Source organism: Cyclopterus lumpus, chromosome 10 (assembly GCF_009769545.1).
Source record: "Cyclopterus lumpus isolate fCycLum1 chromosome 10, fCycLum1.pri, whole genome shotgun sequence".
Classification (NCBI taxonomy): domain Eukaryota; kingdom Metazoa; phylum Chordata; class Actinopteri; order Perciformes; family Cyclopteridae; genus Cyclopterus; species Cyclopterus lumpus.
The window spans coordinates 7,370,610-7,513,828 of NC_046975.1; the positions used below are offsets into that span (position 1 = coordinate 7,370,610).

General features: G+C 45.0%; 6 protein-coding genes across 19 annotated transcripts in view; 3 read left to right on the forward strand and 3 right to left on the reverse strand.

The window, feature by feature from the left end:
• The first annotated feature begins 24,078 nt into the window (after positions 1-24,078).
• On the forward strand, positions 24,079-65,989 carry LOC117737330 (rho guanine nucleotide exchange factor 9). 9 transcript variants are annotated; one of them, XM_034543213.1, is made up of 16 exons: positions 24,079-24,114; positions 24,593-24,752; positions 25,683-27,367; positions 28,494-28,832; positions 29,669-29,795; positions 29,889-29,995; positions 48,744-48,923; positions 49,565-49,654; positions 50,853-51,053; positions 53,036-53,215; positions 53,778-54,010; positions 55,018-55,147; positions 56,634-56,765; positions 58,728-58,971; positions 59,178-59,246; positions 61,323-65,989. In XM_034543213.1, the coding sequence occupies exons 3-16, from the start codon at positions 25,760-25,762 to the stop codon at positions 61,496-61,498; spliced, it is 3,816 nt and encodes a 1,271-aa protein (XP_034399104.1). In that variant the 5' UTR covers positions 24,079-24,114; positions 24,593-24,752; positions 25,683-25,759; the 3' UTR covers positions 61,499-65,989. The 9 variants fall into 9 exon arrangements, with proteins under 9 accessions (XP_034399104.1, XP_034399103.1, XP_034399108.1 ...); XM_034543212.1 differs by lacking the exon at positions 24,079-24,114 and adding an exon at positions 24,136-24,283; XM_034543214.1 differs by lacking the exon at positions 24,079-24,114 and adding an exon at positions 24,158-24,237.
• A 720-nt stretch (positions 65,990-66,709) lies between these two features.
• Positions 66,710-68,414, reverse strand: LOC117737746 (ankyrin repeat and SOCS box protein 12-like). Its single transcript, XM_034543896.1, has 3 exons — positions 68,130-68,414; positions 66,937-67,465; positions 66,710-66,855 (listed from the first exon to the last, which is right to left on the reverse strand). Exons 1-3 carry the CDS (start codon positions 68,412-68,414, stop codon positions 66,710-66,712), a joined length of 960 nt encoding a protein of 319 aa, XP_034399787.1.
• Positions 68,415-77,884: 9,470 nt separating this feature from the next.
• Positions 77,885-83,886, reverse strand: zc4h2 (zinc finger, C4H2 domain containing). Its single transcript, XM_034543227.1, has 5 exons — positions 83,637-83,886; positions 82,770-82,941; positions 82,350-82,522; positions 79,000-79,162; positions 77,885-78,614 (listed from the first exon to the last, which is right to left on the reverse strand). The coding sequence occupies exons 1-5, from the start codon at positions 83,687-83,689 to the stop codon at positions 78,501-78,503; spliced, it is 675 nt and encodes a 224-aa protein (XP_034399118.1). The 5' UTR covers positions 83,690-83,886; the 3' UTR covers positions 77,885-78,500.
• LOC117737331 (moesin-like) lies at positions 83,193-92,261 on the forward strand. Of its 4 annotated transcripts, none has more exons than XM_034543223.1 (15): positions 83,193-83,237; positions 85,343-85,390; positions 85,607-85,690; positions 85,766-85,861; positions 86,048-86,170; positions 86,664-86,815; positions 86,917-87,000; positions 87,090-87,236; positions 87,647-87,743; positions 88,340-88,503; positions 88,647-88,777; positions 88,972-89,132; positions 89,558-89,650; positions 90,216-90,449; positions 91,671-92,261. In XM_034543223.1, the coding sequence occupies exons 2-15, from the start codon at positions 85,367-85,369 to the stop codon at positions 91,833-91,835; spliced, it is 1,755 nt and encodes a 584-aa protein (XP_034399114.1). In that variant the 5' UTR covers positions 83,193-83,237; positions 85,343-85,366; the 3' UTR covers positions 91,836-92,261. The 4 variants fall into 4 exon arrangements, with proteins under 4 accessions (XP_034399114.1, XP_034399113.1, XP_034399117.1 ...); XM_034543222.1 differs by lacking the exon at positions 83,193-83,237 and adding an exon at positions 84,325-84,658 and having other exon boundaries at positions 91,671-92,167; XM_034543226.1 differs by lacking the exons at positions 83,193-83,237; positions 85,343-85,390; positions 85,766-85,861; positions 86,048-86,170; positions 86,664-86,815 and having other exon boundaries at positions 85,632-85,690; positions 91,671-92,167.
• A 457-nt stretch (positions 92,262-92,718) lies between these two features.
• LOC117737702 (progesterone receptor-like) lies at positions 92,719-101,918 on the forward strand. Of its 2 annotated transcripts, none has more exons than XM_034543826.1 (9): positions 92,719-93,917; positions 94,913-95,049; positions 95,332-95,448; positions 95,818-95,952; positions 96,045-96,251; positions 96,951-97,095; positions 98,219-98,349; positions 98,511-98,662; positions 100,727-101,918. In XM_034543826.1, exons 1-9 carry the CDS (start codon positions 93,049-93,051, stop codon positions 100,889-100,891), a joined length of 2,058 nt encoding a protein of 685 aa, XP_034399717.1. In that variant the 5' UTR covers positions 92,719-93,048; the 3' UTR covers positions 100,892-101,918. The 2 variants fall into 2 exon arrangements, with proteins under 2 accessions (XP_034399717.1, XP_034399718.1); XM_034543827.1 differs by having other exon boundaries at positions 92,729-93,917; positions 95,818-95,946; positions 100,727-101,917.
• A 33,369-nt stretch (positions 101,919-135,287) lies between these two features.
• efnb1 (ephrin-B1) overlaps positions 135,288-143,219 on the reverse strand; it is a 57,096-nt gene continuing 49,164 nt past the window's right edge. For both annotated transcript variants that reach the window (XM_034543811.1, XM_034543810.1), the window contains 2 exons: positions 139,721-139,837; positions 135,288-137,361 (listed from right to left, as the gene is read on the reverse strand). In XM_034543811.1, the coding sequence (XP_034399702.1) occupies positions 136,967-137,361; positions 139,721-139,837 (512 nt within the window). In that variant the 3' untranslated portion in view covers positions 135,288-136,966. The remainder of the gene's footprint in view (positions 137,362-139,720; positions 139,838-143,219) is intronic.

Consider the following 143,219-nt stretch of genomic DNA (forward strand, 5'->3'; position numbering starts at 1 on the left):
ATTTAAAGTGTGGCCCCAGTATAAAGACCTCCTCACTGCAGACATTGTGCATTAGCTGGCTGACGCAACCCGACTTCTTCCAAACCAAAATAGTAGTCAGCTCCATTCTGGAAAGCCCTTAAAAATCCTTTGCTGCATGCCGTCCCTCTCTCGCCCGTCTCAGAAAGTAGCGACTGGCCACAGGAAAAACACTTTTAATTTGTTCATCATGTTTGTTACAGGGAGAATTGCAGTAATTGAGAGCTGACAGGATCTCAAATAGCGTTTATTTTGTTTATAGCATGTTTTTTCAAGCAGTTATAATCCTTAAGAGAACATCTGCTATAGTAGAGAAAAGCTCTCGGCAGCTGCTAATAAACTACGAGCTGCCAGTCATGTCTTATATCCCCCCCTCCCCCTCCCCCACACACTTCCTCATTTCCCAGAGGGACGGAGGAAAGGGAGAGAAAGACGGAGAGTTAATCAAAGGAGTAGTTTTGCAATTAAGTGACAGTGAAAGTTGCAGGATTGTATCTTGAATCCATTCGGCTTACTTCATGCCTGAGATGAGGGCTCTGAATAGACTGTTGATTCCCAGGTTCAGTGAATAAGCTAGTCACGGCACGTGAGAGTCCAGCGGGGAAGCGTTTCGACACCGCTTTACCCGCGTTCGCCGTCCCGGGGAAAAGCGCCGCGCAGCGGGGTCCGTTTTGTAGTGAGAAGTCATCCTCTGACTCGCATGTTGACGTTAAATTTGAATGTTTTTGGGGTGTTCATCAGCTTCCCCTGTTAATATTTCCAAGAAGCCTCCATCCAGCTGAGGCAATTCGTTCTGATGGGACTGAAGGTTATCCATATGGACGCGGAGCGTGACCTCGGTGTATGATTACATGTTTGGCTCCAATATTGATGTAATCCTCAAAGGGTATCACCCTGTGGCAGTCTACTTATAGCTATGCAACAGGGAGCTTTAAATCTGCACCCAATCTCCCGGTATCTTGCCCCCCTGCAGCTTTTCCTATCAAGCGGCCGCACCTCTAGTCTCCGGCTGCTGTTGGACAGCTGACCCTCGAGCCAAGGGGCCTCTTCTAACAGAGCCCCAGATGTTTTATTCATGGCACCTGTGGAACTCAGCGAACCGCTCGACCACAACCAAAACAAAACGGCTCAGTCACCTCGGGAGAGCCACTTTCTCTGTTGAAATAAGACACCTCACATCTTTGTTGTGGCGACGCTGTGATCTCCATACCATGCAACAACCACGCTGTGACAACTAAATCCATTTAATGTTGGTCGTACATCAAATATTCCTATGCTTTTTTTTTTTGTCGCCCACAATATTCGAAAGAGATAATGTATTCTCATTTCTTGGATGTTGTCGAGGCTATTTCCATCTGGATTCAAAATAGCCCAGCTGTAAGTTTCATGCTTAAGGAAATAGTTTGACGTTTAAGGATATACATGTATTCGTATACTGCTGAGAATTACAAATAAATTGATAACATATCATATTTTATTGTTCCACCGAAGAAACACAATATTTACTGATTTTTTACTTATATAAAAAGAGCATGAGAAAAATTCTACCCTGTTCATTTGTTTGGGAAGTACAGAGACCACTAGTCCACGAAAATGTTAATCTTAACATTGAAAGAAAGAAAAATAAATACAAACCCCTTGACAATTTGCAAGCACAGCGTGGTCCCTTGCTTTCACTTACAGCCATAAAATGCACCAGCTCACTTCTTAATGCCATTCCACAGTTGTATGAGCTGTAATCTCTGATGTCAAACACGTTCACAGCGTTCACTCTCCTCTGTAGTGCCACACCACAAAGGACATTCAAATGCAATTAAAAACATCAATTAAAGAGAAAGGAGAATCAAAACAAGCTCAAATAGAATAAGGCAGGTATAACGTCTAAGAATAGAAGTTGCAGTGCAGAGTACAACATGAATAATTATTTGATTTTGTAAAAAGCCTCAGCAAACAGAAGAGTCTTTGGCCTTCATTTGAATGAAGTGAGAGAGTGAGAGAGTGAGAGAGAGAGAGAGAGAGAGAGAGAGATCATCCGAAGACTCAACGCTGCTTCTGTCTGTTTAGTTTTGACGACCTGCATCATAATCTGTTCATAATGTAGCAGAAGACCAAAAATGTAGTTTTTTGGAATCAGTGTAAAGACCAGAGAACTGGAGTCCTTTTTTGAGTGAGGACTCGCGCGAGTCACGTGACCAACGACACTAACGACTCGCGCGAGTCACGTGACCAACGACACTAACGACTCGCGCGAGTCACGTAATCATCGACTCACGTGTTGAAATATTAAGGGTTTCTTTTAGTTTCGCACGGGACACTCACTGCGGTCCCCTGGATGAAAGTCCTGTGTAGACTATCTCGCCCTATGTACACAGCGTCAGTGGCTCTGACCGTGTAACGATGACCTGGGTAGGATTTCATTGGAGTTAGCTAAAAGCCCGATGTACAGACGCTAAACGGTGCCCTATTCGCATCGGCATCAGACTCCGAGGAGCATGGACCAAACGTTGGTATTTGACCAGTTGGGATATAAGCTTGTTTTACGCTTTGGTTTTCGTATTGGTTACCGGCTGCTTATAGCCTTGTATTAAACCAGACACACACAGAAGCGGTAAGTAAGTAGAGTCAAACTATTGCTTTGGAACCAGTGCGGCTGCAGCTGCTGTGAAGGAGAGAGCGTGCCTCTTTCACTTGTCCAACCCCGATCTTTTCAAGGTAATCAGTGGATTTGAGCCGGTAGCAGTTTTTATCACAGAATATTTTCTCCCTCATGAAAAATGCATATCCTTCATGATCAATAACACTGGATCCCAGGTGATCAGACAGAGTGCATAATACACCTTGTGTGTGACAGCTGCGTATTGTGGAATGATTGAAATTGATACGTCAATGTTTAGTAATCACAGAGCTCCCTGTCTCTTCCCTTTGATCATTCGGAGTGAATCAGAGTCAGTCTTTGATCAGTCTCTGGCGCTGTACCCGGGGACCGACAAAAAGAGACAGGCAGTACAGAGGAGAGGACAGACACTGCCACGTATTTACCCCTGCATTTCAATTTCGCTAATGATTATTCACGTCCGGCCACTGTATAACAGCTTGGAGGAAGCCAAGTGCTGAGCCTTTATTATGGAAGATCTGAGTGAACATTATTGCTTTTGCTGCATGAAACAAACGCTTCAAGCTATTATAATGATTATCATTATCTGCTGAGAGACACGCTCGACGCAAATTGGCTCTGTGTCAGTAATTAAGAGATGCACCCCACCTTTTTTTTTTTGTAGCGAGTGAAGTTTTCACGGTGCTTTTAAAAATAAAAAAGCCTGAGTAACGTTTTAATATCCAACCTTTCATTTGACCCCTTTTCTCAAAACCGTTCTATTTGAATGTTTTCACCTTTCATGACGACTAATTGCATGTAAGAAAACGCAATAGGGGCAATTTTCAGCCTAATTTGAATCTCTAAACTCTAAAAAGCAGAGAAACAAGTGGTATGCTGTCCAAGTCACGTCTGACGTGTGTAATCGTACTTAACGCTGTTCTTTTTTTGTGTGTTTCTAATTTCCTAATTCTTTCCCTGGAAATGGCCCAAGATGGTGTGTGGCAGTGTGTAACCGTCTCATTTCCTCTCCACGTCGAGCCAAGAGAAGGTGGCTGCCTGCATTAAAACAATGCATCAAGCCCATCCCCATAGTAACTGTCTTCAGTTACAGTAGCACCACCAGCCAGTCCAGGTGTGAGTTTATGTATACATTAAATCGCACATACATTTTGATTTTTATCACCTTGCCTCCGCTGCTCTCGCCGGGGTGTTGCTGGGAAAGAATGAGGTTAGACGCAGCATGACCAAAATTGGTGGCTACGGTAAAAAGCAATGATAGGAGAGCCAAACGCCAGATGCTGTTACACAAGAGTATTATTTGTTTGCATCTGACATCCTCTCAACCAAAAACAATCATCTCCAAACTTCCCCTTCACGCGGAATGGAAAACTTTGGAGAGGATTGTCTCAGAGCCTTTTAGAGTTGTTGGCAGGGAAACATGTGGACCCGCTGCAATTTGCTTACACCGCCAAAATTAATGTTGAGGATGCCATTCTTTTTTTTTTAATGCTTAAAACGTGTAAATGCAGATAGCTCCGTCAGGGTTTGTTTAGATTTTTTTGGGCTGCTTTTAACCCAATCCAGCACCGGCATCTCTGCTCAAAGACATGCTGTTTCCATCTCCTATAATGAATCTGGTTTGAAAGCCAATATGGTGTGTGTGTGATGCCGGTACACATTCTCCCCGAGCTGATGTGCTCTATGCTGACTCCCACTGCAACCAAACTGCTTGTCGCATACTTTCTTCTGAATGTTTCTTCTCTGATCTATCTACTTATCCGTCCATCCATTCATCCATCCGCCCATCTATTTATTTATACCACAGGTCATATAGGTAATAAACACGTAGAAAATGAGACATTGGGGTTCACCAAGCAGTCAGCCGGCTATTTGGAGGTGCTTACCGACCATGAACAGCTGGCTTAATGTTAGCCCCACTGACTGCATGCAGCACACTTAGGCTGCAATCACACCAAATCATGCGTCGCGGCTAAAAAACTTGCATTCATTGGGATGTGGGTAGTGCAGGGGACGCTGAAAAAGAAAACAGCCAAAAGTTGGTTCAACATTAACTTTCTGAGAAACAAAACCCTATTGTCAAGCTATATGGCACGTAACAGGTGGATTAAATCAAATGAGAGTCATTGAAATGGACCATTTGAGTCACACTCCCACACTGTGGCACCGAACTCTGCATTAACAGCCGCAACGTCGGATTTAATGTGAACGAAGCCGAATCTCTTCCTCCCGGTGAAGATGCGAAATTGACGCATTCAACTCCAAACAAACTGGATCGATAAGCCTCCCAGTGGCGAAGTTAGCAAGCCAACTAAAATGGGAGTTGCGCTGTTTCTCTTTTGTTAGACGCTAACCCCTCTCTGCGCCAAGCTAACGAGTAGTTAACCATAAGTCATCAAAGTATCGGAATATTGCATCGCTGGGACGAGTATAACTGTGTTTTACTGAATTTCAAGCTCTAATCTCTTACCCTATGCATTTAAAAAAAAAAGAAAAAAGGTAATCAGATATCTGTGGTTACGAATTAATGTACTGGTGATCAAGGCTGTCCATTTACCACTTTGTATATCTATCAAAAAAATCAAAATAATAAAAAAGTGTTTTAAAAAGCTGTTTATGAAGCAAAAGCTTACAGCAAAACGATGGAAAATAAACCTTCTAATTATTCAGACTAAGCGGAGGTCACGAGTGGAAGTGGGCGGAAGGACTATTATGCGATCCTCCGCCTGCAGGTGAGTATTCTTCATGCGTTTAGAGGGGGAATGGTACTCTGTGAAAGGGCACAACAAGAATTATACGCCAAGCATCTCACAGAGGAGAGAGAGATAGAGAGAGAGAGAGAGAGAGAGAGAGAGAGAGAGGGTGGAGAAAGGAGAGGATTGTGAAAATGATGTGTGGTTGGAAGAGAGGAACGACGGAGTGGAGGAGTGGGTGGTTTGGCGGCTGGGGAGGGAGAGAAAGTGTGAATCCATGGGATATTAGATGTCCTGACCTGGCTAGTGGAGGGCATGAGGATGGATTGGCCACTACGGACCAACTGAGTGAGCCAGAACAAGGGAGAGATGGGGTGATGGAGGTGTGGAGAAAAAGAAGGGAGTAAGGAGAATATCAATGGCCAGACAGAGACACGTATGGATTTCTCTTCCGTCTCTTCAGAGCCCAACTTTACAGCGGCGCAGAAGTGGATCGAATAGGGAGGGAGAGAAAAAGTGCCTGCTGATCCTCCCCAGAGAAATCAACACTTATGCATGAAAAGCTTCTTTGACTGTTAACTTTGTTTCCCTGCTCATTGTTCAATAGGATGCTCTTGCTTTTTCATGTCCTTCTGTTTACAAGGCGACACATTGAAAGCAACATAAGGTGGTGACAGAAAATAATGAATATCGCATAAATGATAAAAAGCAAGTCCGTGCCTCAGAGTGAACTAATAATTTAAAAAAGGAAAATGTATGAATAAGTTTGGTTATTACAAAGTGTTGCCTCGCGTCTATTTGCATAATTCCAATTATTGCACAATGACACAGTTCCTTCCTGCTGTGATTTGTGCTGACTGGTACTCAAAAACCATCAGCACAAACAAAGGAATCTTACACTGATGCTTAAGCTGAATCCGTCAATGCATTCATCAGCATCCACATCATTTTGTGGAAACACATTCGGAGGTTTTGCTCTTAAGAAATGATAAATGAGATCAGAATAGAGTAGAGTAGAGTAGAATAGATCTCACCACAAGGTCGTTGCCGCTGCTGCTCTGGATAATTCTGTGATTAGGATCTAGATGGTGACCATGTGATGGTGAGATTGTTTACTCAGCAGTCGTTACGAAGGTCGAGGTTGGACTAAGAACATTGTATTTTGAGACAACATCAACCAGAAACCATTGAAGTGCTCAGAAAATAAAAATGAAATAATTCCACGGGGTGGGGGACAGACAAATGGGCAAACCTCATGATGCAATCTAAAGCTCCTAAATAGACCTACTTAGATTGTGTGCCATTATTTCCAATAATTCCCTTTGAAAACTTGTACTAGAACGTAATTGAATACAAAAAATCATATTATGACAAAGATCATGTGATATGGCTGAAAGGTCCAGAACGGCTACTAAATTGACCTTGTACAGTTGAGCCGTTTTCTCATATAAACTCAGGACAATCGGGTCCGGACCTTGGTGAGAAGTTGGTCAAGGCAAGGGGCGGACCCGTGGTAGCGTTCAGCAGGCCAGACATGTCGCTGTAGCTGGTTCTTAAAACAACTGAGTCTCTCGTTGCTCCTTCCATTACCGACAGAAGCCTTGTCTTCTTGTGTCTCCAATCTCCATTGCCGTCTTTGTGTACATGAGCTGTGTTCTTCATCCGGACATCTTTAAAGTCCTCCGGTTAACACGACTACTGGCTCCGTGAACCTACCAGACGATGAGCAGCTCCATTCACACATAGGCTCAATCCGACATTACCCAGACGTTGTAGCAGGGGGCTGGCAGGGATACAGTATATTCAGTTTAACGTCCAGTCCAAATGATTCCAACATTTTCCATTTCGCATACGGCTCCCCCGGGTCATGTCTAGATGAGTTCAGGGTTGCCGTGCCTTTTGAAAGGGACTGCAGCTTCACTCAACAATGAAACTCTGGAACACTGAATGGAATAGCTTCACACTTAAATCAGTTCACTTGTCTATTGGTTATGGATCGATCTCAAAACCTTGGACATAAAATGACAATAATCTGCGTACTAGCAGGGAAAGTGTTCTTGTGATTTGTTGAAATGACACATGGCGCTTTACACATACAGGACAGGGTAGAGCGGAATGGAATAGAGTAGAATGGAGTGATGGCCTTTGTTCCCCTAAAGGAGGATCGCCTGTGAAGAAGATAATGAGTAAATCAATAAGGCTGGTTGTAAAACTCCAGTTCAGTCATGCCTGCTCGGTTGGGGGTAAGCTGTGTCTTACCGTCAGCCCTCGAGCATCAGCTGAAACATACTGTAACTGCAATGTGTTACACGAGCGTGTGTTAGTGTGCGCTTCTCAGCATGTGTCACCGTGTATTTCCCGATACGTGTGCGCGTTTCCAGGAGGGGTTGAGTGAGGCGCCGAGATGAGGGGAACGCACGAACACTTCAGGTGCCGCATCCCCACTTGAATCAATGCCGCCTTCCTGTGACAGGGACAGAGGGAGAGAGATAGGGTTCAAATGGAGCTGTGCGCGGGTAGTCGAGCATGAGTAAGGCAACTATTCTCTTCCCACTGTAGATCTGGAGAGTAAAAACAGCCTTTAAAGTATAGGCTTCGACATTTTGGAAAAAATACACATATGCGATACCACTCTCTTTATATCTTTATGGTAAATGTGAAATATGAAGCTACAGCCAGCTGGCTTAGCTTAGCATATAGACTGGAAACGGGATCTGTCCAACCAAATGAGATATGTCAAGTAAAGAGCTTTAAATGTGCTAGTAGGTGTGTTTGTTATGCTAAGCTAAGCTAGCTGGCTGTAGTTTCATATCTAAAGGACGGACACAACAGTGGTACCAATCTTCTCTATCTAACTGTCGGCAAGAGAGTAATCTTTACACACATTAGTAAACTTCCCAAAATGTAAAACGCTTTGTTTGAAATGCACAATTGGTTTTGTATTTGACAGTGCTGGAAAAAAAAACAAGTCTTGTTTATTTCATAATCTCTCTTAAACCTGTGTGTGTGTGTGTGTGTGTTACACCACAATTGTATCTGTGCGCCGTAACATGCGTCATCGAGCTCCGGAGCAACGTGCTGCGAATCGTACACAACCATTTACCACGGACTCAGCATCAGGTCAGCGGGGGAACGTGGGCGGTGGAAACACCAGCTCTTTGACCCCGGTTATACTAACATACTATTGCATTCATTTAAGCAGGTTTGAGGTTGGCCATTTTGCCGAAGAAAAGAATTGAGACAATTTGATATAATTGGCCATGTTCCTTGCACACACACTGCATGCTCCACACAGCCAAAGCAATGGTTTACTGAGTTAAGCTCTTAATTGTCAGGAAAACACGAATCAGCCGGGCAGATGAAAACGCATGGCACGGAAATACTTCAGGTGCTCAGCAGGAGGATGTATGTGTCCCCACAAAGAGGCTGTATGAATTGCAAAAGCCGAAAAGCATAACAATACTAACCTTATAGCTGAGGGAGCTTTGTACTGTAGCTACATGAATGATAGCTCGGTGCATTTAATATTTAGTGCCGTTTGATCATTAAGTCTGTTTGATATTTCATTTGTATCAAATGTTGTCGAGCCGTTCCAGCTCCTCTTAAGGGAACTTTAATGTATTTTTTGGAACGAACATGAAGAAGAATACCTTATTTTGCTTTCCTTATTCTACACATGTACGTTTTTTGAGCATTTTATATCTTCTATCGAAATATGCTCTGACGTGCTCTGCTCTTTCCCCCAAAACCCCCTGCTCATAAACAACCCATCAAAAATGCATCCCCCGAACCATGATTCCCACTTTTGACCCATTTTACATCAGGCAGGAAACGTGAGAGGACTGCGCGAGCTGCGTACGCCTGCCATATGTTATTCTCGTTATCTGTTCACATCAAGGAGGTGTCCGGTAAGAATACTTTCAGGACGTTAATATTTAACAGTCTCTCAGCTGCTATAATGGCCATTGTGCTAGAAGAGAGGACAGCCGAGCAGACCTTGGGCCGGTTATATATTCAGGACCGAGCTCCACTCTAATCCACATACACTCCAGCTCTGTCCCCCATGTGTGCCCTGCCCTTAAGAAGACAAACAATGGATATCCTTCACTCTCCTCCAGATCACATCTTCCAACACATTATCCTTCATCTTTCTTCATCTCTTTCACATACACATTTATATGTGTGTTTTTCATGTAGAGCAGAGAGACCCGTCAATATGGAGAAGCAAAAAAAAAAGAGAATGTATTTTTTCTTTTTTGCAAACATGCCCACATTAAAAAGAAAAATTATTTAATGCGAGAAAAAAAAAAGGAGAAAGAAAAAAAAGCCTGGATCACTTTCTGTTTGTGTAAGAGGGATTTTTAGTTAAGCCCAATTTAACATTCAGTGAGTTTAAGCAAAGGTGCTCCACACTTTCTATTCTGCAGCATAAACACTCAATATATGCTAAGCCTCATTCTCTTGGTGTGCATAATGCTGCCTGGATCTCACCGAGCTCCCGTGGACCCGCACACATGGCCCCATCCTCCTTACTCCGTCTGCCAATAGCTGCCAAGGAAAATCAATATGTCAATACACCATCGCAAATGTTGGGTCTTGACTTTGCAAGGTAATGTCTGCTTGTCTCTGCAATTTTGCTCTGCGCGCGAAGGCAAAAGAAAACAAAAAACAAAGTGTTCCCTTCGCTCTCCCACGGACGGTGGCTCGTGGAGAAAAGAGAAGAAAAGAAAAAAAAGGCGGGTCCTCAATGTTGTTTTGTGGCCTCGAACATGACAGTGGCATTCTCTGCTCTCCCTCTGTTCACCCTTCGCATGCTCATCAGAGACGGCCATGCACAAAAAAAACCCAACTTCAGTCTTTCTTTTCGGTTTCTGCAGTCTGACAACCTTGTGAGTGGGAGCAGAGGGAGGCACATCAATCCAACCGTCCGCTTTGCACATTTCTCACTCTTTTTGTTCTCCTTCTTTTTAAAAAAGACGAATCGGGGCTGATTTCAAATGGGAACCACAACCCTTGAAACCACCGCGTTGTATCCGGGCTGCATCCCAGGGCCCCACAGTATTTAAGCGTGGTGCTGAGAGGAGTGGGAGGGGAACGGCAGAGGAGGAGAAGCCGGGCTCAGCGCTAAGAGCCCAGAGACCCCCTTCTCTCCGAGAGATCGGTTCTACTCGGAAAACTCTATCTGCGCTTAATCCTGTCTCACAGGGACACACACACACACACACACACACACACACACACACCTAAACGTGCACTTACGAATACAAGCACGCGTTCACACATGTAGCGGAACTACGCGTTCACACAGAATGAGTGCATATTGCACAAGCAGCTGCGGGAGCCGTCCTCCTTTGTAGGACTTGCACTGATGAGCTCGGAAGACTGGAGCTAAATGAGAAATAATGACATGTTTCGCACTTAAGGCCATTTTCTTATTATACACGAGTTCCAACATATCACAGCCGACTTGGCTGTGGGGCTGATCGCTTTCCAAAAAGCACACGTTGAAAGCAGTCTTTTGCAAAACATACGAACTGTGTCCCAGAGGATTTTCTGCTTGCAGCGCAAAGTGTGTGACAGACGAGTCGAGCTGGAACGTTCTGAAGCATCTTCCAGAGTGAGGCCGCACTACCTTTACATCTAAATACGCATGAGATTATTTGTGTGTGTGTGTGTGTGTTTGTTTACGCATTTCAAATACACACATGCTGCCTCTTCAGTTGCCACACGCTGTGCTCGTATGTGGCAATAAACAGCTCGCACAAACAAGCACACTCTGGGTTTCACATTTTATTTAGATATCACTTTCCATCATCAAGCACAAGGAGCACCAAGGCTAGTTTTATCTGGTGGGGTTATTTTTTTCTTTTAGAGAGAAGATTCATGAACAAGGTTACGAGTGAGAGACCAAACAACCCTGTCAGACAGCAGCAGTGTCTGAAAACCCATCAAGGTTGCTTTCTCTCCCGGGATTGTTTGTCGCAGCCACCCTCACTGCCTTGTTCTGTTTTGATCCAGCCTGAGCCCTCAACAGCTTCTTGGATGATCAGGGACTTTGCTGCAAAAGGTGTCTCGTGAATAATAATGTTTTCCAAGCGAGGTAAATTAATTCTTTGGAAATATGTCAATGCTTACTCTTGGAATAAACACAACATTGACTAGTCTCCAATTTTAGGCGAAATTACCACAAAGGGGAAAACGACTGTTGCTGGGTGACTGGTTGTTTGCCGGCTACGCCGACTGACACCGGCGTGACCGCTGCTGACAAAAGAAATGTCATTCACATGAAATGGGAACAAAAATAACAAATTAAAAACCATAATTTAGAGGGGGGCATGTTCGTAACAAGTACCTGCTGATTGATTCAGCAGACAATGCAGTGATGTTTCTGGCTATGTGACAGTAAACATTCACCCGTAACTGCAGAGAAAAAGGTCTTGGACATTTTTGTAAAAGCTAGAAGCTAAATGAGTTTTTCTGCATGTCTGGTGAGGAGCGTTTACTAGTTCTATCGGCTCTTGTTTGATGAAAATGGATTCCTGCTGCTGAAAATAAAGCCTGATTCTTGTAGTAGTAGATGTTCTGGGGTGTTAACTCATAAATACTTCATTTCATTTGAGTTCTACATTTGGTTTTGAAACCTTTGTTTTGAATCTATACAAATTCTATAGAAATCCCAACATCAACCCGAAGGATATGGCGAACTTTATCGAGACACTAACAATTAGTGAACCTCGACTGTTAGTATAAGATTACTGAGCACTGCAATAAATAGCGCACAATGGAAATGTTTTTGGTGTCTGTAACATTGTGTTAATATTGTCTGATTGTGTGCTGCAGGGATGACGTATTTTTGGAGGCCAATCCCAGAAGTTAGCGTCCCACTGGTTCCCTCGACAAAGAGCCAATGGGGTGTTTCCGCTGGAATTTGTTTGATCAAATACAAACAAAATGTGTCTGATAAGCTTCACAAATAAACACCATTTTGAAGGTTTTTAACATCAGGTTTTTAAACACACTACAGCACGTTTGCATGGGCGAGAATATACACAGTGAGCGTGATGACGTCATGTCGTCCCATTCAACCACTTGTTGGCGGCCAACTTTTCAAAAGCTTCAAAAACTTAACAGAGGGCTATCTGCTGACACATTTTACATTGTAGAACACAAGTTGAAGTCTCTTCAGCTTGTGTTAACCACAGACCACCTTTGAGGCATCGAACCAAAAACCCATATAAAACCCACCAGAAATTCATTTTAGGGTTTAAGGACTTCTTCCATTCTGTTTTGTGGATTGGGATGTTGAAATAGACGTTCTTTGTGAGTGTTGGTGGTGAATGTTTTTCTTTGTGTTCTTCAATCATTCTTCATTTAGTAACATAACAACCACAATAATGACATTACAAGGACGTCTCTCTCGCATTGATTTGTGACTATCAACATGCCTTGCATTGTGGTGGATATAAAACAGACTGCACAATGAAAGGAACCTTGGGAACTTTGCACAACTCCTGTTAGTGCAGCTAAAGCCATTCAGATGCTAGGCCACATTTTGTGATTTATTCTGGTAGTGCAGGATATCTTGAACATAAGCCTTTTCTCATATGCATCCAGGAGCGCTCAGGGAGATATGTTCCCAGGCAGGAGGAGTATCTTTCTCTTAATTTCAGGTTTAATTAAGTCATTATTAATTCACATTACACAGTAACGCCTTTGCAGCTTTAACTTCCTGATGCGCAGCCCAGTAGACCAGAAGCCCGCCTCCAACCCTATTATAGACTCCCCGAGTGTGAAAATAAAAGTCAAATTCCACAATTTCCTCCTGGCTCATATTTCTAAAAAGTAATTTGACACTGTTTAATCAGAGATGTGTAAAATTAGTCTTTTCACCACTAGATTCAACTCGTTGCTCTCAGGTAAGGACAAACTAATTAATCTATAATCCATGACAGGCTGCAATTTATTGAGATAAAGCCTCCCAACCATTCTCTCTGCCAATATCCACTATCCAGAGTAAAGTGTCCACGAGATAAACACTGCAATGGATACAGAAAAAGCAGAAACTAGTTAGCCTCCTTTGCTTTTTTCACTTGGTAAATCGTTGGTAATAAATCATATTTGGGCTTAACACACCTGTTCTAATGCTGCTTTCATACTCTTTTATTATAAGTGAATTCTTTTTTATCAGTGGTCGTTACCAACGTCTCCCGTATACAGCAGGAATACCCCGGTTTGAACTTCAGTTTTATTGTAGGCTACATGCCAAAAAAAGGTCAGCAAGTTTTGACTTATGTAATATGTATGGTCATCAAAATTGTGGTTAGTGCCATGAAAGATGCATGGCTTGTCCGGGGTATTTCCCAGGTTCATTCTCATCCATGCTAGCGGCACGTCTCTAGGGATGGCAATGATGGGACAGTTGGTCCATCACTTTGCTCCGGACTGAAATATCTCAACAACTATCAGCTGGATTGCTGAAACATTTGCTTCAGATTCCAAATTAGCAAGCGCTATGACCATGGTGAACATCTAACCTGTTAAAAATCATCATGTTTGATAGATAGATAGAAAGGTAGATAGGTAGATAGATAGATCGATAGATACATAGATACATAGAAAGGTAGATAGGTATGTAGGTAGGTATGTAGGTAGGTAGGTAGATAGATAGATAGATAGATAGATATAGAAAGGTAGGTAGGTAGGTAGGTAGGTAGGTAGGTAGGTAGGTAGGTAGGTAGATAGATAGATAGATAGATAGATAGATAGATAGATAGATAGATAGATAGATAGATAGATAGATAGATAGATAGATAGATAGATAGATAGATAGATACATAGAAAGGTAAATAGGTAGGTAGGTAGATATATAGATACATAGAAAGGTAGATAGGTAGGTAGGTAGATAGATAGATAGATAGATACATAGAAAGGTAGATAGGTAGGTAGGTAGATACATAGAAAGGTAGGTAGGTAGATAGATAGATAGATAGATAGATAGATAGATAGATAGATAGATAGATAGATAGATACATAGAAAGGTAAATAGGTAGGTAGGTAGATATATAGATACATAGAAAGGTAGATAGGTAGGTAGGTAGATAGATAGATAGATACATAGAAAGGTAGATAGGTAGGTAGGTAGATACATAGAAAGGTAGGTAGGTAGATAGATAGATAGATAGATAGATAGATAGATAGATAGATAGATAGATAGATAGATAGATAGATAGATAGATAGATCCAAAAATGCAAAGTATATACAGTGTGTATAAGTGAGTATAAAGTATATAAAGTGAAGCGGTGCAACGGTTATTGATGTTGATTCAATTTGTGGAGGATCTGGCCAGAGGTGATTTAATATAAAGTCTAATTGCAGTGGGCAGGAATGTTCTCCTGTAACAGAAATGTTCTCCTGTATCTGAAATGTTCTCCTGTATCAGGAATGTTCTCCTGTGTCTGGAATGTTCTCCTGTGTCTGGAATGTTCTCCTGTATCTGGAATGTTCTCCTGTATCTGGAATGTAGATACAATGTTCTCCTGTATCTGGAATGTTCTCCTGTATCTGTAATGTTCTCATGTATCTGGAATGTTCTCCTGTATCAGGAATATTCTCCTGTATCTGGAATGTTCTCCTGTATCTGTAATGTTCTCCTCTATCAGGAATGTTCTCATGTATCAAGAATGTTCTTCTGTATCTGTCCTTGGGAAGCGGAGCTGAAGCAGTCTGTCGGAGAACGTGCTCCTCTGTCCCTGCAGTAGGTGGAGAGGGTGGTCCGGGTTCTCCAGTATGGACAATCATGTCTTCAGTGTCCTCCTCTCCGCCACCTGTTCCTGATAGTCCTCTTTGCAGCCAATGATGGAGTTGGCCTTCCTCACCAGTTTAGTGAGCTTGTTAGCATTCTGTTCAAAGCACAGCCTAACAGAGCTTTTAACATGGCTGTAGTCTTGTGTTTTCTTCAATAAATTAGTCAGAAAAATTAAAATTACAAAACTTCCTGAGCCCAAACCGACAATTGAAAAGCCATTTATCAACAGAACTGAAACTATCAATCGCTTTATCAGTAGTCAATTGAATGAAAATGAATAGCCTTCAACTTGATAATATATATTACCATTTCATTCATTTATGAAGCAAAAATGACAAACGTTCCCTGGTTTCAGCTACTTAAATGTGAGGAGTTGTTGCTTTAAACTGCTTTATATCTTAACACATTGAAAATCTTTGGTTGGACAAAACAAGACATTTCAAGACATCACCGTTGACTCAGACCTTTTGATCAACATTTTTTCACAATATCCTAAAATGTAAGATTAAATAATGAATCCGTTAATGGAAAATTATACATACACATAAGCAAAAACACCTTTGGTATTTTTACCTGCCGACTGATTTAGATCACAACCAACTCTCGATAAAAGAGACTCATTTGGTCTCAGCAATGAGTTATTGAGCCTATGACGACTAATTACGTGCTATAATGCCTGGTTGTCCTGCTAATGCTCGATACTTAATTCTGTCCAATTTGCATCCATCCGTATAACATTAGTTGATGTATTTGGATCCAAACCAGGGAAAGTCGGTGGTTCAAATGTGTTTTTTTATGTGATGTTCGGTGACTCGTGCAAAAACAATGATCTGGTGACATTACGAAAGCAACAAAAAACAGTGCAGATTGGGAGAGCATTATTGCTCTAGCTTACATCCAATAGAAACATAAAAGGAAGAATTGAGTGCCCTTCATAGCAATAGACAGCTTACAATGGCCCTGGGGGAAGATGACACACCAGGGGAGAAGAGACACAAGTGTTTTGATTAGTAATACTAATTATCTTCAGACCGTTAGCAAAGAAGAGAGAGCATTACGTTAAATGGCCTGCTCCAAATTCTCTTTCTTTCAGCAACATAAATAGCTATCCGACGAATCAGATCTTCACGTCTTTCTCATCCTCTCTGCCTCTGACTCCCCGCCTATGTCTCTTTAAGGAGAGACGAATTAGTCAAGATCCTGTTCATTACAATGACATCAGACAGCATTAAATTGTTCTCCTACTAAATCAGCCCTTAGTCAGACGAGACATCTTGCATACACAGTATGACAGCTGGGTTGACGCACCCAGGTCTCTGCAGACCAATGAATAGGTTCCAGCTCCGCTGTCACACTTAAATGATAATTGTAGTATATATTGTCACAGTGGATGCATCCTGACAAACCACAAACACGGCATATGCAGATTGGCCAGTTTAACAGGCTAAAAAGTAAATCAACATTTAGTGTGCACCGACGCTGGGAAAATATTTATCCTGGAGGACAAACGATTTGTGTGACAAAGCAGCCATATTGGGAGAAGTAAATAAGGCAGATTAACCGTTCTGTTGTTGTGACGATGATGTGTTCCCAAACATGTTCCAGTCGGACAGATGGAGGCAGTGAGACATGCAACCCACATTGTTATCCTCCCAGACTGGGCAAAGCCGCATTAGAATTAATCAAATAAAAATAAACTCAGCGTGAGCAGCGCTTGATTACTTATATCATGCAAGGTCCCTCGATGTGAATTTCCTGGGGCTCAGCTTGAGGCGGGAGCGTGGAGGGCGATCAGCCTCTTTCAACTCCTGCTCTTTGAAATCACAAAAAAGAAAGAAAAACAACAACTACATTTCATCCTGTTTGAGGTTACTTTTTGTGTAATAATTTCATTCATGCCTGCAACGCCTTTGCCCTCTCTGCCTCAGCCCCATCACTCTTCCCACACAGGTGTTTGTAAACCCCGCTGCCGCCGTTTGCTTTCACTCACCGGATCGTACTCTGTCAACAAAATGGTGTGCTTCTCTTCCTTTTTTTTTTTTTTGGTCTCCCTGTCAGACAAGAGCCTGATATTGATGTCAAACCGTTAGTAAGGTCCAGCCGGGTTGAATGAAAGGTCAGAAAACAGACTCTTTATTCCTTTTCAGTAGCAACCGCAGTCCCCCACATGTAATACCGCGCGCTGCATTATCAATCGTGATGAAAAGACGCGAGGCAATCTTTCATCTAACCCGACTGAGAAATGTCATCTCTTTCACTTGGACCTTGCCACGTGGATAAAGGCGAAGCCGCTTGTGTGTGTCAACCCTGCACAACGTGTTCCTATGGTGTTATATAAATAAATACATTTCAAAGAGTTGAAAATAATCCACTGATGTTTACCTTTTAAGCACACGTGGTAGCGGACTTTGATTGGCTTTTTAGACTGTGGTGAAAACATCTCGCTGTTTCTAAGTAAATATCATGTGTTTCCCATAAGAAACAATGAGCGTTATCTTTCAAGCTCTGACAGCATTTAGCTCCTGGCAAAGATCAGACTGAGACACTGAGACACCGATCAGTGGAGGAGACTCTGGGGAAAACTCAGTCTTCATAATAATAATAATATTAGACTTGAATATGCAGAGAAGCCACACGGTCATTTTCTCTTCCTTACTGTTCTTCATTTTTTTCTTACTTCCTTTGTGCATATGTATTTATAGGCGTGTGTTGTATACATTATCTATCTGCTTATTTACGCCGCATAATCAATGTGAAAAGAGCCGGAGACATTGCAATTACAATTGTTATTTCCATAAAAACAATCTCTGTGTATATTCACACACCAGAAGGACCCATCTAATTGAATCTATTTCCTGTGCAGAGGATGGATTCACCTTCTGTCATGGTGGATGTTGTCTGATTTCCATGCTGTGGAAATATGTTTTTTATTCTGGCTTATCTCTGCTGCCTCTACCTCATCTGCTCTTGGTTCCCTCAGCATTACTCCCTCTCCCTCTCCCTCTCCCTCTCCCTCTCCCTATCTCCCCCTCTCTCTCTCTCTCTCCCTCTCCCTCTCCCTCTCCCTCTCCCTCTCTCTCTCTCCATCTCTCCCTCTCCCTCTCCCTCTCCCTCTCCCTCTCCCTCTCTCTCTCTCCATCTCTCCCTCTCCCTCTCCCTCTCCCTCTCCCTCTCTCTCTCTCCATCTCTCCCTCTCCCTCTCCCTCTCCCTCTCCCTCTCCCTCTCCCTCTCCCTATCTCTCTCTCTCTCTCACTATCTCACTATCTCACTTACATTACCACCACCAGCAGAGAAATGATGGTAATTGGCCATTTTGGGCTTGGACAGCTGCTAACATGAAAGCAAAAGTGGCTTCAGCATGGAGTGCTGGGCTCTCACCTCTTCAACAGTTTTTCCCTTAATAACCGGAATACCTCTTTTCCGTCGCATACTTCTACTCCGAACTCTCAATACGTACGTGTGAATAAATGAATGTGCGCCCAGGTAAATTGGATAAACACATATGGGGACTCACGGATACACGTCGTCTCGTCTGATTTCACCCCGTCTTGACTGATTGCAAGCGAGAGCTGGGACAGACGTGGCTCTCCCACATAACCAACCTCTCATCTCGCCTCTGACGGCCTTTAAGCAAGGATGATGTGCTTCGCCGAATGACAAATGAGAAAAGTTTCACCTAACTTGGAGCCTTTATGTTTAAACCAAGCCACAACTCGTTATTGGGCAGCGTTGGATTCTATGGAATTGGCTGGCATCATGCCTTCTTCTTCTTCTCCTCCTCCTCCTCCTCCTTCTTCTTCTTCTTCTTTGCTTGACTGAGCCTCTTTCCAAATGTGTAAAGCAAATGAAATCATCTCACGGGGTTACAGTGAAAAATCATGAAATTGAATACAGAGTGATTCCGCTATATTCTGCAGAACATCCCGCGGCCTGGTACCTTGTAACAGAGATCCAATCGATGCCTGTAGCTTTAATCACATCTAACTTTAATGCTAGCCACATCTCCAAGGTCTAATTCTTTACTTTTACACCAAATTACTTTTTAGCCTGAGGCACATTTTCCTCAAAAAAGTGTATCTGCGGTCACAGCTCCAGCAGTATGACCATTGTCCATTGATTGACACGCAGCTAAAGGCTGAATTCCAATGGAGTTACTGCACATGTAACTACACCTTCATTACAGAGAGAGGAGCCTGAGGCCTCAGGGTGCCTGTGTCATTAATACTGCCTCAATTCAGACTAGTGCAGAGCCCAATCACGGCTCTTTATCAGGTTTGGTAGCAGTTTCTTATTGAGCCGATCTAACAGCAACCGCTAATTCAATGAGAGAGCGGCTACTGGTAGTTAATTCAAATCCTCATTGCAAATCCGGTCAATTTCATTTCATCATTTTAGATCAACTCCTCCGGTTTCACTCTATCAGCCAGAGTCCCCTGAAACCTGGATGTGCCTGCGTGGTATTACTCCTGAAATAGACAATATTCTCAAATGTACGCTAGATCTGATTTTTAATATTAAAGGATTGTCTCATAATCCACTGCTACACTGGCAAAAGGTGTGCGGGGCGTCCTGTGAAAGAGCCACAGTGCCATCGTGTGGCAGAAGCCCTTCGCTGCAGGGTGGTGCAGGAACTCTCCTCCTCAATTTGAAGCGTTAACTCATGGTGGAGAGGCTGCATGTTCCAGCCTACTCCTGCTGCGGAACCGTGTGCATTTTGTATTTAAAGACACGCGTCTAATTTGAAATAATAATAAATAAATAAAAAGAAACATTCTCACCCTGCCATTAAGTAAAATAAGCAAACAGTTTCAGCCGGTTCCTCTAGATGTCTCTCTCCACTCAATTGTAGCTCTGCTTTTGGATATTTAACAACCTTTGCATGCAGTTACATCACCCTGACAGAGAGGATGTAAGTGTGTGTGCGTGTGCGTGCTTGTGTGTGTGCGTGTGTGTGTGTGTGTGTGTGTGTGTGTGTGTGTGTGTGTGCATGCAGTGGGTTGTTGGGATAGAAGGGAGGGGTTTGGTTTTATTCATGTCATGAAACGAACCATACATAACACACTAGTCCAGGAAGAAAAAACAAAACCAACCCCCCCCCAAAAAAAGAGAGACACAAAATGAATGGAGCACAAAAGAAATACCGGCATTAAACTTTCTGAAGACTGATGTCATGTTGGGTTATGAGTGACTGAAAAGATTTGTTTGCGCTGCCAGCGAAATGTAAACTTTACAAAATGTCTGCGTCACTCCCTCTTTAGCTGCTTCTCTCACCAATAAGACAGGATGTGCGGCAGAAGGAAGGGGAAGCTCGCTGTGCATTTCTCTCCTCCTCTGACTAGGACGTAGTAAAGGATCTGCAGTGGAGGACATGGGGGGGGGGGAGGGATCATATCCAGCTATAACTGATAGGCCTCATAATGTGCCTATTACCTCCGTTAAAAACTGGGCCGCTGTTTCCACAACCTAAACCGGGGCAGAGGACGCTGAGCAGAGACGAGGATGGGGTCAGAGATCAACATTCATCAAGGAGATAAAGAAGAAGACTATTAAAACAAAACCAAAAACATTTTAATGACGAGTCAGCGAGAGGAATGCCAGTTTACTATCAATCACACTGTTAATTGTTTACTCTCTCGCCTCTGATCTCACCCTTTTTTTTACTCCGCTCAGCGATGCCGACACATTGTGGTGAGAAGACACACGATGATGTGCATGTGTTTCGTGTGCTCTTCGTCCCAGTGGGGATCGCAGGCAGCAGAGGAGGGGTATCTCACCCCCGTCCCCTGGGTTCTTTTCCCCCAATCAGAAACATTGCTTCCCGAAAAGAAGTGGAAGACGAGCGGAAATGGTTGTTTTGTATGCCGGGGCTGCTTTGCTCTCGCTGCATGCTGACCCACAAACACAGCCGAGTCCAGCTCAGCCCAAAGCGGCACGATGTAGAGCCGGATAAACAATCACAGGGATACAGAACTGGGATGAGAAACATCTGCCCGATCACACGTCACATTTGTTCAAAAGACAGTTAAAATTAAAAAAGAATGCTTCACTAAAACCCTCAAAGGTTAGACAAAACAAAGTAAATAGCAGCACATGAATGCTCATAATTCCGTGCTTCCGGAGATGTTGATTCTGATTTGAATTCCTAAAAAATCTGCGGTTTCCTCCCTTGCTCTAAAACAGGAAGTAGAACTGGGGTCGTCTTCCGCTCGTCTTGTTTAATGGAACCCGCCTTCCTGTTTTCAGATTCATCCTGATAATGGCCGAAAGTCCCCCGACTGAAAGCTCACACACACACACACACACACACACACACACACACACACACACACACACACACACACACACACACACAGACACAGACACACACACTCCGCCTGTCCCTCTCAATCTTCCTCTCACCTCCCTCTCTCGGCCCGAGGAACAAGTTGTTTAGCGGGACCTTCCCCAACAGCGGGCCGTTCACGCACGTTAACATTCCGGCCGTCCATGTGTGTGCCATGTGAGATGCTACGTGTGTGTGAGGGCCCCAAACTGATTGATTATCCCAAACTGATTGCAATAAAGATCAAAGTGTCTGTGAAGGGAAAGGGGGGCTCAAATGTGTGTGTGTGTGTGTGTTTCAGGGATGGTGCCATGTGCAGCCAGGCCAGGGAAGTATGCAGGTCAGAGCAGAGGGAATGTCAGGAATGTCAGTGTAATTCAAACTCTCTTCGTCCACTGGAGGCAACTCCTCTACCTGGGCATAACTATACCAGAGGTGGGCAGAGATGCTGTTGTGTGTGCCAGTTCACTTCATCAGTAAAAGGTGTCAAACTGATGTACACACTGATGTATACACACTGATGTACACACGCCGTCATCAGCGTCTCCTTATCTCGGATCATCCAGCGAGGCGGCGTCCAAACACCTGCACTGGAAACAAAATGTGACCGAACCCCGCACACGAGTTACACCTCCTGGTTCCAGTTCCCAGGCTTTTAGTGAGCCTTTCATTTGATATCACAACACATCTGCCCCCCCCCCACCATCCCCGTCTGGCCCGGCTTTTCCACGGCAGCCTGTTTTCACTCCACGGCTTTGACAAAGACTGGCGAAATAATTACAACTGGGCCTAAACTCAGCAAGTGTTTGTCTCCAGTAATCTCCTCCAAAACCCACCAGCGGGGACCGTGTCATAGGAAGAGGAGGAAGAGGTTGATTGTTCTGAAAATGAGCGGCCGGTGACATCATTTCAAAGAGCTCTGTTCTTAGTGTTCAACACTCGCGATAAATAGGCGACAAAGTAAACTCGCCGTATGTGCACAGCCCGCCGAGCGTAAACAAAACTTATCATTTCAGACAAGGGCCCGGCTGGTAGAGAGTCTATAAATCTCTGATCTGTCTCCCTCCACTCATCACTCTCTCTTTCTCTTTCCCCCTCTCATGCTCTGTCACTCAAACAAAAATGCTGTTTGGGTGGATTTATTTTCCAAAGATGGGGAGTTAGTCGGTCTTTACGTCGGCATAAGCCAAGTCTGAGCTGAAACACTTGGCCGGTTTGAGCCAGGATGTCTTTTGCGACGGGCTAGGGGACAACAGGAAAGACGGCTTGGGGTCCTGAGGAAGTGAGTGAGTAAGGGGGCAGGGAGGGAGGGTGGGAAGAAGTGAGGGAGTGGAAGTGAAGGAGGACAACGAACAGCGAGGCAACACAAAACGAGGACAGAAAATGACATAATAGTATAAAGGAGAGATGGCAAAACACAAAGAGATCTGAAAGAGACAACTATATATATAAAAATAGAAACAGGAAAAAGAAGAGCCTATTAGGTCGACATAAGGAAACCTTGTGCTGCGGAAGCTGCACCAGAGGAGAGGTCATTTGAAGATGAGGTTGCTGTGATTCACAGTGACAGTTGCGGATGAGTTACGGGGGAAGTGTAGCATGTAAATCACCATGTTGCCACTACTACTCTTACTACTACTACTGCTACTGCTGCTACACCCTCGAGTACCCAGGGAGAGGAGAGGGGAAGCATGGACACAGAGAGATATTTACATACAGTCAGACAGACTTCCTGGCATTGTCAGCCGGAGAGCGTTGATGTCAGATCCACTCCTTCCTGTGCAGGAGGCAGAACGCCATGCGATGACAATGGGCCCAAAACAGGACTAAGAGGAAATGTTTAAATTTAGGCCCCCTTCTTCCACCATCTCCTCTTTCACAGCTATGGAGCTCTGGAGCTGTTTAGTTTTTAGTAAATTCCTTCGGTCCCCCCCCCCCCCCCCCCCCCCCTACCACCACCACCACCACCACCCTGAGCTCCCTCTCCCCATTGTGCCCTTTTTCAATAGAAGGATTTTCACATTCAACGCAAATCCCCAAAGGAGGATCAGCTCGTGAGACCAGAGTTCAGTCAATCACTTGTTTTCACCGATGGTCCTTTAAAGATGATAAGTGCTTCCTTATTAATTCATCAAATAGAAGAAACAAATCACTCTTAAGTATACATACTAAATATGCTATAAAGGCTCTGGGAAATAGTTTGGGATTTAAATGAACTTGAGGATAGAAATAGGACTAAAGGCACAGTAAACATCCCAATATATTATAATGTCAGCTATATGGATAATATAGAAAACAAATTAGCTCTAAACTTGCTAACAAATAGACACACTTAGAAGTGTCAGCGTGTGTGTGTGTGCGCGTGTGTGTGGAGAGGGTGTGTGTGCGTGCGCGTGTGTGCGTGTGTGTGTGTGGAGAGGGAGTGTGTGTGTGTGTGCGTGCGCGTGTGTGCGTGTGTGTGTGGAGAGGGTGTGTGTGTGTGCGTGCGCGTGTGTGTGTGCGTGTGTGCGTGTGTGTGTGGAGAGGGTGTGTGTGTGTGTGTGTGTGTGTGTGTGTGCGCGCGTGCGTGCGTGTGTGTGCGTGTGCTCTGTCAACGTGAGCGCTTTATCACAGATCAGAGTGTCGGCGTCTGCAGGAGCTTACGGGGCAAGAGTTCACCGGTGCGTCGCTCACTCGGGGAGTTTCTCTCAGTTTGGTGATAGCTGGCGGAGTTCAGAGGCGAACAGCGACCACATGACAGCTCAGGAGGAGCCGCGCCGTCCGCTGCGTAACTCCAGCCGGACGTGAGTTCAGCCCGCGGGCTGGAGCTGGACGCGTTGAGCCGGCGTGGTGCGTTTGCGGACAGTTACGACGATGCCCATTTAAACTGGGGAGGGAGAAAGTCACGTTCCTCCAAGGGAGGTGGGGTGGGGTGGGGGGGGGGGGGGGGGGGGTAAGTTAACAGCTTTCACGGCTGAATGTGGAGGTTGTGAGGGTCGAATACGGATGGGTTTTTGTTTTCTTCTGCGGGTAGAAAGACACTTTCTGGAGTTATTGATAAGTGAGACGTTCACGCGCGCGGACGTTTCCTCCGGCTACCAGTTCACTGACGTTAACCGGGGACTGAAGCGCGAAACTATTTGACATTTTGTATTTCAGGAAAACCGAACTGGGCAACCTGCTGCTGGTTAATGCCAATTTGACCGACGCCATAAGTAACAACTAAAGAAGAGAAAAGAGACGACTTTAAGACCAGAAGAACCACACGTGAAGTGAACCTGTCACGGTAACGTCAGCTATTGAGAAGAAACCCGAGTCGGTAAGTCGGTTACTGTCCGTTGCCGTGAGTTTGGTGACAGTGCGGAAGCCTAAAGGTGCCGTAGCTTATGCCATTTAACCACCGAGCGGATGGACAACTTCGTATTAAAGTTATCCGAATGACCGGATAGTTACGGCCAAGTAAAGCGACGTCACATTTCTGCTTAAAATGCTTAAAAAGCACTTGCTAGCATGTGTCTTTTTACAATGTACACGTGTGTAACGAGTGAGTGACGTTACTTTCTCTCGGTCGCACTCGTAAACAATTTTTATCGGCCTCTTCATTAATTAAATTGTGACTTTCCGCGAAAGGGCCAGCGCACACGGATCTTTGTCCATGATCTCATGTAGCAACAAAGACGTGTGCTGGAGGCCCCCATTACACGAGCTGCTTCCATACATTAACGGGATTATGAAACGGGGTAATTACCGTGTAGTAGTGTGGCACTTGCCGAGCATCTTCCTCCTCAGAAGGAGCTTATCTGAGCTGTGATGATGTCACAGCTGGAGCCCGGGGGGCCTGAAATAACCAGGCATCTCTGTAGTGAGGGTTTCCATGACAACACAGCCTCCTTGTTTAAATGTAGAGAGGGGGGACTGTGTCTCCAATAAATACTTTGGATTTTATGGACCAAATATGGGGGGGTTGTGACTATTGACTCGTAGTACAATCACAACATGAGACCTCCAATGCTCTCATTGTGTTTTATTGTGTCACCAACACAACACCTATCTATTGTTCTTGGATGTGTGCCACCCCGTGTAGGAGGTGAGACACTTAGATGATTCAATATAATATACATATTTAATATTTACTCCGTATGTTTTCAGACAGAATAAGACAGATTGAGCATGATGTGAAAAGATAAGGTTGTCTGTTTAATGTCAAACTCCTGAATTAAAAAATATGAAAACGTTTTTGTTCCTCCAGTTGTTTGAGAGAGAGAGAGAGCCCCCGAGACATGATGTCCACTGGAGCTGATAGCTGACACTGTAGAATGAGAGAGGATGGAGCAGCCAGACAACCCTGCCCCCGCGAGCAACAACCCTAATGGGTTTGTCAACCGAGTGTTTAATGTTTCTCTGGACGTGGAGAATGAGACCAGCAGTGTTTATATTCAAGAGACCGGTCCAGGGCCTGCAGAGGGGCAGGGAGAGACCCCGGCTGCCTCTTCTCAGACCCATGTCATGGAGAGACAGGAGGTCAACCGGAGGCCCCGTGCCACGGGGGGCATCTGGAGGATCTTGAACCGAAAGAGAGCCGGTTCAGAGCTGGAGCGCAGACCCCACTCCATGATCCTGCCCGGGGAGGCGTCCGTCCCTAAACTGTCGTTTGCTGACAAAGTTCGCTCCTTCAAGAAGCTTAAATCCCCCTCTGTGTTTCGAGGGAAGACGGAGAAGTTGTCCACGGCCAAGTTCGGCAGCTCCTTGATGGATGAGGAATCTTTCTGCAGGGACATAGGCACTCCTCAGCAGTCGGGCAGGAGCACACTTAGACACCGTGGCAAGAGGCACTCCTATGCGGGCCACACAGCGGAATTCGACTGCTCGTTCGAAGACATCGACCTCACAGCTCCTATAGACGGCCACCAGCCTGCTGCAATGGGAGAAGCCATGAACCAGAATGGTTGTAAACTGTCAGAAAGAGTTTGCTATACTAAAAGAAGCCACGGAAATTCAAACAACTGCAACAAAACAGCTGCCTGCTGCAGCGAGCCGAGCGTTAAAGGTAGCCCGAGCACACACCACGGTCGAGGAAGGAGGCACAAAGATGTGTGGAGTTACCTGAGGAGGATTTCCATTTTGGGGAAGGCCAATCCCGTCTACTCAGAGAGGAGCTTTGACTATGAGCTTTCCTCTTTGGACAAGACCATGGACTCAGACTATGGTTCTGTTGACTTTGAGAGTGTCAGAGACTTCCAGCCACCGCCCCCAAAACACTCTGACCCCAAGGGGCACTTTGGTGGTCTGTTCAAGTTTTTCAACAGTGTGGCAGATACGGCCAGAAAATGGCGGACAACGACGCACTCCTTCTCTCCTCCAGAGGGAGAAAGGACACCGATGGGCTCCCCACGGCCTCCACAACCATCGGTGGACAGCATTCACAGTGTGTCCCTGACACTCCACAGTGAAGGACTTCCGAAATCCCAGCCGACGCCGTCATCACCAGTGACCACTAAATCCTCACACTCAGGCAGCCTCGACAACGAGGCCCCAGAACCTGTGCCAGTTGGACGCTCCCCCAAGGTGGTCCTGAAAGCCTTTAGGGCATGCCCAGGAGCTCGAGCTGCCAATGGCCTTCAGAGTTCTGAGGGCACAGACAAACACGTAGACAGAGACACAAACCACAGGTCCACAGCCATAGTAGAGAATCACATCCCCCTGTCAGGTCCAACTGCAGAGACTACAAAAGAAGCAGAGGTTGAAAGTGATCCATTAAGCCGTCTCTGTGAAGAGGAAAAGGTAGAGGGGCAGACAGGAAATGAGCAGGATTCCAGGGATGCTCCACCGTTCACCCATCAGATACAGGAAGTGAGTGTCCAATCACAACAAGGTGATAAAGAGAGCACGGCCAATATTGAACCCGCATCCGATTCCACAGAGGAAATATTCAAGGTATGTGACTTTAAATGCAAAGTGAGCTATGCTAATTACGATGCAAATTGAATAAATGCATTTGTTCATGAAGTCAGTAATTTGTGTTGCCGGACAGCATATTTATAAATAATGTGTCTCAAATTCAGGCCATAACCACATTCCATTGCAGGCTTTTTCCACATCATTAACATTGCCGAAAGCATGCGACACGTAATCACTCCATAAATGCTCAAAGTACCATTTATGTAACCGTTTTTTAACCACGGTCATCCTTTTGCTTCTTAAAATCATCAACAACTCACTCGACTGTAAATAGCACCAGAGCTGTTACTCATTTCTTCACGATAGAAGTTCCTAGGTGTGGTTCATTAACTGTCAGGGAGAAAACTAAAACATTGGAGACACCAGCCTGTGAGGAAACAAATGGGGCCAGCCACTCTGCAGTTGTCCTTCTGCCCCATCTGTTGGAGAGAGGAGGAAACAGTCACAATGGTGGACAACACCATGTTAGCTTGTCCCTTCCTGCTCAGCCAGCCCTGTGTGGCGTGCAAGGAAAACCCTATTTCCCACAAAGCTGTCCGTATGTGACCGCGGTAACCCGAGAGCTCCGTGACGTCGGCGCCGCATGACGGCCCCCTTCCCAGCTCACTCCAGTGCAGGCATTAGTCATCCCCCTCTTAGTCACACCAACGAGTCAGGACACGTTAGCCCTTACTTCTGATGACAAAATGAGATGTGACATCTCAATACTCAGCACACTTTCATAGGGGCTTTATTATGCAAAGGCTTGTGGGAATCTGTGTTTTGGGAAGGGGTGTTAATGTGCAGTCCTACGATGATTGAGGAGAAAGGATGGCACCAAGAAAATCCTCCCTAATTAGCGACTGTTTACATATTAGAGTCACCTGTTTATTGTTTTGTTTTTTAGTTTCTTCTCTGAATGCCATTCAGGGGCTTTCTTGACACTAATGCATAGCAATTACGAACATGAGCTTATGGCTCGTAGAATCTTTTGATATAAACAAATATAATTGAGGTATATTTGACTGAATCTGTAGAGACGTTCCTCCCAATTCCCAGCACAAGAAATGCAGTATTGCACCTTTATCTGGGCCAAATTGCTGAGTATCTGTGCCAATCACAGCTGTGTGAGCAGATTGCCAGCCAGACAGGCTGTGGTGTAAGACAGCCGTGCCCAGCCGGGCCCGACTCGAACACAGAGAAGACCTCTGTGCCTCACAAGCCCCCGCGCCCTCGTCCTCGCCCGGCCTCAGCTGCACTGGACCTGTGGAGGCCCAGCCCGGACCGAGATCTCTGCAGCCACTACAGCGAGGTCGGCTCGCTGTGCCGCTGGAGACGCAGGCCTGCTCCCACCATGCAACAGTCTCCGGGGCAGAGACGGCTGGCTGCTCGCTCCCGGCCCTGCTCTGTCATAGAGACCAGTGTTACTAGGGAGATGCAGTCCACGGAGCTGCACCACAGAGTAAGATGTCAAAGGCACTCACGTGTGATTTCACTGAATGTAAATAAACAAACATTGACTTTAGAAGGACAAATACACTCCCCCACCAATACTTAAATACGCAGATGGGAATGTATTCATGTGCCGTAAACGTAAATATAGCATAGCCTAAAGTAAAGAACATGTAAGTTAAAGAGGGTAGAATTTCACAAGTTGTCTCAACCAATTCACTGATCAATATAACAATAATATAACAATATATAATAAATCAAACACACACTACAGACTTTAAATGGCAGCCCAGTACTAACCCAGTATGTATACACCACTCACTGTTAGTTGCAACAGTGCATGCATGCTCCGCCCCATTTATAGAGGCCAGTATTTCTGGATGCTGCTTTTCCCTCAGCTCACCTCCCTCTTTTTCTTTCCCTCTCTCTCACACACACATTCTTTCTTTCTTTCTTTGTTCCTGACTTCTCTTTCTCTCTCCCTTACTCGGTCTCTTTTTCTGTCACCAATTTTCTGCCTCATTGCTCCCATAAGCTCTACCTCTCATTGCCCTAACTCAGAGTGGTTTCATTTCATCCTGCGAGACCGCCCCGGTTGGCATGATGTATAGTCTCTCATGGTAGCTGCAGGGCATGCACACCGACCAATGCCCCAGAATAGACTTCCTGGATGTGAAATACTTTTAATTCACTGCAACCAAAAAAGAAAAGGACAAGGCAGTAAGGGCAAAGAAATGTAACGTGAAGAGCAGGGGAATGTGTCCATTCAACCTTGTGCGTGCGAGTGTGTGTACCGATGTTGCTTATGGAATATAGGAGATGCCCTAACCACTCAGTACCCTCTAGGCCTTGTCTCGCCCCCCGGGTGTGTCACCGTTAGAGCCCCCGCTAAGGGCTTCTCTCCTGCGGAGCCGCTCCCTGCCGCTGCCCCCCAGCATTCTCACCGCCATGGCGCTGCTCCTTCCTCAGTCAGGTACCCTTGTGTTGTTTTTTTTAACTTCCCATTAATATGCAGATTGTAAGATTGACGTGTGTTTTGTGAAATTGATCATCTGTTTGCCCCCAGACGTGGGTCAGTCGTCATCGACGGTGCGCCTGCGGTCTGGAGGCTCTGGTAGCTGCAGGAGGAGGAGGCTGTTGAGACCAGGATCAGAACCACTGCAGGTCAACGTTGTGAGTGCAACACACACCCTCATGAACACACACACATATGAATACAGATTCATCTAGCGTTTACTCTTCATTCTAAGGGCTTCAGAGAGATTGATATAACCAGATGTTGTACAGATGTTGAACCATACTATGACCACAATTCAATTCAATTCAGTTTATTTTGTATAGCCCAATATCACAAATTACAAATTTGCCTCAGAGGGCTTTACAATCCGTACACATACGACATCTCTGTCCCAGGACCTCACATCAGATATTGACGTGCTATTGACCACACACATCATCACACTGGGTTAGCCCTCCTGTCACATATATTAGCAGATGTAAGTGAGATGATCGGACGTACCACAGAGCAGGAGTGTGACAAATAACCTCTCACTGATACTGATAACATGGAGATGACAGAGCACTGGTCAATGTTTCATCAGATGATAAGGGAACTGATCCGTGAAGATGGTGGCCACGTGGATTAATGTCATCCAGGACTCTTGGGCCATTAGTCATCTTGAATAGGCCACCCAACATATCAGATGTTTTTTGTTTTTTATCTCGACGAGAGCCCGTACAGACAACTGCAGAGAGAGTAATGACATGATATCGTTTTCATATTTCTGATGCACTGGAATCAGCGAAAAAAGTGTAACGCATCTTTATCAGTTGTGTAAAATAGTACATCGGAGTAACACTACTCGGGAAGGCAAACCAGGCATTTGAGAATCGCTGCTTTGATGTGCAAGTGGCCCCGGGGGAGATTCTACTGGAAGGAGACGCAGAGTTTCTCTGAAACATCCTGACGGGGTGGTGAACATTTCTGGGACTGTGTCCAACCCCGAGTACCTACAGAACCGCAACAGAACGCATAGAGCGCTTAACACTATCTGCATCATTGTTTGATCGTTCTAAATTGAATCTCTGCTCTGAGTCCCACATGCGAGATTCCATTGACTGTAAGTTGTTTTCTTTCATTGAGGAAAAGGCATCATGCATAATGTTTCCGAGCAGTGTCCCCCCCCCCCTGCACCCCATCTTAAATACATGAGAAAAGAAGGAGTGTTGTAAATGTGTGAATATGTGTGTAAAGCTCACGTTTTCGACTCAAATTCAAACTATTCACGAGGACTCAGCAAGGATTTATCCACAGCATTTGTAGTACAATCAAAAGTCCATTGTCATAAGAGATGCTGTCGACTCGACTGCTGAATGCGGTGCTCAGGGCTTTGAAATTTAGTAAACTAAGGCCATGCCGCTGCATTTAAGCTTTGATTAGGACTTTTCTTTCTCTTTCTTGCTGGTCTAAATAGTGTTTGTGAGCCACTGCACGTTGTTGCCATGACACTCACTGGCTGTTGTTCATCTCCTTGCTTCTATCTTTAGGCAGCCTTTTTAAGTGTGAGCTAAATAGAGAAAGTGTGTGGGTGAGAGAGAGAGAGAGAAAAAGGGTGGGAGAGAAACGGAGTGGGGAAGAGAGATGCTCCCTTTTGTGTGTGTGCACTTTTGTGTCGTGCCCCCCCCCCCCCCCCCCCCCCCCTCCCTGGGGTAGGGAACGTGGACTCATAACACAGGAAATGTCTCGTGTGTGTGTGTGTGTGTGAATGGCGAAGGCAGTTTGTTTGCCTCAAATGCTGGGATTCACCATTGGAGGTAGCACGTATATTGTATATGCTGCATATATACACATACTTTAAATGCCCGATATGACGTGGCATGGTAACGCTGCTGTAGTGGAGTGACACGGACGGATGATGCTTCGACGTTAAATCTGTGTGTAAATCCGTCTCGTTTCTGGTAAGTCAAGCATCGTTTACGTGGCATGGATCTCATGTGAGGTACCGGCTCGGTTGTTTGGGATACAGTGCAGTGTGTGTGTGTGTGGTGTGTGTGTGTGTGTGTGTGTGTGTATGTGTGTGTGTTACAGCCTTCCTGTTAGGATGACTACTGGAGCCGGGAGGCCGCGGGCAGAGAGAAAGCGTTCTCACTGCAGTGGATTAACTGCTAATGCTGACGCCTCTCTTCTCCCTTTCATTTAAATGGATTTCTCCCCCTCGTCACTGCCCTCTCCTCTCCTCTCCTCTCCTCTCATCTCCTCTCCTCTCCTCTCCTCTCCTCTCCTCTCCTCTCCTCTCCTCACAACAAACACTTAGCAATGGCCGTCTTTGTTAATTCCCATGCAGATGAGAGGACAGTTCCCTGTGTGTTACTAATGCTGTGCCCGAAGCTCTGCTGTCAACTTGTCAGAGAGGGGGCCCGTCTTATTAAGGGCTTCACGCAGATTAAGAGTTTCAAGAGCAATCTTATGTGAATATGTTTTGGTGAACCCAGGTCTGTCTGGTCATAATCATATTATGCAATGCTATCTGTTTATTATGAACGCACGAGTCGGCAGGCATTGGCTAGCTGGGGCAAGCAGTGGAGCAGTGCTGAAAAAAAAGTACTTATGCATGCACACTTTTTTTTCACACACCAGTGCTCAGCTGTTAATTTGACCACACGCACACACACACACACACACACACACACACACATTCTGTTTATATCTGCCTCACTCGGCCCAGAGCCTATGATACACCCTCCTCACTCTGACGCACGCTTCACGTGCACTCCCAATGCATTCAGAATTCATCCGTCAGGGTTTGTGTGCTATTGCATTGACGGCTTCATCATTTGGCGAGGAAGGAATAGCACCGCCCAGCGGTATCTCCGTCGGGCACGCTGTGATTGCGTGTCATTTGTCTCGCCCCGGGCTTTGATTTTATTTACTGTTGAAGTCGTGGGCATATTCGCGGGAATGGGTCTCCCTCAAAACATCCGCAAGTGAGATGTGCAGTCGGCTCTTTGAGCCACAGGCGAACTAGAATCCTTTATCAGTGTCCATTCGACATCGTCCCCCCTGCCACGGTGCGGGCAGGTATCCGCTGTGCCTTCCTGCAGCCAGCAGCCAATGCAGGACGCATTGGGCTCTAATAAATAGTATCGCCGCTGACTGAATCTGAGCAGGTGGTTGTGTCAAAGCCTCCGGGCTGTTTCTTCCAAACAATAGGTGTCTGCCTAGCAGGTGTGTGCAGTAGTGTTGTTGTTGTTGTTGTATGCATAAGCATGCAACTCATGCACTTGTGTGTGTTTTTGTGTGCTAGAGAGAGAGAGACAGAGAGGCTCACGGCCTTATTTCTTATATAACTGTTGAGAGGGTTTCCTTTGCTCCCTACAAAAGCCACATTCACTTTTATTTCAGATGGCTGCATGTTCCCAGTGACCGGGGGAACAGCGCCGCGTGTTAATCCTCACCCACTGGTGTATCCTGTTTTACAGTGTGTCCGCGCTATGCTCATATTTTGTCAGCCCATGCATGCCTGTGCATGCAGAGTTGTGTTTGTGCTTCCTTGAAGCTCTGTTTTTAAACCTCATCAGGGCCAGTGTCTTCACCCTTCCATCATCACTCCCAGCTACTGCCATTGTTAGGACAGTGGGGATATAATGGTGGAAGCAATGTCTCAACACGCAGCGCTTTTTGTTATGAGACTATTTCAAGGCCTCGGGCACTCCGGTGCTCATTATCCAGCTTCAGTTGTATCATTTGAGAGAGTTTTCCCAGGCCGCTCAAGTGGTTTTACCCACAATCATCAGCTTCTGCTGTTTGTGTAATGCACAACGCCGCATTGTGTAATGTTTTCGTGGCAGGTTTATATTCGGGATAAAGACTTTTTTCTGGTCTCGAGTCAACTCAGAAGAATGTCACCTTGTGTTAAGTAATATGATGATTCCGTGTTATCTTGACAGCACCATCGGAGAGCACACACCCCACAGGCTAAAATGTTCAGCAACGGTCTTTCACAGAGAGATTGTGGACGTTTTATGTCTGTACTAATTCCACTGTAGCCATTCTGTTCACCAGACAATCATAATAATGGTCTAGAATTAGATATTTCTATGTCTCATTACAATCTCCCTCTCGAGGACACATTGCTCTGTGGAGAGCAGGTCCTGCCAGTGTCTAGTGCACCTTGAAGTGGCTCAACGTCTTCCCAGATGCAATTTGTGGGACACAGAAATTAAATTGACTTGACTTGACTTTAGTACAAAGACACATAATAATTCCATCTTACTTAATGCTTAATATTTTGGTAGCAGCTTTCTCGTGCACCAATTTTTAGCCAACGGTTCACAAAATCTCGCAAAAATGTTTGATATGATAAACTAGGGCTTGGCTAAATATTGATATTACATCGATATCATGAAATGAGACTCGATATTGTCAGTAGTCATGTGGTATAATTTTCTTTTAACTTGCCAGACGGTTCCAGCTGTTCTATTATTTGCCTTTACCCACTTAGTCATTTTATCCACATTACTGATCATTACTTATCAAATGTGTAAATATTTTGTGAAACCACCAATAGACAACCCAACAATGTTGTCGCAATATCGAGGTATCTGGTCAAAAATATTGCAATGTTTTGCTAAATTTCACCCAGGTCTTTGATAAACAAATAATGAATATAACCGTGTCATCCTATGGACATTCAATTTTTTTTACCTGTATTTTAGTTATTCTTATTTATTTATTTTTAGCTTTTAGGATGTTCTAATTATGTGAAGTGTCTTTTGAGTATCATGAAAAGCGCTATATAAATTCAATGCATTTTTATTATTATTAACTATTTTTATTCTACAAAGCCTATTTTGCCATTGCTCTTGTATTCTTGCTCGTTCTCCCTTAGAAATGCTCCAGAAATGTAACATGGGACACGAGGCAGGCGAGTATTTACTCACCCATGACGTCAATACATTATTCAGACCTGATTAGGGGCTGTCATCTCGCTGCTTTGTCAACTTACAGGCTAATATCTGCTGGCTGTTGTCTTGGGGATCATGTGTGTTTTGCATAAATTGTCCGCATCTTCAAAACAGCGGCAAACTCGATCTGCCTTCCTTACTTGTACATTTCCCACAGATGACCTGCTTCGAAACAATCCTTTTCTCAGCAGGTAAAGGTCGATGCTCTATTGTAATCGAGGGCATTTTGAGTAACAGAACTTCTACTGAAAGATTGTTTCGGACTTGAGTAGATTGTACATTTAGAGCAATGAATAGGCTTTAAACTAATACGTAGCATTTACAGTAAGCGAGTACTAACAATGAACTTTCGAGCAGGAAATGAGTAATCATGAATTCTATGATGGACAGCATGTGTGGCTTTTGACGTAACATTTTATTTTTGTGAATTAAAAAACTAGACAACTGCTGCGATTTAAATATACGCTAATGGAGTAGTGGTACCCTGAATAGCATGCGCAGCTCCTGCCTTTTGTCCCTGCCCTGAAATAATGAGACAGAAGCTAACTGCCTATACAGTGTGCTGCTAGTTAGAATGTATCCTGCAGGCCTTTGTGGAGGACGGGCTGTATTATTCTGGCAGCTGCCACTTCTTGTGTACATTATTTAGCTTAACTTTCTGCCGCTGACCTCTCTGGCTCCCTGCTTCACCACATGCGGCGTCAGAGTAAACCCTTCGACACGTCCACATATTATGCAACCCCTACCGCGCCTCGGACTCCTTGCTCGTTCCCCCCCCTCCCGAACCGCCTCCCTTTTCGTCATCACTTCCATCTCTATCTTTCCCCCTATTCTCAGGTCAACTCCCCACCCCCCCACCCACCCACTCGTTTCCCCACTGCCTCACCTCGTCTCCCCCCGTATTCGCCCCATCCCGTTCCTCCCTCCAGGCCCGTGAAAACACCTGCCTCTTGAGTCCTGAGACGTGCCTGTGAGTATATGAGAGCACGCCAGTTTTCTATACGCGTACAACAGTGCAGACATGCATAAATGGCAAGCTTGGTCGTGGATATTTTACAGGAGAGCACTATATCCAGCGGAGTCTATGAAGTCTTTGATGGCAGGAATTGGAGCTGACCTATCAACAAGACGAAAGGTGCTGAGAAACACAGAATGCCAAACAACCCTGCAGCCAAATATCGTTTCACCGCAGAGTTTTGCATTTCAATTTGATGTTCTGCTTTTGAACTCTTTCTCTCTCTTTCTCTCTCTCTCTCTCTCTCCCGCTCTTCTCCCAAAGAGACACTGCACAAATATCCACTGCGTGCAAATGTAGCGGGGCAGCTAGCTGGGGAAGGATGGGAAGACACTACTGTTCTTACCTCCCAGTGTTTTGGGCCGCAGGTGGCTGACAGTGCCCTGATGAATGATGACACCAGCGAGCTCAGTACACTGAGGCGGCCGACCAAATCCCAGCATAGGTCATTTGATTTTATCCCTCGCTCCACAGCTGGGCTCTCAAATGACCAATCGCGGGGCTTTAATTAAGTACACACTGGCGCCGATGCAGAACAGAAACATAAATGAATAATATAGTGTTCCGTAATGCTTTCTTTTTGTTGCAGTTTGTGAAAAGCTCCAGTGCTGTCTTTGGGGAGCTTGTTATAGTGTCTTTTAACAGAGGCCCTGTTTCCCCTCTGTGGGACATTTCAGACTGACTACACCTTCACTGAAGAGTTGGGAGCTGCAGGGATTTCACTTTACAGTCTTAATGGATGTGTAAAGGAGCTGGTCAGAGCAGAAGAGGGACAAATAAATAGAACATAGGGACTCTAGATGAAAGTCATTCTCGTAAAATTATGAATATATTCAAATTAAATACAACACAATCCAATAATGTAATTGAATCTTTCCTATTTCATTTTTATATGACTATATACTGTCCTGATTTTGTTTTTATTGTAAAACAATGTGCTTGACTATCTTGCGAGTTATATGAGAAGATTCTTACCTCTCTCATATCTGTAGGGTAGCTATGAAGCCTTAGCCAGTAGCTTAGCTTAGCATAGATAGTGGAAACAGGTGGAAACAGCTAGCCAGGTCAGGAGACAGTGCCCTGCCCGTACATAAAACAACAAGGCCTTTCGATTTGACACTTGGTTTTTGTACAGATGTAAAGAAACAGGAAAGCAAATAAGTGTGTTAATAAATAAATGTTGCATTATTCCTTGAACCTTTTGCCGTAACAGCTCACAGGAATAATTCAAGTGTGCACTGCCAGGAAACGCTCACAGTTCCCCCAGTGGTTCACATGTCATTTTGCTTTTTAATAGAAGTAGTAGCAGTGAGTTCTCTGTGTTATACGCTTTCAGCGATTAATGCACATGTAATCTTTAGGCAAATAAATTACAATTATCCGAGTCGCATAGTAATGAACAAATTCTTGTCACACACGTGTGGGAAACAGGAGGGACGTGTATTAAAGTAGCTTCATACGAGGACTGGATGAGTCGGACTCTTTCCCCTGAAGCAGTTCGGGTCCAGGAATGCTGATATCACGTGTGCTGTCTTTAACCCTAACTTCTCCACCCCACTTGGCACTGACCTACCCCCTCTTATCTCATCTAATCTCGCATTATTTCTGAAAATCCTCGATGCTCCGACCCACTAACGTCGCCTTCACGCTAACGGGCCAAACCGAGCTGAACGGAAAAACAGCTGACGCCTGAACAATGGTGACAAAACTGTTTTCAGGAAAAGTCCAGCGGTTTATTTTTAGGGAGCTTTGTGGCTGGACGGCCTGGGAGGAAGCAGGAAGTCAGTGTGGTTGTCGTGGGGACGGGAGGGGGAACAAAAGAATTGGAGCAGACTGGAGGGGAAATGGGTGTGGTGGGCTTTGCCTCCTATTAGCCAAATACCTACTGACCACAAACAGATTAATTCGCCAGCACTAGAAATGTGTAGTCGTATATTCGGGGAGAGACTTTGTGAAGACGTAGCTTGCTGGCTAAAGGCCAGTGGAGTCAACTTAGGACTGACCTCAGACCAGATCCACAGATAGAACTGGAGAGCTGCTCTCAGACCGGCAAATGAACACAAAGGAGAATTGTGTAATTCATCCAGTTTTCATTTTTATTTCCACGCTATCTGGGTGTATAATGAGTGGACGTCCTGCAGTACTCATTGCATATGCAGAGATTCAAAGAAGATCTGCAGAAAGAGAGAAGCTGAATGTCAAAAATTAAACTGAGAGAGTTTGACTCATGCACTTCCCACCAGTGCTGGACTCAATGTAATGCTTAAAAAAACGGGGAGGGTGTGGAATATTTTATCGCCTTTCATCTAAAGGTGAGAGGTGCAAACACTGTTCCTCATATGGTTGTCAGTGTGGCAGAGATGGATGATGCCAATATTGTGGCAAACGAGCGCTGCCTAAAGTGGCATAGCTTCCTGCCTATATCCTAGCAGGATACTAATAACTATTATGAGCAGATATTGCCCCCGTGCATTTGGAAGTAGTGCTCAGCGGCAGTACTGTAATCACACCATGCTTCTTTTTCTTCTTTTTTATGTGCAGCATTGCATCATCAACCTTATTCAAGGAAGGTGTTTGAGGATGTGCGTTGTACTCTTGTGGGTTTGTGGTGTTCCTCGACAGGATATTGAGGCGCACTCAAGGATCCGCAGTGGGTCCAGTATGATGACGTTATAGATCGGCAGATGATCTTACAGATGATCTTCTCCCCTTTTGGCTCTTTGGGACCACGATACCCGGTAGGCCCTGAGGCAGATCTCTCGTGGTGGAGGGGGGGGGGGGGGGTTGTTAGTGAGCAGCTGCTCCTGTGGAAAGGGTTTCGGGGTTTTCGGCGGGCAGCGTCGCTACCTCACTCGTGAAACTGTGAGGTAGCGACGCTGCCCGCCGGTTTTGTGCAGTGATGGATGTTCACCTCCTTACACCTTTTTATGACCCTGATTGTAAGTTTGAAGAGAATCATCGGCAAAATGATTAAAGGATAGGTTCACTTTTTTTTTTGCTGGCTGAAAAGCAATTTCAAAGTAAAAGATTCGAGACAAAGATGAATTGTAAAGTGCAGCCGAAGTTAATATGAGACTTCAGCAGTCTGGCTTTGACAAATGAAGTGTATATCTTCGCAATCTTTTTTTGTACCAAATTACTGCACGGCATTACTGTCTCTTCACCGCAGCTGAGAAAGGAAACACTGGAAACACAAAGAGGGAATTTCACACTATAAGGACCAACTTTTGGCAGATGTACATTGATTTAGCTCATTCAGACCGCTGAGGCCTCATCGGAGCTTCAGCTGAACTGCGGACACAGGGGATCGTCATATTGAAACATTTGTATTTTTACATGATCAGGTAATATGGCCAACGAGGATTGACCTCATATAAGAACCCAGTTGAGGTGGGTCAGGTTTTTATTGCTCTACTTGCCCTTCTTTTCTTTCTTTTTTTTACTCTGGAGCCGTAGCTTGAAAAATGGCAGGAAAAATGGCTAAATGGATGGTCCAGACATGTGCTGTAGATTTTTATCTGCACTCATTAGTTCATTGTCATCATTAATTTCCATTGGGAAAACGGAAGGGTTCGGTGCAAGCTCAACACAATGTACGATGCAATACTCAGTAACACCACGTTCCGGCTGTCGACACTAACCATGAGGAGCTTAGAATAGGAAGCTTTACCTTTCTGTTGCAACTTTCTAAAGAAAACTCTGTAGTACATAGCTGATGAAGGCACAATCGTAATCGTACAAATCCCTCACAATGGCGACGGTCCGGAAAACGATGCGAGTCGCATTGATTAACCGCAGCTGTGCTCGTTGTGCACGCAATTCACGTACAGTCGGTTTTAAATTCAGTCTCATTTAACACATGATTCTCTGCTGGTGGGAAATATTTCCCCTCTCTTTTTTGATATGCATGAGTATATTAGCATTGGTGTCTGTGCAAATTTAGACTTTCAGATGTGACCTTTGTTGTCTAAATGTCAGGGAGATTGGAGTGGGAGCCCACAGAGGTAGGGCGGGCTTACGTAATCTGCTCACTCTGCGTTTCACACACATACACATGCACACACACACACATGCACACACACATGCACACACACATGCACACACACGAGCGCAGAGCAAGACCCAAAAAAAAAAGGCTTGTTCGAGGACGGTTGTCATATCTGGGCTGTGATGCCTCGTACAGCGGCTCACTAAAGAAGCAGAGCTTTCAGGGGCCACTGCTTCTATCGGCATGTATGTGCAGAGAGTGCGCTGGAAATTATTTATGGCTTTAAAAATACTGATATAGTGCACTCGTTTGGTGTTGTTCTTTTAAACACATTCTCTGGGTCTTTTGATCCATCTCGAAGCTCTCGGCTGAATGTGAAGACAGAAGTGTAGTTGGGAGTGTGTGGAGCCGTTTGTGTGTCTGTGTGTGTCTGTGCGTGTGTTGGCCGGTTGACTGGGTGGTGGCTGGAGCTGAGCTGAACTGATTCATGTTGTGCCGTCTTCCTGAAACCTGCCAGCAACGACGAGAGGCGCAGACACCAGGACAAAGCGCCCGCAGGCCGGGATGCGCTCGTGTGTCACACGATGTTCATCTTAAGAACCGCTGCGAAGGCCAAAATAATGCCGTACACGCCAATGGCAAACACGTGCATCAGATGGGAGCTGGAGACATTTTGTCCCGTCACTCACAAGATTGAGCCTTAAAGGAATTGCGGCGCCGAGGGAAAAGAAAACGATTTTGAATACCAAACACTCGCCTCCTGTTGGTTTAATAAGGTGACTCCGAAGTGTTTGACGCTCGCTCCTTTGTGGAAAACTTCAGCAGCAGTCTGCACGGAGTCACGGTGGTTAATGTGGGGGGAAAAAAAGGAAATACTTTTAGGAACAGTCCTGAAGCACAACCCCACTTCTCTGGTACCCAGCCATCCTCTCAACAGTTACAAAAGATAACCACCTGCAACCGAGTTTGTTTATGTTCTCCCTGGGTGTGAGGAGCCAACCAAGCTAGCAGCATGAACCGCAGTCAGTTCATTTTACTGTATTCCAGGGCCAATGGCACAGTTTGGAACGTGTTGAGCGTATTGAAAGGCAGCTGCAGGAGCGGCCTGAGCAGTTTTCACTGACATTTCGACACTGTGTTCCTGCCACGAAGCTCGGGTCGCTGCTCCAATGTATCGTAAATTGCCCATGATTTCAAGCTGACTGCAGCCTCTGTCCTCTCTCTAACTGACCAGACCAAACAATAACCTGCAGCTTCAGTTCATGCTGCTGCGAGGACCAATCGCTGCTACTTTGAGAGTGAAAACGATTCATTCAAGGGGAATCATTCTTCACACAGCTCAATCGTGACCTTTACAATTACATTGGGCAACATTTTATTGGTTGTTACGATTAAGGGTGTCTTTTTTGACTGCACTGCGCCCTCTGTTTTCCATTTGTTTTGCTCAATATGTGTATGTCATACTGCCGCTCTGGGCCCAGGGCATCATGTGATTACAGCATTATCACCCTTTTCCGGGGTCTTGGAAATGAGATTAACCCTAAGTACTGGGTAAACCACAGCGCTTCTGAATATATTCTCCTGTGTGTTTAGTTTAGGGTACTCTAGATACACACACCCTCTAGTTGAGGTTTGGAGCGGTGTGTTTTTTTTTTTTCTACCTTTGTTTGTTTAGAGTTAGGTTTTTCTGAGCCCTCGTGCTTTATTTCAGATCATGTCCCGCTCCACATTTACACAGCAGCACACTTTTCACATCTGGAGGCCGCCTTTGCAACCGCGCTCTGATCCGTGGGACACTGAGCAGCTCCACTAGTGCAGTTTGAGGTTAACCGTGTTGCTCAAGGGCACCTCGAAGGTGGTAATGAGGTCGGGACACTCTTTCAAACCAGTTGGAATCCATTGTGCAAAAACCCTTAATGTGATCTCTCCCTGGCCGACCCACACTGCTGGTTAGGTCATTTCCCAACCTATATTTGAAGTGTATAAATCCAGGGTTCTGTAAACCTGTCTCCACAATAGCATCCATGGTTAAAATTGTTATTAAAATGCATCCACATAATGCTGAGAATGCCCATGACATAGTTACACTCATGGACTGTACAAGTGGGCGTAGTTCTCTTGACGTCACCTATTGGTTTGTGGACTGCCATTTTGAAGCCCCGAGTTTGGCAATTTGACCGTCGCCATCTTGTTTTTTTTTGCAACCAGTGAACGGAAGTGACCATATTTGGACTGCAGAGGAGTGACACAATGTACAGCTCTGGTAGCAACATGACAATCCCAAGGTTGCCCCGCCCTCAAGCATTCTCTGCTTTATGGTCTCTAAATGAACTCTAATGAATTCTAAATGAATTTGAAACTAGCGTGTATGACCATAATCTCATCTGTACAATGTTTACTGAGGTAATAAATCAAGTGAGAAGTCATTTTCTCATTGACTTCCAATCAGACTTTGTTTTGCAACCAGATGAGTTGCCCCCAGCTGGCCACAAGAGAGAATGCAGGTTTAAAGCACTTCCACCATGGCTTCACTTTTCAGAAGCCGACCTGGTCTCACTAGAGTATACAGTGTAAATTAAATGGGAGCTTTATGAGGTCTGAGAATGCCAAGATGACACATTTTACAAGAGACAGCCATGCTGGCTGACCTGTGAGTCTGAACTCATCTTCACCATAAAAAAAAAATGTAATGTGAATTTGAGTTATATTGAGACTATTTTATAAATGAATGTGAACTTAACATTTATCTCCTACAAGTGAGCGTACCAAACCTTTCCCCGTCTCATGCCCCTGCACTCCCCCAAATAGCACCCCATTTCTCCAATCACACTTGTCATGTGATGACTTAATTAAACATGCATTTTAATCACATATGGAGCTGCTCTTGATTGGCCGCGGATGGGCACCCCTGCCTGCTGCGTGTTGGTGTGGTGCACCAGTATCTGATTATCTGATTGATGCGTGGCCGCAGAAACGGCCAACATTGCGCCAATCAAATAATGAGACGGCGATCACTCTGAGGGGCGTGCGTCCGTCATTGTGACATTCATCCCCCTCCATCACGACCCGCCTCCCCCGTTAATGACACATGATAAATGATATTTTTAGACGGGGCGGGAGATGAAAGAGGTTATGATTCTGGCCTCTTGTGGTCGATGCAGTGAGCGAGGGGCTGGCTGTGCCCCTCCCCCGACCGTAGAGGTGATGGCTGAAGCCGGCAGTCTGGCGGTGGAGCGCTGATCAGCATTAATACAGGACCGCCTCTCAGCCTCCCTGGTCCCCACTCACCGGAAGGCTGCTCGGCAGCTGCGAACCGACCTGCGCACAGCCTCGCTCTTGTTCGCTGCGAGCGTCTATTGGCCTGAGAGTCGGTCGGTTTAGGGGAAGAGGCGAAAAAACACCGGCAGGTGTTGACTAGCGGGGAGAGATCGCGGTGCAGACTGATGACGATGATGATGGTGAGGAATGATGCATCTCTTCCCCGTGCCTTTATGAATTACATCGCGTATTGTCAGGAGGCGTAGAGGGATCTCTTTTTTTCTCCCCCTTTTTCTTTTCCTTTTTTCCTTTCCCGTCACGTTCTCGCCTATCTGTAATGGTTGGATTTCTCCGTCGGCTTTGAGGCGACGCGTCTCGACGTGGAGAGCTGAATTTCCGCCCGTCTTCCGAGAGCGCATCTCAGCATCGGCCCGCAGCGCTGCGCCATGGCCTTGGACGTCCAGACTTGCGCGGTGTTCACGGTGATCGCGGTTCTGGTGCTTGTGAACGTGCTGTTGATGTTCATCCTCGGTACTCGTTAATGGATCTGCGCTTGGGGCCCGGTTCGCAGCGCAGCGCACTTTCACACTGGAGAGGAGAGAAAGGCAGTGCGCGTTGGTCGAGAGTGGGGACACCCGGCGCTCCATCACGGCTACGCGTTGAAATGAATGACGTTGGTACAACATAATGTATTTCTGTTACCCCCCTCCCTCCCTCCCTCCCACCCACCACCCCTCTCCTCAAACCTTCTTTATGTCTTGTGTCCTCTCACCGTTTGTGATAGCTAGTGTTGTCTGCTGGTGGTCGTAGTTGTGCGGATACAGCTCTGTGATGCTCTTGCCTTTTTTTTTGTGGTGACTGGAAATTCATATCCCCCACATATAAACATGTCTCCCCCCTTCCTCTCTCTCTCTCCTACGTTGATCTCCCTCTCTCCTCCATGTTGTATTTTGTGGATTATGCGCATGGATTAATGTTGTTTTATAGTCTCTTGATTTTTAGAGGAAAAATTAATCTGATGGTCTTCTTCTTCTCTGTTTTTTTTTTTTTTGTAAAACAGCCTACTGCTGCGTCAGGTCTTGTGTTCTCATTGTGATCCACTGCCACATCCACAATATGGCAGCTGATAGCGGAGCGGTGATCTCTCCGCTGAATTAATTGGGATATTTGTAGCAAATAGCGGTGCGACTGAGAGGTTGCTGCTGATCGCTGACTCCAGAGGATCGTTGTAATCTCAGCTGAGCAGTAACCAATAGCAGGCAGGGCTAGGCCTAATAAAGGAGGGCCTCCGTCACTCCAGGTTTCCCCCATTTTAGATGCAGCTAAACTCAGCTCCCATTTCACAGCCCTACAACACTCACATTTCTCCAGTTTACAGCATCTCAAGGTGGCACCTGTTTCTGCAGCCTACACATCACGCACGGTCACCAAATAGTGTCTCATAGGAAAAACAAAGTATCAGTAAATATGCACATTTCTCACATATGAAATGTTCTCCAAGTGAAAAGGCATGTCAGGGTGGAGATATACAAAAAATGCCCATCTCCTTCTTCCTTCTTTTTCTTACCCCACATGCAGTTGCATAATCTAATAAAGGATTGGCGGGCGGGTGTCATGAATGTTGAATGAATGTCAGAAATAGATATGCTAAAAGCCCATCCCAGAGCCTTCCATGACAGTCCTATAAATAGGGATGGTAGGCTGGCTAGGTTTTTTAGAAGATACTTTATGTGCTCTCTCACACTCACAGCTAAGTGGCAAGCATTGTGTTTATGTGTGTGTGTGTGTGTGTGTGTGTGTCTAGATAAGTGGTAAATGTTGTACTGTAGTTGTAGAAAGAAGCAATTGAAGAAGCCATGTATTAGGAACACGAATATAGCTCCATCACATGCTGTGGCATGTGGGCTGGTGTGTGTCTTCCTCAACGCATAAACATCCTGCCTAGAGGGGACCCCCACAGGACTGTAAACATAGCATACTAATATTGTGTGCTGCAGTGGCTATGGCTCAGGTGGCCAGCGGTGGTAACTCAGTGCTACTTACAAATGTGTATTCACATGTTAATTTGCACGTGTGTGTGTGTATGTGTGTGTCTGTGTGTGTTTGTGTGTGAGTGTGTCAGGGGTGGATATTATCCGTAGTTCCTCTTCGAATCTGAGTTGTGCACACGTCCCCGAGTGTTCACACATTTGTAATCCCTCCAGGGCAGGTGCCTTCTAATAGAGTACCGTTAAATGCTGTGCAGTCAGAAGTGTCAATGTGCGGATGGTGTGCGCGAGCAAGACCACAGTGTGTGTGAGGGGATGCGAGAGCATTTCTCGCCGTTTTTTAGGCAGAGCGTCTTTGATTGGCTCCCAGACTCGGGGTATAAGTGTATTACATAACAGGGTTGGCAGACACAGGGAGGACGCACCGCGAGACTCGCTCAGTGCGTCGGAAAGAGGAGCCTCTTGCTGGAGCACACAGCACCTCTGCGACTCGACATCGTAGGCCACCGCCTCGGACCGCTTCCCTGAAAGAGATTTAATTATCATGATTGTGTGAACCGGACTTCTCCATGCATACACTCTCTGAACAGTTTCATGCCACAAACATGGTAAGGCGGGCTAAAAGGCGTGTGCATGTGTGTGAGGTGTGTGTGTGTGTGTGTGTGTGTGTGTGTGTGTGTGTGCGTGTGTGTGTGCGTGCATGCGTGTGTGTCTTCACTCAGGGATGCTGTAGGTGCTTTTGGTGCAGATGTGCTACGGCTGGAGATAGAGGAGGATGTTGGAATGCAGCGTAGCAGCCAGTGCAGTGAATGCTGATGTGTTGTGCTGCAAAGATGATATAAGCCAGGGAATCTGCTCTCGGTTCTCACATGTTTCCTTGACTCTGCTGTCTGTGCCTCCAACAGGAGACACCAGAGAGCGTTGCCGTATGTGTGTGTCCATGTGTAGTGGAAAGATTCCTCTGCATTCATTTGCATTGACCCACATACAGGTTTTGCGGTTTCGAGACGGCAGATTCGCCCTTTGATCTCTGATGTTGTAACTGCAGTGTAACCATCCCGATGACACGGGTCCTTACAGCGGGGAGCGATGAGTTTAGTGGCAAGTGTGATTGCGTGTTCACTTGTGTGCCATTTGATCAAGCTAGGTGCGAGGTTGTGCTAAGGCTCGGGATTGGGGAGATTGATTATGTAATGCTTTTTAGGGGGGGAGAGGAGGGGGGGGATGCAATGTATTTGAGAGGGCAGCGCTGATCTCATTAAGGAGATGGAGGGATGAGAGGAACAGTAGAAGGGAGCAGGGAAGGAACATTGGATCTCTGTCTCTCCCCCTTCACTCTTTCTTTCTGTCTGTTGGCTATATCACAGCAGATTGAGTGAATGGGGCTGAACATGGCGTAGTCCTGGAGCAGGGGGCAGGGGGGCATTGGAGGCTGGGGGGGGGGGGATTAGGGAAAGCAGACACATAAAGGCAGCAAGAAGCAGGACTGACCTTCGTGCCAACGCTCATCACTTCTATGGGAGCTGTTTTTAGGTGGTGGCGGTCAAGTAGAGCAGGTTTGACTTTCTCTTACGGCGTTGGATTATTTATTTATTTTTTACTCTACGATTGCGCCATATATGACTTGAATCAAATTCCTTTTCCTGAATCAACAGATCAAATCTTTTTGAGTACAATCCATTGGTCCTGTTTCCATGGCAGCGTGACACATGTTTTTGCGGTAATCCTCCTGAAGTGGAGAGCTTTGAGATATAGGAGTGATCTATTGCTCCCCAGCGCCAAGCCCGATGCGAGACCTGATTGAATCAGGCTTCTCAGTCAGATCTTTGATCTAAAACCTGACACAATGCGCCTTTGCATTTTACATAGATGTGGAAATCACCATATTATATATATATATATATATATATATATATATATATATATATATATATATATATATATATATATATATATACTGGATTGTGTCATGTGACTGGTTTCATCATTTTAATATTTCATGACTGAGCAATATTGGACATATCCAGTGGTCACTCCCATTGACACAGAAACACACACACACACCTAAATGTGTGTGTGTGTGTGTCAGTGAAGCATCCTCATCTGTCACCATGACGACGGATGTTCCTTTCCTTCCAGGCATGGACGTCCCTCCCTGTGTTCACTCCTCTGCCCTGATTGGCTTATATCCCCTTCAGCTGTCTCAGTAAGCCACCAGGGAAGTAGACATGTCCACAGGTTGAAGGGGCAACGTAGCGGCTGAGTCTGAGAGTCTGAGAGCTCGGATCCTCACAGGGAGGGGGTTGAATACAAACAAACAAACACTCACACACACACACACACAATCAGCTGTTTCTCACAAACCTGCAAACACACTGCATCAGCACCTAGGTAGAATGTGATGAGGTGCATTTAATAAAAGTTTTCCCATCCAGGAATTTCATTGTATCAGAGGCAAAGCAATCTTGAAAGGATGGAAGAAGAGAAAAAAACAAACATTGACAAACTCCATTTAGAAAGCAAGAGTAGCTCAATATTAATATTCAGAAGCCATAAATGCAAGTCGAGAGCTAATTTAATGTCCATCCATGTGACGTCCCTGTCTCCAGGCCTTTGATAACTCCTTACCTAGAGCCTAAGCAGCTCCTGTCAGGCTTGGTTAGCGCTGGCTGCTCTGCCCACAGCCCCCGGGACTGGATGCATGGTTAGCTCTGGACTGGAGCATGCTGATGATCACTTCTTTGTAGAGAACAATCGGAACCAGCAGTTGGAGCGCTGCCACGGATGCATACAGCAGTTTTAGCGCAGGTGGAGGTAAAAGTGTGGCTGCACGTGTGTTGCGTATTTCTGTGCACAGCCCAATGCCACAGAGCTCAGGCCTCAGTGTGATGGATGGCGACGCTGTTTGGCAGATGGATGATGTCAGAACACTGGCCGCTGTCTGTTGTGCTTTAATGAGAACAACCTTTAACCTCTCCGAGTCCGCTAAAGAATACTGATCACCGGACCGGCATCCATGTCCTTACGCATTACGCCCCAATGCCTGCCCGTGCAGAGCTCCACCAGTTGTGCCATTTCCCCATTTATCTCAGCGGCGCATAATGTCCACATTATTTATTTATGTCTTCAAAATCAATAGAAAAGATTTGATGAGTCACCCTTTCGTGTTGTCAGAGACCGTGCCGCTGATAAAATAACAAGCATGAAGGAAGGGAGATTATCCCTTCACATGTGTTTGCTCCTAAGCATTTATATTACATTAACACATGTAATTATTCTAATGTCATAATGGGCCAATTACCATCCCTGTGTGGAGACTGGTGCTGTGCTTCTGCACGCCGTGTTGTTTCTCCACTAATGGCTGTGCCTTTTTTTGTCGTGCCGTATTTCGTTGTGTTGTGCTGTGGTCTGTTGGGCTATTGTGTTGTTCTATTTGCAATCCCTAAGCTGCCAGTGGGCCCTGGCTTTGAGGGTGTGTATTTGCATCCATTAGTAATCTGAGTGGGCTTAACAACAAGGATTCACACAGATCGGGGCCAAAATGAGGCTGAGCACTGAATTACAATCATTTTCCAATTCGATTTTAAATGCTGTTTTTGGTCACGTGGATCAATATCCGCTGGTCAGTGTCTGCGGTGCTCGCCAAGCTGGTTCAGTTCAAAGAATGAAGCTTAAGATATCGCCTGTCTTGCCCTCTGATTTCTCTAGTTGATAAGTGGAGGTTCAATCGTCAACGCTGAGGCGGTATGGGACCATGTGACCATGGCGGACCGGGAGTTGGCGTTTAAGGCCGGTGACGTCATCAAGGTGCTGGACGCCTCCAACAAGGACTGGTGGTGGGGCCAGATTGATGAGGAGGAAGGATGGTTCCCCGCCAGCTTTGTACGGGTGAGTTAGCTGCAGCCATGGCTGGCCAGCGACCATAGACACAACACACACTCATGAACATATGCACACAAGCTGATGAACACACAGGGGGAGGTGCACACGCACAAGCATTCTGTCACGTGCACAGAAACGCATGCACGGAAAAGAACCACACACATGCACACTGTTGAATAATGCTTTATTTATATATACATAACCATCGAGAGATCTGAGAATAGCTAGCTAAGTGCCTTTATCGGGTGTTCAGAGACACTGAAACAAAGATGCTGATGAGCCCCTTTTTTTTGTTTGGCATAAACCTCAGTTCCTACCCTTGAAATTATACTTAAATTTACAACGTCCTCACTTTACATCGTAATTATATCTCCCCCATATTTGAGCTCAACTTAACCCAACACAAAGGTCTGACGCAGCTACTGCACCTTATTACATACTTCTTTTACTTAACTTACTGAGGGAAGACTTATCATCCGTGTTGTAGGTGGAGGCTCCCTCCTCCCCCCTCCCCTCACAGACACTCCTCACCATGGCCATTCCCACCTGTCCACCCTTCCATATTCACTCCTGAGAGGGCAGGCAGACAGGCTGACCGACTGTCAACCAAAAAGTATCTTTCTGTTCTGTCATTCTCTCTCTCCAAGGTGGAACCCCACCCTCCTCAGCCCCAAACAAAACAGGTTTTCTATATCAACCCCATAGCAACTCCACGGTTCCAAAACACCACGTCAAAGGTGCGTTTTTTTTCCCCAGCTTCATCCACCCACCCATCCATCCAGCCTGCCCGCCCGCCCACCCGCCCGCTCCAGTCTGTCAACGCAACGTACCCACGACATTACCAAACATTAACGTTCCCATGACGTTCTCACATCATTCCCATGGGGTCGATAGAGAGGCAGAACTGATGAGTCAAAAGTAAAGTAATGTTAAACGCCTGCACTCAAATTCTGCAAATGTGTTCATATAGAATCAGATCGATTTCGGAATCACTATTCCTCTTAATATTCATGGAGGTTTCCATTGTAAATATGGATCATTCATTTTCCTGCACTCCATTTACTGTTGACTCTGACTATTTCTCAGTCTTTGTGCTGCGCTACTAGTTCTAGTCTGCAGTCAGTGCTCCACCACCCGTCACTCTGCTTGTCTGTGGCGCTGCATTTCTCATCTTGTGTTTGTTTGGCATTCTACCCGCCGGGTTCTTTGATGTTCTCTTGGCAAACTGTGTGTGTCATCAGGTGTTGGCTGCTGGACATCTGAAACCACGCACACTTGGCTCTTTCTTTCTATGAGCGATAGTGGAATACACAATGTATGTGGTCCTGTGCGTGCGTGTTGGTGAGTGCATGCATGTGTGTGAAAATTGTGAGGTTGCGGGCAAGCGTATATGCATGTGTATGTGCGTGGGGGGGGGAGTGGGGGGGAGTCACACACAGGGCCAAAGTGGGGCATTTAATATCCTCTGGCCACCAGTCTCAGAAAGAGACTTATTTTAAACTCCGGAGTATTTGTCATTTTTTCCCTCACCTTTCTGAAATGCTGGACCAACAGTCTTACTCACTGTCCACACTACCGGACACCCTCTAAATGAAGCTCTGTGTGTGTGAGATGTGTGTTCACGTGTGTGTGTGTGTGTGTGTGTGTGTGTGTGTGTGTGTGTGTGTGTGTGTGTGCTGTGTGCATTCATGCTCATGAAGTTTGAGTAGTGCCACTTTTATGGCAGAGTTTAGTGGTATGAATACCTAAATGTATCTGTTTACTAATACTTTTTCCATCAGATTTATATACACTGAACTGACATAACTGAGCACATTTTGTATTGAAGTGTATGCGTGTGTGTGTTTGTGTGTGTGTCTGTGTGTGTGTGTGTGTGTGTGTGTGTGTGTGTGTGTGTGTGTGTGTGTGTGTGTGTGCGCGCGTGTTTGCACTCAGCTGTGGGTAAACCAGGAGGACTTGGGAGGGGAGCCCTCCGAGGGGACCAGCGATGTGCAGAACGGGCACTTGGACCCGACCAATGACTGCCTGTGTCTGGGCTCGCCCCTCCAGAACCGAGACCAGATGAGAGCCAACGTCATCAACGAGATCATGAGCACGGAGAGACACTACATCAAACACCTCAAGGACATCTGTGAGGTACTAAACACGTGCACGCACACACACACACACACACACACACGCACACCCACACACACATACATCCACTGCGGTTCCAGGGCATGCGTTTCACAATAGGAAAGGTAAATGAACGAACTGAACCGTGTGTGAGAAGAAGCAGCCCGTTTGATGCTACTCAAGGGTCTAGTATGAATTTTTAACACTCCCACATTCACACTTTTCTTCAAGACATATTTATTTTTCTGTTGTTATCAAAACACTCCAAAAATAGATCTCTCTCTCTTATTTATTAATTTTCTTCTTAGATAAGAAGACACAATTTGCCCATTGTACACAACGGTGGCAGCAGCCACACTCGGAGCGATCTAGTCCACATAGAATGTGTCATTATGATTCATGCCCAAGTGACAGGCTCGAATTCACACCTAATCAAAAGAGCCTGGCCATTTGTTACATTTCTAGCATGGCACGACATTTATGAAGACTCAAAACATAACACGTCCAAATTTAAATCTAAATCTAAAAGCTGGAACGATTACACATAATCAAACGTTTGAATCCTCAACTCTTGTCAATGTACAATGTACATTTTCCACCAATGGTGAATTTCACGAGCCTCGTTATGTATACGGAGCTGGATTTGCATGGCATAGTGTATGTCCACAGGATAGCCTATCACATGTGTGCACGGCACAGCTACAGTTTGCACTCTTTCAACTTTTGTATCTAACATTGAACGGTTTTATCTTGGAGAATTGAGTGATAACTTGTTCAAAAGAAACAAACGTCTTTGGGAATACTAGATTATTGATGTTGTATTGAGTAAATGTGAACTGATAATTTGGCTTTGAGATTTCCAGATAGTTGTCTTATTATTACATATGATCGAAAACAGACCATAATTATAATCAATGACTGTTTGTTTTACTGCCAACAGTAACAGTATACAATCTGGTTAAGATTATGTCTTCCTGCTGATACTTTAAAAAACTAAAAGTTAAAGTAAGCTTGCGTAATTCAGTTTTTTTCATGCAAGTCAGTTGTCCTCTATGTATCCATAGAGGTCAAATCTGAATACAGAACACAACACCTGCATAATGACTTTGGGTGGGAAGATTTTCTACTGCAGATTTTTTGCTTATCTAATCATCTTTCCTCAACCCTCTGTATACCCTTTGTATAGATGCAATAAAGCGTACATTTCACCTTCTCACCTGCACACTTATTGCCTGTGGAAATACCCAGCATGCTCAAATTCGGTACGAACCAGCACGGGCAAGAAAGACCTCTCTGAGGCGCTTTAAAACAGATGTGGACAAGCCAGTCAACGGGTTATTCGTTAAATTAAATGTTTAAATGATACTTTATCATAACTATTTACACACTTCACGTAAGTAAAAGAAAAGGGTTTTAGAATACAAATTCAATTAAAAGCCTATATTTTTCTAATCACTTGGGTGTCTATGATAGAAGAAGCTTCCGATCTCAATCATAATAATGTATTTTAGTCATGCCCTATCGATCTTTTTGGAATTTGGATTATTTGCATTGAGCTCGACTGCACAAAACAAAACAAAAAGGCTCAACATGTGTTCATAGACAGAGAGAATTATGGGTGTGAAGCAGCAACAAACCTACTTCACAGCAAACCTTTTCCCAAAGCGACGAAGCTTCAGGGCATTTAATTAACCACAAGAATTGCACTGACGGAAATTGAGGCCACAGTTCGACCTACACAAAATAGTTTTTGACTCTGAGGAAGCTTGGGAGTCATAGTTCATTTTGATTCAAATGAATTATATTTAAGGAGCGACTTCCGATGTTTTTTACAAAGAATGAACAAAAAACAGTGATGAGTAACGAGCTGCGGCTTTCATCAGACTTTTCTGTGGCAGTTTTCCCGACGGAGCCGTGTTTTAAGTCACAAATCAGGACCTGGCACTTAAAACTGTATCGTCTTTGAAAGCCCCCCATAGTAGTTGTAACCCATGTTGTTGCAGGGCTACCTGCGCCAGTGCAGGAAGCGCGTGGACATGTTTAATGATGACCAGCTGAAGGTCATCTTCGGGAACATCGAGGACATCTTCCGCTTCCAGATGGGCTTTGTGAGAGACTTGGAGAAGCAGTACAACACCGATGACCCCCACCTCTCTGAAATCGGACCATGCTTTTTAGAACACGTGAGTTCAAATAGCGTATTCTCGAGTGTTTTCCTTTTATAACACACTTTCTTATAACACACACAAAAAAAAACGCTTTGAAAAAACTTGATGTCCAGCGGAGAGCAGCCATAATTGCAAATCATTTTGTTCGGTTTGTTATCTCAAGATCAGAATTTAATTATCTCGTTATCTTGAGATAACAGTTAAGCTGTGGATATAATTAAGTCACCAGCAAACTGTCTTTTTTTTTTTTTTAAAGATAATTAGATAATTAGGTCATGATCTCGAGAAAAAAAAAACATCTCTAATAAAAATGTTAGCGACCGGAGCTGCTCCTCCGTACATGTCGGCACGCTCCTCCACAGCATGTTTTATTAAAAAGAGGATTTCGTTTCATATTTCCACCTCTTGCCCTCGATGGACTGGCGGCCTGTCCAGGGTGTCCCCTGCCTTCGCCCTATGTCAGCTGGGATAGGCTCCAGCGCCCCCGCGACCCTAATGAGGATAAGCGGTATTGAAAATGGATGGATGGATGGATGGATTTCCACCTCTCATTTTGTATCTCTCTTTTAATCTACAGCAAGATGGTTTTTGGATCTACTCAGAATACTGTAACAACCACTTGGATGCCTGTATGGAGCTGAGCAAACTGATGAGGGATGGCAGGTACCAGCACTTCTTCGAGGCCTGTCGCCTCCTCCAGCAAATGATTGACATTGCCATAGACGGCTTCTTGCTCACCCCTGTCCAGAAAATCTGCAAATATCCACTCCAATTGGCTGAGCTTCTCAAATACACTGCGCAGGAGCACAGGTACTGTACGCTTTGTCCAAAGTCACATTTAATCTGGATCTGAACGTGTTGCTTTTGATGCTTTAATGCCATTACTGATGCATCATTGTGCTCCAGATGCATTGTGTTGCTATGCAGCCGTTGCAGGTGTTTGTTCGACTGGAGCGGTGATTATCCATGCATGAACTGAAACAAATGTTACTTTGCACTGTTTTGCCGAGCTTTCTGTGAATGTCGTGGAGGAAAGCATTTCGTCAAGGAATCTCAGTCGCATCGAAAACGTATACCGCAACACTGCAACTCATCACCACGTCACATCACCTTCATCTCAACACACGGCCGTAGGATCATTGCACAGAACTCTGGATATATATAGATTGCAGATTAAATATGAATTTGGGCTTCCGCTGGCGCACGTACGAGCGTCAACATTCCCAACACACACACAGCGCGCACCGCACAGAAGCACAGTAAACATTTGCCCATACGAGAGCATCCAGATGTGCAAACTCATGCGTGCAAGCCCACAGAAACATGGTGCGAGTGATTCAGCGTGTCTCAGCCAGCTCCAGGTCATTGACAAAGCACGCGTTCTCAGCCAGAGAGGGACAGGTGCCAGCTCTGCCTGCCAGATCACAATGTTTGACTGTTTGGAGCGGCAGAGAATCTGCCTGCTCTCTGTCACTCACACACACACAGACACAGGCGTTATCTTCCAAAGTGAGGATTTGCATATCTAAGCCAGAGGGATAAATCCAGCTCAGTTAGCATAGTCGCAGTCAGAGTTAACTGTGGATAGGGAATGTGGCTGATTAGAATTAAATGGAAGCATGTTATTTTCACCGTGTTCCTGCAGACTTACTGCTGCTACTTGAGTTTATGACCCCGGTCCTTTAATAGGCTACTCTGTATCATTCACTGCTGCAACATTACATGTCTTTTCTTTTTAATGGGTGGCCGAACTCCAAGAGCTATAAATTGGACCCTTTAACACCCCATGAGTACTTATGTATACACTGTGTCCGTAGTGATTATCGATACGTGGCAGCAGCGCTGGCAGTAATGCGGAACGTCACTCAGCAGATAAACGAGAGGAAGAGGAGGCTGGAGAACATCGACAAGATCGCCCAGTGGCAAGCCTCTGTTCTGGACTGGGAGGTATGTGTATGTCATCCGATGTCCACTGATGAGGTTTTACTGGCAGAATCTGGTCCAGTCTGTTTAGTCCATCGGTTTAGTCACGGACCAAGGGACGGAGGAACTTTTATTTCATTTACATGCAACTTGATTTATGTCTATCAGGAAAAGAGATGTCAGATTTGTGGAAAATCTTTGGTGATTAGACCCATTTATGACGTAGTCATATTTAGTGTGTGTGGGGGGGGGGGAGTCTGGACACTGGTAGTGGAGGGAATGAAGAGAATTGGCTGCAGATCTGGATGATGGGATTATGAGCTCAGTGGGAGGAACTGCGGGCGCTGGATGTGGTGAAGACTGGAGGTGAATTGGGGGGGCGGGGGTCATGTTGGTTCATACTGAAATGACAACAGTTTGACACCAATGATACCTTTGGCTCAGGGAGATAGTGCCAAAATGTGTTTGGTTTATCTTGGAGCGAGCGCCCACAATCAGTTGATGGAATCAAAGCTGGAGAGCAACAGACGGACAGATTTGCAGGCAGCATAACAAGAGTCTTCCTGACTGAACCACCGCTAAGCTTCACTTATTCTTTTTGTTTTCATATACTTTCCCAAAGTCACTCGTAGTGCAGCACTTTAGTTTTGCTTTCTCAGAAAGTTGAAGGACTTGTATGAGGCCGATGGGAAAAACAACGGTCAGAATGGATGCAGCAGAGGTCAGGATATCCTAACTTTTGGTCACAAGTTTGAGCTATTAAAAAAAAGCTGTATCTTACATATCCCATAATTACCTGGTTGGTGAACAATAAACTCGATTAAATCATGGTTTAACTTTACATCATGTTGCGCCAAACTTTAAAACTAGCTTAAAATTAAGGATTGTAACCTCTCTTTAAACATCAGTTGGGTTTTTACTCTAAACCTAAATTACATTTAATTATTTTGCACCGAAAACATTAAACTCCAAAGTGATCTAGGTTTAACTTTAAACTCTTTTGAGATGGATCGAGCAAAAATAATCAAGTTCAAAAGTGATTACAAGGAACGTTGAGCTGGTTATGTAACCGACTCTGGGGCTGTCCTTGAATACAGAGATTCTTAGTTGACTTAGACTCGGATCGATTATTCGATTTAACGAACAGATCGGTAAAACCGAGTGTCTTCACAGAGAATCCAGCCAAAGTGACTCTTGAACCCTTGTTACTACCCGGCCGTACTGCTGGGGAACTGTTGCACTGCAAGATTAGACGTGCAGTGAATCTCAACGCTCCTCTTCCGAGCCACCGCTAGTAATGTTTGGCCAGCTGACTTGTTAGCTCGTTAGCTAGCTATGAGCCACGGGAGACACAACTAGTCCCACATGCTGAGAGCTCCTAGCCACGATGAGTAAACTGATCTAGACTGTCTGCTGCAACTTGTGTCTTTTGGCATTTGCATCACAGTGCACAGTTGTACCTATGAGCATCTTGTCCATTCACTCATTGTGTGTGTATCCGTGTATCTAGGGGGATGATATCTTGGACAGGAGCTCGGAGCTCATCTACACTGGGGAGTTGTCATGGATCTATCAGCCCTATGGACGCAGCCAGCAGCGAGTCTTCTTCCTCTTTGATCACCAACTGGTTCTCTGTAAGAAGGTAGGCTCTCTCTTTATCTTTGTTCACTTCCTTCCTTCCCTTTTTTTCTTTTAAGACCTTATTGCCTGAAAAAGAAAAAGCTGAAAAATCTAAAACACTGAAATGGGTCTTGAAATGGCTGGTGGCGGAGGCGCTTGAAGACCACGCGACGCCTTCAAGCGCACTCGAGAGCTGCAAATAGATTACATAATACCTTTACGAGACGCGGTCAAATCCTCGGCACCTTTTCACAAAATGGAGCGGCGGTAGTTTGGGCTCTAACGCACCGAGGCTGCGCTCTGCTGTCAGACGGATGTTCACGCTCGACTGGACCCCACAACACATGCGCCACGGAGGCACAGACACGGATGCAACCGGACAAACACACAGAGGCCGGAGTACCGCATCATCGCACGCACGTGTACACACGGAGGAGCAATACTTTCAGCGTGGCGCGGGCAAACACGCACACGAGAGGAGCCAACAACGACGTACAGACGCAGTGTATCTCTGTTTTTCTCCTTCCGCCTCCCTTTTATCATCGCCGAACATCAGAGATGAACTCTTTCTGCAGAGCCCCGTGTGTGTGTTCGGGGTCCTGGTCCACTGAATAAAAAACCGCCACATGTATAGATTTTAGTCTTTTGTTCCACACATCCTTCGCCAACGTCCTCAGTGCGAACATGTGTAATTTCAGCCCTCGGGGTGTGTGTGTGTAACACGTTGCATGGAGCCATCCATCTTTTCCGCTCATCTCTTCCTTATCAGCACACGGATGCAGATTTGTCTCGGCACGCTTATTAAAAAGATTCCTTTTTTCTTTTTTCTTTCTACCTTCCTTGACCTTATCGTGTGGCTGGTGGTAATTTGGTCCCCAAGGCAGTAGTCAAGATGAGGACTTTTTATATTTCCATATGGACGTCTTATTCCTTCAAAGTAGCACAGGTCAAGGTTACTTGTGGTTGATGAACCGCTGGAGAGGTCGACCAATTTTATTATTCTGATGATTAATTGGTTGGGATTTGCTTCTTTGTTTGTCCGATGTGATGGTAAACTGAGGATCATTGGAGTTTGGGCTGTTGGTGAGAAGACATCCCATGTGGTTTAAGAACACTGTGACGAGAGGTCAACTTTGGAAATTGGATTTTCGCATTTTTCACTTATTTTCTGACATTTTGTCAAATAATTCAGAGATTAATCATAATTGCTGGACGTTACCCTGTCATGGTGTACAGTAATAATAATAATAATAATAATACATGTACATTTATTTTGTATAGCGCTTTAAAATGGTATTCCAAATTAAAGTAGTTGAAGAATCTAAATTAAATATTCATAATGTTTTTTTATATTTTATTGGTTAAGAAGAAACTTGTGTCTATCTGTACATTCCTTATTACTCTGTCGTACTGTAGAACTGTCCACCCTTATTTCATAATTGATTCATAATTTTAAAGATGTTCCTCAGACAAAAACATTCTTTAGTTTCAGCTTCTCAAACGTAAACATTTGCACGTTTAACGTTCGGATTGTAAATTGAGAAGTTCTTGTATATTTCTGCAAATTTTCTGACCAAAAAATTTTGGGAAATTAACAGTAATGAAAATAATCATTGGTTGCAGCCCTTCAGTCAAATACAGCAAAATCACTAACAGCCTTGGAAATTACAAGAGCGGTAAAAATAAGAAACTGGCCAGCGAGAGCTTCACAAAGATGGGATGTACCGCTGCGTGGTTGTACATGAGATGTTACTGCCGTACCAAATAAACAAGTACGTGTACTCGCCAACGTTGAAATAGTGCTCTCTGCCCTTTGGCTCACTGCAGCGTGTTTGTATGTCTGGGCAGCAGATGGAAAGGGTTGCATAAGGCAGCAGACTCTCCGCGTACCAAGGCTAGTTGACACCTCCAAGGTTCAGCACACACATGCACATTAACAGACCGCTCCTCCTCTTCCTCCTCCTCCTCTTCCTCTTCCCCCCAGGATCTGATACGCCGGGACATCCTCTACTATAAAGGCCGCATCGATATGGACCGCTACGACGTGCGGGACGCCGTTGACGGGCGCGACGACGACTTCAACGTCAGCGTGAAGAACGCCTTCAAATTGTGCAACAAAGACAGCGAGGAGCTCCACATCTTCCTGGCCAAGAAGCCAGAGGAGAAGATCCGCTGGCTCAGGGCCTTCCACGAGGAGAGGAAGATGGTGCAGGAGGACGAGAAAATCGGTTAGTCACGCATCTCTCCGTCCCTCCCTTCGGAAGGCTTTAGTTTCATTCACAATGGTCATTATTATAAGGGTTAAAGTAGGTTTTGTACTTTAATGTGACTTTGCAGCACTTCGCAGCATTTTTTAAATTAAATCACAGTGAAAGGCAGCGTCTTAGGGCTACATATTATTCACATGCCTTTTGCGATATCGTCTGTCGTTCAGGTTTTGAGATCTCTGAGTACCAGAAGCGGCAGGCGGCCATGACGGTGAGAAAGGTGACCAAACAGAAAGGTGAGGCAACAAGAAGATATCAGGTGATTTCCCTTTTCTTTTCCTCACTGGTGTGCTCTGTCTTCTCATCGCTGTTTACTCTTTACTCCTTAACCTGCTCTCTTTTATTTTTTCTACTCTCTACACCTTTTTTTAAACACGCCTACTTTGTTTATGAATGGACCTAGACTATCTGTGTACTACTACGTAAGCTAGAGAAAGTCACGTCGATTCATGTCTTCTCGTTGTATCACTTTCGATATACTTCCTTTGAGTTAAATGTCTGTCGGGCCCGTACGCAAGGTTGAATTGATATGAGTTGCGAAGCAGCTGTTAAGCATCAATGAAAAGACAGAGGGCTGTTTGCATGTATGGAGTTTAAAGGGTGATAGCGGTGTCGGTGACATGTGGGTCCTGTGTCACACTCGCCTCCAACAAATTCCAACTGTTTGCATTTGTTCTTTTACTGCGTTAGGGGCGTTGTTGGTGCCTGTCGCTCCCATTTACAGCCAAACTTTCAAGGTCTACCCGCAACAAAAACCTCTTTGGTTGATTCTGATTCTGCAAGAGTTTTATTGACATCTAAATTATAGAACAAGGAGCCTTTACTTTACATTGTGTATCCCAGCACAAAGGAACAACATGACACCTTGAAGTCAGAAGAAACATCAGGTTTTTTTAGGTTGTTTTGACTTATTTGGGGATTTGAACAAGTTCTGTTTGAAAGCCAGATATGTCAAAACACGGTAAAACTCCCAACAGCTGCTGACTATCTCAGTAACAGAAAAACATGTCAAGCAAGTTATTTTGAGATGCCAATTCCTTGCAAAGCATCAGACTGAGGACCCACATATCCAAAACTGCCGGTATCATCCTTTAAGAATTAACCATTTTAGTGCCAGGCTAGATGTTTGTACATTTACCATTACTGATGTTCTTGCTATTGCCAGTTTCACGATAAGCATGACCATCCATTAAGGTATTAATTAACCAATGATGCCCCGCCCCTCGCTGGAATGTTCTCTCTGGCGTGAGGATCCCTGTAGACGTCTGTCAGGAGTAAATGTTGTGTGTTTCTAAGTGCTGTATGTGTACATGGCTGGCACAAGGTGAAGTACTCTCTTGAATTTCAGATTCATTTATAGATTTCATCTTGAGAAAGAGGGCCATGTTGTATGGACATGGTTTGAGAATGATAAAGGTATATGCATTAGAGTTCTCCTTAGAGCTAGCACAATAAGATGCCATGGCAACTGCTAAGCAGCATTGGGAGGTGTTGTGATTAACGTTGGCTTTGGAGCATGCGGTCACAGTCCAATCTGTATGTAAGCATTATCTTGACTATCCAAGACGAAACAGGTTCCTCTCAACACAAATAGATCAAAACCCTTCGAACTGCTAAAAAACAGTGTTTGTCCCCAACAAAAGACACTGTTCCTCATCTTTTCATTACTTCCTAAGATGCCATGGCAACTTTTGAATAGTTCATCTCCCAATATTGACTGTATCTAATTTTTAATTGCACTAGCATAGCTGTGATGCTTGTAGACCGTAGCTCGATGACATCGTAGACCGTAGTCAAATGCATATTAACGGCTTTCTGTTGGCTCTATTGTTGTTCTCAAGTGTCGGGGGTGCTATTCAAACGAATGTGCTGTCGACAAACGTGGCAGAACGACGTCTCTTGTCCAAACGCCTGGTTTCCGTCATTGTTGCCGACGTAATCTGTGGGTTCTCTTGTTTGTCCGCTACAGAGTTTGATTGAATAGCATCTTCAGTCTCCCTTGTGTCATCGCTCGCTGAATTCCACCCGTGTCCCAATTCAGCTGTCATCGTATGATCATACAGCCTCATGTCTTAGGTTTAATATGCAGGAATGTTCACACTGAAGGCCCATTGTGTACGTCTACGTGCCTGTTGTCTGAAGCATGACTTGGTGTTGTGTTTTTGTGTCTGTCCGAGATGCATTTTACTGACGCCGTTTCCTGTTTGCTATCCACCTCCTCTCTTCTTCTCTCGCTTTGTGCCCTGCGCTGCCTCCTTGTCCCTCTCCCCCCTCGCTCCCCCTTCTTGCTCTTTTTGCACCTGCCTTCTTAGGTGTAAACAGGTGCACGCCCCCCTCATACCCGCCCCCCCAGGACCCCCTCAGTGCGGGGCAGTATGAGGTATCGGAGGACATGGCACAAGGAGAGGTTTTTGAATTCAGTCAATCCAAAAGAGGCCAGGCTCCTTTCTGGCATAATTTTAGTAGATTAGCTCCATTTAAGAAATAGAGATACACAGACTCTTCTGAAGGACCAGCTATTTTTCTTAGAAGCACTAAACACTGGAGGATCATGTCCCGTGACGAAGAAAATACGAAACACACACACACACAGAAGAGACTTTTGAAATCATGGACCATTGTTAATATAGCGTGTGACTGGCAGCAGCAAGAGGACTGAAGACTTGGATTTCAAACATTTGAGAAAAATAACAAAAACTTTATAATTCATATATGTCAGTAACGTTCTTAGTTATCATGCTTTTCCAGCTGAGTCGCCTGTCATGAACTCTTTCCCTCGGATTCTGCATCTTCACGCCATCTGAATGTCCCAGAGTTATTTAGATTGTCATATTAATCCATTTTGAGTCCCATCGTCTGGAGGGAAACACACAGGGCCGAGGCGGGGCCGTTCCCAGCGGTGTGATTGTGTCGATCTTGCCGTGCTGCTATGTGAGATTGCTTGTTGCGTACTTTCTGAATGTGAGATGGAATAACGACGGGCCCCCCGTGGCCTCTGAAGGACCTGTAAAGAGTTAGACCCATTCTCCCACTGATCACAGACCAGCCAGGCCATCTCCGCTCAACCGACGTCTGCGTCTGGATCCCCTCCTCACTCTCAACGCTCCATGTGTTCCTCTTCTCTAGCTGCTCACATACAGTTACCCCCCCCACCTCACCAGGTCTGACGTTTCACAGTGTCTCCCTCACTCTCCCCATCCATCTCCTGTCCTCTCTATCTCTCTACCCACCTGCTCAGCCTGCGTGAGCCAGTGGCTCTCGGAGGACGAGCTCCACTCTTTTGGAAACCTGCCATCGGCCATGATATGATGGGTCAGGGAACAGATCAATAGTTGGAACATCAATAGAATATTTACATCCTTTCACTCACCACTGTTGACAGGGTATTCATAACCGCTCATGCCGACGATTCGACGAGAGAGCTTTTGGCGCTCAGATGAAACGTCTGGGAGCAGGAGATAGGCAGTGCTGCGGTCCAATTGCCTCGTGTCAGAGCCCCTCCCCTCTCTCCCCAGAGACCACCCCTGTAGCACTGTGCTGGCAGCTCACTGGGCGTTTGGAGAGAAAACAGACGCCCTCCGTAAATCCACCGAGCGCTAAAAGAGAAGTTGAAGCATTGGCCAAGGTCTAAACTAATATCTCTTTTTCACGTCAGCTGTCAAAACAAAGACTCCTTCGGTTGGCTTAATTATGTTTGCGTGGCTCACTCTGTAGAAAGCACAGCACATGTTCGGTCCGAGGAGCACTCTTTCCCCTCGTTTAAGTCAGAGCGGCGCCAACGCGCCGCACTGTGAGAATTTGGAACAAACCCTTAACCAGCACAAGGGGAAATGGTCAAAAGACTAAATTATACATAAATATATGTTTAAATGAACAGGACGACAAATAGCGGTTAGTTGTGAGTCAGCTATGAAAGAACGTACACTGCAGTAAGTGTGAGCCGCCACCATGGGGAGGCAGAAAGGTGACTTTAATCTGTAGCATGCAGGTGTCCTCTGACAGATTCATGCATCTCTGAAGGCTGCAGCTTCAAATCTTGGCACTCCAGATCTGATCCATGTTCTGGCAGTTAGCTCGGCCCTGTTAAGTGATTTACACGGGACGGCGGCCGGATCAGATTGTTGTGTATAATGTCTCATGTCTCCGAAGCTGCCGTGTGCGAGAACACAGATGGTAGGAACCAGAGGATCTAAACACAATTGAAATGAAGGTATATTGTTTTCTACAGTTGGAATGTAAGTGGCACACAAGTCCGTGGTTTGTGATCCTATTTTGACCTCAGATACAGAAGTATACGTTTTGTGTTGAATTATATCACCTGATGGGACAGTACATATACAGTATGACAACTTGTGCAATGTGATATAGCATCGTATATCTTCACTATTCACTACAACGTGATATGAAAGAGTTATACATCGTTCTATGTCATTTGTTTGCCTGCTTATAGGCCTTATAACCTATTGGAGAGGAGAGAAAAGGAGAGAGAGACCGTAGAATGGCTTTGTACGTTGTGTAAGTTGTGTTTTTGTTTCAGTAAAGAAGGTTGAGAAATGCGTGAGTTGGCTGCTGGTGTCTGTAGAGATGGCTCCCAGTGAGATTGTTTTGGAAGATAATTCCCTGGTCTGGCACAGCAAAAAGATATGGTTCCCAGGCCATGATAACCACAGGTCCCGTGCTACGCCCCCCCCCCCCCCCCCCCCCCCCCCCCTCCCCCTCCCCATTCCCCTACTCCACGCCACCGACATACAGACACAAGCATGCAGGCAAACACACACACACACACACACACACACAATCATGCGCACTTGCTGGCCCGTTCTGCTGCGGAGAAGAGAGATGCTATCTAACAGTGCCTTCCAGCATTCCACGAGTGATTATCTATTCAGTTTCACAGGCAGATTTGAATTAGTCATGTATTTTCCCTTCAGAGTGGGACTTGCATCTCTCTCTCTCTCTCTCTCTCTCTCCCTCTCTCTCTCTCTCTCTCTCTCTCTCTCCCTCCCTCCCTCTCTCTCTCTCTCTCTCTCTCTCTCTCTCTCTCTCTCTCTCTCTCTCTCATACACAATGGGAATTCCTCGTTCCCCAGTGCATGAGATCCACTCGGACAGAAACTTAGAGGTCAGGCCTTTTCCATATGATACTGTGCCGTCTGACTGAAACACACCTTATTATATTATACCACACGTACATAGCGGTAACTTTATTGCACAAAAAGAGGTTAATTCTAATTTCAGATGTTTAGAAACTGCATAGAGTTCCTTATTAATTGTTATATTTAACATGCTGACAGATGCTTTCCTTTGAATATATAGTAGGAAGCAGATTTTCATTAGTCCAGTTAGGTTTCACTAGGTTTTCACTTTTCAAAGTATATTATTAGCGTTCATTAGTTATGAATCAAAAGAAGAATCATCTATTTTACCTTTATCAGCTACACACTGTAAATAATGTAAAAAGAACAGATCATATATTTGGATATTGGTATTTTGCGTTGGAGACGAATGTTGTTCCAGTTCTAGCGTGCGTTAGACCTCAGTACCAGGTAAATGCATGCTCGTGGCATCCAATATTTTGCATGAGACTTTAGACAACTCTTGACAGATTGTTTAGTTTCATTTAACTTCCAATGGGATTTTTATTTCCACACCGCGGAACCATTTCATTGGTGGACCCATGCCATCTCACTAAGGGGAGCTCTTTTCTCCGTCCACCACGTCTCCTGCTCACGACACATCACAACAACAGTTGTAGCGTCTGTTTTTATTTATTCCGTAGAGGGGATGCATCTTTCCTCGTGCTGAATCGAAAGACTGAACTGTGGAGAGGCACTGACGCTCTCTTTGCCCAGATACATTGGGCACTACCAACTGAAAACTTATCCTGAAGTCTTTATTTGCTCTTTTCTTTGACTCCAACCTGCACTGTCATGGTCCAAACAGCCGGTTATTGTTTTGGGAGATCCATTAACCGCTGAGGAAAAACGGGTATCATTTTTCTATGACAACAGTGAACCAAATAGGAGTCAGCACTGATCATGGGTGTTTGTGTATAGATTTGTAGTCAAGCAGAAGAGCTGAATAAATGCGAAACCTCTCGGGATGAGCTAAAAATAATCATAATCCTGAAGACGCACACACACACACACACACACACACAGTCCTTCATTGCAATTCATATCATGCTCTTGTTTCTACTTAAGAAATGATTCTTTAAAGTGTGCAATGACTTGACAGTACACATTAATTCCTCACTTGTATTTATTGAATGAAGTATTAAACAGAACCATTTTGGCCACATTGTTCAAAAGGATGTGCACATTATTTTTTATTTCTTATGATATAATTATCATTCTGACCCTGTGCTGAGAACTGAGAGGACAGCGTTCTGTGTGGAAGATTTCTTTTCTTTTCTTTCTATTTCCTTTTATGAAACCAAGACAGCCAACTTAGCAGACTGTCGGTCAGATGCATCAGAGGTTGCTCAGATTTATGTTTTCCTTTTTAGTCCAGGGTGTGCGTGACGCTCACATTTAGGAACTCCTCGCAGTGTTGTGTCAGAATAGTCCGGGTACAAACGAGTCTTCAATGAGCCATATGCTGGTGTGCTGTTCAATGACAACAAGGTAATCGGAAGACTGGCATTCATTGTATATTACCATCTAGTTAAGGTCTGGATCTTTTGCCTAACACAGAAAAATGTACTCACAGTATCCATATCCTTTGTCACCATATGCAAACATTTGTCATTTTCTTTCTTGCTGGCCTTTTGAGTTTGATTATTTGTTGTAGAAATGAAAAACCTGAAAAATAATGCCTATTCAATCCAGAAACTGTGAATGGGAGCGTGGAGATGTCAACTGTATGTACATTCTATGTTTTGATGTAATCAGAAGCACTGGGAATATGTTGTACTTCGCTGTAAAAATAAATCCATATCTGATATAGCTGTACTTTTGTTGAAAATAAAACCTCTACAGAACTGCGTGTCGAGGCGTCAATGTGTGAGTGGGAGCATTGTGCCGGGTTTCCTGTTGTGTGACATCGTTTCCTGTTTGCAGGTCCCCATTCCCAACAGCTGACGCATTAGCTCCTTAGATGTGTTGAAGAGGAAAGAACCAAGGGCATGCGAACACGAGATTATAACGGTATCGGGGGAGGGGGTCTCGCAACTCACAAAGGAAACATCTATAACCAGGAACAGGAGCTTATACTGTAATCAATAAGTTATAGGCTCCACATTATGGTGCGATGCAGACAGTCTGTGTGCACACGAGTCCAGATGTGTCTGGATTTATGAATCTTTCATGGTGTAAGGGTACATGTGAGGAGAGCAGCACTAGAGGGGAGGCAAAGAGGTACTATGAAAGTTACTAAGCAGTATGACTGTGGTCTCTAGTGGTCAACCACGGTGCTACAATGATAACGGACACGGCAGAGTTTCCAACACGGAGCCCTTTGGGATGTTCATCTTTGTAGAGCTTCAATATTATTTCCATCTAAAGTTATTTATCTATTTTGCAGACACACATTTCAATCTTCATCCGTAAATAATAAAAACAAGACTTAAAAGCACTAACTGGGACAGTACAGTGACCTTTTGTACTGGTCGGGAAAAGCTAGAAATCAATCATACAGTCATCAGAAACGAGGTATAAAAAATTGTCACTGGCCATTCTGTTCTGATGCCACGGTGAGCATCATATGTGTTCAGAGGTCTCGTGCTTCAAATAGTTCCTCAGGATCAAAGGAACGTCCAAAATGTCGATGGCGGGCTCTTTATCGGCGAAGGGCAGGCGTCTTCGTATTGCCAGCCGAGTCTGAGACATCAGTGTTTTGGGACAGACTGGAGCAGAGAGAGAGACAAACAAAGGTGGATCAACACTGTGACACTCATACGGAACCAAACCGGGGACCGGTGTCTCACCTCTCTCTTTGAGCAGCAGGATCAGCGCTTCGTTCTGCTTCGTGGTCTTGTCGATGATCAGCGTGGGCAGAAACACGTCCGCCCCAAAGTCGATGAGCAGCTGGATGTACTCCACCCCGCAGCCGTATTGCAGACACACCTCCAGGACTGTCTTCGGCTGCTTGATCCGGGCCAGCACCTTCTCGTCTGTGCAGTTGTAGTCGGGGTTGGCCCCGTGGAGAAGGAGCAGCTTGAAGCCGCCCAGGTGTCCGTACACGGCCGAGATGTAGAGGGCCCCTCTGCAGGTCGTGGCATTGGAGGCCCACTCGGGGACCCTGGGCTTGGCGTCCACCTCGGCTCCAAAGCGCAGCAGCTCCCGCAGCACGTCCACGTCGCCCTCGCGGGCCGCCGTCAACACCGGGGAACAGTTGTTGTACTGGCTGCCGTTGGGATCGGCTCCGGCCTTCAGCAGGGCGACCACGCAGTCCAGATGTTTCCCACTGACGGCTGTGAACAGAGGCGTCTGGGCCTTCACGTCCAGGCTGTCGATCTGGATTCAAAGTCGTAACAAGGGGGACGTATCATTACAGCTGAATTATCACACGGCATTGACATATCTTCGCCTCTCAATTTGTATTTATTTATTTATCTCATGACTTGAAATCCAATATTCGCTCTCATTTTAACACTGCTTCGATCTCCCCCAACTCCTGTGGGAAATATCCTGCTTATTAGCAGCTAAATGATCCACTATATCCCGCACTAATCTCTAACATTGTCAATTTGCTGTTTGGTAAGAGGGAATAGTGGGAAACAACCTTGATGATGCAAAACAAAAAAGACACTCGGAGGTTCCTGAGAACGGAGGTGAACTTGAGGTAATAACTTTGTGTGTACTTGTCACTGCCAGTGACCCCCTTTCATATTAAACTTAACCATTTGATCCATTGTTTATTTAAAATATTGACAGTGCAGCTTTAATGCATCTAATTGAATCTAATTTCTTACTCTTTTTTTTTGAGAGGTGAAAAAGACCTGCAGCAATGATGTAGGAACCTTTTGGGGCTTTCCAAAATAAAATGTGTGATGCCCGAGTGCAGTACATAATTTGGGTTACTAATATGTCCATTACGCCCACCAGCAGGCCCCTCCAGGTCCATCCTCACCGTCCTCACATGCAAGTTGTACAACCGAGCGCTCTCTCCGTATCTCACCTCTGCGCCGTGCTCTAACAACAACTGCAAGCACCTCAGGTGTCCCAGGGCAGCAGCGCTGCGCAAGGGGGTTACCGGGACCCCCCACCCGCTCCGGGCATTGATAGACCCCCTGTAACTCTCCTGAGACAGAAGCTCGGAGAGCAGAGTGGCGTCGTCGGCGCCCACGGCGTTGTTCAAGGCCTGACACTGCTCGTTGTCCTCATCCTCCTCCTTCGGCTGCAGCAGGGAGAAGATCTTCGAAATGTCCATCAAACTCATGTTGACAGCTTGGCCCAGAACCATGATGTAACCCCGGGCCGCGGCGAGTCAGAGCCCTTCCATCTGCCATGGCGACAATGTCAGAGAGTGACGGTAATACGTGCAAACACAAATGCACAGCTGACATCTTGGGTTATTTTTGCGAGGCGTGGGATTCTTCTTTCAACATATCGAATTCTTACGTGAAAGAAAAGGAATGACTTCTTTCCGTGACCATTCAGACGATGCAGTTTGTTTACATGACACAGTTACTTCACGTCGGACAAATCACAGCGATGCAGCTTAAATCAAAGCCACACAAGAGTGCATTTCATACGTAGAGACTTTACATAACTCGCTCAGTGGAAACAAGGCTGCAACAGCAACAAGACACTCACCTCAACTAGTTGTTGGCTTTTCCCAAAAAAGGTATTCGAAGAGAAATTAAACACGTTTAAAACTCCACAATAAGTCACGTGGAAGAAAGAAGGAAAAGAAAAGTCCTCCAAGGAGTGTGTGATGCTTCCACAGGAGCTGTGAGTTGTGAAAAGTGCAGTAGGGTGTGTGTGTGTGTGTAGGTGTGTGTGTTAACAGACAGAGGGGACCAGAGCTCCTTTCTGGGGGGTAGGGGGCTAATTTTAGGCCACAGATGGGCCTGGCTGAACTTCCATTCTTGGAGAGTCCAGAGCTCAGGGTTATAATTAGAAAGGCGATACCAGAGTGACACTCAGTCGGTGATTGGCGAGTGTGTCCGGAAATAAACAACTCAAAACGAAATGGAGACTTCTGTGTGTCTTTATACGGCATTGAGGAGCGTAATTCTCCACTTATTGTTTATTCAAACAGGTATTATAGACACAACGGCACACATTGTGTCCCCTTTGTGACGAAAAAGCCAACCAACCAATGAGAACGTCCGTTAGTTTGCCTCTACGTGCCCCGCTATCACCTGTTTCCTTGATTCGCACCAAGGCATCAGGGGCAGAGACGAAAAATGCCAAGTATTTCTGTCTTTAATACCCTCCCCCTCCAAAGCAGCCATTTCAGTAGGTGTCAGTGTCAGGAGCAGCCAGGAGCGGCCAGTCAGCTGTTCCTCTTCAATCCCCACCCATGTCTTCATCCCGCTCCGTGTCCAGCCGGTGACACATCACATTCTTTTAGCAGCAGATGGCACAACGAGTCCAGATTCCTGGCACACAAATACGGGGAGTTCATGTCATTTATCCATTTGAGTGCACGGCCGTGAAACAATCAGATGTGGAGAACACAGACGTGTTTTAGATGCACCTGGAACCTGACCCGAGATCAGTGACCTATGCAAGTGGCACCCGACCCAGTATATGTTTACTAAACCTAACCAAGGAGTTTATGTACTACTATTTCTACTATTCCTTCATCTTAGCAGAAAGCCGACGGGCTGCTTATTCCCACCCGGCTGCAAATAGACATTGTATAACTGTAACTTCATTAAACCCTATATATATATATATATATATATATATATATATATATATATATATATATATATATGGAGGTCAAGATTTTTGTGAGAAGGAAAAAGGACGTTTTATGGTGATTTTGTAAGAAAACCACGGCCACCTGTGGATGAGTCCCTAGCCTATCATGAGGGGAAAAGGGAGTGTTGGCTGGGTAGGAGGGCAACATCAGCTGATAATAAACACAAGACTCACAATTAATGTAAGATTGAGGAGTTAAAGGAACTCATTTGTTAAAATTACAAAGCTGCTTGAAGTTAAATGGCTAACGCGCGTGTTGCTAATGGTCGACGCTTTGCAGGTTTGTTATGTACTGCACAGACTTCATACATGATTCTGTTGATACATTTTCTCTTGCTTAAATATGTTTTTTTTAAGGTAATACATCTCCATGTGTTTAACATGTTCAGCATTTTATTGGTTTTGGCCAATTTAAAGCATGTAAAGCAACTTTTTCTGTCACAACCTCACATTACAGTACCAACTGCTTGTAATGTTGCTCTTGTTGAGCAGAAACTTTTATTTTAGCAGGCGAACATATGCTAGCAATGGCATATGAGTTAAGTTTCTCCAATGGCTGTTTAACCTCCATTTGGTCTGTAACCCATTTCATTATAGCATTGTGATTATTGTAATCATTCTAGATATTATTGTGCTAAAATAAATCTGAGAGGTCTGAGTGTATGCCAATTCCAAAGCAGTGTTTCCTATTGGACTTTATAAAACTATGGTGGGTGGCATGTGTGGTGGAAATGTTGTTATTATCCGTGGAAGTCTCTTTAAACTGAAATGAGGACTTCTGAGAACACAGAACTTGTGTTTGTTGGTTTTATTCTTCGCTGCAGCGAAGGTTCGGTGGCCGAACAAGAACTACGCAATGCAGTTGAGTTGGATATTTAAAGACAGGACGGAGAGCAAAAGTGGGATCCCTCACTTCCTAAAAACATAACACTCGTCATCATCATAGGTGCCAAAGTGAGAGGCCGCTCCGGTGCACTTCCTCAACAATTGCGTAATCAGACTCGACCTGAACAGATTTCTGAGAAGCTGTCAAACATTTTTTTTATCATTCTACATGTTCCCCAGGAACAGGATGTACATTTGAAAGTGAAATGTGTCATTATGGTACAAAATTAAGAGGAGAGATCCATATTAAGGACTTTGTGCTCGGGTTCCAGCAGTGGTGTAATGTAAGGAAGTACATTTAGACTCATTAGTATAATTTTGAGTTAATTACTTGAGTATTTCTTGAGTCATTTTATACTTCCCTCCATTACATCTCAGAGGGAAATATTGTAATTTGAATAATGTTGATTTCTAGTTAGGCTACTTTGCAGATTCAGATTCTTAAAATATAAATCAACTGACAATAATATTAAGTGGTGTGTAGCCAAACTATTAGGTATAATAAGTTAAAATGGGTTCCACCATTACCATCAGTTACAATCCAAAATGACCTCCGTAAATATATTATTTGAAATGGGCCATTCTGTATAATGAGTATACTTTAAGTATATTTTGATGGCAGTACCTTTTGTACCTGAACTAAAGAAACATTTGGAATGCAGGACTATTTTTACACACAGTTATGAAATGATAAATACTTTCACTGAGCCACCCGTTGAGAAGTGTAAAAATACTTTTGATTTATTATGACACTGGGGCTGGACAAAATGTGCCTTGGCGGGCCGTCACGGTCCAGTTAATTAATAGGAAGACTAAAAAACAAACAAACAACAACAACCAAAACAAAGTCACATCCATTAAGATCTTCTACAAGTGGTGGGACAACATATTTCATGACTAATTATTCATAGAGTAATGGCTTATTGATTGAATCAGCCATTATGACATAGTTGGAAACCGCAGATGTCGGATCTCAATGTCACAGAAATAGGTAATTAAGTGTTTCCTAAGAAAACACATTCATTCAAGCTTAATTGTATTAAAATGACTAATTAATCAAGAACAAACTTAATGGGAACACAAAGGTTGATTTGAATGTGTGCTGCAACTTGAAATGAATGCAACTAAAGATTGTGTCGCAGGTGTCTGGAAGAGTCTTTGTGTGTGTCCACATCCTGTGAATCCTTGTCATTGTATACATGGACAGTATGCCACTTTCCACTTTCCAGAGTTAATGCTAAGTATATTACTCTAAATTCTATAAAAGTGTAGTATTATTGTATGGAGACAGGTGCTTTTATGTGTCAGACGTGTAGATATGCAGCCTCACTGGATGACATCTGAAGAAGAGGAACGTTCAACAGTCCAACTTATAGGACGTCTTCTCTGTGCTGGAGCTCTGAGGTAGGATATGTGTTTCCCTGCTCTGTGTTTAATTTAAGGTTCAAGGTTCAAGGTTTTTTATTTGCCATCTGTGCCTAGACCAGCAGTCCAGACACATCAGAATTATTTTTGCAGGGTTCTCCGAGTCAACAGAGGTACAAAACAAACACACTATAATAATAATAATAATAATAATAATAATAGTAACCGTAATAATAATAGAAATATGAAAAATGAAAAATATATTTTAAAAACAACACTGTACAAAAGACACACTGTACATAGTGGTAAAGTGTATGCAGTATTTACAGTATTAACAGTATTAAGTACAGGAACAGGTTATCAAAAATAAACATAAGAAAGGAAAGGAGGGTGCAGAGATAATAAGTAGGTAAGTAGGCTAGTGCTGTACCTAGCTTGTAAAAAGAAAGAAAGAGGGGGAAGGGGGCAGTTATATGGGGATATTGCACATGTTCAGATGTTGGTGGAAGGTTGTGTGGGGGTATTGCACTGATTGTGGTATTGCACATTTTTCCACACTTTCAAGGAGTGCGCATTTCTCAGTAGTTCTGTTGTGCCATCAGTCTGACTGTGGCAGGGAAGAAGCTTTTAAAGAAGCGTGTCCTGTGGGTGCCGATGCTGTCCGCTCTGCTATGTCTCAGGTTGTATGTGCAGTGTTTGTGTCTGAGCAGAGAGTGAGCTGGATGAAGTGAGTCTCCAATGATTCCCTCTGCTCTTTTACTACAGCGCTGCACACACATAGAGTCCATGGACAGAAGTTGTGTCCCTGTGATCCTCTCCGCAGTCCTTATGACTCTTTGCAGAGCCTTCCTCTCTGCCTGTGTGGTGTTCCCATACCACACAGGGATGCCTGCGGTGAGGATGCTCTCTATCAGTCCTCCATAGGCCTGGGTGAGAGGGCGGCGGCCTTTTTCACTGTGGCTGTGGTGTGAAATCTAGCTCAGGTCAGATGTCACCTGCATTCCCCGAAATCTGTACCCGTCAGCCCTCTCCACCTCAGTCCCTTTAATGATGAGAGGCTGTAGAGGGGGAGGGTTCTTCTTGAAGTCCAGTATTATTTCCTTGGTCTTGTTTGTGTTGAGGATGAGATCGTTCTCCTCTCTGTAGACCAAGATGTTGTTCACCAGGGTCCTGTAGCTGTACTTTAGCTGAATATTGAAACTGCACGAAATATTTTAAATTCAGTGGCCTCTTTTGCTTTGTCGTGAACTTCTTGAAGGTACACAGAATTATAGGACACGGTCTGTAATAGACAAGGACATTGTTCCAGAAAACGCAGGAGGAGCAGCTGGAGAATCACAAGGATGGCTCACCAGAGCAGCTCATCCCCACCGAGTCGAGATCTAAAGAACCAAAATGCACTGAAAGTGCACGTTTTGAAGTACCCATATTATTTTAAACTACCGAACATTCCCCAAACGCGCTACGGCCTCTTTCAAACTGCTTTGAAGCCTGTACTCCGATCTCAATTTTGAAGCGTCAAATGAAGATACAGCAACCAAAGCTTTCTTTCTGCAACAACAAAGTTAAATTAAATGTTATCGTAGGGTATGTTGAAAAAAGTCACAAAATAAATTACGAAAAGAGTCACAAAATTGTCGTAGTAAAGTTTTTTTTTTTTTTAAAACACCATAATGTAGTCAAAATAAATATAGAAAAAATAATAAATAATAAAGTTCAGTATTGTTATTATTACTGAAACCTGGGCATTGACATAAGGGCCCTGTTTCAGAAAGCAGGTTTACCTAAATACAAACCTGAGATGTGAAACATGTGTTTCGGGTTGCAGAATCAACTCTAAGTTGGTTCACTCTTAGTTGAATGAAAAAGCCATCGTTAATGAAGCTTCTGTTCCACAATTCTCCATGGTAACAGGTAATTAAAAGGCAGAGATTATATTTGAATCCAGTGGATTAAATAGATATATTTAGGCATGTAAACTATATGTGGACAGCACATTGATGTGTAAACAAAAGCCTGAGTAAGAGTGGGGAAAAGTGTGAAATAACACAATTTAGTTTTATTCAGTATTGTTTATTCATTTATCATTTACTAGACTGATGAAGACGTTTTAGGTATATTTGTTCAGCTTGATGGGTGAAAACACAGCAACTTGAGAAGAAAATTATAGTTTAAGATTTAAAAAACATTTAAATCAATAGACATGTAGAATATACAAATCAAGAGACATGATTGTAGGCTCACAATCGGATCTAGTTGAAGTTACCCCACAAGCCGAGTTTCCCCCATCTCAGGTTTAACTGACCCAGAGTTCCCCTCATCTCAGGTTTAACTAACCCAGAGTTCCCCTCATCTCATGGTTAACTAACCCAGAGTTCCCCTCATCTCAGGTTTAACTAACCCAGAGTTCCCCTCATCTCATGGTTAACTAACCCAGAGTTCCCCTCATCTCAGGTTTAACTAACCCAGAGTTTCCCTCATCTCATGGTTAACTAACTCAAAGTTTCCCTCATCTCATGGTTAACTAACTCAAAGTTTCCCTATCTCATGGTTAACTAACTCAAAGTTTCCCTCATCTCAGGGTTAACTAACCCAGAGTTTCCCTCATCTCAGGGTTAACTACTCAGAGCTTCAGCTAAACAAATGGTTTATTATACTGTGACATTTTTATAGCAAACCATAGTAAAGTATTGTTTGTATCGTCTGCGACTCAAAGGCTTTTCGAATTGCCATCTGACATTTTTATGGCCTATTGTCCCATGACAGTTTTATGACATTTTTACTTTTTACTACAACTACAACAATCACTACTCATACTGCTACAAATACGACAACAACAACAACAACACAACTTCAGATATTACTGCAACAACTACCACGACATGAACTACTACTACTGGTTAATTTGATAGTTTCAGAATGTGTTTTTCTTCTTGTGCTCCAGTTCTCGTCTCCTCCCTTCAAGTCCCTGGTTTGTTTAGCAGCCTCGGTAAACACAGACATGTTATCCAACATTTATAAAAGCATATAAAGTCCCTCCTGCTCCAAACACAGATGCTGGTTCACCGCTTGTTAATGGAAGAAACAACACAAAACACAGGTATGAGCCAGACCAGATGTGTGTACCATCTGAGTGAGCACAACCTTACATAGACTGAATTGTTAATAAGGTAAATTAATATATGATAGCCTTTCCACAGGAGCATCTTGACATATATATTAGACATTTTGTTATTTTCCAAAAAGCACATAAACAACCACTATCATGTAAACAGTGATGTAATCTGGAACCTTGGCACCTAAACTATTTATAGAGATGGTTCATTGTAATAAAGGCAACGTGTTTGAATCTGCTTTTGCATTTTGAAAAGTATGCATGTCTAATATTGGAAACTGTAACATGCGTGCTTACCCTTAAACCTATATCTACATTTTTGTACAATATGATTTGAAGATATGGTAATGTTTAATATGAATGTTGTGTCTATATTGCATTATGAGCACAATATTAAGACATTATGATGTATTTCTAAGACTTTTTATAACAGGTTGTATATTTTAATACTCATGCATGACAACTTATAACAAGGTTCATAAAGTATTTAAAGTCGTGGACATTATGTGTTGTAAGTTCAGCGTTCATAATGTGCTTGAAAGGTGACATGGCACATTATGACTGCCATAACCTTAGTTATCATGACATAGAGAAGTGCTCCTAACTATCATAACAGCTTTTACATTCTTAGTTTCTGGAATGGAACGATGTCTTATAAACATCAATAACACAATGTAGCATGAATTTGCGAGCTTCAATTAAAGTGACAGCGCTGTATAAGGTTATTAGCGATTATATGACAGGCTTACCATAACATCTTTATGAAGACCTGATGACTGGCAGTTATATTGGCATATATTTGTAATCAGTATCTAAGCAGTTGGTAATGAAGCCGTGGCATGCACAGTAAAGTGCGCCAAAACTAATAAAACTGACGCTGAATATTTTACACAAGCAGAGATTCATTAACATGACAAAAAACTGTTTGATATTCAGGCAAGAGAAAATATATCAACACAACCATGTATGAAGAAGGACATACTTTTTTTTATATTGCACATTTGTATGTCTAAATATTTCACATTTAATATTTGGTATTGCACATTGTTTTGCACTTGTGATTGTGATTATTCTCACTACATTCAATGAATAAAAAATGAATGACTTTGCATTACGTGCAAAATACCGTGCTGTGCCCGTGTCCACCACGAGGTGGCGCGAGTAGTTCGCTGATTGCAGGAAGTGCAGCTGTCATAAACACTAAAAGAAGAGGGCGTGTAAACACCGTCTGGTGAAGATGAACTTTGTTTAGAGGTTATGGTCTGTTAATGTTTCACCTCCAAACGTCTGTTGGTTTCGATACTAGGCTTTATTACCCCCCACGGGTTCATGTTACGTCACCAACTAAACGTTATCGTCGGGTTATGGGATGCAGGCTGATGTTTTAAAAGCCTCGCGCGCTGTGTTTCGTACAACATGTCGGAGGAGGAAGAGGAAGCCCTGAGGAACCACTGCCGACGGGTGACTTCTCGTGTCCGTCACAAACAGCAGCACCTCCGGCAGCAGGAGGAGGAGGAGGAGCGTGGAGGAGCCGCGGGGCGGGGGGGGGGGGGCTCTCCGGCGAGGGACAAAATATCGGGGACGAGTTTAGACACCGTAGAAAATGGCCCCTCCCTCTCCCAGACTGTGCGGCGCGCGAGACCGCACGAACCTCCCACGAGCTCATATGTCAAGGTCCCGAAGTCCAGACCGTCCCGCTTCAACTCCTCTCACTGCTGAGGCTCAACACCTTCAAGGAGAAGATGGCGCGGGTCAGGCGACACTCTCCCCGTGTGACTCATTTCCATGTATCTTTCTTGTTGTTGTTGTTGTTGTTGTTGCTGCTGCTGTGGCCATGCTGAGGAGGGTGGGGTTACTATGACGCCTAATTCCGTGTTGTCATGTCGCAGACTGCGGAGGTGGAGCTCCACGGTCCCGGCTGTTGCGTGTGTGAGCAGGAGCAGGCTTCTCTGGCCTTGAGGAGTTTTATCAGGAGGAAGAAGACACAACTACAGTTCCAAACCCTGAAGGGCAGACTAAACACACACACACACACACACACACACACACACACACACACACACACACACACACACAGACACACACACACACACAGACAGTCTCTCGCTGACCAACAATATTTGTATCAGTTGTCCAGAATGATTCACGTGATTTAAATCCCACTTTTTTTCTGTCCCAGGAGTGCACCTTTGGGTGGGGGTCCCGTTGATGCCCCTAGCTGGATCCGGGAGGAACTACTCGGTAGAGATGTGTGGGTCACAGCAACCTGGGGTTGCCTTAGCAACGACTAAGGAACGTGGAGTTGCCCTGGCAACAGATGAAATGAGGGGTTACCCTGACAAAAAAGCAACTGGAACTCATTTAGAAAGACCTCGCTGTCCTTTTTCAGGCAGATAGCTGCAGCCATGGCACAGTACTAATACAATGAAGAGGACAGTGTTGTGGTGGGGTCAAACATGTCCATGGCTCTTTATTTTGACACGCGGAATAAACACTAATCAATATGCTGGCGGTACCACTCAGCCACAGCTGTGTTTACGTTCACGCTGCTAAATAACCCAAACAAATATATAGCCTTTTGTTTTGAGTGTAAAAAAAAAAAAAAAAAAAAAAAAGACTAGATGCTAACAAGGTTAGTACAAAACAGCCATTTATTTGATATCACTGTATTAAAGTTAAACACAACACTGTTCAGAGCCAATGAGTCTGGCCTTTTTTTCCTTTTCTTTTTCTCCCGTGAACACTGTAAACATTAAAACAACATTGTGTTTTATTTAACTTCAATTATACCTATCCAATGTATATATTGGCACAAAAAAAATACACGACAGACAGCCATGGAAGCACGCATGCATTGCAAAAGATTTGAAAGTACAGTACAATATCTAAGGCAAGAAAAAAATTAAAACAGTAGCAACATGGGCAAAATTCTTTAGACATTTTATCAAGTTCCTTTTTGCATTATTGCAGTTACATGGTTAAGGGCTAGTGAACCTACTACCGAAGTCATACAGTTAGATATAAACATCAAAGCACGGATAAAACCAAACAACATGAGGACATTTACAGATTCTGCATTCATTTCAGTTGACAGTTTATGAAAAAAGGTAAAGTTGGGACTGTGGAAATTGTCCTGAAGCACAAATCTGTGATTTCAGCCATACATTGTGATGCACATGGCTGATCTTAGATCAGTGTATTGGACCAGGTCCCTTTTGAACCCGACTGAAGCTGAAGGTAAAGTAGGATCTACTCATCAGGCTTCCTCTTGGGCTTCTTTGGGTTGCGGGAGCGGCTCTTGGCCTTGCACAGTGGGCAGATGGGAGCATTACGGTGAATCTGCTGGTGGCAGGACAGGCAGGCCTGGAGAGAGGGGGGCGAATACATTTAGAGCTATCACTTCACATTATGTCTTCCTCGCTGTGCTGTGAAGATGAGCATCTTTGTCAGGTGGTATACGGGTGTGCCTGACTAAGGCTTATCGTTTTCTTTATTCATCGTTGGGGTGGTGTCCGAGTTTGTTTTCTCTACATACGGCACAACTAGGAGCCGGTTACGTCGTGGAAATTCAGAGCTTTTTTACAACAGAAACAAACCACAAAGTGCAGCTTAATGAATTATAACTTAGGTCTTAACTGAACTGCAGCTTTGTTTTTATAGTTCAGGCCATTCAACAAATACTCAAACTTGAAAAAAAAGATGCCTTTCTTTAGCGGGTGCGGCTATTTTCGGTCAGTCGGAGCAATACCTTCATAGGCGGGGGTTGCTGTCTGAAGGTGGCCGTCTGGCGTGCATCTTGCTTCCTGGAAACCTGAAGCTGCTGTGCTGCCGCCGCAGCAGCAGCGAGGGATTCTGGGATGGCGGGCTCATGCGGCTCCTTCTGCCACTCTGCTTTCTGCTTCTCAAAGTAACTGTTTGAAAAAGAAAAAAATAAGAGAAACCTGGCTAGGTGTGATGCTTCTTTAGAGCTTATGAATCATATCACAGTTGAGATTATCCCATCTACTCTGTGTACCAAGAGATGTGGAGCGGCAAAACCAAATATAAAAAGGGGGCTAAGATAGGAGAACATTATCACCAATCTCACACATCCCCTTTATATGTACTCTGAGCAAAAGTACTTTCATTGTGAGTGCTTGTCTGCTCCCATGCGAGTGTGACTGAGTGTGGAGGGCTGGGAAAGAAATGTGGCCTTGGACTTTATGCCTCTGGCTCATTTTCAAAATAAAAAAGTGATATCCCGTGTCTTTAGGCTCTCTGGTTTCTCTCAAAATAGGCTTGCAATAGAGTAGAGCATTAACAGGACAAATGAATGGGTTGTATTCCCTGTGACCATGGTCCACTAAAGCACCAACAAACTCATGTCAACATTTCAAGGGGATTAGATATGGATTCTGTTTCATAATGATCTTAATAAGGGCAAGTTAGATCTGTTTGCTACTACAGGGGCATATCTTAAAATATGCCCAAACCCCCCCCCCCCCCCCCCCCCCCCCCCCCCCCAGGTCTGTGCTGTGATTTAAGTGTCATTACTGTTAATTCGTTTTTAATTAGATTTCCACCAAAAATGTGCATGTTTTAACATCTCCCAGGTGTCATGCTTCCGTCAACGAAGAAAAATGCACTGAAGTAATACTCCAGTCAGAACTTTCTAACTATCTTGTAAACTCAGGGGAAATTGAGGAGCACACCGCCCGAGACGGAAAAGAGAGACACCGACCACCTGGCCAAGCAAACTCATCAGCGAGCTTTCACAAGAGGACGCGGCCAAACGGAGAAGCCAACAATGTGTTTTGCTTGCAGAGCAGCAGTGGCCCAGCAAAACGTTCTCCCAACTTGGGCTCTTCATTTGTAAAGACATTTGAAATTTATGGCACATCAAATATCTCTTTTATCAACCAAAGTGAGAAATAACAACACATGTATAAATGCCAGACAGTAAAATCTGTGAGTAAGGGACCTAAATCAACTGGTAGAAACATTACAGACAAACTGGGTCTAAAATGATATATATATATATATATAAACAACTTTCAACAACAATCCTAAACATGCACTACAGCCTCGATCCCATTAAACAATCTCGATCACGAAGAAAAACTAGTCGTCGCCACCGGCTCAAATTTGCTTCATAGAAAACTGTTCAATCTTAATATCTTCCACTGTTGAAGAATGACCGACTGAACTCTGGAGCTTCAAAGTTTTCTGAAAAGGCTGATCAGATACTTATCAGTGAGCCTTAAATCAATCAGATATCCTCCACACTACCACCAAGACGCATCAAAGACGTGTTGAGTACAAATAGGTTATGTTTTCTAAGCATTTTGATCAAACTGTGAAATCAACTCAATGTCTTAATCTGATTACTCTGTATTGTGTCTGCATGTAAGCGTAGTCAGGGTACAGCTGCAAATATGTTTTTCTTTTGAACTTCACTGTATTCATTTTGCACCAAAGTTCTTAATAAAATCAGAAAATACTCATACCTAATACTAATATATTAATTATAGTATTTCATTTTCACAGGAGTATACAAAAGTAGCCATGTGGTTATTTGTTATATATACTGTTTGTTTATTTATTTATTGAATTACTAGAAAAAAAGCAAATATATATATATATATAAAAAACACAGGGCGTTATGTTAGGTACGATGGGTTTGTACCGTGCCCGAGAATGTTATATGAATATGAATATTCATGACCATTGTGTTTATGATGAAGTGGTAAAAAGACAAAGAAATATTTTTCAAGGTGTTGTATCAAAGTTATAAATTCCAGTATTGTTTGAACACTAATACTGACGACACTGCTAATAGATAAAGGAGTAACATGATCCTACAGTACAGGCTTTGAATTCCTAAATTAGAGTCATGCAGCCAAAAAGGACTGTGAGCATCTCTGTCCCCCACCCCCCTACAGAACCATCAGTAAACCACTATTTATAATCCTGTTTGCTATTACTTGTGTTCTATTGAACAATGTTGTACTTGTGACTTGTACTGTGTTCAAAGGGCATTTTTATCTGAAGGCAGAAATCAGATGCATTCTCTGCTATTTACCCAATTCAGGCTGTTGATGTTATTGAGATTATACTCTGGATTAAGTTAATTTTTTATGAACTGCTAACATGTTAAAACTGTTAACATGTTAAAATTAAGTTTTGAAGTATGTACTGTTAACACTAAATGTTGTATTTTTTTTGGGGGGGGGGGTATGAACCAATCCTAATGTAATACAGAAGCCTCTATGGGACTTTAATGTACTTTTCTTTATGTATGCTAAACGTACACATACTAGTGGCCTATAAATGAAATGATATGAAATGAACCAATATGCTTTCTATGTCTACAAGCCTGAGAACCGTTGGGCTTTGCACAGTTCACAATATCAACTTGTTTTTTTACTGCTTACATAGCATCACATTCTGTTCTGCTGTGCCACGATACTCAGATGTGTCTATTGAATACTTAATAATCTGCTAGCTGCTGAATCTTCTTTTCATCTTTTCTGTTTCTGTTGTATTGACTCTAACCATATGTCATGCCATGAATTGACACTTTATATGTGAAAAAGCACAATAGAAATGGTTCATTAGTACCCAGCTCTGTCAGCACTAGACTGTAACTGCTCCTACCCGTCCTCACCTGTCAGTCAATCAGTTTGTCTGTCAGTTGTTGACTGTCTGTTTTTAGGTCTGTATGTCTTGACTTTGCTGGTCGACCATTCACTCCACCTGCATGTATGTCTTTTGTTGTTGTTTACCTGTCTGTGGATATTTAATTTACTCTGTATGCTTTTATGTTTTGGGTCTCTGACATGGATGTTTTTATTCTGTCCATTTTAACATAGTTCTCCCTTATTTTATTTTGCGTGTTTGTACATTGTATATGTAATCTTATGTTTTTAGGTTTGTTTCATAACATCTGCCTCTTGGGACTACAGATGAAAAATAGCCTCTTGGCTAACTCTGGCACATTTACAGAAATGTTTATATTAATGTGCACCGTCCCTTATCAAATAAACAAATTAAAAAAAGACCTAAAACATGGTCGCAAGTATGAATGTGTTTACAGTGTGTGTGTGTGTGGATACTGACTCCAGGGAGAGCTTCTCCTCTTCTTCGTTCAGGTTCGGGAGTCTGTGTAGGCCTAAAGTCATCCTGAGTGCATCGACGTGCTCCTTCAGAGGTTTGTACTCGTCGTGCAGGCGCCGAGTTGTTTCTAGCAGCTTATTCAGATCATTCTCTGACTGCTTGATGGTGCTCTCCATCTGAGAGGACAGAAATGGGTATTTCAGAAGTGCACAAGTGAATATGCTGTGTATAAGCTGTTTGTGGTTGTACCTGGCCATTACATGTTTTGTACTGGAAACAATACAAGGACTGAAATTGCATTTACTATATTTTTACTATGTGTTTTTGATCTAGTATCTCTGTTCTCAGAGCTGTTGCTAACTTGAAGTTAGTCTGGACTGAGATTTCTGCAGCACTCCATCTCTGAACGTAGGACTCGCTCACCACATTTATATCTGCGTGGATGAGCCGCAGCTCCTCCACGTGTGCCATTTTCTCCTGTAGGAGCAGATCCATCTCTTGTTTGTATTCTTTCAGGTGCTTCTCCTCAGACTCCAGAGCATCGAACTCAACTTTAAGACGAGACTTGATCTTCTGCATCTGGACAGACTTGTTCCTGCAGACAGTGGCACAGACAACAGAGACAACAGCTGTCAAGGATGTTTCCCTCACAGAGGCAAACAAAAAGGGAGGTTTTCTAAAGATCTAAAACACCATACGTTCTTTTCTTTCTTCCACATCGGCCATGCAGTGCTTTGAATTTGCATACAATTATGAATAACCTCCCAGACGTTTTGCGTTGACATGAAGCAGAATGACCTCAGCCATGAAACAATGTATGAAGTGCATATATCAATGTGACTTGTTATGCACATCTGAAGAAGACATCCGGGGGAACAGACGCCGTTCCAGGTGATGACAGACCGATACGCCTGCTAGCTACGCTGCTAGCTTAGCCACATCAATAATTAGCGGCGCACACATCTGGCATTCTGTTGATACACATCTGGATCGTTGACACACGGATGGAACGAACGTGCACCTCGTCCACAGCTTTGTTTGTGTCCGTGTGTCTCGTTCAGCCTGAGGTGACGGCCTCCCAACCCCCGTCGGAAACGGAGAGCTACAGCCTGAATATGAAAAGCCTGTTAAAGCCCGAGGCGTCGCAGCAGACGGGCTAACGTCAGCTAGCAGCTAGCTCAGTAACAAAAGCGAAGTCAAGGGGCCGCCGGCTACCGTTGGCCCAGACACCGCTCATCACTGCGAGCCACGCGTACCGACAACGGCGCAGTTCCGTTCCGCACGTCTCACCGTATTTCCAAGATGTTTTCCAACTTGCACATGATTTCTTGTTCGTCCGCCATGGTTTCAGCGAGTCCCTTGTGTCGTTCAGCTGTCCCGCTCGGTTACCCGTAAGGCCACGGTGGTCTCCTTGTTGATAATACAACACAAAAAGAAAACACAATGGGCGGCGTGAACGCGCAAACGAGCACGCGCCCGCAACGTGAAACCTGGGGCTACGTGCGATGAGTGGCCCCGCGCGACGCACAGCCCTCTGCCACGCGCAGCTGGGCAGCCACGACAATGAGTAACGTATCCTTTTTCCCTGTCACTGTCACATTGAATTGACACATACGGTCACATCTCCACCTATTAGGTTATTACAAGTGAGTCACAAGCACACAAAATACTATAAAACATTCAAAATGAAAATGAAAGAAAGAAAGAAAAAAGCTACAAAACATGTTAGGCTACGACCATTAAATCAAAGTATACATTGCAATGCATTTATATTGCGGATGTATTTAAAAGTGCAGCCCTCTGAGCTATATCACACTCTGCTGTCGGGCAGTTAGCGACAGGCCTAAAAACCGAACACCACACTAACCCTAAAATCACTTTATGCCATAACTTGCGCTTAAAACATTAACTCGACAGATTATTAGATTAGCAGAGTGTGCTGGCGCCTTCACTGCCACTGGAACACCAGGTGCTGAGTTAGGCCCAAGCCTAATTTGTGTACCTCTGTAAATAGGTTTGGGAATGGGTTCTAGATAAATTATATTCAGTCGTAAAAACCTAATGAACTTAAGAGGAAAGGTCTCCAAAGTAGATGAAGGCTGCCTCTCTCAAAACATGTGGGCCTCAGGCTGCCACTGGATTAACTCAGAGAGACGTAGCCTATTTGGGAGCAACACAATGGTCCATTCTCATTCAGTAATAATCCTTGTCGGTATTGCAAGCAGTTTCATATGACTCCACTGAGAATAGGCTACAAGCACCTCTCTGAAGAAGGGTTTCGCCTACAAATAAAAAAAATACAAATGTCAACTGTAAGTAGCTACCCTTCAATTTTATAATAACTTCATTTGCCTTCGTGTTTTATCCGTGCAGTAGTTGTATTGCAACTGTAGCGTTTTGACTGGAGCTTGTGAACCTGCTTTGTTATTTAAAAGCTACCAGGAGGTATTGTTCCGTAGCTCCGAACCGTAAGAGATAATTCTTATCCGACTACATGTGACGATATCATGCCCGGCTGCCAGATGTTTCTAATTGCTTGTGTTTGTTGTTCCTGGATTTAATGTGTCTCGTCACGTTATCTAGATAAACAAAACCAAAGCTTAGCATTCTTTTCCTGTGTTCATAAATATGCACCGACGCAGTCCGTCTCCAGAGGATGATCAGCAAGGCTTACAACAGTTGTACAACATTGTTACTACTATTATGGTGGATATTAGGGGCACTAATGAACGCCTGCTTTGTTTTATTGATCTCAGCAAAGTGTACAAGTAATAAAGCCATCCACTTCTCCTCTATTCTGCTTTTGTTTCTCCTGTTGTACAAGTCAGTCTCAACAACTGCAGATATGTGTATGTGGTTTGATACCAACATTCCAGATTGACGCTAAATGGGTAACATTGTTTTGACCCAGTCGTTTATGCTCATGCATCATGGAATGAACCCCATGTTCTCAGCTGAGTCTAAAATATACTGTGGGCTTCATCTTTTGATTATAGTCCCCACCAACCTCTTGCGATTGGATGCTCCTGGTTGAACAGAAGAATGTAAGGAACACTCTTTTTGGTCATTTTTCTGTCAAAGAGCCAAGGAATGTAGCATTGTGTCAGAAGAACAAACTAAATGATCACAGAATTGGTAGTGCTTTTTTCTTTTTCTTTCTCTTTCTTAACCCTTGATGCTTCTCCAGTGACACACTTGATGAATGAGCAACAAGGCTCTGTTTCCTCCTGTAGCTTAACGTGAGTGTTTTTCTCTGGCAGATAAATGTCCGCGTTACAACCATGGATGCTGAGCTGGAGTTTGCCATCCTGCCTAGCACGACTGGCAAACAGCTCTTTGACCAGGTACACTGTGCATTACAATCAAGCAGGTGCTTTGACGGGCAAGTGTGTGATTGTGATACATATTGGTACTTCTAGATAGTCAAGACGATCGGGCTGAGGGAGACCTGGTTCTTTGGCCTCCAGTATCAGGACAGCAAAGGCTTCTCCACCTGGCTCAAGCTGAACAAGAGGGTGAGGAGAATGTCTGTTTGTGAGCTTTACATCCCTTGAGGGCATAACTTTGACTCCCCCAACATCTTGATGTAAATGAAGATGTCAAGCTTATGGTTTCGGTGATGCTACTGTTGTCCCCATTGAGGCTAATTAGTATGTATTTCTTCATTCTGGCATCCCTCTGCTGCGGGATGCCAATCCCAGGTGACGGCTCAAGATGTGAAGAGAGACAACCCTTTGTTGATTAAGTTCAGGGCCAAGTTTTACCCAGAGGATGTCACGGATGAACTGATCCAGGAGGCAACACAGCGCCTCTTCTTCCTGCAGGTCGGAGATGAGCACACACATATGGTTTTTATTAAGGGGTATATTTACGACCCTGAAACATTTGTATTTCATTCGATTTGTATTCATGTAAAATGAAAAGGAGCAAGACCCACACATTTAATATTGATGTATGCTAACAGGAGCGCAAGATTCATATTCAAACAACAATAGGAATCGGTTAAACACACATTAAGAATCTTGACAAAGTGGATATCAGAATGTAATTAAGGCTGTCTTATGCAAGTGCAAAGATAAATCAGGCCTCTCAATCAAAGCACTAAAACGGTCTTAATGACCAGCGGGGGTTCCATGATGACTGATGCAGATCCCATCAACCCTTGTGGATCTCCCCTAAGGGAGTGCATGCACACTAAAGAGGGTCACATATGGTTTCTCTCTCTTGTGAGCCGCATCAACAATAACACCAGCATCATAAAACATTTGGGGAGTTGTGTGTTAAAGTAGACCTTTCTGTCTTTTTTCTGGGTTTTAGGTCAAAGAATGCATCCTAAACGATGACATCTACTGTCCACCCGAGACTGCGGTGCTCTTGGCCTCGTATGCGGTCCAGGTCAAACAAGGAGACTACCGGAAAGACTATCACGTCTCGGGATACCTCGCAAGAGAGAAGCTGCTGCCACAGAGGCACTGAGAGTCCTTTGGTTATGTTCACCAAAATTCAACTTAATTCCAGTTTCAGCCATCTGCATTCTAACCGCTGTGTCCTCTTTACTGATCCAATCCAGGGTTTTGGAGCAGCACAAGCTGAATAGAAATCAGTGGGAGGAAAGAATCCAGGTGTGGCATCAAGAGCACAAGGGACTGCTGAGGTACTGCAGTCTTACTTCAAAAAAGCCATTCATGTTTTGTTTTTTGTAAGCAGGTGTTCTGTCGCTCATTAAATTGCTCCACACCACAGAGAAGACGCCATGGTGGAGTACCTCAAGATAGCCCAGGATCTGGAGATGTACGGGGTCAACTACTTTAACATCAAGAACAAGAAAGGATCCGAGCTGTGGCTGGGAGTGGACGCACTGGGGCTGAACATCTATGACAAGAAGGACAAGTAGGCTGCATTTTCTAAATGTCTCTGACAAACCTTTTAGGATGTTATTTCTACTTCATTCATGGTCCCCAGAGGACAACTACTACTCACTTTGTTGATGCCCTGACCTTCCATCTAGCATCACAATGAGGTTGACTTTTTCCCCTCTCTTTTTTTATATTGCAACGATAATTGAATGGACTGTGATCAAAAGCGATACAGATACCCGTAGTCCCCAGAGGAAGAGTAGTAATGACTTCAAGATCCCTTCAAGATCCCCTACAGACTGAAAAGCACATCTACGCTTTGCATGCTAACACACCAACACATTTTCTTTGCTCCTCAGTGTCATAATTATGTTTCAATTGTGTGTAAAGAACATGGCAAGCTCAAGTTAACTAATGTGGTAAAACCGTGCCAACATTTCACAGGATGACCCCAAAGATTGGATTCCCCTGGAGTGAGATTAGAAACATTTCCTTCAATGACAAGAAGTTTCTCATCAAACCAATCGACAAGAAAGCTCCGGTATGCAACAGCACAACAACATTATGGAGAGGCATGTCATGACTAATGTTTAGTTAGTGGAAAATTATTTCTGCATACCAAAAATCAGACTTTGTCGAGGTATGTTGATCTGTGAGCTTATTTTAGCCAAACTCAAAATCATGGGTTCATGTGGAAGGGATTAAACAGCTGCTCCTTCGCCAGTGCTTAGGGTTGAATACGTAGTACTCATTATTTCAGCATTAGTAATTTTCAGTTTTTCACAACTATTCTTCAAGTCCTTCTTCAGAGATATGCCTATTCATATTTTTCTTCTGCGACTATGCACAGGAGATGCGAGAGAATCTCATATATTTGTTACTGGTGAAATTCCCATTTGTACAAATGTGTAAATTACAACAAATACTATAATGACAGCAGCTGCACCTTGATGTCACTCACAAACAGGAATTTGGCCTGACACTTCCATTTGCCTTCATGCACAGACTCTCCGGAAAGCCAATTGTTACGAAAAATTGACTTCATGCTCTCAAACAAAAGCAACCCTTCTTAACTGTAAAATACATCTGACTGTGTGTCATAAATCCCTGAATGCTGATTTTCTTTCTGTGTTAAAGGACTTTGTTTTCTACGTACCGCGTCTTCGCATCAACAAACGTATCCTGGCATTGTGTATGGGGAATCACGACCTGTACATGCGCAGACGTAAACCTGACACCATCGAGGTGCAGCAGATGAAGGCCCAGGCCAGGGAGGAGAAGAACAAGAGACAGATGGAGAGGTGAGGAAGGAGGACATAAAGAAGGCTTTTTTTTTTCTTCTTCTTTTACAGTTTACAGTGTGTTCTCTCTGCTTTTAAGAAAGAACTGTCAGGGGATCTAGGTCTTTTTTCAGATGTGTATTTATGCACAATTCTCCTGTCAGGGCTCTGCTCGAGAGTGAGAAAAAAAAGCGAGAAAATGCTGAGAAGGAAACAGAGAAGATTGCTCGTGAGACCATGGAGCTGATGGAGAGATTGAGACAGATTGAAGAGCAGACAAAGAGAGCTCAAGATGGTCTGGCAACTTTCTGAATACAAATGTTTTTCAAACTTCAGTTTTATGTATTTCTCTCCTGTTTAAAAACATAAAAAGAACCGCACAGTACATTTCGTTGGATCTCTATGAAGCTTACACTATGTGTGGGCCTATCTGGGAATATGTGTAGGATGATTATTGTTTTTTTGCACACGGGTGCAATTGTGTTTCAGAGCTGGAGGAGCAGACTCGCAGGGCTCTTGAGTTAGAGAAGGAGAGGACACTTGCTCAGGAGGAGGCTGAGCGGCTGGACAAGGACCGCAGAGCTGCAGTGGAAGCTAAAGCAGCCCTGCTGTACCAGTCTGAAAACCAGATCAAGAGCCAGGAAAGTCTGGTAAAAAAGAAAGCACACCTGCATTCAGGATTTAATTCAATTCCACTTGAATCCATGAAATGATACGGTGGATTCCTTCCCCACTTTAAAAGTCGAAAAAGTTATCATTCCAATTATTTTATTTACATGATCGAGGACGCATTATGGTATATTTATATCTATTGATCAATACCACCTTTAAGCTAGAAACTACGGTATTGGTGTCATCAAGTGATTCACAAATTCAGCTTGATAGTATACTTCCAATTATTCCTACTTTTAGCCAATTGAAATTAAAGGACACATAATACATAAGTGCACGCACACACACACGTACGCACACACATGTTCTCTCTAACACACACGAGCACCTGCACACAGAGCACAATGACCTCAGATCAGGAGCACTCTTAACTCTCTTCCCATTTGTGTGCGTGTGTGTATAGGCCACTGAGCTGGCAGAGCTTACCTCTAAGATCTCTCAGCTGGAAGACGCCAAGAAGAAAAAGGACGAGGAGGCGAATAGATGGCAGGAAAGGGTGAGAATTAATGAAAGAACCACGAGAGAGAGAGAGAGATAAAGGATGAATCAAACATGAGCAAAAAGGGATGTCTGACACCTCTGAGCTTTAGGCCCGGGGAAAGTAGAAGCAAGGCGTCCACCATGGAGTAGTATATCAGACTTTCAAAATTGTGATTGTATAAACTTCACGTCACTTCATTGTCCCGAGTAGCAAGCCGTGTGATGCCATAGTTGGTGCAAACAAATCATTAACTGCATATGCAAATTTCACCCAAAGTATATGCAAAATCTTCTTATACACACAATTTTAGTTTTTTTCTTCAATTACCAATGGAGACTGATGCACACAATGCTAAGAAACCGATTAAGTCATAGAGGACAACATGTTTGGGAAACTTTCCCTTCATTGGTGATCTTCAACAGGTTAAGATATAATTGAAAAGGATTGACTGAAGAACAAAAAACATCTAACTAGGGGTTAGTGTCTGAGCATGCGCGAGTCAACCAAGTGGAAAGCTAGTATGCTACTGCACTTTCATATCCACCCAAAGAGCTTCAATGCAATTTGTGTGTGTTGACAGGCGGCGGTGGTAGAAGCGGATTTGGAGCGAACCAAAAAGGAGCTGAAGACTAAACTCATGGGTGTCCACATCCAGGACTCAGTCCACCCTCACATGCACGAGCACGACGAGACGGACGAGAGCAGTGCCGAGGCCAGCGCCGAGCTGACCTCTCCAGGCATGGTCCGAGATCGCAGCGAGGAGGAACGAGTAACAGAGGCCCAGAAGAACCAGCGGCTGCAGAAAAACCTCAAGGTAAGGCTCAGTGGATGTTTTCAAATGTCCTATATTTGCTGTTCCCTTGTTCACCGTCAGGGTCAGAGGTCATGGTCAGATAGAGATTAGCAGTCCCTGGGCTGTCCTGGAGCTTTTAAGAGTGGGTGGCTCTATGGCAATGTCGGCCTGTCATTTGGACCACAACGTCTGAACGACTGCAGGATGGATTGCCATGAAATTTCCGTGCCGGCATTCATGGTGTCCAGAGGTGATGACCAAAGCCCAATGGCTTTGGTCATCACCTATTTCCTCTAATGCCACCATGAGGTTGACATATTTGATTTTGAGTGAAATATATCTTGACAAATATTTGATATATGCTTTAATCCTCTGGCCACATCATCAGCTGGATATTTTAATTATTTGGTATAGAAATAAATCTGTGCAAAAAGAATGCAATTCGCAGGTCCTCTGTCGCACTTTGATCGCATTGTCACTATGAACATGTGTGCTGACACCAGCATTTAGCTCCAAGCACCGCTGGGCCCGAGCTTCAGAGCCACTAGCTGAAGACTCTTGGTCTTGTTTACAGATAATTTCTAGATCACTGACTTCAATTATTCACAAGTGTTTTAGGATAATCATTTTAAAAGTGACTGTTTCATGTTGAATTTAGTAATAAACCCATGAGGCTTAAGAAGATGTGTGGAGCGACATGTGCTACAAGCTTACCATTAACCAGCTGCGTTGCGGTTGCCACTTCCTTGTCCCACCTCATGGAGTTTGTGGTTGGGTAATCATACTTTTGTTGTTGCTGGGAGATTTTTTTAGTGTTTTGGTACACTCGCTGTGTTGCCCTTTGACACAATCATATAGAGGATTCGACTCTGCTCTAAATATGGCAGCTTAATTGCCACCAAAATATGTGTTTTATCCAACTAAGTGCTCTCTGCATAATAAAACATTGTTGCGGGAACATTTTCATTCTATTGGTTTCATTCCAGTCGCAAATCGCATCCAGACCCAGGCCTGTAACGAATGAAATAACAACGGTCTCTATCTCACAGCCCAAACAAGATATGGTACTGCACAGAGGACTCAACACAAAACTGGACTTAATAACTATGCACAATGGCGTGTTTTCAGATGGGGATTGAGTGGAGTACAGGGGTGATGGGAGAGGGGCAAGGCTCTGAATGGTCTCCTAAAGATTCTGAGGAACGAGGATATTATTCACTGTGTGTTTGTGTTCTCTTTCAGTTCCTAAGCACTGAGCTGGCTAGAGCTGTAGACGAGAGCAAAAAGACCCCAAATGACCTGATCCACGCTGACAATGTGAAGGCAGGCCGCGACAAATACAAGACCCTGCGTCAGATTCGTCGGGGCAACACCAAGCAACGCATTGATGAATTTGAGTCCATGTGAGAGGGGCTGCTGTTGGCACAACGGAAGGCAAGATGAGGAGAAATGATGAAATAGGATGCATGGAGAGATTTTAGAAGCATAGGTGCAGATTATTGCATAGGTAAATGAATCTGACATCACTGGACGGCACATTATACTGTTGCCCAGCCTTTAATGTCCATGATTGTAATGCCATTTCATCTGAAACAAAATAGAAACAAAACACACACAAAGACACATTCATGGTCCACCTGAAATGTCACCATGCTGTCATGTATGAAGAGGTTTGCTGTTGTCCTTGTAAATCATATTACAAACACGTGCAATTCCAAATGTGTCGACTAAAGACAATGCTATCTACAGTGATTCATGAGAGAGATGACATTTAAGATACTCCCATCTAAGAAATGTGTTTATCGCTACAGAAATAAAATACACACGGAAACCATGGGATGTGCCGTTTGTCTGTGTGAACGAGAACGCATCACCTCGACTGTGCCTAATAAGGCAAACTGTTCAAAAGTTGCAATCAAATAGATGTTTGTCCATCCAATAAAAATGCACAGATGAAAAAGTGACATTGCCACTGATGCAGACTGTATAACATTATACATTTTATTAAATCACATCGCTGCATGTATAGGTAACAAAAGCATTAAGAAGAAGAGATGAGATTTCTCTCAAAAGTCAGTTATTGTGCAGGACAATGTGCACTTTATCAAACGATTGCTACCGTGTTTTGTGAAGTCAGCCGTCGGACACAAACACGCAGAGATAGCCCGACGTAAGTATAGTTTAAGTCCAAAATGAACTGTCTGCGCGGAGGACATGGCAGCTATCCGGGAGTGTGTTGTGGATAAGAACCGTCGTCTCTCAGTTATTGTATCCAGCTGGATGTTCTCGCGAGACTCGTCAACACGCCAGCGTACAAAGTCAAGTTACAGAGTTCAAACCCTTACTTGTGAGTTTTCTTTCCCGTTGGCGCAACGGGCAGTGACACTGGTTACTTTGAGAGTAAAGGAGAGGGGGGGGGGGGGGGTAGAAGTTATCCGGTCCTTCATTCGCGCAGGAGGTCGACGGGACGTCCCTTCTCTGAAACAACCTACGACGTCGACAGCTCTGAATTTCATAACCGCTGAAGCACGACCGGAGGCACGTAGGGTGAAGTGTTGTTTGATTTATTCACCGCGAGCAACCAGCGCGCGGTTGTAAACTGTCGCGACGCGAGACAGAGATGGCCTTTCGCCTGAGCTTGTCCGACTTGGAGGAGACGTCCAACTCTCTAATAATGAACCGGCTGAATCCCGCGGACACCTGTGCACGCGCGACCACGGCTGAGCTCAGCAAGGCGGTCTCGGTGTCCCTGGGTCTGGACTCGGTGTCTTCTCCGCCTAAAAGCATGCACCCGGGCTCCGGCGGCGCCTACGCAGACTTCGACTCCGCGGTGGAGAGCAGCTCTCGCCGAGCGCCGGAGTTAGAAGCGACTCGGCTCGTGAACCCGGAGGGCGGCCGGCGCCTGCTGAGCGGCGCAGACCCGCGGGACGACGACTTTGGAGACGCGTGCCACGGCATTCAGCAGGTGAGCTGCATGGAGCTGCTCAGGTCGGGCGACGTGGACGACGCGCAAGGCGGCGCGCGCGACTCGGTGATATCCAGATACGTCTGCAAGGAATCCAACTTGTTCATGAGCCCGGATGCGGAGCTGCCAGCGCACTCTCAGGTGGACGAGCTCTTACCTTTGGGACCGTACTCCGCGTACTCCGCCGGGCCGAACCTGTACAGAGACCCGCCGAGCGTGTGGCGCGCGTACAGCAGCCGATCCGAACCAGAGAGAGGCGGAACCGGCGAACATGAGTTGTTGTGTAAATACTGTAACTGTGAGCAAGCCTCTCTCGGATCCCGACGGGAATGCCACTGCGTCTGGTACAGCAAGGGTGAGCAGGGTGGCAAAGGTGGCACGCGAGCGGCGGCGGCGGCGGCGGTGGCACAAGGGTACGGCCAGGTGGAAAGTTACCAATGTGCGATTCCCCAGGAGCAGTTCACTCTGTCCGCCATCAAGACCGAGCCGTCGGTGTGGATGGATTGCTCGGATCGCAGTTTCAGGTAAAATAATATACATCATAAATAAATCAAAACATATTGTAATCATTTGCTCTGACTTGGTTTTACATTGGCACCAAGTCAGGAGCTCAGCCCGGTTAAGAGCGACACTCTTTCCATTCCACTCATTTTAGTCTCATATTTCATTAATCAGTAATACAACAAATGCAGCTGAACTTGGTGTCAAGCCATGCATGCTTTGGTCTGCCAAGCTTTATTTACAGTTGGTCTAAATGAGCGAAACATTGTTGGACTTTGGCCCTTTTTTCTAAAGTCTTTCAAATGTAATGCTTCATTCAATCCATTATCTTACTTTAAAGCTGCCCTTGTCCTTCATGTTCTTCTTGTACTTTATATCTTGATGTTACTACAGGGGGATTACTGCACTTTGCCACAAGGCAAAATTAATCCACATGCAGTAAATCTGATATTCTGTATCACCCATTCGCAATGCCAAAACCTAGTCCAGCTGCGGAGGCAGCTGCGTCTCAGCATTCAATTATTTGTCCCCCAAACAGCCGCATGTGCTCTCCGGCGGCCTTGGCCGAGTTGCGTTTCAGCATCAAAGTTCACTCTATCCCCAACTTTCCACTAATACCACGTAATACACCAGTGTCACTATAAACAAGAGATACAGCACCTGCTCGTGTCTGGAATGAAAGACAACGTCCTGTTTTTACATAACGGCTAACAGTTCTTTAACCACAGGTGTGCCCGTCTCTTAGATCTCTTACTTTGTTATTGTATTGTCAAATCTCCTACTACTGTAATTGGATCAGATTTAGGGAATTAGTTCCCCAAATGTCATAACAGGCGGCCTAACACCGACTGAGGACATGGTGATTTAAAAGCTTTTTTCTATGCCTGTTGGCCCTATTGTTGCATTCTGATTTGTATGACTGTGTAACTGTGTGGCACCTGGGCCCGCTTTGGAATCCTAAAAAGCAGCCCAATTCATTCATGTGTGTGTGTGTGTGTGTGTGTGTGTGTGTGTCCAGGCATGAGGACTTGTTTCCAGGTGTGTACCTGTCAGACAGGAGAGTGTGCCAGGTGTGCGGGGACGATGCCTCCGGTTGCCACTATGGAGCCGTCACCTGCGGGAGCTGCAAAGTATTCTTCAAGAGGGCTGCCGCAGGTGGGTGTGAAACACACACACACGCACACACACACACACACACACACAAACACACACATGGGATTGCACATATACACACACAATTGCTCATTACGCTGATTTAATTTCTTACGCCCACCCGTTCATGCAAGCAGGGCACAGTGACCTGACATTATGAGGTTGACTCACTTGTTATCAGTCAACACTCGCATATCTCTACTTTGAGTGGAAGCCGAGGCATTGTTGAACTCCCTCCCTCAAACCCCCCGGGGGGGCCTTGTTTCTTTCTTTCTGTACCACCAGGTAAGCAGAACCACCTGTGTGCCAGCCGGAACGACTGCACCATCGACAAGCTGAGGAGGAAAAACTGCGCCTCGTGCCGCTTGAAGAGATGCTTCATGTCGGGAATGAGCCTGAAAGGTGAGAAGCCAACGATAAGTGAGAGAGCGAGGGAGGAAAGTATGTGTGGCGTGGGTTTGGAAAATGGGGTCAGGGTGGTTGGATACCTTGCATGCATCGGATCAGAACACATTAATCAAATGTTCTAGCTTAAATACAATGTAACAAATCCAGTTCTGCAAAGGCCAAAAGAGCATTTTCTTGGCCAGTGGCCACTGACGGGAGACCCTTGACACATTGGTTATGATAAGGAACCGCTTCCAGTTTCTTTCCCAGATTTCTCCAGCTATGTATTGTGTAATAAATGAGACAAAACAACTTGGAAATGGAAGCCTCTTATCTCCTTGTTGCCCTCTTGCCTTCTCCCCATCTGTGTCGTCTGTGTTCTAGGTCGCAGGCTGAAGGGAACTGGACAGCCGAGGAGCGGAGAGGAAGAACAAGGGCCTGGAGAAAGAGCTGAACGGGCCAGGAAGAGAGACGTCCTCTTTGAGCCGGGAAGCGTAGCCGTCATGGCTCAAAGTGAGGGTCGGTGTGCCACGAGCTCCACGCTAAGTCAATGCTGTACACGTTCCGTAAAACATGTGATGATATTTTTCCGTCTTGTGTGTCTCGAGCAGCGTCCCAGGCTCTGGCTCTCAGCATCCCCCCGACGCTGCGCTCATGCCTCTCCCTGCTCAGCGTCCTGCAGGCCATCGAGCCGGCCGTGGTCAATGCGGGACACGACCACGCGCAGCCAGACAGCCCCGTGTCCCTGCTCACCAGCCTCAATGAGCTGGGGGAGAGGCAGCTGGTAACCGTGGTGCGTTGGGCCAAGGCGATACCAGGTAAACTCGACCAGGCCGAGGTGCGTGCCGCGTGTGGGTGTGTGCTGCCGAGGCCGGCATGTCCTAGATTTTTTCAGTGTCCGGCGTAGTGCCAGACCAGCCATATGCATTGTGTTAAAAGCCCAGACAAGGTCAGACATGTTGTGTTGATCTACAGATTGTAGAAAACCGAGAGGCGACTCAGTCACTTGATGGTGGCAGCTTGATCCGCACGTCGAAGCATTTCTTGAGAGAGACACTGAAGCCCAAGTTGCTTCGCATGAGCATACTGTTCCCAAATTCTTTCTGTGGGTTAAAGGCAGGGGTCAAATTTCATGTATGTAAAAAGTGAAATTAAATTAAGTTCCCAGCAATTACGCAGGCGAGCTCTGCAGCCACGAGGGAAAAAGTCTACTAACTGTTGTCACTGTGCAAGGCCTCCACCTTTTGCTCAGGAGATAACAGGCAATGCCAGGGTTTTATGCCAGTTACACTTACTCCATTTTGAGCAGCCGAGCCCTGTTTGTATGTCAACCACTAGAGGGGGTTAAGTTCACATTCAAGCCCAGAGTGGCAGGCTGGAAAAAGCCAACAATGTATCTACACTGTTATTCCATCTATTAGCCTGAAGGCTCCACATCTATTAAACCCACTTGTGTTATTAAGTTTTATTTCACCATTTGCAGATGTGTGGGGTCTTAAAAGAAGTGTTTTCAACAGGTTTCCGTGACATGCACGTAGACGACCAGATGTCAGTGATTCAGTTGTCTTGGATGGGGGTGATGGTGTTCGCTTTGGGCTGGAGGTCCTACACTCTCACTAACAGCTCCATGCTGTACTTCGCTCCAGACCTGGTCTTCAATGAGTAAGTCACAGAAAACACTCACTTTGCACTCCATGCCAGAGTTATAATATTGAGTTTGAATTAAACAAAGGGCAGAAAAAAGTCCCCCCCCCCCCCCCCCCCCCCCCCCTCCCCCTGTTTTTCAAACGAAGAAAGTTTGGTTCGGGTCTCAACAGCCCAAATAATCATCGTGACATCGGGTTTGTTGGAGTATCATGAGATATCACCTGTCACCGCGATTGGAAGGAACGGCACAGTGGAATAAGAGCTTCAGACGAAGCGTTGTTTTTGTTATTTTAAATCATACAATGAACGCCGCGTTTTTCAAGGCGAGACGGTAAACAACTGTGTTCTGCTTTTACCATTTCCCTTGCGTCTGATATCTACGTGGCCGCAGTGGGATCACCTCAGATGTTTTATTCCGTTTCATCTTCACGAAGCCATCATCAATCCCCAAGAATGGCTGCGGCTTTGAGTCATTTCCTCTTTCCACTACTTTTACAAGTTTCGGTTTGCACGGAAACCTCCTCCAGCCTCTTTAAAACAAAAACAAAAAATGTTTCTGACACCTCAGCTCCTGTCTTTTGTCTTTTATTTGTACTTAAAAAAAAACAAGAACAACTTAACATAAGAGTTTGTCGAGCAAATCGGCCACACTTGATATACACAAATAACACTTCCACCGCCTCTTACCAGTAAATAGTTTTCTGTGTCGAAGGAGGAAGCTGCTCTGAATGCTGAAGCCGGCCACGGGCCTTCAGAGCGGCTTCTTCTCGGCTGGTGTTTTTTCGCGGCATTAGCAAAACACTCATTCCGTCTGAATTAGACCTCTGCCACTCTGTTGGGCTGCCTCCGACCTGCATGGTAATGGGTACACCTGCCCTCGTTGCTGACCCTCATTTTTCTCTGCCTCTCCGTTGTTCCCTTTTTCCATTATCCACCTCACTCATTTCTTCTAACCTCTGCAGCTTTTTCCTCTTTTTCACTTCTGCCTCCATTAATTGTCTTCGTCCTTTCTATATTTCTCTCTGCCTGACCCTCTCTCCTCCTTATGTCGCACCCGGTGCTCCTACTTCTGCTCTCACGGTGCTTTTTTTTTTCCCTTTCTTTTTTTCTCTCCTCCTCCTCCTCCTCCTCCTCACAGCCAACGGATGCAAGTGTCCAGTATGTATGAACACTGTGTGAGGATGAAGCTGCTCTCCCAGAGGTTCTGCATGCTGAAGGTCACTCAGGAGGAGTTCCTCTGCATGAAGGCCCTGGTCCTCTTCAGCATCAGTGAGTCGGCCCTGGGGAAAACACGTCTGAAATAATAAGTTGAATGTCAGATCTGCGAGTGAAATATGGCTGAAATAGAGTTCAGCTGTGCTTCTGAGAATTGATGGGGTGGATAAAGTCTGGGAGAGTTATTGTTGTGTGCTGGCTTTTTGTGCTCACAGTGCCAGTGGAGGGCCTGAAGAACCAGCGTTGTTTTGATGAACTGCGGACCTCCTACATCAAGGAGCTGGACCGCTTGGCCAGCCACTGCGGAGAGACCACCCGCACACAGCGACTATTTCAGCTCACGCAGCTGCTGGACTCCCTCCAGTCGGTAATGGACACAATCCGCCTTCATATATGAAAACACACCATGCGGTGACTTTGTGAATAGTTGCATAAATGGGACTTTAGTTGGCGTCACAGCACGACTGCTCGAGGAAGGAAATGGTGCAAAGTGCACCAAATCTGAATTTGACCCAAAACAATACTGCGTTAACTTCTGAACTTACTAGACCGCATCAAGATTTTGTTATTTCACGGCTGTTTGACTCTAAATCGAGACGATCAGTTATTACATTTAAAATCGGAGTAGCCATGACTATTTCAGATAGATCGACACAAACGATGATATCATCCCCACTACTAATTCCTTCTCAACCTGCGGCACACCCCCAGTTTGTGCACAAATCCCCAGCCACTCAGGGTTAAACGCATACCAAATGGTCATGTGACTGCTTAAGCTTCTCTGCGCAGGCCGTATATCAGGAGGGAACATGATGAGTCACCCTCTGTAGCATTGCTACATCAAGAATAACTGTAGAGCCCCAGAAAGAGTCGACACACATGGGATGTCCACGATGCAACGCACCCTACATCTCGTCCCAGTCAGTATCATTTGGTGCCGGGCGGACTGCACTCCCACGCTAACCTATATACCGCATTGACAGGAAACCACAGCAGCAGCAAAGCCGATCATATCTGCAGGTGCAAACTTGATGACGTGCACCATAAACTGACCAGAAAAGACAAAGCTGCTTTAATATTTGTTTAGAAATGTAAGAGTTGGAGATGGAGCGCTCTACAAAGTGCTCCGTAGTGCCAACGTGTGATCTCGGAACTGATTACTTTGAAGAGGGAGGGACGGGAATTTTATTTGTCCAAATAAAAACTCAAAGCAAACTAAAGCAATAAAAGAAAGGCGAAAGATTAACCAAGTGTTGTCTTTGAGAATAAGAGTATTAATAATTGACTCATCTGTTGGAGAGAATGAACACTTTACAAATGTGTGTGTTTGATGGCAACGTGCTTTAAAAAAGCCTAAAGTCATAAGGAATCCATCACATATGTTGTACATATATTATTACTATTACTACTTTTTTTTTTTAAGTAATAATAATTTCTTTAGTAAATATACATTTTTAAAACTAAAAGCTCCAAGTCTAATTTATGGCGATATGTTCATATTTTGTACATATATTATTACTATTACTAACATTTTTTAAATACAAATTTTTTCTTTTTAAAACTAAAAGCTCCCAGTCTAATTTATGGCGACTATATGTCTTCATACGTGTTACCAAATAAATAAAGGGTCACAACAAAGGTTTTTTTTATCACCCATGCACAGTATGATTTAGTTTTTTTGCACATCACCCTGCTTCATGCACAGATGTAGCCGAGACCAACAAAGTCAGTAAAACCTGAACGAAAGCATCGTTTGAGACATGTTTGTTATTCCCAAAACCGTGGCTACATGGATTTGAAATCATTTTGGAAACGTTGTCAATGGAGATATGATCTGGTCGGGATGCGACCACTAGAGGGTGTCGAGCAGCTGCTTTTCCTCCTTAGTGCAACTAGAACTTTTAATACTAATTGGTAATAATGATCTAGGACTAGGTTATAAAAAAAAAAAAACAGTGGTTGGGGCGTGACCAGAGGAGCTGGAAAGTTTCCTCCCAACGAGAGCCGGGCTGCCTGCAGCTTCCGCCACGCGTCTTTCACTGTGGATTTACTCTTAAAGGCTCAGCTTTTTCAGCGTCCCACTCTCATCTCAGATCTGCTAACGGCGCACGAGCTAGAGGGCAGCCAGGGACCGTCTGGCAGGGCCCCTCAGGCAGAAAACCGGAGTTGATCGGGACTTTACCTTTCGGCTTTACCCTGCCTGTGGGGCTTAGAGTGTCGCAATGAGTGTCATCTTTTTAAATCGCCTCCTAAAGCTGGCGTCAAAAGACGGGCTTCAATGTCGTTTGCCGTTTCCTCTTTAATCTGTAGGCTTTGTTCTTTTTTTCCCTTTTGTTTCTCCCCCCGCCCCAACGTTGCACAAACCTCCGCGTCACATCTTTGTCCGCTAATAACCTCTCTCTCTCCGCTCCTTTTTGTTTTTTGCCCTCAGATCGTGAGGAAGCTGCACCAGTTCACCTACGATCTGTTCCTCCAAGCTCAGTCCCTCCAGACGCGCGTCAACTTCCCAGAGATGATCTCCGAGATCGTCAGCGTCCATGTGCCTAAGATCCTCTCGGGCATGGTCAAGCCCATCCTTTTCCACAACACAGCCTAAAGGAGAGGCCCCTGTGCTCGCTCCGATGTGTCGCCTGACTCTGGGGAAGCTGAAACGGGCTCCAGAGGGTTTGTGGTTTCACAAGGTGAAGTGAACCGATGGAGCACGGTGAAGCTATGTAGGGCATAAAGCGCATTCCTCCAGTCTAATTGCATCCACTTTGTTCTTCTTACTGCCTGCTAGCTGTATCTCTCTCTCTCTCACACACACACACACACACAACACATGTTTTCTGGAGCCAATTTTAAAAACACGCATTCCTTCACACGGGCTCATGAAAGGCCGAACGCCTGCCATAGATGTCTTCATATTTAACTGACAACGGGTAATATTTTATTTCAGGAGGCGAGCCGGTAGTAAGAAAAGCCCGAGGTCTGCAGAGTTCACATTGCCGTAGCTTGTGTCTGTGCGTGCAGTGGTATGACATTTGCACTCGCTTCTTAACAATGAATGTTCTTGTCTGCGCCTGAGGTGAGCGAAGTTGATTGACAGTTAATAAACGGCTGTGGCATGCATGCTAAGACACTAGTCTGTCTTGCCTGAATACAAGGACAGCCCTGATAGCGGTTCTGATCCACAGGGGTCAGAGCCGACTCGTAGTTTTAGGTGTCCACAAATCAAATACGCTTTTAAACTGCAAGTGACCGCCATCAATGCCAATTCCAGATGTATATTTAAGAATTTTCTAATATCAAAAGGTCAAACTGAAGAAAAATAATAATACGAAATACTTTAACTCTACTTAACTGTGGCAAATCCTTTTTCTGCTGTGTGTACTTTGCTTGTTTTTTGAATGCCAAACATTATTCAAGTAAAAAAGAATTCCAGGATGAACATTTCATACTGTTGTGACTTTTTCTACAGTTTCTTAACAAGTGTTGCTCGCAAGTGCTTTTGTTGTGTGTCACCATGCGTAGGCATCGTAGCTCCTGACATGACAAACCGACCCACAAAGGTCCCGCCAAGAATCCGCTAATTGTGTTGCCACACGGTAACAGCTCATTGTGTAATAAAAAGTGAAGCATGGAGTGTGTTTCTGTTTGTCAGTAATGAGGGGCAGATTGGATATCGCAGCACAAATCTCTTTCAAAAGTCTCTTTTGAGCGCATGCTTTTACGGTTGTACAACGGTTGTTTCTCTGGTAGATTTACTTCCGCCTGCTCTACGCAGCAAAGTGGACCACATAGATCACAAATCCCAAACATGTCACAGTCCAAGAAGAGGAGGAGGCCCAGCGGATTCCCATGTGTCCTGGGCCATGTCTGCAGACCCTGCCACCAGAGGCCGCTTCTGGGGGCTTTACTGCCACCCAGTGGCTGCTGTGGAGTCTGCACCAGCATCACAGTGGGACAACATCTGCTGGATCCATTGACATTTGCTTCGTAATGTAATTGGACACGGATCCACGCAATGTTTGAACGGGGTTACCGTTAATTGGTCGGAGTCACGAGAGGGGAGGTCACGGCATGGAAGGGGACAATTAAAGTCAATAAAGGGTGTATTGTAATCAGAGGGATTAAATAGTGGAAACCTAATAGATCATATGGAAGTAAAACCTTCTGATGAGAATATTATAAATACTGTAATCAATATGTTATTTATAGAAAAATATAATATCTACATATTTACAATGTCTGTACAGCAATGGCCTGAATGGCATTTCTTTAAAAGCTGGTTTATTTTTACACTGCATTTAAAAGCCCAATTGTAAAAAAGAAAAGAAAAGAAAAGCCGTCTTCCCGGGTTACCTCTGCTGCCATTTTAACTCACGCTTCCTGAACAACCTCTTTCACCCAGTATTCGTCCCTCTCGTAAATGAATTGGAGCTGAACAACGTCGGGTTCGAAGGACAAGCTGAAATATCACTTATTTCTAAATATATTCCCTGCTACAGATGCCCCATGTTCCCCTTTAAAAGGAACGCCGTCTAGGTTTGCAATGATCAAAAATGTATGCGTCGATGTCGACATTTGAACTTGGTTTGGATTCCATTTGATTTCTGTGTTTCTCTCCGAGTCTGCTCTACATCAATATTACATGCCTACTCTAGCAGAAGAGGGATTTTTCCTTTTGGGTAACGGCGACCGCAGAAATCCCAAACACACTGGCCACAAAACAACAAAAGTTGAAACTATTTCCTCATGTGGAGATTAAGGAAGAGGTCCAACGTGGAACTTTGGAAGTGCGAGAATGAAACACAAAAGAGAATAACTAAAATACAAATAAAAAGACTTGACACCGAAGTAACTGAACACCCAATATATTCCTGCTCCCGTGGAAATGTGGTTGGCACAGGGCTCAATACTTCTTTGCAGGACCTTACATAAAACTCCAGCGATGATGTCTTTAACACCAGGTTACCGCAACTCACGGCTACAGTGACCGGAAAACAATTAGATTGCAACGGGGTGGTAAGATGACACCCCTGAATGGGTTGTTTCTGTGGCCTATCTAATGGAGGGCCATTCCTACCCAAGCACCAGTCCATTAACAACCAATTAACTTCCTATTAATATTTTACCAGACAGGGGCCTCTCTTCCTGACGTGTTTTTAAGGAGCTTTTCCCAGGAGTGTTTGAACATGAGCAGCTTTTAGCGCAGCATAAAGAGGCCTGTGTAATGGACTGAATGAGGAGGAGAGGCAACCTGATAGCACTGAGAGCCGAGGAGGGGAGAGAGGAGAGGAGACAGACTCCTGCAGCTGGCCTGCCCCGAACCCGGGCCTGGACTCAAATACACACACACACACACACACACACACACACACACACACACACACACACGCACACACAGGGTTAGGATCCATGATTTTATGGCTCAGACACGAGTAACGACCTCGTACCGTGAGTGCAATTGTGTTTTGTTTTTCTAACCTTTATTTGAAAGATGACAGTAAATAAATGAAGGGGCGAGAGAGAGAGAGAGAGAGAGAGAGAGAGAGAGAGAGAGAGAGAGAGAGAGAGAGACAGAGAGAGACAGAGAGAGAGAGAGGTGTACGACATGCAACAAAAAGGTCCAAAGGCCGTAATCAAACCCAGGACGTTGCAGTTTTATGGCCTGCCATGTAACCTTTTGGCTACCGAAGCGCTCCGGGGCAATCGTGTTTTCGAGAGTCAAAGATGTTCCTGATTAGTCCGTCTCTTGTTTGCTCACATTTGCAGCTGAGTGGCAGTTTGGCCTCCAGGTTCACCGAGAAAATAAAGTCTTAAAACAGGAATATCCACCTTTACTCCCAATCTGCCCCGAGCTGTATAGCTTTGTGCTGCGTAAGGTTGGTTTGGCTGGACATTTAGAACAAGTTTAGGGAAACTCCCGGCCTTAAGACAAAAAGAAGGAGAGAGGCAGAGGGGGAGGCAGAAAGAAAGAGAGAGAGAGAGAGAGAGAGAGAGAGAGAGAGAGAGAGAGACCATTATGACCATCGCCTGAGGCTACTCCCAATGGATAAGGCATTTGTCTTCACTTGAAAGTATGATTTATTTTTCCACCAGTCAGAAGGGTTATGTTTGTCACCGCACACTGAAAGGACTTTTGGAAATAGCAGTAGAGGCAGAAATGGGAAAGGAATACATCTAAAAGGGTCCAGTGCTTTTATAATGCACTGTGCAGGGTTTCAAAGACGTCCCCTCTACAGTTACCTTGTTTGAGATCACTTTCAGTCTTCATTAACTTTAGTTAATCATACTAAACCTTGTCTCTAATTTATCAGCATGAGGAGTGTGTGCGCCCGTGTGTGTGTGTGTGTGTGTGTGTGTTTGTCGATGATTAAGAGAAAGAGGGGAATGTGGGGAGGGGGAAGAGGAGGGTGGATGGAGATGTGGTTGTATCAGGTTTCCTCCACTGGGTGTAGATGTGGTCTTAGATTTCTCTCTGGGCTGCTGATTAACTGTGTGCGCGCGTGTGTGTATGTGCGCGCGCGTGTGAGGGAGAGAGAGAGAGAGAGCTGGGAGAGCACCGAGGAGGAGAGGAACTTCAGCTTTAATTTCCCCCAGCTCCAGATATTACACCCCCGCGCTCTCTGTTTTTATTGGAACGGAGACCAGAAAGCACCAAGTGTTTATGAAGCATTAAAACAAGGTGGGGAGCTCGAGTCTGGAATTGTAAATCCATACATTTGGCTCCGTCTCCCCCAAGCAGGATTAATCCTTTCATGTCGGATTTCGTGTTTTTTAAATTTGTTATTATTTGTTTATGAAAGACCGACGATTGTTGCGTGTTTATCATCTTCGACGCGGACGATGGAGGATGGAGAAAACACTCCGTCGAGAGGTGTGTGTGTGTGTGTGGGGGGGGGGGGGGGGGGGGCTGCAGGACTCCTGGGAAGAAGGGAGCACATGTATGGTATAGGAGTCATTTTGGGGTGGAAGCACAGGAGGAAGGAATTATTGCGCATTACCCCTAATGGCCGTTTGAACAAACGGAGACCATATTACTTTCTATTAACTCGGCTTTTGTCGTCGGCGCACTGTTAATGATGTACGGGGGGGTCTCCAGGACAACACGTGCTCTGTGCTTATTCTCAGGGAAGTGTCGGCGGTCTTCGTACCTGGAGACGCATTAGCTGGCTCTAATTAGAGTCAATATTCTTCTGGTTTGACACCGATCCGATAGCGATCGTTTGCTGTTGTTGTTGTTGTTGTTGTTGTTGTTGTTGTCTTCCGGCCCTTCTCGGTATCTCATCCTTCTCGGTTTCCACCTTGGTCGTTGCCTGTGCCTCTTCCTCTCCTTCGCCTTGTTGTCTTGGTTGCGGCGGCAGAACAACACTATCTGTGACACAACCACAGTGTGTGCCCATGCTCCTCCAGCCATCCCCCAACTTCATTATGTCTGTAAACAGTGTCCATGCCCCCCCCCCCCTCGTCCCTCGTCCCTCGTCCCGGCCAAACGCAATGTGACAGCGCCGCCACGGCCCTCATTTACAGCCGCCACAGGGCAGATCTCCCCCCCCCGCTCCTGTCCGCAGTCTGATAGATGGCACCCGCTGTTTTTTGTTGTTGTTGTTGTTGTCTTTTTTTCTCCTGTGTGTGCACGTGACCGTGTTCGCGGCCCTCCATTCATCTCAGGCTGCATGTGAAAGTACCTTACTGGAAAATGAAAGTCATCTATGAGAATACCACTTGAGTAAAAGTCTTAAAGTATCTGATATTTACTGTACTTAAGTATCAAAAGTGATTTTCTATTATTTATTATATTAAATGTAGTAAAAGTACAAGTAAATGCTGTTAATAAAATAGCAAAGGGTCAGAATTTTAAACACTTTTAAGTGCTGTGGCCACCATGACGAAGCACAAGGAGTTGTGTTGAACATAATTGGGTTGGCTGTGATCCATCCAGGAGCAACAATGTTCAACATAATATATTGTACATAAGTATACTTTTGCATCTACTATGAACTTATCATCATAATTCTCCGAAAAGCAATATGACACTATGAAGGAGTTGTAACAGTGCGTTTATAAGTATGCTCATTCTGACTAGAGGATGTAGAGGGCAAATGCATAATATTGTGTTCATAATAAATATCAACTTGATGCATCAGGTCTTTGTTTTGAGAAAGGCCACCTGCCTTGTACACTCCTCTGGGCCTGATTTGAACACAATAGACAAAGGTTTTGCTCAAGCTGAATCTGCAGTTGGGCGACTGCTACGATCATAACTCGATCTGATCATCCACAAAATGACTCTAATATCAAAACATGATCAATACTAAAGCAGCACCGAAAGTAACGACCCAGTCATGACTTGAAACTGACAAATATCCTGTTCTTCAAAATAACTTTTTAGGCTGAAGACTAGTCATAATAGCGTTTCACAGCGTGCGCTCTCGCGGCTTCTGGCAATCCTATGGTGTGGTGGCTAGCTAACGTTAAGTTAGCTAACGTTAGCCAACTAGTGCTACAATGATTAAAGCTAAGATGACTCAAATCAACAAGATCTCACAACTGTCAACACTTCCTCAGCTCACTAACTTGCTAGCGGTCTGTCAACTACACTAATTGTCTCATTTGATTTACGATAGCTAGTGAACATTAGCCTAGCATACACCATGTATAGTAGCTTTGGGTAAGCATAAGAGGCATATTTGCGAGAAAAAAATTTCTCGCAAATATGGCCACTGGTGTTGGTCTACGTAACCACCGTCATTTGTTGCGGGAGTAGCAGGTGCTTCCATGTCTGCTTCCATCATGAAATCAGTAATCTAACATTACTCATGTAGTCGCTCGCTATGTTAGCATCCTGAGCATCACTGGGAATAAAATAAGAGTGGCTTTGAGAGCACTTGTTTGCAATTGCGCAATAACTTGATTAATGATTTAATTTGCAAGCTAGCACCACTGATTCAACCTGCTTGCTTGGAGTCTTGTTCCACCACAGTCCCCGACGTTGGTCTCATGATTCATTGTTTTTCTAAAGATAGATTTGATTTTGAAGCGAGTAACGAAGGTTTAAGGGGAAATATATCCGAGTCAAAGTATTTGTTTTCTTTGCAAAATGTAGTGAGGTAAAAGTGAAAGTCAACAGAAATATAAATAGTAAAGTACAGTAACAAAGTATTTCTACTTCGTAACTATACACCACTGGTCAGTACTGATCCTTAACGGTGCATTACAATATTACAATGTGTGTTTTTCATATTCAATGCACTCTGCATACATCCCCCCGACACTCTGCTCGTACTTCCAGACTGCCGCTCAGTTTTAAGTGTAGTTTGAGTAAGGCCTTCCATTTCTGTGGCCGCGCTTATTAGAGCACCCTTGGGGCAGGCACATCTTCAGTTCGGGAAACGCTGCAGCACACACACACACACACACACACACACACACACACACACACACACACACACACACACACACTTTATGATATCTTGTCTCTTCTCTCCTCTCCTTTCCTCTAAATATTATACTTCTAGTTGTAGCCTCAGGCATCGGTTCTGTCTCATACTGGGAAGGTCAAAACACACACTCTCACACACACACACACACACACATATACCACACACACCCATAGATTTCAAATATCTCTATCGGACCCTCTGAGGATCAGATTGTTTTACGGGAAATCGTGTCACGGGTCAAATGATTGAATTATTAATGCAAGCGGCGCAATAACAAGCGGCCCTTGTCTGTTGTGATTCCGACGGGATATTCACAGCCCCTTTTCTCCACCTAACTTGATACTACCATGTTACGATCCAAATCCAATAATGCAGACTCTGCATTCCCCCCCCCCCCCTTCTATTGTTTCATCAGTGGAAGAGAGCGGCCACAGTGGAGAGTATTACAGAGTCTGTGGAGCCATATCGACTGCTGTGCCACATTTTCAAGGACGAGCCGATACATTTTCATCAAAACAGTCATGGTAAAGTAATTCACAATCATCGGACTCCTTCACTATACACTGCTCTATGGAAAGTGTGGGCATATATCCAGTGTGTGTGTGTGTGTGTGTGTGTGTGTGTGTGTGTGTATGTGTGTGCGTAAGCTGGCATTCCTGACACAACTCTAATCTTTGCTCCTTTTCACAGCGCCAGATATGGATACCGAGCATAACTGCAAATCAACCGAGCAAATCTAAAGCACATTCATTGACTCACGTTATGGATATGAAAGCACAAGACAATTCTGTATTCCCACATCTGCACAAGTGTGAAGAGCCCCACTCTTCACACTTGGCGCAAGTTTTTTTTTTTTTGTACAACACACACACACGAGAGATTGAGTGGAAAGAGATGTGTTGTTTTGTGATGTTTTCAGAGAGGGGTGGACCACGACAGGGGCCAGTTCTCCTTCAGTGCCCCTCTCGGGCCCGTTTCTCACAGAGCCAGCGTGGAAATGCGTGTTGTTGTAAAGAAGAATACAAAATAGCCCCGGTGATAGATTCTTGACCCCGAGTATTTCGAGGTCTGTTTTGAGAATGACCATATAGCAACATGGGTGGGGGCAGCGGGGGCACGTAAGGTCACCCCCCCTTTAACGTTTTTATCATCAGCCAGTGCCAGAGAACACAACTCCTTTTCGACATCCGAAACACAGCGCGCCGGACACATGGGCTGACAAGTTCACTTAGGAGGCGGAAATCAAACGGGCTTGTTAATGCAGCTGCTGAAAACAGCCCCATTGGAAGCAGTCACTCCTATTCTTTGTTTTTCCATCATTTGTACTTGCCTTTTTCATCGTCCCTCCCCGTTGGGCCCCGGCAAAAAAAAATAGAAAAACTGAAACATGTTCGCCTAAACATTTAATGAAGACATTTCTCTTGCACTTAACTCGGAAGGGATATCATAGAGAATTTTTTAAAAAGGAAGGAAAAAAAAGTTGTAATAGGTTGGGTTTTCTTGAAAGGGGGGGGGGTTCCTGAATGAAGGCGCTGCCATGTCTAGCTTGTTTGCGTCATTATGCGTTCTCATTACAGCTTAACAGAAGTTTCCCATCTGGAGAAGCAAAGTCCCTCTTAATGATCCACTCTCCTCCCAAATCAAACCTCATAGACATCCTCCGAGGCCGAAATGAGCTTGAAGACAAAAATCGCCATGAGTAATGTTCTTCTTCTTTTTTCTTTTTCAACTTTGCCTTTCCCCTCATGATGCCCCCCGTTTGTGGGAAATAGAAAACAAAAGATGACATGTGTAATTACAGCGTGACTAAAGCATAAACACGCCTTGCAGGACAAGGCTACGCTCTCGGCGGAGGGATAATTGTAACTTTCCCCTGCTCCGTTCAGTGCCCGAGTTACACAATAGCTCACAGTCAGACACGTGGACATGCATATGACATGCAAGCCCACACCCACACGCACACAGACGCACAAAGATGCACCCATGCTGCCGCGCATGCACCCAGTCCAGTTTCGCTTTCTGTCTCTCAACGCCGTTTATGGCCCTTTTATAGAGTGAGATGAGTGATGAGTGTTATTGCTGCTGTTGTCTCAAGCATATCACTGCCATATAGTTATACTCTCTGTACTTTGTTCAGGTAAGAAACAAAAAGAAGAAAAGAAAAGACAGATGCATCCATAAACAGCCCTTGGGATTGCAGCAGGCTAGTGTGTTAACACCAGTGGAGGCGACACAACTTGCCAGCCGCAGCCTTCGAGCCTCCTCCGGCAGTTATAACCACAACACTGCAACCATGAATGGCATCCCGGCCTTGGCCTACACACACATCATTCCACACATTACTCCCCTTAGCTCTCCTTTTCATGTGTCAGAGAGAGAACTAGCCACTGTTCCACGTTTCTTTTGTATTATTGTATATATATAGTATATACGTGTGTGTGTGGAGGCGAGAGAGTGTTTGCTCTTCAGAAGGCAGCAAAAGGGGGAGCACTACTTAAGGCCTATTAAACCTGGAGCTCTGTTCATTGTGGCTGGGAGAGAGAGCACTGCGTGCTGAGGCAGACAAAACGGCGAAGGCATACCTTTGAACTGGAATCATGTGGGAGCTCACATTTTCACAAGTGCTGCAGAACGGAAAACAATGTTTTGGTGAGTCCCCTGATATGCGTGTGCGTGTGTGTGTGTTTTTTTTTTTTTTTTCTGCTAAGGGCCAGCTAACAGAGAATCTGTAAGGGCTTTGCCCTGACGGTGTGATATTACAAGCCCACAGTACATAATCCAACATACTGCAAGTTATTAAAATATGGCCATAGCAGCTCCCCGGGGCTATATAACTCACACATCTCTTCTCCCCCTCGCTCTCTCTCTCTCTCACGTACACACACACACACACACACACACACATTCTGGTGCACATTCCTCTGGCACACACACATGCACACTGTCCAATCCTCTCTCTCTCTCTCTCTCTCTATGCCTCTCTAATGCAGGCGCCCAGACATTTATTTAAAGCTCGCGCCCAAGCTCATATCCCACAGTCGAAGAGGTAAACCAACAAATCAATACTTTAATGGAGTTTCAAACCTTCATCACACACCTCACATTGCAGTCGGTTGCACTGCAAGGTGAAGGAAAGCATGTCTCGGGGTCAAGACTGCCAGCTCTACGTTACTCTATCATTCAGATACAGCGGGCGGCGTTTTCTCTCAGGTAGCAGCAGGAAGGAAGCGACTAAACCCTGATCAACGCCACCGCCATCAGTTTATTTAACGGTGGGGGGGGGGGGGGGGGGGGGGGGGGGGGAATCAGAGAGGAATTATCATAACCTGCAGGGGTTGGTTTGTGCAAAGCACGCCAGGATTGATTTACAAAAATTTGTTCCCGATAAAAAGGAGCAAGCTGAGTGCACATCCTGTGGAAATGATAGATATGCCAGTGTTGGATTCATTTATAGACTGGGAGTGGAACACTATTGCTAGAGCATAATTCAAACAACCTGCTTCTTTCAACTATATGGTAGATGAGACTCCCAGGAGGATAGGATGCTACACGCACACATTTGCATTATGTGTGTGTGTGTGTGTGTGTGTGTGTGTGTGTGTGTGTGTGTGTGTGCCTTCTGCAGATTCACGCACACTCACACAACTCTGGTGATCCCCCGGGCGCAGAGCAGGACAGGAGATTTATGTTCTCTGTCGTCCAGACACAGTTCTCCCGGCTAGCTGCCTGCTCATTAGGGCTCCTACATGGTCATACGTGTTACTCTAACAAGCTGCACAGTCGTCCCCCCCCCCCCCCCCCCTCTAAAGCCTGATGGATTTGAGGGGTGCATTCTCGCTCCCCCCACCCCTGCAAACTGCAAGAACCCGGCGGAGATAGCACAACGCGTGAAGCATCACAGGAACAAGTTATCTCCGACGAGGCAGGAAGAGGACTACGGGAGTCGCTCAGCCATCCATCATGGTTAGCGACGTTTATTAGGCCTCCGCTTAGTGAGCCGCACGTGGACGCGAAGATGCGCTGCGATTGAAATGGTGGGTCTGTGTGTAGAAGTGGTGAGCGCCGCTATCAGCGCAGCGATGGCAATCCAAGCGAGGAAGGTTGCTAAAGAAGAAGAAAGGGTGTCGTCCTCCGTCGACGGAGGCCAAATGAACAAATAGACGAGTTGTTTGTGAGCTGCTATTCCGCTTGATGATGCATCAGGAGTCTGTTTCGCAACTTGTGTCTGGCTGATCGCGGTGTGCGTTTTCATGTGCGTGTTTATTTACAGCTCCGTTGTGCATGGAAATTGACTGTGACGGGGGGGGGGGGGACACATAAAAAGGAGCATCGCTTTGTCAGACTACCACTCCTTGGGAAAAGCTCAAGAAATAATAACAACGCTGCCAATGAAGTTCATTTCATTTAAGTCTTAAAAAGTCCTGTCACGGTTCACGTACAACCAGTGCGCCCGGGCTCTCTCCACTACTGAGGAATACATTATAATGATTTCTGTAATGATTTCTGTAGTGAAGCCACTGATGAGAGGAATAAGTAACCTCACCACAGCTAACGATCTCCCATTGGCCTCGTTCGATTCCCTTCAGGGCCAAAAAGGTGACATAGTTGCACGCAGGCAAAGATTACAATGGCCAAACGGCGAGCGAAGAGAAGACGGGAGACGAGCGTTGTTTACAACCTGGCGACTGTGAGATAAGCTCGCCTCCGGAGGGCGCGACAGATGCTCCCTGCGTCGCCCCACACGTCGCCCCACGCTGCCCATATTTCAAGCGTAGCCATCAAGAAGTGGCAAATAAAATGTCTGCAGTCAAATTTTACAGAGCAGTAAAGTGTAACTTAATAAAGGCAGTGAAATGCCTGCTGTATTGACTGCTCGTGCAACAACAGATCCCAGAATGATGGAAGATGCCATTAACGGCGCCATTAATGAGCCAGCTCGATGCCTTTGTGATCAAACGGTTTCCGTTCGGCGGTCTAACTTATTCCAGCACACGGGGGGAAGTGAAAACAGTGGTGATAGCGCAGGCACAGAGCAGCGGCGTGCTCCTCCGAAAGCCTGCCCTGATTAATCGCACTGCAATTTTCACGCGCTAGGTCATTCACCTCGGCAGCTCTGGCAACGGCGAAGGACTTTGATGGTTCTTTGGAAAGTGCCGTTTTATCATTGCACCAAGTACAGGCGTTTTAAAAACGCAGGACAGGTCAATGCATTCGATCTAAAGCTGTTTGAGTTGGCATGCAGTACGGGTTTTTAAAAAGATATTTGTGGGGCGATCTGGAGAGGGTTTCACTTTTCTAACACAACATCCAAAGTAAACCGTTTCATTTCCAATGATACATAACTAGGCCGGCTGAGAAGGAGAGCGCTGCCATTGCAAATTCATCAGCCTTTTAGAGAAACAGGGAGAAAAAACATTCCTCAAATTAGACAAAACCCCAGCCGCAGCTTGACGCGGGCAAGCCCTGGCTGTGAGATGGCCGGCCTCCATGCTTCATACAGGGCCAAGGCAAATGTAGAGCCGATACAGTTGGCCAGGTCTGTCGCAGTTCACCTCACGGGCCGCGGCCAATTATCTCTTCAGATGCCTCCACTTGTGCGCTTTCCATCGCTGCAATGCACAGACGAGGAGAGTGGAGTGTGTGTGTGTGTGTGTGTGTGTGTGTGTGTGTGTGTGTGTGTGTGTGTGGAGGGGTGCGGGAAATAACAGCAAATTCAAGCTGTGTCTTTGGGTTTTCATCCAGACACATTTCCACTGCTGAGTCGGGCGTGTGCCTTTTTCCCTCTGATCCAGGAACACAGTGAGAGGAGCCTGTCAGTGGAGTCCGTCCCAATCCGAGCTGCTCGGTCTGGGGGACACCAGACCGGCCTGGCTCGGCGGGCCCCTTCGTGGAGACAGTGCTGGGTTTAATTATCCCCAGCTGTGCTTCATCTCCCTCCCCAGCTGGGCTCTGTGTCCCCGTGTCCTCTGCCTTCACACTGAAGTCAAGGTGAGACACGCAGACGAGTGTGCACGCACACACACACACACACACACACACACACACACACACTTACAAACCTACACGCACACACACACACACATACACACACACACACACACGCACTGAGGCTGCACAGACTCACAGTGAGCATGCGTAAAAGTACAGGCAGTGGACACAATAATATGAACAACTGTGCAATAACTGTGCTTTCCCTTTTGCTGCTGTTAAATTAGATTACATTATAGTTTATATACACACATGGGGAAGGAAATACTATAATTTAAGTCAATCAATCGACCAATCAAAACTAAATGTTGTCTTGGTATCATGCTTTTTTGTCAGAGAAATATTTTTTATTTGAAGCAGCCAGACACAGCAGCATATGTGCTAAGCAGGGACAATTATCTCTTCCCATTCCTGATATAAATTGTCTCGTTTAATAACAATTTCTGTGTCAGTCTTTTCATTCATGCGTGTTGCATTATACATACCTATAAACAATATAAACCTTCCAGCAAAATCCTAATAAACGGTAAATGGATGGTAATGGTAAATAGTAAACTTGCCTTTACGGAGCGTCTTTCTAGTCTTCCGAGCACTCAAAGCGCTTCACGTATTTCATTGTTCACCCAACCACACACATCCATACACTGTTGGCCTACGTGCCGGCGATCGAACTGCCGATCCTCCGCTTGGAAAACGACCTGCTCTACCCCAACCAGCAGGGCTGCAGCGTCCATCGGGGACACTGAGATGATGTTGATGTTTCTTCTGCACGTATTAGCATCCTGGTTCTATTTTTGTTATTTCTTATCTTTATTTTTAAAGGATGCATTATTTCCACTCTGTAGCACTCACAGTGTGGCAAACGCTTTCAAAACCATCGATGCGTTTGGGAAACAAATTTACAGATGATATAATTTGACAGTTGACAAAAAGTATAATAATTCAACACACCTGTAGATATTGTTATTTTCTGACAACATGTCTTTGGAAGCAGGCGATGGATGGATGCCTTTGGACTCTTGAACCCAGCGCTGCTAACATCCTGGCCACGGCCCTGCTGAACAGACATGATAAATATGTATGTTGTTTCTGTTCAACATATGTGGTTGTGCTTATTGCCTGGATACATGCATAGACACCGACCCATTTCCAGTTGCTTAAAACAGATGTTGACTGTTGAGATAGTGGACTATATACCAGTACGCCCCATGCTGCTCTCGGAATGAGACAAATGCCTATGAAAGCCGTCCCGGCGGGACGCTTTTGCACGACTGCCGCTCTGGCAGATCTGATTGAATCCCAATCTGACTGGGTTTGACTCGGCCCATCTGTGCGACTGTCCTTGGCCTCGGTTTAGAGTCTGGGGCGGAGTGTGGGGGGGGGGGGGCGCGGAGTTATCACACTGAGAGGCTGTTAGGGTCATTACAACCCTCTGCTCCGATATTTCCACTTTTTTGATGGGAGCCAAATGTTGTGCTGGAATCCCTGTGTCTGTCTGTCTTTGTTCCCGTCTCTCACCATCCTGTCCGGGCCTATGCCAGCACAGCTGTGAGCGGCAGCGTGTAATAAAAGTCTAATGCGAGCAGCTGCTGGGGGTTTAAACTGTAATGAGATGGTGTGTGAGATTACCACACTTCGCTAGTCGCTGAGAGAAAGCTTGGCACCCCAACAACACTGCCACCCCCCCCCCCCCCCCCACACCCTCCCTCTCCCCAACGGTACAATTACACTTTAGATATGGCTAATAGAATATCCACACAATGCCTGTGAGCAAGACGCATAATGAGCTTTAGCTTGAGCGTCTTCCTTCTCTTTTCCTCGGATCTTCCCGTCTCCCTCCCGCACGCCCACAGCTGCACGGAGCCTCCACCCCCAAGGAGTTGCTGTAAACTGCGAGGAGCTGATGTAGGAAACAGAGACAGTGCTTTCTGAAATCAAAGGCACGCCTAGTCAGAAGATTCCCACAGAGGGGGACCGCTTCTTTTTCTCTTCCAGGGGCCGGATCGTTGGAAACACAACAGTTCTCCTGCTCACATCAGCCCGGAAAATAATTCAGTCCTCAAGTCATGAATAGTTGAAAGCCCTGTGTCAACTTCATTAGTCATCATGGGGGAGTGTGTGGTACAGGATGTATACCTACCCACATGGTGCCCATACGTTCAATAGCAGGCTTACAATGGGCAGGAGGCTTGCTATGGAGTTGCCTTAGGCCTGCTGTGGAGTCTTTGTTAAGCGCCACTTTATCATGCAAAATCTTTTACTTTTCACCCTCCCGCCCTTTTCCTATTATCTCACCCATTCACCATTATCATCTCTTTTTGTGTTTGAGTTTCATTTGTTTTACTCCTTCTTCTTCTCCTCCTACTTCTTTGCTTCCTCTCCCTACGTTTCTGTCCCGTGCTATTATTATTGGAGCCCGGCCATGATCGGATGGATGTAGGAGCACAAAAGTCCTTGTTATGATTGCGGCACCTCCTCCTCGCTGCTCGGTACCAAAAGGTTCAGGGTCCTCAGGGTGCGAGGCGTCTGTACCTGTCGTCGCGGCGCTGCGATAATGGGCCCAAAGGTGCCACCGGCTCAGCGCGGTGGAGGAGGAACTCGTCTGAATGCGCGCGGCTCTTCATTACCTCATGCACAGGGGCAAAACTCTAGATTCACATGCTCTGTGGAGCTGGATATTGTGAATGTGACCTCGGGGAGCACAGCGGTGGAATTTCATTACGCCACCCGGGTCAGTATTATTCCACACCTGAATGCAGAGCCTCGCAGACAATTAGAGGAGAATTATAGAAGGCGAGGTGTTGGGTAATTTGCAGAGTCCGTCTCGCCGCAGCCCTGCATGGCCTTAGCCTTGCCAGCCTGCAGGGATATTTAATATTTTCTCAGCAGATTGGGGTGGGGGGTAGATTTGCGATGCCACTGGCGGGGAGAAAGAATATGGATGCTCTCAGAGAACTTAAATGGGAGCAAACTCAATTTCTTCAGGTATTTAGGCGCTGTCGAGAGCGGCAGCCCGGGCCATTCAATTTATAAACGTTATGGCTCCGTGTCAGGCCTCTGTCTGCCGCCGCCGCCGCCACTGTATTTGCAGTGCGTCCGTGTTTCGGTGCAGGTCGATTTTTGTGTTCCACAAATGGCCTGTCACTGTTGCACAGTGTAGCCGCTTTATCAACGCTGCCGCATTATGAATGCAAAGGACGATCAAGTCATTAAAGCAATATTTGAGTCTAGACCGTGCCTCGGCAGCCTTTTCAGCGCACTCCGCCATCCCTTCCATTAGCCCACCTCATCTTGTTATCATCATCGGCAGCAGATAGAGTCCGCTGGAGATAACAGTTGTCATTTAACCACCCCACAGCCCTTGATTAAAGTGCTCTATTAGGTGACACCCCATTATTACTCTGACGCAGATCCATCTCTCTCCGTCCCCGCACATTGATTACCAGATGGTCATGAAAGTATAGTGGAAAGTTTAGCAGAATTTTGGATCGGCAGAGTTTGACGACACCGAATGACATAACATCTAAACAAAATGGCTCTGTTAATGCATCAGTCAGCTCGCTCCTGGTCCCCCTGCCATCCGCTTGTCATGCGATGCCACCGCTCAGCGTGGAATGCCTATTGCCACACGAGATCTCGGTGGTGTCCCGGCTCTCTCGCTCCCTCTGAAACGTGTGTTCCAGCTGTTACCACTCCATGGAGTTGTGAGGTTATAATGAGCATGGAAGCAGCTGCTTCCTCCTACAGTAGAGGCCCCAGCCTCTCTAATCCTGATCATTAAGAAAGGGAAGGGTGTGGGGAGACTTGTGGGCCTCAGCACCTCAGGACACGCCGCGGAGACTTGGGTTACCCGACCGTTTTATTAGTTGGACCAGCAGGTATGGAACCTTATTGATCTGCCTGAAGTGGTAAAAGGGATTAGTTTATGCGAGACAGCTGGAGCAGAGACTACAAAGAAGTGCAGCGGTTTCCGTTTTTAATCCGTCATTGTCTAAACTCGAGTTTGGACATTCAGCAAAAAAGAAAAGAAAGAAGATGAAAACTTGCCAGTGATTTTCCTTCCATCAAAGTGTGAAGCCGCATGGCTTCGATGAAGACACGGCGGTCCGATATTTCTGTATTCTGGCAGCCTTAACGTCACCATGCATAAACTCAATCTAACATAGAAAATATCAGATCATTAAATATTTATGTTCTGACCTTTCGTCGTAATGATTTCATGATTTAATTTCCCCCAGCTTTACCTTAAAGAATACAGAGCAGACCCAGGCACCAGGCACCAGGCACCAGGCACCGGAGGGGGGAGATGATCTATGTCGACGATGACATTTGCATTCAGTTTGTAAATATCAACAACGCTCAGGCAGATTATTCACAGGACCCGTTCCACAACTGTCTCTCAATAAGCCCTTAGACGTTGGCACAGACACATCTCCCTGTCTTTCAATTTCCCTCTTTAATACTTTGAGCCCAAGCAGTTGAGTGAGTAAAGTTTAAAATGGACTGATATCCTACAAAGAGCTGTAACTCACAGACCATGAACGCAGCGTCATTTAAACAGAATCTATGCACGCACATAGCGTGGAATGTCCCCGCGTAAAGTTAAGAGCGTTACATTTACAATAACAAGCCCGCTCAACCTTGTCACGGTTTAGACAACGTGAAACTGCACCCAAGAGCTGCGACTCTAACAAGGAAAGGTCTTTAAAGCAATTTTATGTAGATTAGTAATATGCTAATTTGAGGCATGACCTCACTGTTTGCCAGAGAAAATCTGTCTCCTTTTTTGATCTGCATATTAATCACCAAAGAATAGACGGAAGAAGTTGAGACATGAAAAGGTTTAAGAAAATCAGCAGGTAAAAAAGGCAGCCTCATAATTAATCCGGCAAAGAGGAAAGCTTCCACAGACAATGGCCAAACCTTAAATTCATAATTGGGTCCTTTATTGATATTCCGCAGCCTCTCCAGCGCATCTCCTGAAACAGTGATTAATCTTTCACAGTAATAGAAATGGAAGAAGAAAAAAGAAAGAATGTGGTGAGACGTGTTTAACTTCCTCCTGTGTATCGTCCACAAGTGGCTCAGACAAGGCCAGCCCAGCATCTTCTCAGCAAGAATCCCCCCCAAACCCCCCACGGTGATAAATACACAAACTAGCCAAATTGCTAAACCAAACTCATTTTTCAACGAGAAACACCAAAGTAGGTGCAGTTCAGGGAGACAGGCCACGGCTTTTTGTGTGATGGTCTGTCATTGCGTTTGCTCTACCTAACCTCTCCTGACACCTGGAGTCAGGGACCCCCCCTCTAAATGTGTAATATTCAATCTTCCTGACAGCTCTGCTAATGACCATGAGGAACCAAAACAGAGGTAATAGGTGAGCCTCAAAATTGCTTTCAAATTATCCCCGATAATGATTCCCTTCCAAGTAATAAACCCTGTGGGGTGTGTGTGTGTGTGTGTGTGTGAGTGTGTGTGTGTGTGTGTGTGTGTGTGTGTGTGTGTGTGTGTGTGTGCGTGTGTGTTAGAGTGGCAGTGTGTTTACGTCGGGTGAATGTAGAATGGCAGGGCTAATTATCAGCACTATTAAAAGGTAAGTACATCCAGCTGCATCCCGGACAAGTCCTAATGAAGCAGACAGGCTGGACTCTTTCATCTGTCGTCTGTTGTTGGTCAATATCCAGAGGTGTTAGCAGAATATCGTTCTCAAGTACGTTAAAGGCGTTTGACTCAGTTGTAGTAAGTAAAAAAACTAAGAAAAAAGTAGGTCAGTTAAATTGTAATTTAAATTGTACTCTGAGTAACTTTAATTGGAACTAACCAAATGGGCACTATGCAGTCGGTACAACATTATTATCAATAATAAATATACAACAGCCTTTCTCGGTGTAGCTTCACAAGAATGATCAACAATAAGCAACGAGCTGTGGACACAAATGCGCCTGAAACGTCTCTTGGAACCAACAGCGGAATAAAACATCAACAAAGCAGACAACATGTAAACAACACAAACTCCACAGCGGCCTCGAACACACATCTTACAGGGAAGGAGAGACGTTTTAAACACACCACGTAGGAAATGTTTATTGAGGCTCAGCACCGAGAAGTCCTCCAGAGTCTGCTGCTGGTTCAAGTCCCTCCACTCGTCTCAAAGCACGATGTAACCGGTCCACCAAGTCTTCACACATCTAACTGGAGGTAGAAGTTCCTCAGGGAAGCAGAAGTCACCGCTCGAGGATCCACGAGCATGTAAGCGCGTTAGCATGTTAGCAGGTGAGCGTGTTAGCATGTTAGCACGTGAGCCTGTGAGCATGTTAGCGGGTGAACATGTTAGCATGTGAGCATGTTAGCGTATTAGTCAGACCCAGTGGGCCTCTACAGGGCGTGTCACTTAGCGTGCTCCAGGTGATGCAATCATTTATTAAACATTATTAAGATAGACGCTACATTCTTTCAACCATGCCGAGGTACAATAACACTCATCATAACCACAGCCTTGAGATGGTTACTTGGGTGGTGCTTGAAGCGTCCCCGGCCCTGAACCAGAACATTTATGAGGCATCCTTTCCGGGTGTCAGCTCTCTGGACGTGGAGCTCCGCTCTCCTGCGGCAGCAGAAACACCTGCAGCTTCTTCTCTGCTGCAGCAGCTGATTCATCTCTCTTCTTCGGCTCCATTCTCACACACTTCATCACGACTTTTTTGTTTTTTTCTCTGCAGCAGATGCAACTTAAAATCTTGGGAACTACAATATACAAATTGTACAAATAGTAGCCCACTTCAGTAAAAGTCAAATGACTGATTTGAAATTAAAAGCGACTTTGTTAAGAGTGATTAGAGTAAATGGATGTTAAATCCACGCCTCCGGACGGCCTCTCATGTTCTCACGGCAGGTTTGGTCGTATTATTCAGGCGCTGAGAGGAAACCAACCAAACCATCTTTACCCACTTTTCCTTTTGTAGGAACAAAGTCACCTCAGGTTGATTTGAATATTAATGATGAACTTTCACACTGCAAAAAGTACTTAGGTATGATTCAATTTTTTCTTTTCTTTTTTTTTCTTACCCAAGATGAATCATCTTGTCAAGCACCATTTGCAGTTTGAATTATGAACACAACAACTGGTCTTAATCTGATATGCAATCCACTGTTCAGCTGGAGCTGTCAAGAAACAAGTTTGAAAAAGTTTCTTGCATGGTTGTCACATTAATATCTGAAACATCTGTTCCTGTAAGAGAAGAAGAGATGGCTTTGCCTCATTTAACCCATTTAATCCACGTTTTCTTTTTTCTCTCAAATGTGTACCCACATAAATCATACTCAGTGTAGGAATATCTCCCTTTGAACAAATACATGGAAATATGTTTAATGTTAGGTCACAATAGGAATGTACAGTGTGCCAATATAACAATAGTAAATATAGTAAATATATATGGTTTATGTGGTATTAACTTTTCACTAACAGGTCCTGATGAGTGATTTCTAATCATCGACATTGTTTTATCTGCATCTTTCAGAATCATTACAAGTGACAAAAAGTAACAAAATGACCTATGCAGGTGTTTTCTGATTCGTCCCCTCTACGGTTGGGGATTTGGTCTAGTTGGCTCACAAACAAGGTCATCGTGAAAAGACAACGGCATCGACTGCTTGTAGGAGACAGGGAATGGCGTCCTTCCTTGCACAGTGCGATGGTTTTAAATATAAATTGCATTTTAACAACCAAAGCGGTATTTAAAAAAAAAAAAAAGTATATTTTTTTCAACAAGTGGAATCAGGACCAGGGTGACCCCCAATGTGCTGTACCAAAGATACGAACCAGAAAAAAGTTTTAAGTAGTTAAAAACAAAAAAACACACACACTTTTATGTCCCACTGCAAATGGTTTTGTTTGAAATATTCCATATTTAGCTTGTAGAAGGAGACTTTGTAGGAGGTCGGTGTTTAACACATACCAGCAATGTAGCATTGCGGAAAGACTGCAGAAACCTCCCCTCGGTCTTTTAATGCTGCATGTTGAATGCCAAACACTGCAGACATTTAGCTAATTTAATAGAGGCCACACTCCTGGATTACAGTTCAATGTATTTCGACACGTCAGTTCTCTGAGCTCAATGCCAACGTGCAATATATCAGTCTCTATTTCTCCCTTAATGCATGTAACACAGCAATTTGTACATTTATAATCAGTGCTGCTTAAATGTATATCACTGTCGCCGTGCAGCACGCCACCGACTTCTTTCTTTTCTCAAGTTACAACCATTGTAAGTGCTCTTAATTTTCCGGTGCTGGTGAATTATGAATGATATGAAATATTAAAAAGAACGGCTTAGAGCAACAGCAGAGAGAGTTTCACAATCAGACCAAGTACGTGGTGGTCCATACTTAACTAAATGAGCCCAGAGCGGTGCGCTGTGGAACGGCTTGACCTCTGCGCGGCACATTCATTTTCCCAACATATGTTGGCTATTTCAGCAGCTCTGGACTGTGAAACCGAGACAGGAGGAGAAGGGTCTGTCGTGCATGTGAGCATGATCTAACTGGCTGTGAATATGAGGGGGGGGGGGGGAGCGACGGATCGGATCAGCGGTTCGCGGTTGGAGAGGAAAAGTCAGCAAACGGAATGACATGTTTGTGTGATCTGATGCAGGCGCTCCGAAGGAATCGAAGGCCTTCGGGCTATGAACTTCAAATAATTTCCAAACACTCTCACGCAAGCACACACACACAGACACACCCACACACACACGCACACACCACCAATCCCCACCAGCATAAACACTCGTAAGGTACAGCTGTTCGCGTGTGTCTGATATGAAACGACGAGGTGACTCGGTGTCCTGTGGGCCACCTGAGAGGTAGACCTCCGCACAGGGACGCAGCAATCTATTCTCCTCAGTGCAGAGAGCAACTTATTCAAGCAGAGCAGCAGTTATTTCCCCGCTCTGCTCTGCTCCCATTCCCTCCCCGTTTGCCTCCAAGTCAGCACCAGTTAGTAGTTCCTTTTGTGTGTGCATGTGTGCATGTGTGCCAGTGTGTGTCTGCCAGAAAGCACGCTAGGCTAATTTCCACTGCGATGCACTGCGGTGTGCTACGAGCGTTCTCCGGGATATTGATGTGCTGCACATTAGGCAGCCGAGTGAATCAGCTCTGTGCGCTGTAAATATTCTATTGTCACTTTTATGCTTCTGTCAATGGCTTTGTCCGGGGTAATTCGGTCCGCTGGTGTTTCTCTCCACGGTCGCTTTCCCCGGTGAAGCGCCTCCACTCACATCTGCACACCCTTCATGCATACACATGCATATATGGCGGAGACGTAAACGGAGAAAATGAGAAGAGAGGGGAAGGAAAGATAGTGAGGACACTCTCTCTCTCACACACACACACACACACACACACACACACACACACGCACACAAACACTTTGCCTCTGGTTTCTATTGCCGTCACAGATGATCGGGCCCAGTTTTGGCTTTAGCTCAGCTTTGACCAACCCCTGGTCCTGGAGCCAAACTGTTAAAAGACATTAAGTCAGCACAGAGACGCGCCACTGCCTCCTCTCTCTCTGCTAACCACAGGACACTAAAAGTGTATGCATGTGTGTGTGTGTGTGTGTGTGCGTGTGATGGAAACAGGGTGACTGCGGGCTAAGATCTGCACACATGTGTATAATGAGTCTTTGCATATACCGGCGCATGTGTAGCTCTCTCCTTGGTGAGGTCAGGTAGAGAGGGGGCAGAGTATTCGGAGCAGCCTTTCCGGTCTCTCTGGGTGCACCACATGCCTGTCGCAGCTCAGTGAGCAGACTGTGAAAAGCTTATGTAAATGACGAGCCGCTCAGATGTGAAATCAGCCCTGTATTAAATTGTTTTGTTCCACTTGTCAGAGCTGATTAGTCCAAAAGCTCTCCAAACGCTGCACAGGTATTGTGTTGATTGTATTCATATAGGAAAAAAAAAAAATGAATCCATAGATCACCTCGGGGAAGAGCATCTGTGGAGGTAGCAGGGTGCAATTGCTTTCTGAGGTTTGATCATTAGTCAGTTATCCCATGAAAGATTAGTCGGGCGGTTGTTGAAGACGCCGGATGGCCCTTCACGGATTGCCGTCCTCCACCCATATGTGTGCAGAGGCCCTCCGCCTGTCTCCTTAAAGGGAGGCCATTCTCGCCCCATCACAAAGGACAGATCACAGGTCCCATTAGTCTCACCTTAGTCCGCTTTCTGTCTGACTGTCATAGAACAGGATCTGCACGCCTTCCTCCCTCTGCTCTCACACGCACGTACACCTCCGGGACGCGGCACAGGTGGCGCGGTGTCTTCTGTGATGGGATAGTGGGAGGTGGGGGATGTGAGAGACAGGGTGAGGGAGGGCGGGGGGGGGGGCGGGGGGGGGAGAAAAAATGCGAGGAAGCAAGTTTGGGAGATGTGTGGGCAGAGAGAGAAAGAGAGAGAGCGGGAGGCAGTGAGGAGATTGCAGCACGGCGGCTGGAGGGCTCCCAGCATAAAGCAGGTCTTTGAAAAGGGCAGACAAAGAGAAAAGGTCTCGGCCAAATACCTGAAAGAATGTTGAGAGGAAAGAGGAGCGCGGCCAGAGGGAGATAAGGCAGTTAGCCGCACACTGAGGCAGCTCCTGTGTCATTGGATCAGGTTTCTTCTACGTGCGTGTGTGTGTGTGTGTGTGTGTTTGCATGCGCTCATCTGTGCCCCTCGTCCATTTGAGTGCCGGGGTCGATACCGGCCCCGCCGACATTCCGGAGTGGTCTGTCTGTGTTCACGGTCCAGCGAGGTCGCTGACAAAGCCGTGAAGGGGCGAGGCTGCGTGAGGCGCCTCCAGGGCGAGCCCAGGTCGGTGCGACAAGACCGGGACCGCAGGCCCTGAGCCCCAGCATCAGGCCCGAGGACAGGACCAAAGAGTGATAACAAAGTCTCAATATTTCTGTTGGACTCCAGAGAATTCTGGTTCCCATGTGTGGCTTTTTTTCAGGCTCTTCTCCTGGGCTTCAAAGCTTCTCAGAGAGGAAGGCTTTGAAAGTGATTTTCAAGTCGGGGCTTTATCTCTGTGTGGGAAATCACCCTCTAGCTATTTTGTAAGCTTAGCTACCTTTGAATGGACTAACAGAGCCTTAGGATAAAGGGATCTACTGAGCTACCGTAGCAACACACCAAAATGAGGTGCAAACCAGCTTCCCCCTGTGTTGGTGTGGAAACGACAACAACTCTGTCAGGATATTAGAAGTGGATAATATGAGTATCGAAACAAATCTAAGCACTTATTAGTTGTGATTGAGGTCTGATAGCAATTAGTCTCGCTCCAGCACACGGACTGTCTCCTGTCTAATGATGTCATTGACCTTGTCACCCCCCCAGAGGTCAAAGTGTCCATGTTAAACCATGCGTAATGGTTCCGTGTTTAGACTACAAGGGCCTGTCCGGCTAGATGGTGATGGATCGCTTCTTTTTGCTGCCGGTGGTGTGTGTTGCATCAGATGATACGGCTCTCAACATGATACGCAGTTGATTAAATCAATACTCCAAGGAAATGTGCAGTGGGCTCCATTTCAATCCAATAACACAGGGGCTTAAGCCGTGCGTGTGCGCACGCTGCCGCACACGAGCGTGTCTGCGCGTACCCTTGAGGGGTGTTTGCACGGTACACAAAATAAAAGGACAAGGACGATGTGTTTGTTTGCAATATGCTTCTAAAATGAGGTCATCAACAGCAAACGCGTTCCTTTTAAGAGGCATCATGATCATCTGACACACGTGGAAGCAGGGCTCCCCCCCCCCCCCTATGGGCGATGACAGACTCGATGATGGTGGTAATTTACTGCCCCAGGTTCCTAAATCATAAGGGAGGGATGGAAAAAATGACAGCCCACCGGGCTGGTGCAGAAAACCGAGTGGCGTTTTTCAATTTTCTCCGGCTTGTTTATTAGATTTGTTTGTCGAGATGAGGCCAGCTGCTGCTGGTGGAGAGGCGGCGGATCTGGATGTAGAATAGTGGATATGAAGGAATTTGCAGCCATATGGCCACTGCCGTATGCGTTATGTCAGAGATTGTTAGCAGGACAGGTGCTGCCCTAAGGCTGTTTCGCATTAACAAATGCATGCGTGCACGCTGTTCCTCACACTGTTTCACACGCAAGCACAAACACAGCACAGCCACGCAGATCTCAGGACGGGGGAAATAATTTGTGGTATTTTACTGCCGACCTGCTTTCTCTCCTTCTCCCTGTTTATCTCCCCCAGCGGTGACCCGTAGCAACCCCCAGTCTAATGACCGCAGCAGTTTGACACTCATTAAAGGTGGTCAATTAACCAGAGGGCCCGGAGTCACTTTCATTAGGCGACTTGAGAAGGTCTATTTTAGTCTGGCTTTAAACAAACGTGGGGGAAGACAGGACGGGTGCTGGGTACCTGGAAGTGGTTGTAGTTGTCGACGCAGCAGAGTGTGTGTGTGTGTGTGGAGTTGGGGGGCGGTCTTAAAACCGGCAAGAGGAAGAAAAAACCCACCTCTTGAGAGTCATTTGTTTTGTTTGTTATTTGTTTTGTTGAACTGGATTCTGTTGGTGTTTTATGGAAACAAACTCAAATGGTGAAAAACAGCGAAATTGCTGAACAGAGCACAGAAAATTAGATCTCATGAGAGGGAAGATGAAAAACAGAGCCATCTGCTCTGAGGGCTGGCTCTCTAAAGACGATCTGGTCTCATTTCAGTCCTTTGTATCACTCTTTTAGAGTAAATCAAGGGAGATTGTTTTTTTTCTTCCAATGGTTTAAGCTTGTGTGTGCATGTATATATACTGTACTTAAGGCTGTATGTGTGCAAATATAGCTGCGAGTGCACAGAGGGGAATGTTTTTCCCATTGTGCATGCTTCCTGCTGCAACATATCTTGTGTATCTGGTTTTAGGCAGAAAGCGTCTCCCGGTCCCAGGCCTCCAGAGTCATCGGCCTGTGAAGGTCAAGTCTGATTCAGAAAGAGACAAGGCAGATTGGCATGGAAATGGAATCTGCTGTCTCCGTGCCAAACGTCCAGACTGACTGACTGCCCTCAGCCTCTCATCACATCCAAGTCTATCCTCTCATCGCACCGTCCACTCCTCCTCCTCTCGCCACCGCCTCTGCATACCAATATCAGAATAACACAAAGGAGGAACAGCACTGAAATGGGCCTGTTTAATAATCGCGATGTCAAACAATGTCTGCATGAACGAGAAACATGAATCCAGCTGTTAGTTGCAGCTAGGAACCATCTGCTTAAAGCAGAGCTGTCTCTTCTCATTGATTTTTTTCTTTTTCTTTTACTTTTACATATGGCAGATGGAGCCTGAAGCCATTTCTAAGCAGTTATTTTATAATTAAACTAGAAATGCATTTACTGAGCTAGTACATTCATAAACAGCCGCTGCTAAGAGATATTGCTTAAATGTTTATTACATCTTTATGAGAGAAGTCAAGTTAGATGAGTTGCATGAGGCCTAATATGTGTGTGTGTGTGTGTGTGTGTGTGTGTGTGTGTGTGTGTGTGTTATGCTGTTGTATGTAATGAGCATGCGCTTTTGATATGAATGAGTGCAGTGAGGCGTGAGATGAGTATGTGCCTGCTGGTATGGAACAAGTCCTTGCACTGCTTGTGTGTGTATGATTTTGTGACTGGAATGAGTATGCCTATGTGTGTGTGTGTGTGTGTGTGTGTGTGTGTGTGTGTGTGTGTGTGTGTGTGTGTGTGTGTGTGTGTGTGTGCGTGTGTGTGTGTGTTAGAGCGAGAGAGAGGGAGGGAGTGTTCATTGGGCTGAAATGGGTCCCTGCCCTTCATGAATATTCAGTTCCCCCCCGAGTTCCCCTGATGTCTCACTGATGTCAGCTTGCGTGTGGGAAAAGTAGTTGCCCCGGTTACCCTACTCCCCCAAAGCTGTTCTTACTGCTGCAAAAAAAAAAAGCAATTTAAATTTGGAGACTCATCGTGTAGTTCTTCTCCAAACTGCAAAAGCGCGCTGGTCTGGAGCCAGTAATAAAGATACAGCTGAGTGAAATCTTCTTGATGTCATGTGGCAACCCTCAAAACTAGGGCAGCACTTAGGTCACATGTTTAGGTCAGTCACCCTTCACTGGGGGATTCTCTAATGCATCCTGTCAACCGCTGTGCAGCCGCAGCATCGCGGGGAGCACAAAGGCATGTCTGCGCCAGCTCATAATGCCTGCCGACTGCTCCTCTCACTTTTAATTTCTCAGCTGGGTATTTGCTGTGAATTTGCCTGTTAAGCTGAAAAGCTCCGATATAAAAGGTCTGTTTTGCTCCCTTCACGCCGAGTGACATTGAGAGATCCTTCAGTGCTGCTCTGAATGAGAGATATTATTATTCTGACACTGTCATTGTCAAACAGGCTTGCAGACAGGCACACACACACATGCACACACACACACACACACACACACACACACACACACACACACACACACACACACACACACACACACACACACTCTATCCGTCAGCATCCATCATCTCTGCCCCCACAGATGTTGCCTAGTATTTAGGTCAGTTAGTTTGCAGATGGGTGGTCAGCAACGCTTGTCCTAGCTTGGGTTTCCAGGAACTGAAACAATAGACCAGTCAGCTCTAAGCGGCCACCCTGGAGAAGCCGGAAGTGCAGCTCTTTATAATCATAACGGGGAGAGTTTGCTTACGGATACTAAACAGCTTTATGGTCCGACTACTGATTGTAGTTACCAGATTAGGACTGTCCTGATGAATGCTTCCACTGTCGCTATGGAGATAAGATGTATCATGTGACTATATGTTTCTCCTGCCATTATGGTCAAGCACTTTACTTTAAATGTTTCTGCACATTGTATTTTGGCATTGCTATACTTTGGGTTATACATGCATTGGCCACTAGTTAGCTATTTTATCAATACTTAAAGGGCACATATCTGTCACGTCCGGGCAGAACACAGGACACAAATGCAGGGTCTACCAGGTAAAGTTGTCATTATTAGTAAGACTGACTCTCCAAAAAATAAAAAGGAAAAAGCATGGCTATAAAAGATTATCAAAAACAAAGATCACTCCACTCTTGGAGGAAAACAACAATACTCCTTAAAACTGGAGGCACTACGAAAGATTATCAAAACCAAAATCACTCCTTAAGGAGGAAACAAAAGACTATGAAAACTTTAACAAATAACCTAAATCTAGGACACAAAAACTTACAAAATCAAAATCACTCTCTTGGAGGAGAGTTACTATTTCAAAATAAAACAGGAAATGACAAGACAAGAAGACCCAACAAAATAAAACAAACCCAACAACTTCACCGCGGTGCGACAATATAATGCTCAAGTTCATACTTGTGTTTGGGGTTTCTACTATAAAACATGTTTACGTGCTTTACTCATTCAAAAACACAATATTTTTCTGTTTGAACATATCTTTTAGCGCCTGTCTCTTTAAGGCCCCTTTTATGAAAAGGGTGATTCCTCACCAATGGTATAGCTCAAGCCGTGGGTGGAGATACTCAGATGGTGGTATAATATAATGAGGCTGCAAGTGACATAGGAAGGGAAATCAAATTTGATTGGTTGGCTTGTTGAATCACAAGACTGGGTTGTCTTATTTCCCCGTTTATGGGTTGGTCAGTACTCCGGCTACCTAAATGTTCAGGAATGTTTTATGACATATCACAAACAAAGGTTTGTACAACGTCTCCTTTAAGATTACTGAATATCTACACACTCATTGACACTATGTTTAGCTAAAAACTGTATTATAGTACATAATAGAAACATATCTATATTTAATTTAATTGTCTCAACCTTTCACTTCAAGTTCTTAGGTGTTTGTTCATTCCTGTCAGGTTTAATTCAGTATTCTGATTCAATATTATTTTGTATTCATGTTATATTTTATTTTGTTCAGTTTTCATTCTATATCCTCGGGATTATGTTCTAATTTCATATTCACAAGTTTCTATTCAATAACCTCAGGTTTCATCTTGATATGTTTTAATTATATAAAGTTGTCATCAAATAGTTTCAAGTTTGAATTAACGGTAATATTCTCAGGTTCTCAGACAGTGTTCACAGGTTTTTTAATAAAACTTTGTCAGATATTCAGTTGGTTCACATGTACCAACTGTAATAGTTCATAAAAGCTGTGCCAGTGACCACTTATTTTGTTGTATTTAGTATTTTGCATTAAAGACTTGTCAGACATACCTCCATCCTTTATTGGTCCTGCCCCCACCTATCAGTAAGCCAACGCCAGGACACACATCCTTTATAAACACGTAGCTTAAAAGCAGGTGGAAAATAAAGTCCCGTAAACACCAACAGCGCTCAAAGAAAAGAGAGGCCATTACTCTAAAGTACCAACGTGTCTGTATTTGTCAGGGTGATTCTTTTGTAGTGTTAAACATCAAGAGCAGTTTGAGTGAACGGGGGGGAAATGAGAGAGACAGAAGGAACCAAAGCTTCAAGGCATAATACTGTAATTGGAAAATTGTGCAAATGCGTTTTTGGAGTCATGTTATATAAATGGCCAGGAGAGATAATGCCTGAGATTCGAGGCATGGCCTAATTGAGAGTAGGAGATGGAGGAGGAGAGGGGTGGTGATTCTGAGAGGGCGAATGAAGTGTGGGTTTTAAATTGGGTGAAGGAAATGTGGATGGAAATGGGATGTTTTCAAAGATGTGGGAGGGAGGAAGGGAGGGAGCGAGAGAGAGAGAGAGAGAGAGAGAGAGAGAGAGCTGTTTCTCTTTAAAGGGGAGGAGGGAAAGAAAGAAAAGGAAAGGAAATAATTCCCACTTTCCTCCCTGGTCTCCACACCTGTGACCCAGCAGTCAGCCGCAACAGCTATTTCTCCCATACGCACACGTGTGTGTGTGTGTGTGTGCGCGCTCGTTTTCCATGTGTGCAAGTCTCTTCGATTCTCTCGCTCTCTGTATGATTGATGAGTCTCGGTCAGACCTGGATCCCTGCCACGGCCCAGGTCTGATCAGGCATGTTCTGGCCATAACAATGCCATCAATATGTGGCTGACGGCTGCGCATGCATCTGTGTGTGTGTATGTGTGTGTGTAATGAAACATAAAAATCAAGCATATACCATAACCCAAGAGAACCAAGATGTAGCGTTGGAATTCCCATTTCCTGCCCCTCTGAGGGATAAAAGAGGAACGCTGTTTGGATATAGTTCCCCCCCAATTGATTGGTATTTGAATCCCATTAATTAGCCCTTTCATGAGCGATCCACATGTAACTCTTTGACTAATGAACTCTCCTTTCATGTTCTTTTTTCTCCTCACAGTTTCCACTTCTTTGCGCCGTCTCAGGTTGCAGCCGTATAGCTCTGAGACCACAAAAAAAAAGAATCGGCTTGATATTTGATAAGCAGCATTTGATGAAAGGCATTAGTGTGTCTGCATTATTTATGACCGGCGAGTGATGCATTAAGTCATTAAATATGTATACGTACATTACATGAGAAAGAACATGTCCCATAGCATGTCGTATTGATTCTGGTGTGAGTTACGAGTGCCCCCGAACAATCCATATGAAAAAAACATTAGGAGGGGATGGCACACCGAATCGTTTAAGAGCTATATTGACAGACTCCCCCCCGCCGCCTCCCAGGATGCATTGTCACAGCTGAGAAGTTGGCGGAGTTTGAACTTGCTTGCTTCAACCGATCAAGGGTAGTAGTGTCTGCACATGCAGCAGATTTTGTGTGAGAGCCGAGAGCGTGAAACGACGTGAGGGGAAAACTAAGATGTGGCATCAACTTCCACCGTTAAAGGAACCATACCAGTGTTATTGAACGCTTTGCCCTCATCTGGTTAGCCATCAATTTGCATGTCCCGCTCACAACTTTATTTTCCATCCGTTGCTTCTGCGGAAGCGAAAAGGCCTCGGAGGTGTAGTGGCAAACCAAAACGACGAGTGAACGAATCACTCAGCTCAAAATGAGCATCAATCTGTGCTTCGTCACCTCAGAAGACCCTGTGCTTGTTTGATGGTAATTACAACGGCGGCCACACGCTATGAATTTATATTATGCCATTTTTGTCAAGACGAAAGTTAATTTCACAAAAATGAGAGTTTGCTCCGCTTGTAGGTCTCAGCGGCTCAAAGGTGACGCTGTGATAATCTCCAGGGATTTGCCTCTTTTCCACATTACAAACCTTTGGGGGGAAAAAAAGAAAAAAAGAAGCTTTCTCAATTAGTATTCACGGTCATGGATAGTGTAAGTTAAATTGTTCCCAAGCCACCTCAAACTGCTGGCAGCTGTTGCTTTCCCAGGTGACTTGTTTCATCTATAAAGACATGAGAGCCACCATGTTACTCAATCCAGAAAAAACAACAATGTGGAAGGGGGTTTGGGGGGGTACACACACTCACATGAGGGTGTTTTAGCTGCACTTTCATAATGCACTGGTGTTTAAATATGCAAATGAAGGAGTCTCAGAGCACCAAAGCTGAAATACTGACATTAAAAACTAATATATATATATATATATATATAATATAATATATACAAATATATATACACACTGTATATATCCACTGGACAACTGTTATTCCAATATTGAATTTAGTAAGGATCGAGAGGATGCATTTCCCAAAAAATGAAGAGTAAGAATGCTGCAGAGCGTGCAGTAATATTTCCTTGTTTTGGTGATGTTGACTCAGTTGAACAACAGCAGAGCCCTTTGGCAAATACACACACACACACACACTCTGAGAGAGACATACACAGTAAAAAAAAAAAAGCATGCAGTCACACACAGTGGCTCAGTGGGGGGAAGGTTTTAATAAACCCACAGTAACGTGGAACTATGGGGGCGTCTCGGGACGAAGCCAGGAAACCAGATGAACGTACCTGCCCCGGGGCGCAGAGAGAAGCGGCGAGGATGGGGGTGGGAGCCAGTGAAGCCACAGGCACATTATGTCTCTCATTGCCCTGACTCTCTCTCTCTCTCTCTTCACTCGCCCACTCCGTCTCCGCTCCCATCATCAGCCACACGAAGGCCATGCACACAAACACCGATGCGTTTGTCAGAGAAAATGCCCGATCACTTTAATAGCATTTCATGCCGTCTCTGCTTTCACAAGGGGACCCGGGAGTTCGTCCCTCAGTCGGCTAAATGCGGACTGTAATTTCAGACAAACGCAATGGAAATGCAGAGTGCAGCCAATCAGATTTAATCATGTATGAAGAGATGTAATTTTTTTGGAGGACACCAGGGCAGAGTGGGTTGATACGCGTGTGACTATGCAAAAAGGCGTGTCCATACTCCCGGAATATGAATTTATGAAGCCTGCTTGTGATTTCAATCTGACTAATGTATCAGAACAAACCCATCTGTGCAGCACTGACCCCTGAGGTGAAGGTTTGGGCGGACATGGGGGGGGAAGGGGAGAGGGGGGGGGGGGGGGGGGTGCAGTGAGCGAGGGCGGCTGGTTTATGCTCCCACCATGAACCAAGGTGGGCAGTGAGAAGGCGAATGATAACCACAAGAGGAAGAAAGAAAAGAAAGAAAAAACATCTCTCCAGAACAAGTTCCATGGGAAAAATTTTATTTATCAATATGCGGTAGTTTCCAAACTGGTGGAACGTTATTTCCATTGTAGCTGGTGCCAATAGGTTACGCTGAGAAGCGGCGAAAGAAGTGAATGGCAAAAAAAAGAAGAAAAAAAATAACACAACTTAGTTACAGTTATGATTCAAACAAAGGGAAACAAATTCAACAGGTTTTGCTTACACATGCACATTGAAAAATAATACTGTGGCTTTGAACAATTGCAGAAATCAACCTACAGTGAGGCCCATACCATGAGCGACCAGCATCTTTGTGCTACGTCGGGGGAGGAGGGAGAGAGCATCTTTAAAACAAAGACCGCCTGGGAGATAATGAGCGTAAACCGGATGATTTATGGCGAGCGCAGAACGGTCACACTCTCATTCGCGGCCCACTTTTTCTCTCCTCCTTCTCCCCCCTCTGTCTAGCCCGATGGTCTTATTAAAACTGAGAAAAGATTAATCTTCCTGGACCAAAATGTTTTCGTTACATCTAATAATGGAGTGGAAGGTGTGGGTAACTCAAAGGCAGTGGAATTACACAGTCTTCGTATGCAGGGTTAAGTGCGGTCTCCAACAGGAAATGGGGCCTTATAATTCATAGTTTCAATGAGCTATCCAGTTCAAAGCCGCTCGGTGGCAAAGCTTCAGTCCTGAACAGTTTTCTGAGCAACTAGAGTCCCGTTGAATAGCGATGTTAAAAACTGAACCCCAGTTGTTGTTGTTGTTGTTGTTTTAACACATGTGGTAACAAAGACTTTTTGACAATACTGGACGCTGCTGCGAAAAGACAGCTCATGTGTCCGTTGTGATATTCAGTTTAACTCTAAAAGAAAAAGAAAATAAAAACATGTTGCAAACAGAGACCAAAAAAAAAAAAAAAAAAAAGACAAATGCAAGGATTCATACAAAACACACTTTAAAAAGACAGCTATTTACAAACATCCTCCATTACAAAAATCTAATCTTAAATTCTTCTTATGAGCAGTGTTCAGGTGAAATTACATCTTAAATTGGGCTCTATCCATGTATTTACATTACTCTGTTATCTCCTTTTAAATTTTATTTTTTTCAGTTTCTCTCCCAGAAAATTTGAAAAAACATTTAAGTGGTCACTAGAATGAATACAAATGAGATATGGGTGTGTGTTAATTTGATAATGACTCCCTTGGCTGGCGTAGGTGAATGGATGCGCACCGATCCGAAACAAAAATATTTGATTTAAATGTGTTTCACAGAGGACCGCATGCTGAGTTAAAACACAGGACCTCAAAAGCACCAGCAGCTGTTTAGGTCGTTAACTCTGGAGGTTAACGACACGCAAACGCCACTGGAGTCATCCCCCCCCCCCCTCCCCCCCGAGTCTCCAAGCCAGGGCTGCCTTTTAACTCAGCGGTGTGTGTGTGTGCGTGTGTCCGTGGATGGCAATGGTATGTGGCGGCGGATGATGGCCGTCTCTCTGCCAGGGAATAAACATTCATGACCTGAACGTTTCGACTGGAGATAAACCCGGAGTGTCTGTGCGCACGTGCACGTGAGTCGAGTGTCGGTGTGTGCGTGCTGAGGAAAAAGCCGTCCTCGTCTGCTCCCCTCTCCTCTCACACATCACTAACTTCGGGAGCACCTAGTCGCAGTCCCCAAAAACAAGTCAGCTGATAGAGCGCAGAGGTGTTCATACACACATACACGTGCGGGAAGAAAAAAAAAAACATTTTAAAAACTGCAAATATAAGCACAAATAAGCACCCACACTGAAAAGCACCTGTATGTGCACACAGAGCGCCGGCTGCAGTAAATCCTGTCTCGGTGCCTGCTGCCCTGGGCTGTGTGATAGCTGAGCTGCAGTGTCCTCGCCGGCTGAACACCTTGACTGAGGAATATTCTGCACAGCATTTTTTATTCACAGCACAACTGGCGAGAGGATGGGAAAATGAATGCTAAACTACCCCCAGCTCGCCCACCCCCCGCCCTCATCCCCCATCCGCACCGCCATCCTCCTCCTGTCAGGTTAAAGCCAAGTCACAGGAACATTTTCTCCCTCATCCGCTCTCTCTCTCTCTCTCTCTCTCTCTCTCTTGCTCTCTCACTCTCTCCCTCTCCCTCTCTCTGCCCGGCTGGCGAGTGTGGGCACGGAGATGGCACATAGATTAGTCACACGCTGGCGACACCACTGACTGCGCACTCCACTGACTCATCCACAGATGGCAGCCAATTGGCATCCGGCGATACTGTATGCCAATGTTCAGCCGCGGCCCGCCATCCAACTTATATATAGGGCACCCTACCTATGTAGGCCAGCCAATCGGCGGCGACCACACAACCCACGCCCACCTCGCCCAGGCAGCAGGCGAACTGTTTGATGCCTACACCGGAGCACCAGAAGCTAGAACAAACACATATCAACCTGTCTGCTGTCTTAAACCCCCCGAAAGCTCATCAGAGACAATAAAGCCTTCAGTTGGTGCCAACTGGAGCAATGAGAGAGTTTTGTAAGATCTTGGGCTTGTCTGCATGTCAGTCGGTCTGTCTTGTTCTTGAGTCTCACCATACAGTAACTTAGTGTTTTACCCCGAAGCCAGCAAGTCTTGCCCAGATACCGGACTGGTCTGGACATGCCCAGACTCTCACACACACACACACACACACAGAGAGAGAGGACGCACCCTCAAATACAAATAAGTAGGTCATAAATACCAGAGTAAAGATAAAGCTCATATCAGACAAGTGGAGAAGGGAGTTTTCCAAGACACACACACATACACACACCTCAATGTCAACAGTCCGGCTCATTTTCTGATAATAAAAAAAAAGAAAAGAAGAAACAATGAACACGATGGATGACATGGGTGGCGAGAAGAAGATGGGAGTAATAATGATGATCTATTCAACTCTATACATTGTGCACTTGTAGGAAAAGTCTAACAAAATACAACTGCTTTGTGAACTGAATCAGGGTTCGAGGAAATCCTCCACCAAAAATAGTAAGTAAGGCAAACATCAGAGGTGTGAAGGGAGAGGAACACGTTATTTTCACACACTGTGTCTGATACCTGAGCTACCTGGAGAGTTTCCTGGCCCAGCGCGGAGCCCTGACTAACACACACACGCACACATACACACACACGCACACACACACACATTTAACGCTTGCACACAAACTGCAGGCTGAGTGGCGTCCGGGCCTGTGTCTGCCTGTTCCTGGCTTGTGTGCTAGGATGGTGTGTTTAATTGGGTGTAGCACAGACTGTACTTCAGGGAACTGAGATAAGTTATATCCTGCCCGTTAAAGGGGACAGCAAAACCAGGAAGCTGGAGTTCCATCTGTTGGTTCACTCCAGCCCCCCCCCCCCACACACCCCTGTCGGAGCACAGTGGGGAGATGTAGCAGGTGTGGAGGTGAGGGGGTGAGGGGCGGGGGGGGGAAGAGGAATTGTCAGACAACCCAAACAAACAGAATAAACCTCTCATCAGTCAGCTCACAACCCCGCTGGTTTCTGGTCAGAGCTCGTCTCTCCAGATTTGTGCAGCAGGTGGTAGAAATAATACTGGGCTTGAAGACGCATCAAGTCCCCAAAAAGTAAAGGAAAGTGTTCCTCCCAAGGACATAAATCAGGCGCTCCTCTCTTTCTCCCTCCCTCCCGAGTCGCTGGCCGTGCGTGCGGAGCGCGTCAGACTTTGTAGTAGATGTTGGCAGGGCTCTGCGGGGGCATCTCCTGGACAATGTAGACGGGGTGGCCATAGTCGCCGCTCACCTTCTCATAGTGAGGGCAGTAGTTGTTCTCTGTCCGCAGAGGAATGATGATGTCACTGGGCTCCGTGCCAGCCGTGCCCCCGGGCAGCTTGGGATTGGACAGCGTGCTGAGGCAAAGCGCCGAGGGGCGGGGCTGCGAGTGGGTGTTTTTCCTGGCGCGCTTGCGCATCTTGATGAGCAGGATGACGAGGAGGAGGATGAGCAGGAGGAAGATGATGCAGCCGGCCCCGATGGCGGAGAACACGGCCACTTTGGAGCCGAGTATGCCGTCCGAGTTTCCAGGGTTTCCAGACGGGTCCTGATTCATGTGGTCTAGAAAGAGAAAAGTAAAAAAGAGAGGGCTTAGGGACTCTACATAAATCATTGAAAGATGGCTTACATGTGAGCCATGGAGGTCCGTTTTGCCATATGCAGAGGATATGGTGTGGGGTGAAATATTGCTGTGCACGAGCCCTTCGGCACAGAGCTGTTGCCATGATAACAGTTTATTTAGCAGATCTTCATTCAGTGTCTGTGTTTTCACTATTTTATTAAGCTTCCAATAAACTTATGCAGTGCCCGTTTGAGACGTGCCTGAACGAGCTGAATGCTTGGGGCCCCAAACTAAAAAGGGGCCCAAACAGCTGTAGATGTATTATGATGTATATCATAATAACATATTAAATTGTGTTAATATTCTAACTTATTGTACCCAAGAGTAACCCAAAGCGCTCACAAATATGCAACTCAAATGAATACGACAGAATTGTTACTGATTACGTTGCAGATTCAGATTTTGGCTCACAAACGACTCAAATGCATTACTATTCATTAAACTATCCAGCATGACATTCGAATTAAAAGCTCCACCTTGAACAGATGTCACAGATGTACATTGTGCTGATAATGACTCTTTCACTCTCCAGGGAAACGTTTGAATGCAGAACCTTTACTGTGCAGAATTCATAATTTATCTGTTTTACTTTAGAAAAAAAGAAGGTTCGATTAGCTCTCTTCTTTTAGCACTGCCAATACCAGCATCCCCAGTTAGAGAAAGGGAGAGAAGATGGACAGACAGACAGACCAAATCTCCCTAATACCTCAGAGACTGTGGAACAATGGGAGGGTAACGTCATTGACAGCAAGCCACTCCCGTCATGTGCAGATCTCACTGCTCGTTGCCTAAATCAACTGTGATCACGTCCCTGTTTGTTGTTCGCTCGACATGACGAACAGCCCCACTGATGTGGTTTAATTGAATTAGCTCATTCAAAATAGACTCCTAATGGAATCTGCAAACATCACTCCACATAACAGAGATTCCCGCTCCGATGAGAGCGAGCCTCGCTAACGCGTGTGACACGTCGGGCAGAGGCCGAGCGAGATGTGGAAAGATGAGTTGACGGGGGCATATCTGAACATCTGATTTTATTCTGTCCTTTTGTCTCTGGGGTTCAGGAGGGAGGGGGCTGCCCCTCTAGTGACTGAAATCTGAGAAGAACCAAATCTGTTTTCCATGTATGCATGCAGCTGCTGCCAAAGAGCAGCACTCGCACCACCATCTCTTCACTGTCCATGCCCCCATCCCCGCTAATGACTGTGTCTCCACACTCGGCTGACCACTCCGCACTTAACCATTTACCGAGGGAAGGGGGTAGCTGCGCCTTGAGCCTCATGGCGGCTAAGTGACTTCACTGGAAGCTACCGATTCGAGACTTATCAGTGAAATCAGAGGCGTGAGGAATTCTGCACATTCTGGACGCTGGAGGGGAGCCGGAGAGGGCCTGTCAGACGCTTCATTCCTGAAATATCAGCTCCTCAAGCCGCGGTTGACACGTCCTTCAATCCACCCTCGGCTTCTTCACTTGACATAATCTCTGATCTAACAATGGACAGGTAAAAGCCTCGCTATAGGGAAAAGTGACATTAGGAAATCTTTTTATAGAGCAACTAATGTCAAATAAGCAATTATTAAATGAGGGCAGCTTATCACATTGGGTCTGCACTTGGGGGGAAGTTCGTGGCGTACAAAGTTGTGGAGTAAGTCAAAAAGTTGAGAAGTGGTCCCTTCTGTGGGAAGGAAGTTGTGAAAGGTGCTGGTGAAAACAGGAAAGGAGGAGGGCCCGGCGCCTCCGAGGAGGCTCGAGTGACTCCTTCAATTATCTCTGCTTTTAATCTTCATACATCTGCAATTCAAATGAGCTTTTAAAAGAGATATAATAAAGAGGAATGTCTTTGAGTCTCCTTGGGCGCAGCACACACTGTGTGTGTACATTATGAATACGAAAGTGACTCGGGGCGAGGCGTATTTGTTTTGGGTGTGGTTTCCTATTGTTTTATTGCCAGTTGCATTTTGGCAAGAGTCATTCTAGACTCTATAATATTTGTTTTTTCATCTTGTTTTGCATGTTGACCTCCCAAATATCAAAGGAATGCCTGCGGCATGAAAAAGCCATATGAGATAATACTTACTTTGGGAGAGTCAACTATGATTTTTATTTTCTCTTTTCAGGCTAAATGTGATTAATTATTAGAGGAAGCCTTGAGGCTGTGAATATTCCCTTTTTTATTCACATCACACTTCAAAAACCTTTATTTTACTAAAATATTTGCACTCTAGAAACTAGAAGGCCTTCTGTAAAGAGTCTGAAGCTGCAGCTTATGGGTGGTGTCAGTCGGTCAATCTGCTCACCAGGGTTTCGTGGCACCTCGGGCCCGATCCGACCCTGGTCGGGCGGACTGGGACTGGACTCCGGTATGACGTTGTCCTTTGTAGCGTCCGGCGCCACGGGGTTGGCCTGGTTCGGGACTGTGGGAAACACAAAACACACAGAAACTCAGCCTCGGCAAGCTGCGTGCGCTGAATCACAATGACTCCTTCCCCCCGGCGTCGGCGAGGATGATTTTATATGATCTTCTAAAATATCTGTTATACACAGAGAAGGTTATCTTTGCATGTCTTGAAAGCGTCAACGAAGTGAAGATGAAAGCAGAAAAAAAAAAAAAAAAGAGGGAGGACAAGTTAGCGAATGTCTGCGAAACACGCCAGTATCCCTGTCCTGTCGTAAAAAATGAGCTCACATCTACATCAGCAGCTCCTTCAGCAAACACTCAGACTGGCTTCCCCAACACTGACACATTCATGCACACACACACACACACACACACACACACACACACACACCTAGAATATACTTACAATACACTTAGGCATGGCAGAATGAGGGTAAAGTAGTTATATATTAACTTTTTATTGTTCTACATTATTCATCACGTTAAAAGGCCATAATATGTCTTATTTATTGCTCTGGATTTAACTCTGCATGAAAGAGGCACACTTCTGAAGGGGAGCGAATAGGAGGACGGGAGCAGAAGATGGGGAGGGGGTTGTCGGAGCTCTGAGGGGAACGCAAAGGAAGCAGACGGTTTATCTGTCCGTCTGTTGCGATTTCAGAACACGCACTTTGAAGTCTTCGCACGGTAAACACCAGGTGGGTGCGCGGCGCGTCTTTTTACGAGGGCCGGGCCGGCAGACCGAGGACAGTTATAAACCATTAGCGACGCCGGTCTGATGGATTCCACAGAGCACACGATCAGACACACGATCTGCATCCGCCCCGGAGGCCTGCTCAAAAGGGGTGGGCCGCGAGAAACAGAGAGCAGGACGTGGGGGGAGGCCGTTTACATCCAAGTCCCTCGTGGAAAGTTTGCGTGGCCGTGCATCTGTGTGTGTGTGTGTGTGTGTGTGTGCGTGTGTGTGTGTGAGAGAATAGGGACAGTCTAGCAGTCTATTTTCTATTTCCACCTCAGTTTGGCCGAGACTCGAGAGGGTAAGTGATTCGGTTTTGGGATGTCTGGAAGTTAAAAGAGAGGAATAAGGAAAAAGGGGGGAGGGGTGGGAGGAATTTGAAAAACAGAAGATAAAAGGAGATCAAATCATGGGCAATGGTTTTTTGTGTCAAACATAACCTCCCCATTAACAAATAGACTCTCCTCTTCCACCTTCTCCGTGTCCCGACCGCCGCATTGCTCCGCACCGACGCAGCAGTGGTGGAGCTCGCCGTGAGCTGTTGTGCTCCGTCAATAATTGATGAGAGAAGACAGGAGTGAGAAGTGGGGAACATTCGCGTATGTCAGGCGATACGAGAGGACACAGCGATCCGATTCACTCACAGCCCCGACACCGTGCGCCTACTACTGAGCATGTGCGGGGAGCGTTCTAATGTTCTGACCCATTTTTTCGGTGTGTGTACTTGCTGACATTTCCCTTAGCGGTGCAGACAGCAACTACCTCAGAACTGCCAAACCCGCCAGAAGGAGCGAGAAGGCCGGAAAGGGGGGTGGGGGGGAGAGAGAGAGAGAGAGAGAGAGAGAGAGAGAGAGAGAGAGAGAGAGAGAGAGAGAGAGAGAGAGAGAGAGAGAGAGAGAGAGAGAGAGAGAGAAAGGTGCGTGCAAGGCGGTGAGTCAACATGTTTCTAATGAGCACAGTGGCATGATGTGGTGGAGGAGAAAGAGAGCGCTGTATAAAATATGGGCTTCCCGTATTTCTCCGGCAATCAATTGTGCTTCCTCTTCACTTCGCATTTTATATGGGGACAAAAGGCGGAACGCCCGTTTAAAGTGCGATTAGATATTGACGTGTAGGGCCACACAAACCGATGATTCAACGAGATTAGGCACGGGAGTTTCTCCACAGGAAGACGCACGGTGGGCGAATGTGCACGCTGGCATGAGTCACCGAGGTTTAATCCACGGAGCAAAGTGCAAAAGGGGAGCGGGTGGACGTACGGGGAAGATCTCGGCCACTCGGCTGCAGGAAGTGTTGGCGTTCAGCCGCCGAGGGCGAAGGAAACGTAGCTTGCACACAATGGCCGCGTCGGAGCCAAGCGGGGCCCAGGATTGTTGGTGGTGATTGAAACAACATCCAGTGTGTCTGCAGAGGGGTAGTGTCTAATGATTGCTTCTTTATCTTCAAACGACTTTGCTTTGTCTGACCGACAGGCCACGGGACAAATATATTCAATTTGTGGTTGAATGGAACAGAGAAAAGCCTTTTCAGAAGATACAGCCATCAACTGTTTGACGTTTTCTTTTGCTCAATAAATGCCTAAAAACACATAATTGGGAATAAGAAAAATCATTTTTAAAAAGTTCAATGAACTTTCAGTCAACCCTTTGGGCTACTAATCAACACATCCTTTCAGCGTCGGGAAAAGAAATATTACTTTCCAGTCATATTGCTTTTTATGGCTGGAAAGAGTTATTGAGGAACTGGTGCTTTTCTTTGTCATATATGATCATCAAATTGGATTCAGATCCTTTACTTCCGCAAAAGTAGCAATACCATTCTGTAGAAATACTCCATTACAAGTAAAAGTCCTGCATTGATATCAATGCATGGGTAAAACTAAGTATTATCAGCAAAATATATGAAAAGTAAACATTGTCAATGTAGGAAAACGGCCCCTCTAAGAGTTATGCCATCATTGTATTATTACTACTGACGCATTAATGTAGTTCACATTTTATCTTTGTAGCAGCTCAAGTTTGAGCTAATTTGAACTCATTTACATGACGTTGAGTTAATTATGTAATTAATTATGACAATGCATCAGAAATCATAGCATCGTCGTGTTTTGAATTTAAATGCATTTTCAAAGTACATAAGAACGATAGCTGTCTAATTAGATGTGTAAGGAATGCTCAAGTAAAGTACAAGTACTTCAGAATTGTACTTGAGTACTAACGCTAACCCAATTGTTTGTGAACCCTAGAATGCAATTATCTTATTAAGTATATTTTGTCTAATAAGTAACAATTTCAGTGAGTTATAGGGGCTTCCTAATATTAGTGAAATATAGCAAAAAAAAGGTTTTCCCAGCTAATTCTAAGATTGCTTTCTATTTTGAACAGTCTAAATATTACATCTTATTTCAAGCAAAAATCCCTTGTATTCACTTATTTTTAAGCCCCCCCAGTGTAATGGTAACATCCCTAGAAGTTCTACACAGCTAAGTTCCAGTCGCCAGCCTTTCCTCGAATAGTTACTGGGTTGGACGGGCACATTGTGCATCAAATATTCCGCTCACAGAAATAGATGTAAAAGTAATAGCAGCTGGGCCAGCAGCATTTCTTTCAAACAAGGTTTTTAGGGCACAGGGATTGTTGAGTGACAGCTCGCTTCGGCCCGT

What these genes read in the sequence shown, in the direction of transcription:
- LOC117737330 (XM_034543213.1), top strand. Translation starts at nt 25,760, where the DNA reads ATGGAGCAGCCAGACAACCCTGCCCCCGCGAGCAACAACCCTAATGGG. An exon ending in TCCCCGCCAGCTTTGTACGG is followed by an intron (nt 48,924 to 49,564) that starts GTGAGTTAGCTG and finishes TCTCTCTCCAAG; the next exon opens with GTGGAACCCCACCCTCCTCA. An exon ending in TCCAAAACACCACGTCAAAG is followed by an intron (nt 49,655 to 50,852) that starts GTGCGTTTTTTT and finishes GTTTGCACTCAG; the next exon opens with CTGTGGGTAAACCAGGAGGA.
- LOC117737746 (XM_034543896.1), bottom strand. Translation starts at nt 68,414, where the DNA reads ATGGTTCTGGGCCAAGCTGTCAACATGAGTTTGATGGACATTTCGAAG. An exon ending in TGTTAGAGCACGGCGCAGAG is followed by an intron (nt 67,466 to 68,129) that starts GTGAGATACGGA and finishes CTTTGAATCCAG; the next exon opens with ATCGACAGCCTGGACGTGAA. An exon ending in CCTGCTGCTCAAAGAGAGAG is followed by an intron (nt 66,856 to 66,936) that starts GTGAGACACCGG and finishes TCTCTGCTCCAG; the next exon opens with TCTGTCCCAAAACACTGATG.
- zc4h2 (XM_034543227.1), bottom strand. Translation starts at nt 83,689, where the DNA reads ATGGCGGACGAACAAGAAATCATGTGCAAGTTGGAAAACATCTTGGAA. An exon ending in GAAAACATCTTGGAAATACG is followed by an intron (nt 82,942 to 83,636) that starts GTGAGACGTGCG and finishes CACTGTCTGCAG; the next exon opens with GAACAAGTCTGTCCAGATGC. An exon ending in AGCAACCCCCGCCTATGAAG is followed by an intron (nt 78,615 to 78,999) that starts GTATTGCTCCGA and finishes CCCTCTCTCCAG; the next exon opens with GCCTGCCTGTCCTGCCACCA.
- LOC117737331 (XM_034543222.1), top strand. Translation starts at nt 84,578, where the DNA reads ATGACTCCACTGAGAATAGGCTACAAGCACCTCTCTGAAGAAGGGTTT. An exon ending in TCCTGGTTGAACAGAAGAAT is followed by an intron (nt 85,391 to 85,606) that starts GTAAGGAACACT and finishes TTTCTCTGGCAG; the next exon opens with ATAAATGTCCGCGTTACAAC. An exon ending in CGAATAGATGGCAGGAAAGG is followed by an intron (nt 89,651 to 90,215) that starts GTGAGAATTAAT and finishes GTGTGTTGACAG; the next exon opens with GCGGCGGTGGTAGAAGCGGA.
- LOC117737702 (XM_034543826.1), top strand. Translation starts at nt 93,049, where the DNA reads ATGGCCTTTCGCCTGAGCTTGTCCGACTTGGAGGAGACGTCCAACTCT. An exon ending in CGTCATGGCTCAAAGTGAGG is followed by an intron (nt 95,953 to 96,044) that starts GTCGGTGTGCCA and finishes TGTCTCGAGCAG; the next exon opens with CGTCCCAGGCTCTGGCTCTC. An exon ending in TGCTGGACTCCCTCCAGTCG is followed by an intron (nt 98,663 to 100,726) that starts GTAATGGACACA and finishes TTTTGCCCTCAG; the next exon opens with ATCGTGAGGAAGCTGCACCA.